This window comes from Nilaparvata lugens, chromosome 7 (assembly GCF_014356525.2).
Source record: "Nilaparvata lugens isolate BPH chromosome 7, ASM1435652v1, whole genome shotgun sequence".
Taxonomy (NCBI): domain Eukaryota; kingdom Metazoa; phylum Arthropoda; class Insecta; order Hemiptera; family Delphacidae; genus Nilaparvata; species Nilaparvata lugens.
The window spans coordinates 2,245,720-2,389,898 of NC_052510.1; the positions used below are offsets into that span (position 1 = coordinate 2,245,720).

The 144,179-nt window shown below is 34.3% G+C and overlaps 5 protein-coding genes across 7 annotated transcripts in view; 2 read left to right on the forward strand and 3 right to left on the reverse strand.

Annotated features, from left to right (window-relative positions):
* LOC111057475 (FMRFamide receptor) overlaps positions 1 to 2,536 on the forward strand; it is a 24,265-nt gene extending 21,729 nt beyond the window's left edge. The window contains 3 exon segments of the mRNA XM_039433425.1: positions 747 to 1,053; positions 1,056 to 1,117; positions 1,944 to 2,536. Coding sequence (XP_039289359.1) covers positions 747 to 1,053; positions 1,056 to 1,117; positions 1,944 to 2,192 — 618 coding nt within the window. The 3' untranslated portion in view covers positions 2,193 to 2,536.
* A 12,412-nt stretch (positions 2,537 to 14,948) lies between these two features.
* Positions 14,949 to 101,074, forward strand: LOC111057636 (ATP-dependent helicase brm). Of its 3 annotated transcripts, XM_039433427.1 has the most exons (15): positions 14,952 to 15,105; positions 16,262 to 16,512; positions 18,419 to 18,616; positions 48,316 to 48,456; positions 51,501 to 51,848; positions 54,344 to 54,675; positions 57,058 to 57,335; positions 60,580 to 60,732; positions 62,764 to 62,958; positions 70,168 to 70,301; positions 73,100 to 75,569; positions 77,040 to 77,314; positions 79,984 to 80,294; positions 84,691 to 84,946; positions 100,835 to 101,074. In XM_039433427.1, exons 6-15 carry the CDS (start codon positions 54,609 to 54,611, stop codon positions 100,854 to 100,856), a joined length of 4,161 nt encoding a protein of 1,386 aa, XP_039289361.1. In that variant the 5' UTR covers positions 14,952 to 15,105; positions 16,262 to 16,512; positions 18,419 to 18,616; positions 48,316 to 48,456; positions 51,501 to 51,848; positions 54,344 to 54,608; the 3' UTR covers positions 100,857 to 101,074. The 3 variants fall into 3 exon arrangements, with proteins under 3 accessions (XP_039289362.1, XP_039289361.1, XP_039289360.1); XM_039433426.1 differs by lacking the exon at positions 100,835 to 101,074 and having other exon boundaries at positions 84,691 to 85,098; XM_039433428.1 differs by lacking the exons at positions 54,344 to 54,675; positions 100,835 to 101,074 and having other exon boundaries at positions 14,949 to 15,105; positions 48,316 to 48,446; positions 51,529 to 51,755; positions 57,112 to 57,335; positions 84,691 to 85,098.
* LOC111057635 (inositol monophosphatase 2-like) lies at positions 24,985 to 39,072 on the reverse strand. The gene is given in 7 exon segments (XM_022345080.2): positions 24,985 to 26,098; positions 29,421 to 29,572; positions 30,767 to 30,872; positions 33,485 to 33,560; positions 33,562 to 33,745; positions 35,599 to 35,735; positions 38,694 to 39,072. Coding segments are annotated over 7 exon segments (861 nt in total). The 5' UTR covers positions 38,769 to 39,072; the 3' UTR covers positions 24,985 to 25,967.
* Positions 101,075 to 115,448: 14,374 nt separating the features above from the next.
* Positions 115,449 to 120,122, reverse strand: LOC111058513. The gene is made up of 2 exons (XM_022346050.2): positions 119,504 to 120,122; positions 115,449 to 116,528 (listed from the first exon to the last, which is right to left on the reverse strand). The coding sequence occupies exons 1-2, from the start codon at positions 120,082 to 120,084 to the stop codon at positions 115,781 to 115,783; spliced, it is 1,329 nt and encodes a 442-aa protein (XP_022201742.2). The 5' UTR covers positions 120,085 to 120,122; the 3' UTR covers positions 115,449 to 115,780.
* A 17,490-nt stretch (positions 120,123 to 137,612) lies between these two features.
* The window catches only part of LOC120352153, a 41,835-nt gene continuing 35,268 nt past the window's right edge, over positions 137,613 to 144,179 (reverse strand). The window contains exons 6-7 of the mRNA XM_039431819.1: positions 140,407 to 140,675; positions 137,613 to 138,573 (exon numbers count right to left, since the gene is read on the reverse strand). Coding sequence (XP_039287753.1) covers positions 138,484 to 138,573; positions 140,407 to 140,675 — 359 coding nt within the window. The 3' untranslated portion in view covers positions 137,613 to 138,483. The remainder of the gene's footprint in view (positions 138,574 to 140,406; positions 140,676 to 144,179) is intronic.

Below are 144,179 nucleotides of genomic sequence, written 5' to 3' on the forward strand. Positions count from 1 at the left end.
ATGAAGTACGGTATAGTATCTTCCAACAGTATCTCTTCTCTATGGAAATATGGAACTGGTTCCCAAGTAATTTATGAATACTTGTAAGTGGAATGTAATCCAAGTTTTCACCAATTTTTTAGCAATTATTTTATTCCCAAAAAAGGCCTATTCAATAGTGAGGGGCACGTTATAATGGCAGTGGAGAAAGATAGGAGAAAAACGTTGCCGAACCTCTGTTTTGTCAATGCCTTCTATAAACGGTAGCTGATACAGGTTTATTGATGTAATATCAATTATTGTTCATTCTCGTTCAAAATAATCAATTATATTTCATAAATCAAGAAATGATACTTCTCAATAATTTCATAATAAGGATTAAATATTTTGTTGATTAATAATAATCTACATTGTAAAAAGATTCTCTGGCAACAGAGCAAAGCGAGAGAGAGACAGCACTATCTGCTTTGTTGAAATGATAGACAAGGATAGCGATACCATTGCTAATCAAACACTGCCATTATAACGTGGACCTCACTATAGAGTCCTTTCTCTCTCTTGGAAAAATTATTGCCTTCTGGGGACAAACGTTTTCCTCAGAGGGAGAAGGCTGCTTTATAGCCCATAGAAACACAATTAGCTCTATATTTCTTTTCTCTAAATTTTTCTTTTTCTGTATCTTTATTTTTCTGTATCTTCATTTCTCTGTCCTCCTTTTTCTGTATCATCTGAGCTTCCTATCTGTATCATCCAATGCTATTTTGCAGGTGCGGCGAGCTAACAGAGAGCGCCAGCGCCTGTCCCGTTTGCAACGCAAGGAAATCGGACTTGCAACGATGCTGCTGTGTGTCGTCGTGGTGTTCTTCCTTTGCAACGTGCTCGCCCTGGTCAACAACCTGCTAGAAAGCTTCTACGAGATTCTAATCGACGAACTGATCAAACTGAGCAATCTGCTCGTAACGATCAATTCGTCGGTGAACTTTGTGATCTACGTGATCTTTGGGGAGAAATTCAAGAGGCTGTTTCTGAAGATCTTCTGCTCACACAGCATCTGGACGACGTTTGGAGGACGGGAGTCCCGGATCTGATGACTCATGATGATAGTCTGGTGTCTAACGGCGATGGCAGGTCGTTTTCGGTGGGTATATCAGGGTAGTTTTGTCAAAAAATTAAATAAAAAAAAATTGCATAGTTGCCTGTAAAGTTTGTATACAGGCGAAAGTTTTACGTGACAACCTTTGAGTGGTAAATAATTTTAATGTGAATATTCATTCCTATAGTAGGAAGAAGGATGAAATAATAGTAACAATTTAAAACATTTATTCATACAAAGAATTATATTTAAAACATAATTTATACAAAGAATCTTGCACTGAATTTCATATTAACAAAATTTTATTTTTACCTTCACACATCCTCAAAAAATCACTCTGTCTCTCTCGCTCTTAGGCGGGCTAACTGTGCTCTATTCAATTTTTTACATAGCAAGTCGCGCTCATTTTTTCAAGTTAAACAAATTATTATTGGCTGAGAAACGATTTATACTACTTTTGTGATTGAAAACTACCACAACATTGTGATTACTACAACATAACTTATTCACTTATACCTATTATACTTACACTTATACCTATTCACTTATACTTATTCACAAAACCTATTCACTAAGTAGTGGCGCAGTCATAGGAGATTGCTCCATTTCACTCTCTCTCCAGGTGAATGCCTTCGGGTTGCTGCTGTGTTGCTCGCCACTGCTCCTATTCGTGCTCTTTCCAGACGACCATGAACCGAGACGAACGCTCTCACTCGCTCTCATTGTGAGTGCATAACGCATAACGTGGGAACGTAACGCAGTTTAAAAGGGTACTGAGATTTATATTCTTACTTGGGTAAGATAGGTACTTCCAGAATGTAAATTTCTGAAATTTATTCGAGAATAAATTAACATTTTTTCAATTTTTTAGGTACGAGGCAACACCAACAATAGTATCCACATGTGTCGTCTACACAGATCCAGCACAGGGGTAATCAGAAACGGCCCCAGTGGCTTCAAAGCAACCGGTTTCAACAAGGGCGGAGCAGCTAACAGCATAAGGATGCCCCGGGCCCTTTCGCCTGGCCCCTGTGTGTACTACCCCGCCAAGGGGCAAGCCCTCAAATCGTCCGAATGGGAAACTGAGATTACCACCTCCACGTCCCTCAGCCAACTATAGGATTTGCTTGAAAGTGACAGGAAGGTGTCACTTAAATCGACGGTTAGTCTTGAACTTAAGTCAACCATTAGTCTTGATGATGAACTCAGTGGCAAAACTTGTGTTTAGTTTGTAAGAGAATAAAGTGGCACTTAAATCGACGGTTAGTCTTGAACTTAAGTCAACCATAAGTCTTGATGATGAACTCCGTGGGAAAACTTGTGTTTAGTTTGTAAGAAAATAAAGTGGCACTTAAATCGACGGTTAGTCTTGAACTCAAGTCGACGGTTAGTCTAGAACTTAGCGGGAAAACTTGCGCAGTTTGTAAGAAGATAAAGTGTCACTTAAATCGACGGTTAGTCTTGAACTTACCGGTAAAACTTGTGTTTAATTTGTAAAGTGACAGGAAAGTGTCACTCAAATTGACGGTTAGTCTTGAACTTGAGTCAACCATTAGTCTTGATGATGAACTCAGTGGCAAAACTTGCATTTAGTTTGTAAGAAAATAAAGTGTCCCTTGAATTGACGGTTTAGTCTTGAACTCAAGTTGACGGTAAGTCTAGAACTTACCATTAAAACTTGCATTTAGTTTGTAAGAAAAAAAGTGTAAATACCAAAGATGAATAATGAATATTTGGACAATTCAAGACAAAATTAGGGAGTTAAAGAAGTTTTGGGCAATCGGTTTAGAAAAGATTTAGAGCCGGAAAAAAATTCCGTGCAAACGATATTTTTCGCCACACTACAGGTTGCAAAGCGAATGCTGAATTACTTTGATTCGAAATTCGAACTGAAATCATGGTGACTTCAGATGAAGAAAGTGGACACTCGCCCGATCTAGCGGATGACTTATTAACTACGGACTTCCAAGTGGCTGGAAAGAGTACACTTTCCGGCCTAGGCCGGAAAAGAAACCTGTTTCTCACGTCAGACAAGAGTCGTCTGCAAACAAGGTCTTTCAGATCTACGTAGGGACTGGAAAACAGCTGCTTTCTGTGCAGTGTGGCGAAAAAATATTGATGACAAATTTTTCCAGTCAGGAGTATAGGACTTGGCTTGGCCTATACCTTTGACTTTCCTATCTTGGCACTGTTGCCAAAGTTTGAGAGTTTTGTATCAAATTATGGAGTTATGTATCAAGCTCAGATGATATTGTATCATATTGTGTTGATACTGTATTGAGTGTGTTAATACTGTACCATATTGTGTTGATACTATATCAAGTGTGGTGATACTGGTGTTATGTATCAAGCTCAGAGGATACTGTATCATATTGTGGTGATACTGTATCAAGTGTGGTGATACTGTATCATATTGTGGTGATACTGTATCAAGTGTGGTGATACTGTATCAAGTGTGGTGATACTGTATCATATTGTGGTGATACTGTATCATATTGTGGTGATACTGTATCAAGTGTGGTGATACTGTATCAAGTGTGGTGATACTGTACCAAATGTGGCGATCTTTGTATCATCTTCTCATAGTGAGGTCCACGTTATAATGGCAGTATTTGATTAACATTGGTGTTGCCATCCTTGGCTATCATACGACAAAACAGACACCACTATCCTTCTATATCACCGCAACGTTGCCAAATACATTTTCAACAATGTAGAAATATAATAAATTGAGGCAGAAATCGACAACGCTGTTCTATTTTTATTCACTGCCATTATAACGTGGACCTCACTATAATGTGTTGATTTGGAAGTGTTACTTACTGTAATGATATGATAAGGCTCAAGTCAAGTATGAGTAATGATATAAAAAACTATACTCCGTACAAAATTACTTCTGACTTGGAGGAATATTCGGCGCAGAAAAATGGAGGGGGATCAGCCAATCACTGTGCTGGATAGCTGGATAGAGTCATAGGTAGAAAATGTGAAATATTTTCCTATTTTCATGATAATAATGTGGAATATTTTATCTATGTTTGGTTTTGAAGCATCTAAATTCGAAAATGTACTTTGTGAAAATAATTAAGGACTAAAAACTGTGTGAAGTGAACAACTACAAGACTCAACCTATTTTGGACTATGTGTAACCTTATCTAAATTTTGGAGAGGGATATCACAAGGTTACCTTATTTTTTCTCTCCATATCATTTTGATGATGTACTTATTGTATGAATCAATAAAGAATAAAGAATAACTGTGATTGATAGAATCATAGGTAGAAGCGCAGTTGCCAATTTGTCGATTAGATTCAGTCGACTGAAGGCTTCCAGAGAGGAATTTCCGTTAGTTTAACATGAGCGCTTGAATAGGTAGGCCTACTCACCACAAATTAGAGAATTTTTTTTCTCATTAGTATTTTTTCTTCTTAAACTGTGTTGGATTCAGTTTAACAAAATTCTGGTTCATTGTAGGTACTTTCATTACTGAATCTCATATTGTGAATAATATTTCTTATATTAGTAGGCTACTTATTTATACTCATATTCTTCATTATTCTTAATATTTCCTATCATTTTATTTCTTAATTGAATAAAAACACAAATATGTTGTCAAATTCTACACTGTTTTATTTTAGTACCTACACGACCATGGTTTCGTGACCACACCGTCACATTATTTTTCAAGTTGACATTTTCAAGTATACTAAATAAAACAGTGAAGAATTTGACAACATATTTGTGTTTCCATTCAATTATGGAACGGTTCTACAATATTGACAATGACTCAGTCGAATTTTATTTCTTATTTGTACAAATTTTCAATTTTTCATCAACTTTTTTATCATGTTACTTATTTAGACGAACTTTGTGATATTGCTGAATCGGGAACAGGTTTGAGCTATAATTCCTGTTGTTCCCATACCTGTAGCCTATGCATTTTTTAAAATAAATAAATGAATAAATAAAATAGATACTGGCCGGTTCAGCACGGTAACATCACCGCCGTTGTATCCCTACCTTCTCTGCTGCGCATGTTCCTCCCAAGTCAGAAGTAATTTTGTACGGAGTATGCAAAAGAATACTATGTAAATATTGGAAATAAATTATCAGACAACAACCCCAATTTCTTCGACTCAACTATGGGCCTAGAACTTATCAATTTGAAAGTGGCTTGACCAGTATATTGTCAATTATGACATCAACTAGAATTAAGCCTATTGACGAACTTTGTGAGAAATCTTGTGTTTAGTTTGTAAGAAAATGAAGTGTAAATGTGAAAAATGTAATAATAAAACCTTGGCTTTTCCAAGTCAGCTTTAGAAGTTGCTGGAGAGTGACTTCTTCTTGAACTTTAAGTTGAAAAACTTTGTTCAGTTTGTAAACACGTTTTGGAAGTACGGTGGAAAAAATGAATTAAATAAAAGCTCGATCTCTGTGAGTCAGCTATATGGAACCTGAGAGTGTCAATCAAGTAAACAATCAGTCTTGACTAGCAGGAAACCCGTGCTTCGCAAGGTCTATTTGAAAACTTGACAAACTGAAAACTTGACTGAGTGGAATCTTGAAGTATTGAAAGTAGGCCTAAAATCATCCTCGGTTAATTAAGAATCTATATGCAAAATTTCAAGTTAATCAGTAGTTGAGTAGTTCAGACGTGATGATGCGTCAAACATAATTTTCCTATCCTGTACGTGTATAAACCAGTTCTATCCTATATTATATTATAGATGAACTTGATAAACAATGCTTGTGTGTTTAGTTTGTGAACATGTTGTGTAAATAATGAAATATGCATATGATATAAAAGCTCGATCTATTCGAGCCGGCTATATATGACTTATGAAAGAGACAATGAAGAAAACTGTATGACTTGAAAGTGTATACATTCTTGAAAAAGTTGGGATCATGTTTGCGAGAAACATAAATCTAATAGCATAAATGTCACATAAATAAAACATAATGTCAACTAGCTATATAGGACTTTCATGGAAGTAAAAGTTACTTGAGTCAAGGAAGAAACTATATTCTACTATATTAGAGAAAGGAATTTCAAGATAGACTATTCAGCTCTACATTTTCTAAACCCTTGAATGTATGAATCACTCTCAAGAAACTTGTATGAGCAATATATGTAATGCTTTCAATGTGTATTATAAGAAATGAACAATATGTACCCCACCATTGAAAGATGGATAAATGAAAAATAAATTGGGTTATTGGGTTATAAAAGAAAGAACTAAGAAATTGTCAAAAAGCTACAGATTTTATTAAAGTAGAAAGACCGGTTTCGGTTGTTATACCATAGTCAATCTCTGATAAAGTGTTTATCAGATATGAACGATAACTATTCTCCTTTCTTCTTATTTGATATGAATAATTACTACAATCTCAACTACACAATAATAAAATTGAGTTGATGAAAATATTGTGATGAGAATAGATGTGTGAAAATGTATTCAATCTATTGGAGCATTATCATTGAGAACTATTATAGTATAACTAGTCAGTTTGTTAATTGAATCAGAAATAAAAATAGCTTTTAAATGTAGAAAAGTATTATTGTGAAATGATTATTGTAAAGACTGATGCTTTTTAGTATGTTTTTAATAATGTATAATTTTATGTAAGATAGATTATTATACGAGTGGAGAATATAGCTAATAAGAGATAAATAAAAATATAAATCAGAGTACGGTACCCTTTTTAAATAATTTAAATAATTACTATTTCGTCACGACATGTTTCGGCTACTAATGCCATTTTCAAGTAATAATTTTAAAAGCGTTCTTAGATTTTTATTTTTATTTATACTATTCAACAGAAGCCCTAAAGAAAAAATATGATTAATAAGAGTATGATGAATATTAAGAAGTGTGTAAGGTCCGGTTGCACAAAATCCTGTTAAGCTTTAATCATGATTGAATGCTATGTAAACCAATCAGAGAAGGTTTTATTGAGAAGAAGGCTTCTCTAAATGGTCCTAGAGGCATTTAATCACGGTAGAAATATAACAGGCTTTCATGCAACCTGGCCTAAGACATGAAGGACTTCTTCCCTGATTTACATTATTACTTCATTTTGATTATATCGGCCCTATAGTGAGGTCCACGTTATAATGGCAGTGTTTGATTAGCAATGGTATTGCTATCCTTGTCTATCATTCAACAAATCGGATAGCGCTATCTCTTTCTCGCTTTATTCTGTTGTCAGATCCTCTTTTAACAATGTAGAAATAATAATAAATCAACAAATATTTCATCTTAATTGTGAAAATTCATTATGACATATTATTGAAAAATATATTTATTTTATTATTTTAAACGAGAATGAACAGTTAATATTACATCAATAAACCTGTATCAGCTACCGTCTATAGAAGGCATTGACAAGACAGAGGATCGGCAACGTTGTTCTCCTATCTTTCTCCACTGCCATTATAACGTGGGCCTCACTATTATAGTAGAGCCATAAATAACTTTAATACCGTACCTTTATCCGACTGCAGAATATATTCATCAGCTTTCTGGAAACACTTTAACTTCACAGGAATTAATTATAAAAAAATAAATTATTTTATTTCCATGACAGAAGTACTCAATATGAAAACCTATTGATTAGAATTGATTTAAGTTTTTTCCACAAATTATTTACCCTACTGTTGCATTTATGGATTACTAGCTCCACAAGGGTCTATTTTGAGACGTTACAAACTGAAAACTTGACGTAATGAAATCTTGAAGGATTGAAAATAGGCATATAACCATCCTCGGTTAATTGAGAATCGTTATGCAAAATTTCAAGTTAATCAGTCCAGTAGTTCAGACGTGATGATGCGTCAAACATAATTTTCCTATCCCTTACGTGTATAAGCCAGTTCTTATAGTATAAGCCAGATATCATAGTATACAATTTCAACAACTTCCTTGGGAATTCCCACAATATGTTTACATGAATATTAAATTCTTTGTACAAATACCATCAACCAGTCCATTTGTAGTTTATTATTAGTATGATATTGGTAGATTTACACAGGATAGATTTATGTAAGAGTATAATGTGAATAAATTTGTAGAAAACATGATTTAATTAATTTTTTGAAATTTAATGTAGGGGAATATCAATGCGCGCTATCTAGATTATAAGGGTTTAACTTTTTGTAAAGGAAATACATTTTAATAACAACTCTTTATCCTTCCCTGTTGTTACAGACTAAGCATTTTATATTAGATTGAGATATAATCAAAGATACGGTACATTAGAATGTAATAATCATTTTTGAATGTCATTAGAGGAGGTACAATTCAATTTGGCACGGTTGCACAAAATCCGGTTAAATTTTAACCGTGATTAATTTCACGAGAACCAATTCAGAGAGACGGTTTCTCTGATTAGTTCACAAAGCCGGTTAAATTTTAACCGTGATCAATTTCACGAGAGCCAATTCAGAGAAACGGTTTCTCTGATTGGTTCTTGTGGAATTAATCACGGTTAAAATTTAACCGGCTTTTGTGCAACAGGCACTTACAGTTATTGTTGTAAGTATTCAATCAAAACTTTCCACTAATACATAATACATTGAAAGGAATTAAATTGTTGGATGTTGAATACATGACACACATTGCAGAGTATAATATTATACTCCCATATTGTAAATAAAATCTTGATAAATTGTGAAAACATTGGCAGAATCTAAGTTTTGACATTGACTTGGAAGTTTGAAAGTCTGCATGACTTGAAGATTCATTCACAAACATTATTGAAGAAATACAAAGTGAAAACTTTGTAATGATGTACATATAATCGAATTCAAAGAACATAATTAATAATTTCGAAAACTGTCTAGATTATAATAAACTATGTAGGTAAATATTTTCTTACAAGTGATATTTGAAAAATGTATATCATATTCATAATTTTGTGGTGCTATTGTTGAAGGAATTTAACTGTGTGTATATAACTATATAGTGAGGTCCACGTTATAATGGCAGTGCTTGATTAACATTGGTGTTGCTATCCTTGTCTATCATTCGACAAAGCAGATAGCGCTATCCTTCTCTAGCTCTGGAACGTTGCCGAATCCGTTTTTAATAATGTAGAAATATAATTGATTGAGGCAGACAATAGGCAAAGCTGTTCTCCTATCTTCATTCACTGTCATTATAGCGTGGACCTTACTCATTTGAACTAGTTGGTAAGGTCGTTTTTTATCGAGGTAACTGAAATAAATTCCGGCTGCATTGATGAATGAATTTCAAAATATTCTTGACTTCACAATGAAGAATTTATTCTTCAAAGAAGATTTATTTGTTAGAAAACTAGCAGAAACCCCATGCTCCACGAAAGGGTATATTTTAAAACTTGTCAAACTGAAAATGTAATGGAAACGAATTGAATGTAGGCCTATAACCATCCTCGTTTAATTAAGAATCTATATGGAAAATTTCAAGTTAATCAGTCCAGTAGTTCAGACGTGATGATGCGTCAAACATAATTTTCCTATACCGTACGTGTATAAGCCAGTTCTTTCTTTTATCTATAGTATAGATAATAAATAGTCCTACTAACTGTAAATATTCCAGGACATGAGCGAGTATTCAATAGAATGAATGGAAGGTAGACCTACTCTAACTTTCAAAAGCTTGACAAGTTTTTCATTTATCATTGATGATTCTCTTCTGATCTATTAGTCCTTCATACTTTAAAAATTTATAAATTTAACATCAATTACAAACGGTTTGTAGACAGTATTGATGTATTAAGAGACTTGATACAATTTTAGAGAATTTTGATTTTCAAGTCTGTCCCGGCTGCTTAAAAAGCAGTCGTTAGGTCATGTCAGGGGCCCTGAAATTGATCAGTTACGACCTGAAAACTCTGACACCAGACCTGAGCCAGTCAGGTCACTCAATATTATTATTATTATTAAGAAACTTGATGTTTCAAATCAAGATAATGGCCGAAGTAGATATTTCCATAAATCAATTAAAATAGAATATTTTAGTCTATTGAAAAATTATCAATGAAGAAAAGGCTATACTGAATAATGTGAACAAAAAAGAAAAACTTTTCAGTTTTGATACTGAAACTTTATTTCAAAGTAACAGTTAATCCACTTGAATTCTAAGAAACATGAATTCCAAGGACTGTTTCTGATACAATATGCATCAGAACAGCTAAGTTATACTACAACAATATATAATAATTATTATTAAACGAAAATCCCAATTAAAATGCTGTAAATCACCCCGAAGACCTCTGCTACTGCAAATATTTTAGAACAGGGTGAACAGCTAGATGGAAATTCGAATCCATGTAGCTGTTTACACTGTTGTTAATATTTTTGGAGTGTAGCAGAAGTCTTCAGGGTGATTTACAGCATTTAATTGGGATTTTCGTTTAATAATAATTATTCATTAATCAGCATTTGAAAAAATGCAATTTCCAACATATATAATGTTTTTTCATAGAGAAGATTCATCTTTTTTCCGTTCTGAAGCTCTTTAAATGTCATTATTTTGAATTAAAAATAGCAGAAATGTGGGAGTATAAGAATTTTCAATTCATTTATTTCAATTTATTAAAAAAATTCTGTCACTGCTTCAAAGATGTGGATCTGTAACTATGTAGTGATAAAATTTGTTAAATGCGAGTAAGCTGTAATAATTTAGACCCTCTCAATGCAATTTTCAATAGTATTTTTAATGTGTAAATAATATCTTAGACTAGGATATCATCAAAACTTAGTTCATAAAACTCTGTAAATAAAAAATAACATTAGTACTCACTTTTAATAAATATATCAGCAGTATTATGTGTAAGTCTTTGTGAAACTGTTGAAAAAATGCAAAAATTATGGTTTCATTGGAGATCAGTGTTGAAAATGATGGAATTTATTGTAAATAATTCTCTTATGAAAATTGTCATGTTGTGATTGGAAGATCTTTGAGTTTGATAAATTTTCAAAAGATTTTATTGATAATATTCTTCGGATTAAACGATGTATAAACCGTAAGAAACGTGATTAAAGATTATTTTTGAATTGCAAAATGTGTTTTGAAATAATTTCATTGATTACCCACCAGGCACAAATCTAGCAGGACTCATTAGGGCATTATTCTTACAGCAAAAATTTAGTACAGTTCTATATATTATTATTATTGACTAGTTTGCTAGTTTGCTCCAAATATATAACAGCAAACAAGATGATATTTGGAAAAATTTATTTTTTATTTTGAGTGAATTGATGTCAGTAACATTTAAATTGACAGTTTTGTGTAGCCCAATGAATAATTCATTACAAATTTAAGACAATTACAATTGAGGCATTCATTTTTCTTCAATGTTGTTCTCCATCACGAACTTTTCAATTAGTTACTTTTTTGTTATTAAAAAGAACGACTGGCAGTCAAATTTAGAAATAGCATTAGATTAGCATTTATTTTTTCAAAGTCAGATATTTAGTTATCCATTTTAAAATTCATTTACCCTCAACATAGGCCTAATCCACCGCATATACTCATGATCTCTATCAAGTTGTATACAATGACTCCTTTCTCAATTCTGTAAGTATAATTTCAATAAATCCTTGGTCATATGTCATAAGCACTCAAGTTCAAAACTGCAGTTTTGAGAAAATAGAGTCCAAAGTTTTCTTGTATGTTCAAACATAATTTTCAAAAATATTTTTGATCCTTTTACAATGAAACTTAGTAGGTTCAAAATACACTTTTCATTAGGCTATTCTATTATTCCAAAGTAATGAAAAAATAAAAAACTACTGATTTAGTATTAAGACTTGAGTTATTGTTTGGTCCTTGAAAAAGATGACATATAAGTAGTGGACTTGAATCATTCTACCAAATGATACACTTTATTACACCATCCAAATAGCAAGCTATTCACATTTTCAAACTAACTAGGTACAGAAAAGTGTTTATACACAAGCATAGATTCCAAAAATTGATCTGTAATAGCCTACCAGACTCAAAATTTATTTCAATGCAAAATCTTTCCATTAGGTAATGATTAGATTCACCAGTCTAGCTTGTTGTGCTACATCTGAAGATATCAAACGGTAATGTATCTTGGTTTTTCGTCATTTACCTTGAGTACCCTACCATCAAAGTTCTCTAGGTATATCTTTCTAACTATCCTGTACTGTATATGGCTTTCAAGATCTCTAGATTTCAAGTTATAATGGCAATAGCATCATACCTAACTGATGTATCATTGTAGCCTGCATTAATATGCAGCTATTAAAAGCTACCTATATAAATAACTAGCCGTCAGGTTCGCTTCGCTCGCCATATCCGTCTAGCCAGGGGGCTCCGCCCCCTGGACCCCCGACTGGATCGTCCAAAAATGAGATCAGCGGGCTCGCTTTGCTCGCCTGCATGTAGACCTCAGCGGAACCTCTGTACCGAATTTGAACGTATTATGTCAATTTGATCTCGAAAAACACCTGTTACTATATCGGCGTATCTTTGGCGAACAAAATTCTTCCACCTCAGCTAAACCTGTGTACTGAATTTTTAAAAATATATTTCCATCAATTATTGAAAAAGGTGAGGAAACGCAGAAAAGCTGAGAAAACGCTAATTTTGGCTAACTGGATAAATTGGTATTTAGGAGGTCCTGGATAAATGCATTTCAATCTTCAACTTGGTGCCAACCTAACAAAGTCAACTCAACTTAATGCCAACCTGACAAAATTTTTAATTTAGTTACCAGAACAACAACTGTTTCGAAGAGGTTCTCCCTCTAGATTATAGTTCTATATTAACATATGGTATGGACATTTCAATTATAATTTTAAGATATTGGAATAAGAAGAATATACATGCTAAAAGAACTTTATACCCTTGAAAATCACCCTTAGAATTAAAATATCGCCAAAAGATTTCTTAGTGCGCCTCTAAAGGGCCAACTGAAAATACCTACCAAATTTGAACGTTTTTGGTCCGGTAGATTTTTAGTTCTGCGAGTGAGTGAGTCAGTGAGTGCCATTTCGCTTTTATATATATATATATATATATATATATATATATATATTATATGTAAAAGAATTAACCGGGTACATCCGTTTGTTTTGACTTACTTGAGTCTGACGTTTCGTCGCCATCGCAGACGACATCTTCTGAGGGTGGCGTCGAGATCCACACTGAGTCCTAGGTATTCTTTCTGGGTCGAAGAGCATATCTCCTACCCCCTCCCTCCACTTGCTTGTGCTGGCGCTGTTGGGTGAGTGAAATTCCAGGAAAGTTGTCTTGTTTTGGTGACAATGGTGCTGTAGCGGGTTTCATTGTACCAGGTACTGGGCGTTTGGTATTCAAAATTAACTTCCATAAGGGAGACACGTTGAGGCTGTCGTCTCTTTTATTTAGAGAGCCTTGCTTTTCGATTTCCAACGCCTCTCTCACAATCCTGACTTGAAAATCTCGAATGCTGGCTATTTGTTTGGAATTCACGAAATTTATTGTATGACCAGTATTTTTCACATGGTTATATAGGGCTGAGGTTGATTGTTGATTGTTGATCAACAATCAACCTCAGCCCTATATAACCATGTGAAAAATACTGGTCATACAATAAATTTCGTGAATTCCAAACAAATAGCCAGCATTCGAGATTTTCAAGTCAGGATTGTGAGAGAGGCGTTGGAAATCGAAAAGCAAGGCTCTCTAAATAAAAGAGACGACAGCCTCAACGTGTCTCCCTTATGGAAGTTAATTTTGAATACCAAACGCCCAGTACCTGGTACAATGAAACCCGCTACAGCACCATTGTCACCAAAACAAGACAACTTTCCTGGAATTTCACTCACCCAACAGCGCCAGCACAAGCAAGTGGAGGGAGGGGGTAGGAGATATGCTCTTCGACCCAGAAAGAATACCTAGGACTCAGTGTGGATCTCGACGCCACCCTCAGAAGATGTCGTCTGCGATGGCGACGAAACGTCAGACTCAAGTAAGTCAAAACAAACGGATGTACCCGGTTAATTCTTTTACATATAATATATCCATCCGCGAAACACTCAAATGTAATATATATATATATATATATATAAATATATATAGATAGATAGATAGATAGATGTCCAGTTCTAACAATTAGCTGATCAAATTTGTAGTGGTTTCCATGGTACAATATTTTTCACGTTCTTGTTCAAACTTCAAAAAGTTACAAAATTTATTTTAATAGCTACCTTACCAAGTTATAATTGAGTTAGATTGGACTTTATAAAATCACTGTTGGGCTACCTTTTTTCATTTATTTAGATAGATAGATGTCCAGTTTTAACAATTAGCTGATCAAATTCGTAGTGGTTTCCATGGTACAATATTTTTCACGTTCCTGTTCAAACTTCAAAATGTTACAAAATTTATTTTAAAAGCTACCTTACCAAGTTATAATTAAGTTAGATTGGTCTTTATAAAATCACTGTTGGGCTACCTTTTTTCATTTATTTTAGAGATGACTGAATCAACATGTTTGAGCTAATCACTCCATTATCAAGAGCGGAAATGGAATTCTAGTAGTTTACGGAAAATAATAATTTATTGAAAAGAACTAGGGAAGAATAAAATATTTATTATTTTAGAATTACTGTACTATTATGAGTGACCTGTCAGCTAGGCCTATTTTTAGTTACCGTAAGACTTTGAGGAACATTCTTCTGTTGCCCCTCTGGAAATGCAACTAGTTTTGCCGTTAAATGTTGAAAATTGAATCAATTTTAAACAAAAATTTATGACGAATGGAAATGGACCGCATTTCAAAAAAGGCGGTATTTAATAATGGCATCTTGCTGCTCTGGAAAGTGCTGCTCTGGTGCACCTGGTGTTCGTATTTTAAAGTAAAGACTGTCGAAGTTTGCCGAAGTGATCTGCGCCGCCATCTTGTTTACATCTGGCTTTCTTGATTCTTGCTTGTTATTGATCAAGTAAAGTTATGTTCAATTTTATCACTTTTTGAGGACAACTATGTTTCAATAGTGTACTTTTTGTGTATTTGTGTTTTATCTGATATCAGGTAAGTAGATCTGCTTAGTCAATTGATGTAAGTACCTTTATTTATTGAGTATTGTTTGTGACTTTCTGATGCGGTGATGCCCAAGCAAGCTGTTTTCTTTCAATGGTCACAGCTCAGTTTTGCAATTGTTTTAAGGTTTTAAAATTACTGTACTATATTCCAAGGTTATGTGCTCGATTTATGTTACTCATATATCATGTTTCAAAATAAATACGGATTTAAAACAGTCAACTTGACCCAAAGTTTGTAATGGTTTTGGGCATTCTTGTTTGAACAGTTGTCTCCCATATCAGAAAATTCTATTGTTCAGTGTGCTCAGGAACGTGATATTACTCATCATACTGGTTTGAATAATAAATACCAATTTAATAAAATTTATTCTCCACTTTCAGTCCTCTACTTTGGATTTGTATTGCATTTAAAATAATGCATTACCCCTTCCACCGGTTGTAGTGAGCTTGATGCAAACATAACCAAACATTCAGCATTCAGCCATAACCTACATTTTACCTCGATGATTCAATTTTTAATTTTCTTGTAATTTTGCAATTTAATCTCAATTTTCTAAACAAACTTTGTTTTTTTTTCTCAAGTTAGTTTTATGATTTTGTCGTTTTGTAGAAAAAATGTGTTATTATGATACATATTTTGTAAAAAATATTGTTGAGAAAAGGCCACCTAATTTTCATTAGATTCTGTAAGTTGTTGCAGTTCCTAGTTATCTAATCTGATGTGTAGGCTAATATAATTCAAATAATTAAACATTTATTTTAATAAATTTCCACTTTCTTCTTACTGTTTAAGTACTCCTATTCTTGATATTCTTTCTTGTCATCTTTTGCTGTTTATGTTATCTGATATTGTGTGTTGTTATCTGAAATTGTTTTATATTGTACCTGAACTACTTCATCTATATAAATGTCTATCACTTTTCTTTGTACTTGACCGATCTGACAACATCTATATTATATTTGTTGGTCACTAAAATCTAATCTATCCTACACCGTTGTTGTTATTGATTTAATTCCCACGATTTTATTTCATCATTGAGAAAATTCCAATGTCCCACTGTAGTTTACATTTTTTTTCTGGCTTACGTATTCAATTTTGATGATAAAAGTTCATTTATCAAATTATTTTAATTTTTTCTCAACAGTGTACATCTACACCCAATTGGCGCAGTAGACCTGCGTACTAGACGTTCTGGAGAGTGAGGCTCCTCCCACTCATCCTCACCCAACCCACACCAGCATGGCCAGTCCTTCGCCACAGGGGGGCCCAATGGGGCCTCCCCCTCCGCAGGGCCCCCCGCCGCCCCAGGGGCCAATGGGGCCTCCTCAGGGACCGCCGCAGCCGCAGGGCGGGGGACCCCCCCATTCGCCCATGGGACCTCAGCAGCAACAGCAGGTGAAGAGAAAGATGCAATTTTCGGGGGAAAAATCTATAGAAAAGTAGATCTACTTAGACTGTTGTAAATGCTGTAAAAAATGAGGGTTATCCTATATTATCTATTGAAATGAACATGAATGACACTCACAGTTGGTCAAAATCATGGAAACAGCTTGATATCCATTTAAAATGGATATTTCATCTGTGAGTTCCATTGAGGATCCTATTTGAGCTACAACTACTGTTCTGTCGCTTCAAATTTATTACTTTTCTTTCCCCATTACCATAGGTAAGGAAAGTATTGCCTTCCGAAAAAATTAAGGTACCCCAATTTCTAAATTTCTATATATTTCAAGGTCCCCTGGGTCCAAGAAAGTGGTTTTTGGGTATTTGTCTGTATGTGTGTGAGTGAGTGTGTGTGTGTGTGTGTGTGTGTGTATATGTGTGTATGTGTGTGTATGAGTGTATGTGTATAGGTGCGTACAGACTTTTGCTCTGTTCCGCAACCGAACGTCACTCCAGCAGAGCGATTGATGATCGACCGGGGAACGCGAGAAGATCTAACATCTTCCGTAACGTTCATGATGGGTGCGACTGCAGAGCGGGGCGGAGCGACTGCGCTACGATGGAGGAACGAGGGCGGAGCGTGCTCGGTGCGGGTTGGAAGCGCGTATATGTGTAAGCAGCTTAAGAGTGTATTTGCGTCTGTGTACACGATATCTCATCTTCCAGTTAACGGAATGACTTGAAATTTGGAACTTAAGGTCCTTACACTATAAGGATCCGACACGAAAATTTTCGATCAAATGCAATTCAAGATGGCGGCTAAAATGGCGAAAATGTTGTCAAAAACAGGCTTTTTCGTGATTTTCTCGAAAACGGCTTCAACGATTTTGATCAAATTCATACCCAGAAAAGTCATTGCTAAGCTCTGTCAACTGCCACAAGTCTCATATCTGTAAAAATTTCAGGAGCACTGCACCATCTATGCAAAGTTTGATTTTAGATTCTCAATTATCAGACACAATATAAACAAAAAATTTCAAGTGGAAAAGATTGAGCAAAAAAATCTGTACAATTAATGTTAAGTAGCATTTTCACCTAAAATTGAAAATAAGCTCGAAATTCGAGAAAATGTGATTACTCAATTGCAAACTGTTGATTCTATTAAATCATTCACTATGAAGGGATAGCAGACTTCGTGTGTCTGCAGCGCTATTGTCCTGTCACCAGCTAGCTCAGATCTTGGAAAAGTAGACCTGAGATGCGCGGGAACACTAGCGTCAGTTGATCAATTTTCATAACGGCAAGGAAAGTTATGTGAGTGCACCACACCAGATTTTTTTGGTATGCCATTTTGAATGGCTCGAAAAGTTTTCCCTGAAAACTTCTGCTACTGCAAATATTGACAGCTACATGAAAATTCGAATTCATCATAAATTCGAATTTCCATCTATAGTGAGGTCCACCTTATAATGGCAGTGAAAAAAGATAAGAGATCAACGTTGCCGTTACCTCTGTTCTCCATATTCAACTCAACTATAAAATCTTCCCAACTCAACTATGGAATTTTTGGATGGATATTGTAAGCTGTTTTTAATGCTTTGCTTTTTTTGGTCAATAGAAATTGTTTGATTTTGATTTGATTTGTATTATTCTCATAAGTACTGTTTGTGAATTGTGGCGAATGAAATCTTATATTAACTTCCCGTTGAAGACTTGTTATTTTAAAGATCGCTTTTTCCAAAAAAAAAAAAATATATATCTCCAGTTTAAACCATTTAGGGCACACAATTGAAACACATGCGACCATAATTTACATTAATCAAACGGATTTAATAGTTGCACCAACCTTGGAGAAAACTAAATAGTTTTGAACGAATATCTGTTCTTGATCCGATTGTTTGCCTCTGTTATATTTCAGCAACAAGGAGGCGGTCCAATGGGCCCACCCCAGCCGCATCCTCCACCCCCGCACCACCCTCACAGCCCCCAGCAGCCGGGGGGCGGCTACCCGGGGCACATGAACGGGGGCGGAGGTCCCCCAATGCAGCAGGGCACACAGACTTTCCAACCGCCTCCGCCTCAAGGTCATCCAGGGCAAGGACCTCCCAATATTCCGGTGAGTGCTCTTTTCAGAGGTCCACGTTGGCTGTATGGCTGTATTTGATTAACGTTGGTGTTGCTATCCTTGTCTATCTGCAGACAAAGCAGATAAAGCTATCCTTTCCTACCTTGTCACTGTTGCCAAAGTTTGGAAATTTTGTATCAAATTATGAGGATACTGTATCATTTATATTGTGTTGATACGGTATCATGTGTGGTGATACTGTATCATATTGTGTTGATACTGAATCAAGTGTGGTGATACTGTATCATATTGTGTTGATACTGTATCATTTTGTGGTGATCTTTGTATCATCTTTCTATAGTGAGGTCCACGTTCTAATGGCAGTATTTGATTAACATTGGTGTTGCTATCCTTGTCTATCTGCAGACAAAGCAGATGAAGCTATCCTTTCCTACCTTGGCACTGTTGCCAAAGTTTGGAAATTTAGTATCACATTATGAGGATAATGTATCATATTGTGTTGATACAGTATTGTATTGTGTTGATGCATTATCACATTGTGTTGATACTGTATCATGTGTGGTGATACTGTATCATTTTGTGGTGATCTTTGTATCATCTTCCTATAGTGAGGTCCTCGTTCTAATGGCAGTATTTGATTAACATTGGTGTTGCTATCCTTGTCTATCATTCCGCAAAACAGATAGCGCTATCCTTTTCTAGCTCTGCACTGTTGTCAAAGTTTGGATACTGTATCATGTGAGGTGATACTGTATCATTTTGTGGTGTTCTTTGTATCATCTTCCCAAAGTGAGATCCACGTTATAATGGCAGTATTTGATTAAAATTGGTGTTGCTATCCTTGTCTATCATTCGACAAAGCAGATAGCGCTATCCTCTACCACCTCCGCACTGTTCCCAGATCGTTTATTAATAATGTATAAATTTTACTAATTAACAAAATATTCAATCTCAATTATGAAAATTAATTTTTTAATCATTAAAAGATATAATATTTTCCTGACGGATAAAATATAATTGATTATTTTCAACAATAATGAACAGTTAATATTAGATCAGATATACCGGTATCAGCTATCCTCTATGGAAGGCAGTGGCAAGGCAGAGAATCAGCAACGCTGTTTTCTCATCTTTTTCGACTGCCAACCTGGACCTGGTATTGATTAATAGTAAAGTGCATGACTTACTATTTTCAGTACATTCTTCATTCTTCATTGAAGAATACAATAAGTACATCATGAAAATGATAGAGAAAAATAAGGTAGAAATAGTACATGACGTCAAGTTCAATGAAATAACTGCACTGCTTAAACTCCCGTGTTATCGGATGGGCACGTTAAACTGTCGGTCCCGGCTGAAGTATGACAGCCGTAAGGCCCATTGATGGCTTAAATTATATATTCAGGCGGTGGGACCTTCCCGCAAGGGACTCCCTACCAACAAAAGCCATACGAATTTACTTTTTACTGCTTAAACTGTTTGTCATTCCATCAACTTTTAAAACCTACCAGTTAATAATGAAAGTACATTATTGAATCTATATAGGCTATATATATATATATATATATATATATAATATATATATATATATATATATATATATATATATATATATATATATATAAGCGAAATGGCACTCACTCACTCATTCACTCCCAGAACTAAAAATCTACCGGACCAAAACTGTTCAAATTTGGTATGTTCAGTTAGCCCTTTAGAGGCGCACTAAGAACGGATTTAAAAAGATTTCCAAAGATACGCCCAAAATCTGCGTTTTTCTAGCGTTTTCTCAGCTTTATCGAGAACAAATGAACAGAAAATGTTCAAATTTAGTACAGAAGCTCAGCTAGGGTGTAATAATGTTGTGTTAGAAGGAATTTGCAATAACGTCAAAGATACGCCCAAAATTAGCTGTTTTTGCGTTTTCTCAGTCCTTTCATCAAGCAATAGACAGATAATGTTCAAATTTTGTATTAATTTCATTATTAATTGTTTCTTGATCACGTTTTATCATTTTGTTTTAGATTTTAATTCTTAATTCTATTTTATAAGCCAAACATCGTTTAGAGGTTATTTTGAGGTTAGGTTTTCGAGATTTAAAAATAAACATAGATAGTTTACTTGACTAAAATTATAACCTAATTAAAATCCTATCATTTATAAATCAATTATTATTATTGCAAGTAATATAATTTCTTAGATAGGAAGATGAGCTCAAATAGAACACCGAAGGTTATTAATAGAAATGTAAACATTGCGGGAGTACTTACGCGTTCCCAAAACCAAAATTCAAAAACGCCAAAACCAAAAACCCCAGTTCCTCAAACTACTTTAGCCGAAAAAGTTGCTCAACTACAAAGTAGCCACACTAATTTAAAAAACCAATTAGAAGTAACTCTAAAAACGTCTGAGGAAGAAAGGTTAGGGATGGTAGAAGAAATTAAATCTTTGGAACTGATTATAAAATTACAAGATGAAGACCATAAAAAAGAAATACTAAATCTAAAAAATCAATGTAGTCTAATGTCGGAGGAAATAAAGAAACTAAAATCTAAATTTGATAATACTAAATGTATGATAGAACCTCCGTCCAAATGCAAAAAAATAGAATCTAACCTAAATGATGGGAAATGCTCTGAAAATGGTCGAAATAAAACGTACAGTGAGGTTTTGAAGACAGCAACCAAAAATATAGCTGAGGGAAATAAAGATAGGAAAGGGAGAGTTCTGCTACTGACGTCCAGTCATGGACGTGATTGCAGTGATCTCCTTGATAAAAGATTGAAAAATAAATTTGATGTCCAATGTTTTTTCAAGCCAAGTGCATCAATTAATGCAGTTGTAGAGTCAGCTAGGGAACAAACTAAAGACTTTGATGAAAATGACTATCTAATTGTACTGGGTGGCTCAAATAATATAAATGAACCTAACTTGAATCATCTTCCTCAAGTAACAGAAAAAATCAAGGAAATTGTGCCACTCAGCAAAAAAACAAACTTAATAATAAGTACTATTCCTAATAGGTTTGATAGGCCAGAGTTAAATGAAGCAATCAATTCGACAAACAAATCAATCCATAATACAATCAACAGCCTAAAAAATAAGAATTCTAAACAACTGGGGATTTGTTTTCTAAATGAAAGGCTGAAAAGACATAACTTCACTAATCATGGGTTGCATCTAAATCGATCTGGCAAAGTAATATTTTGTAATAGATTGGCAGAGCTGATTGAAAGCCGTTTGCAATCCTCTGGTTTAAAAACAGTCAAAAAAACAAATAACGATTTTTTAGTAAATTGGCTCAAAACAGGGAAAGGGAAATAGCTACAAATGCTAGAGATAGAGTAGCACAAGATGGTAAGGTTTTTAGTATTTATCATCAAAATATTCAGTATCTTCGCAACAAAATTGACAGATTAGAAGTATTTCTTAAACAGGAGGATCCTGACATTGTTATTTTCACAGAGCATGGCTTAAAAATAAAGGAAATAAATCAAGTTAGGATTCCAGGCTATTCACTGAGATCAGAATTTTGTAGAATAGCTCATAGAAGTGGTGGTGTATGTATATTCACTAGCAATGCTAAACATACCCAAACTTATGAACTGGATTTTGTTAAGAGATTTTCTGTTGAGATGGATTTAGAGGTGACGGGACTAAGGTTAAAAATTGATGATCGATTTGAGGTAGCAGTGTTAGGTATCTATAGGTCACCAAATGGAGACTGGCAAAAATTTTGTGAGCTGCTCCACACACTTTTGGAAATTACAACCGCTCGTTTCACAAATGTTATAGTAGTAGGAGATTTCAATACCGATTTTGCCAGGCAGGATAAAATGACAGAGGATATTAGAGATATTATTAATATGAATAATTTAGAAATTAAGGTCCACGAATATACAAGAGTAACTCGAACTTCACAGACAATTATTGATAATATCCTCACAAATATAGAAGGTTGTAATGTCAGGTTAGGTAGCTCAGATCTATCAGATCATAACTATCAAATTTTAGATGTTAAGTTGCAGGGCCAGAATCCAAGCAGAAAAAAAACTTTTGTGAAAGAAATTCAGCAATATGAGCTAGGAAATATAAATTGTTTGAAGCAGGAACTGCTTCAAGAAAATTGGAGTAGTGTTTATAACAGTTGTAACCTAAATTACAAATATAAGCAATTCATTGATACTCTAAGATTTCACATTAGTGTATGCTGTCCAATAAAAAAAGTCAAAGTAAAAAGTAAATTGGACAAAGTAGATGAATGGATAACTGAAGATATTCTTACTCAAAGAAATATTGTTAGGGAAGCCTATGAGGAATTTAAATTAGTGAGGGATGTTCCGAGTGAAGTCAAATACAAATGTCTAAAGAAAAACTATGCAAAAGAAGTGAGGAAAGCTAAGTGTAAGAAAACAGCTGAAATATTAACAACTAGTACCAATTTTAACTCTGCTGTTTGGGAGGTAATTAATAGAAATAGGAGAGCAGCTCAAAAAGATACAGTTACTAATGTCCCTAGGATAATCGATGAACATGGAAATTATATGGATGATAGTATAGACATTTGTAACTTTTTCAATAAGTATTATCAACAGGTTGCATATAATCTCCAAAAGTCACTGAACACTAATACTTGTAATACAACTACATTAAATGCTGAGCCAATTGAAAAGGTATTTAAATTTCATCCATTATCAAGAGATGAGTTGTCAAGAATAATAAAAAATTTGAATAACAAAAAAACAGTAGGATTGGATGGGGTCTCAAGCAAAATTTTAAAAGAATGTGAAAATGAATTACTGGACCCTTTATTGCATCTCCTTAATACTTCACTAGAGCAGGGTATTTTCCCTGATGATCTGAAACAAGGAAAAATTTTGCCAATTTTCAAGAGCGGTGATTCTGAAAGAGTTGAAAATTATAGACCCATTAGTATTCTAAATGTAATAAGTAAAATTTTTGAAAGAGTAGTTTTAAATAGGCTATTGATGCACCTGGAAGAAATTAATTTCATATGTGATGAACAGCATGGGTTCCAGAAAGGGAAATCTACTAAGACTGCAATAGTATCCCTTGTTGAAAGACTAATAGATATAATAGATTCAGGTGAGAAGGCAGCCGCAATATTTCTTGATTTATCCAAAGCTTTTGATTGTGTGAACCATAGAATATTATTGGAAATACTAAAAACTGTAGGTGTGAATGGTATAGAACTAAAATGGTTTGAATCATATCTCATAGGTAGAAACCAGTGTGTTGAGCTTACCAAGGTGGATGGGAATGAAATAGTAAAAATTAAATCTCAAAAACTGGAGGTCCAGGCTGGAGTACCTCAAGGCTCAATTCTGGGTCCCTTACTGTTTCTGTTGTATGTGAACCAATTACCAAAAGAGTTAAAAGATCACAGAGCTCTGTTGTTTGCTGATGACACATCGCTTATCTTTAACAATTATTTATTAGATAGTCTAGAAATAAATGCTTTTACTGGAGTACAGTCAATTGTCCAATTCTTGAAGCAAAGGCAATTAACAATAAATAGTAAGAAATGTCAATTCCTACAATTCAAAAGTAAATATAATTCAGTAGAGGATAGAGAAATAATGTGTTTGTAGAGGAAAATGAATTAGACCAAGAAGAGAAAGTAGCATTCTTGGGAATTTTATTGGACAGGAAATTAACATGGCATCCTTACATTGAGAGGATATGTAATAAGATATCATCTGGGGTATTTGTCCTGCGGCAGCTTGCTAGGCTGAATGATAAAAAACTACTGTTAACTGCTTACCATGGAGTTATACTATCTCATATTAGGTATGCTATTTTAGTATGGGGTAATTCATCTCAACAAAATATGGACAGGGTGTTTAAGATTCAAAAGAAGGCACTCAGATGTATAGAGAAAGTGAATAGGTTAGACTCTTGTAGGCCTTTATTTAAAAAGCTTGGTCTATTAACTGTGCCATCTTTGTATGTATATGAAGTTGTAATGCATGTGAAAACGAGTGGTGTGATCCAGAATTCAGATGTTCATGAGTATAATACGCGAAACAGAGCAGATTATCATATAATGGGTCACAATAGTAGGTTATTTGAACAAAAACCAGATTATATTGGTAGGAAATTTTATAACAAGCTACCTCAAATCTTGAAAAGTAATGATGATTTGAAGATTTTCAAAAAACAAATTAAAAAATATTTAGTTGATAGAGCTTTTTATAGTGTACAAGAATTCCTTTCAAACCTAAACTAGGTTGAACTACTTAGTGTTAGAATTATTATGTTATAACATGACTTGTCTTATACTCCATGACTGGAGTCTTTAGGGCGTAATCTTAAAAAAAAAAAAAAAAAAAAATGGCGAGCGAATCGAGCCTGACGGCTAGTCAATAATAAAAACATTTTTTCGTATAAATATTTTTTATTATATTATCATATGATATTTTTATTATATTTACATAGTCCTTAAACATAACAATGATAGAATACTAAATGCTAAATGAACTAAGAGTTGATGAAATATTCAAATGAGTATCCTGTATTAAATATTATTTAAGTATACTTAAGCTGCGTTTACACCAAAGTTATTAACAAAATGTTAATAACTTAATCCTTATAGATTGTACCAGATTGAACATAACTTATCATACACATGATGAACATATGTGTTTGTCAAGTTCCGTTTAATCCAATAGAATCTATAAGTATTAAGATTCTTTCTTTGCGGATGCAAATCTTTCCATAAAATGTAATTTATATTTATGTTTGTTAACTGTTTTTGAATGGAAATAAATTTGATTTGATTTTTATTAACGTTTTGTTAATATCTTTGGTTTAAACCCAGCTTTATAGTCCTGTATTAAATAATTTTTAACGATACTTAACTAACTAAAGTGAATGTTCTCAATGAAGTAAGAGTTGAACAAATATTCAAATTAGTATCTTTATAGTCCTAAATTAACTACTCTATAATAATACTCAACCAACTAAAGTGAGAGCTTCCAATGTCCTAACAAGTTCTTTCTAATTTCCAATTCAGAATTACAAAAGTTCTAGAAAAGTACCAAAGGCTAAAGTTCAAAACTGTTCCAATTCTAATGCCCGGTTGCACAAAAGCCTGTTAAATTTTAACCGTGATTTAATGCAGAGAGAATCGATCAGAGAAGCTTTCACTGATTGGTACTCTTCGCATTTAATTACGGTTAAAATTCAACAGGCTTTTGTGAGACCGGGTCTAACAGTTCTAATTTCAAGTACATTGAATGGATTTACAAGTAAATAACAGTCTTTATCAGTTAATTTACTAGCTCATCTAACCTATTTATATAAATAATCAGTGCCTATCTTCAATGCTAAACTATCTCAATAATACTGGAGCTTATTTTTATGAGGTGATGCTGGTTTTGTTAGTTTTGAGCAGCTGATCGGCCTTTTTGACAATGTTGACCAGCTGATCTGCCAGCTGTTTTGTGCCAGCTGTTAGAATCCGCCTGTTCATTATCTCGAATTCTCCACCTGGAAATAAAATGAGGGTGATTAGATTTTCACTTGCAAAGTTGTTGAATTATATGAATCACTAGCATGTAACCAGTGCTCCGCGAGGGTGTAATTAAGAGCTTGAAAATCTTGAAGTATTTAAAGTAGGCCTGTATCAATCCTCTGTAGATTAAGGCTGTGCAAAGGCTAAAAAAACTTTCTACTCGTGATATTTTTCAAAGTTTTTTGATTTGTATATCATCAAGCTATCAAAATGAAATAGTTTAATCGGGAAAACATTTTTTTCTGATCATTACTTTTTGAGATATGAGCTCATAAAGTTTAAATTTTTGGGACAGAACATTTCAAATTCGTAAGAGATAAATCCATGAGATTTAGAGGATGGATTCTTCATGGTATTGTTGATGTAGTAAAAGAAAATATAAATTGTTAAGATTGTTATTCAGTTTACCAAAAATAACTTCTAGTTGAGTTATTTTTGGTAAATTGAATAACTTTTACAAAAATGGATATTTTAAGAAAATTTTTGTTTTACTAGATAAACAATACCATGAAGAATCCATCCTCTAAATCTCATGGATTTATCTCTTACGAATTTGAAATGTTCTGTCCCAAAAATTTAAACTTCAGGAACTCATATCTCAAAAAGTAATGATCAGAAAAAAAATGTTTTGATTTATATCTTACCAAATTTGAAATGTTCTATCCCAAAAGTTCAAACTGCAGGCGCTCATATCTCAAAAAGTAATGATCGGGAAAAAAAATGTTTTCCTGAGAAAACTTTTTCATTTTGATAGCTTGATGATATACAAATCAAAAAACTTTGAAAAATATTACGAGTAGAAAGTTTTTTTTTTGCCTTTGCACAGCCTTAATAATCAATATGCAAAATTTCAAGTAAATCAGTCCAGTAGTTGAGACGTGATGATGCGTCAAACATAATTTTCCTATCCCGTTCGTGTATAAGCCAGTTCTTTCCTTTATTATAGTATAGGTGAAGGCTGGCATGGGAATATGTAGGGAGAAGTAGGCTGCTATGCCAAAGTAGGGCCTCAGATTTCAAGATTAAACTGTAAGGTGCACGTGATCTGGTGATACTATGGTAAATATCTACATAAAAGCGAAATGGCACTCACTCACTGACTGACTCACTCACTCACTCACTCACTCACTCACTCGCAGAACTAAAAATCTACCGGACCAAAAACGTTCAAATTTGGTAGGCATGTTCAGTTGGCCCTTTAGAGGCGCACTAAGAAATCTTTTGGCAATATTTTAACTCTAAGGGTTGTTTTTAAGGGTTTAAAGTTCGTCTTTTAGCATGTATATTCTTCTTCTCCCAATCCTTTAATTATAATTGAAATTACCATATCATATGTTACTATAGAACTATAATCTAGATAGAGTACCTCTTCGAAACAGTTGTTAACTGGCAACTAAATTAATAATTTTGTTAGGTTGGCACCAAGTTGAAGATTTAAATGCATTTATCGCGGAAAAATTGATTGGGCATTGCTACTTCAATCCTGGGAATATTTATATTACTAGCTATCAGGCTCGCTTCGCTCGCCATATCCGTTTAGCCAGACGTTTAGTCTGGTTCCCCGACTGGATTGTCCTAACATATGATAAAAATGCTCAAATGAAAAATGCAGGCGAGCGAAGCGAGCCTGCTGACCTAATTCTTGGACGATCCAGTCGGGGGTCCAGGGGGCGGAGCCCCCTGGCTAGACGGATATGCGAAGCGAGCCTGACGGCTTGTTCTGTATAAAATAGAAACACATCAATTTGATACTAGAGTTAGCGCATTGCGAGAAGGCCTCTCTGCCATTTGAAAACCATTTAAACGATGAAAACCAGGTGCCTTCTTGTTAAGCTCTAGACTCTATCTAGGCTATATTATAGGATTTATAATTTATTCATCGAAATACCGAGATACTATAGTGAGGTCCACGTTATAATAGCAGTGGAGAAAGATATCAGAGCAACGTTGCCGATCCTCTGTCTTGTCAATGCCTTCTATAGACGGTTGCTGATAAGGATTATTGATGTAATATTAACTGTTCATTCTCGTTTAAAATAATCAATACTATATTTTATTAAGCAAGAAATTATATTTTTCAATAATTCCATTATGAATTTTCATAAATGAGATGAAATATTTTGTTAATTATTAATTCTACATTTTTAAAAGACGATCTGGTCAGTGTGAGATGCGTCATGAGCAATAATGTGAAGTGAACAATGTGAACATAGTTGCTTATGAAGGCATGTCCAATTGCAATGAATAAGGCTAGGCACACACTAGTTAGTTAAGACAAGACAAGACATGATCAGACACAATACTTCTCATAGTTGCTTATGACGCAACACACACTGATTAGTCATTGCAATTAGACATGTCTTCATAAGCAACAATGTGAAGTATTATGACTAAACGTGTCTGATCATGTCTTGTCTTGTCTTGACTAACTGGTGTGTGCCTAGCCTAATCAGTGTGAGTTGCGCCACAAACAGCTTTGTGAAGTATTGTGACTAAACGTGTCTGATCATGTCTTGTCTTGACTAACTGGTGTGCGCCTAGCCTAACATTTGTTTCTTGTAACAGAAGTTGATCCTGGTCCAAGAGTACTTTTACTGCGGGTCTTTTTGAAATAATTTTGGTTCAAGTTTTGTGATAATTGACCTAGCGAAGTGAGGTCTAAGATTCAAGTCGACGGTTTGGTATTTCTCTTAACGTTTAAATGTTTGAGTGTTTATATGTTGCTCATTCACGGCGAAACGCGGTAATAGATTTTCATGAAGTTTGACAGGTATGTTCCTTTTTAAATTGCGCGTCGACGTATATACAAGGTTTTTTGAAATTTTGCATTTCAAGGATAATATAAAAGGAAAAAGGAGCCTCCTTCATACGCCAATATTACCGTAAAAATCAGACTATAGAATTATTCATCATAAATCAGCTGTCTAGTGGACTATAATACTACCCGTTCAAAAACATCGAACATCTTGAAAATGTATATTTCCATTAACGTTAGTAGACAGTTGACTATAATACTACGCGTTCAAAAACATCGAACATCTTGAAAATTGTATCTTTCCATAAACGTTGTAGTCAGTTGCAGCCAGACCTGATAACAGCGCTCACACTCACATTCCGGGACGACACGTCACGGTACGATAGGACAGAAAGCTCTATGTTTATTTAGGATTTTTTCTAGACTTTTTAAATTGATAAATTATTTATTAATTTTCGAGAAAAGAACAATAGGTCAATGTAACTCACTGAGCGCGAGGTCTACTGTTCACAGAACTACTAGTTAAGTAGAATTTAGCTCACCATTAGTGTCGATAACGACTCCTCCGGCTTCCTGGATGATGAGCGCCCCCGCCGAGTAGTCCCAACAGTAGAGGTAGTCCACCTGGTAGGCGTCCCAGGCCCCCATTGCCACGTAGCACAGTGATAGGGCTGCAGAGCCGAGTGTTCTCATTCTGCAAATTACAGAGTTTCATTAGAAACAAGCTTGCCCGGCGAACTTCGTACCGCCAAATAGTTAATGCATCTCATGACAAATTTGAGCTGGAGGCGCGATGCGGCATTTTGCATCCAGGTGCTTGTTGCTTATTGGTTTGAATGGAAGAACTCACACACACTTCTTCAATTCAATTCAAATTCAAATTATTTATTCCACACTCATAAATACATATACGTACATGAATCAAACAAAGCTCAACATGACAATACAATACAACCAAAGTGTAATAATAATAATTGTAGGGGCATTGAAACGTCTTGGGTGTTGTCCAGCAGGTGACTTATCAGCACTGATGACAATTTTGTGGTTATCAGATGGCAGTCTTTAATAATGCAATCAATGCATTGTGTTGATGGAAAAATATTTGGAGTTATTCAACAATATTGGCATTTTTACTGAAGTGTTGTGTGCACAACACTGATTATATTGTCTCTCTGAATCGCCCATAAAATAAATTTTCAAAAATTTGTAGTCACTATCCGTCATTGGCAATAGGGAACCAGTTCGGTGTTAAATTTGTCCATGAATTTTGAAAGTAGGCATAAATCTTTCCTGTACAATTTTTGTTGCCCCAAATGATGTCATTTGAAAGCAATTATTGTTGTATTGCTGGATATTAAAAAAAATTGTTTTGAGTCTGCTCCATTTCCGGAAACCAATGAATAAAGTGGTTCTGATGGTCGATTGAAAAAAATTGACTTGACCACTGGCGCAACGCAATCTGGGTGCGTTGTCATTTTTATCGCAATCATTTTTAAACTCATATGCCCCACAGTATTGACACACAATGCTCATTGTGCCAATAGCTACAATTGACAGTGAACTGTACTCGATTGTCGACTTATAGTTGAATGCAGCTCGCTGGGAATTGAATGGTATATCTCCTTGCTGCTGATTTTCTCGTGCAGATTCCAAATTTTGCAGCATTTAGAGTTCTACAACCCAAGTTTGGACGTCGTTCGAACCGCGGCATTATTAAGAATCGCCATTTTGTGAATCAGTAGAAAGAAAATTGGAAAACAGATCTACCGACGGTTGTTGGATGACGCAATGATTATATGTAATTTCTAGCCTCATGGTCAATATATGTAAATGTTGATCAGGTCATCTATGAATTCAGAATCTATAAATTTGTCATTTGCTGACTTACCCCTGAGCCTTGGTTAGACAGGATGTGAAGCGAGATAGCAACTGGTCTCTGATCTCTTTGTCTCTGGCCATTGAAATCTCGTAGCCGACCAGTGCTTCTGAAATGTCTGCAATAGAAATTCAACAATTGATTATCTATTATGTTAATGTCACTAACTAATTTTAAATCATCAGCATAGAAAACAACTTTAGATGAAATATTTGATCTGATATCGTTCATCTTCACTAGAAACGATAGTGGCCCGAGAATGGACCCTTGAGGTACTCCGTGTGGTAGGCCTTCTTCAAGTGCCTTACAAAGACTTGAGTTCATATCCATTTTGTCTGTATATTTACACCATTTACATCCATATTGTCTGTGTATGACCCTCCAAATAGGATTAAAATAATTTTAGAGAATTATCACGGATACCAAGAAATTATTGTAATTTATTCAATAGATTCTGTGATCAAATCCCAGCCTCAGAGCGCTTAGAATCAATTCTGTGTCAAAAGCTATAGTGTGGTCCACGTTATAATGGCAGTGGTTGATTAGCAATTTAATGAATGAATGAATGAATTTTATTTGCCAAAAACAAAATACAAATTGTATTGCTATCCTTGTCTATCATTCAACAAAGCGGATAGCGCTATCTCTCTCTAGCTTTGCAATGTTGTCTGTTTGCCAGAATATTTTATTTTTACTTTTGACAGTGACTGTACAACAGTAAACAAACAATTCTCGATTTGCTCTGTTGCCAGATGGTCTTTTAATATTGTAGAAATATAATTAACAAAATATTTAATATTAAATAAGAAGACTAAGAAATTGTCAAAAAACCACAGATTTATTGAAAGTTAGAAAGACCGGTTTCGGTTGTTACATTTTTGTCAATCTCTGATAAGAGATTATCAGAGATTGTCTTTCAGATTATCAGAGATTGACAATGGGGTAACAACCGAAACCGGTCTTCCTAACTTTCAATCCGTGGTTTTTTGACAATTTCTTAGACCCGCCGCAAAGTAGACCCACGCTAATCCACGAAAAGCAACCCACGCCGTGGGATGTTTTGTAAACCATTTCTAGGCTTCTCCAGACATCTGTGTAATACATGCAATGAATAATCCATTTGTCAGCTGATTGATTATGAATAATTCTATAGCAATGGTTTACAAAACATCCCAGGGCGTGGGTTGCTTTTCGTGGATTAGCGTGGGTCTACTTTGCGGCGGGTCTAAGAAATTGTCAAAAAACCACAGATTTATTGAAAGTTAGAAAGACCGGTTTCGGTTGTTACCCCATTGTCAATCTCTGATAATCTGAAAGACAATCTCTGATAATCTCTTATTAGAGATTGCCAAAGATGTAACAACCGAAACCGGTCTTTCTAACTTTCAATAAATCTGTGGTTTTTTGACAATTTCTTAGTCTTCTTATTTAATATTAAATATTTTGTTAATTATATTTCTACAATATTAAAAAACCATCTGGCAACAGAGCAAAACGAGAATTCTACTTTGTGGCGGGCCTTAGTCTTCTTATTTAATATGAATAATTACCACAATATCAACTTCTCAACTACACAAAAAGAAAATATTTAATATTGATTATGAAAATTCATTATGAAATGATTGGAAAATATCATTTCTTGATCGATAAAATATAATTGATTTGAACGAGAAATAAAATTGATTTTTCCTCCACCTACTGTCTAAAGTACTTACTTTACTCCCTGAAACATAATACTAAAGTGTCACTTTTTCGCTCTCGGTAGTAAAAAACAGAAAAGTGACTCCATTTAAATAACATGGGAAGCATCTCTATTTTAAAAACTTACATGGTAATAGGTTAGAAGGTCTAAGCTCAGATGAGAAAGCGTAATAGAGGTGTCTGTCATTGAGTCAACTGAATTCAATACCACAACCAGAAATTTGATCAACTCATGAAATATATGTTTGTATGATATTATATTCTTAATATTAGTAGACGATAAAAATTTATACAATTTTTAAAATATTTTATTCTATTCAAAATACCAGCCAACAAATATTTTTGATCTGCAATTCAAATCTGAACCGCGTGATCTGGAGTCAGCCATTTTTGGTAGCCTGCCCAGCTGATATAATTGTTACAACTTTGTCCGATAGATAGCGCAACCGGCAGTGCCAATCAGACGACCGGTTTTTAGGTTTTAGATTTTAGGTTATGTTGTTAGGAAACATTGTCACCAATACTCGGCTTCGCCTCGGGCTTCAAACTTTTTCCCACAGGGAGAAAAAGTTGTACTTTTCACTCTAGATATACAAATAACTATTAAACGAGAATGAACAGTTAATATTACGTCAGTTACCCTCCATAGAAAGCATTGACAAGAGGATCAGCAACGTTTTTCTGCTATCTTTCTCCACTGCTATTATAACGTGGACCTCACTATTGGTTTGAACATGATTTTTTGAACAGCTGACGAGCTCTTTTAGCTGGGTTAGCACTACTAACCATTAAAATGCTTATGACGATAAAGTTGCTAAATGAATATTCCTGCCAAACCTCATCGAATTCTATCAACGCGTTTGGCCGTAATCGCGTTACATACAGACAGACAAATGCAAATCGAGTTGAAACATAGACCTCACTATGTTCGGTCAATGATGATACAATATCAAACCAGGTTTCTTTTTACTTTGATGTTATTTATGAGGAATCCTGCCAGTTTTAAGTGAATCACACTGAGCAACTAACCTTGGCAGTTGCTGGCGCGGATAGGTTTGCCGTTGAGGTAGGCGCCACACCCGCGCTTGGCAGTGAACAGCTGATTGAGCATGGGGGTTGTAGACTATGCCGAGCACCAGTTGCTTGCGCACGCTCAGTGCAAGCGAAATGCACGCGTGCGGACACGCGTGCACGAAGTTGGTGGTGCCGTCTATGGGGTCGATCAGCCAGGTGGGATCGTCTGTCAGTAGAGAGGGTAGGTGGAGGGTGGTGGTTTCCTCGCCTATGAACCTAAAAGAAAAAATAGAAAAGGGTTTGTTAGTGAGAATCCAAATTCAAACTTAACCCTACAGAGACACACTTACTTTATGCTAACACAGTAGACACACTGGGGTGTTGAACACCCCAATTTAATTATGCATTTTTCTTTGAAAAATATCAGAAAAACAAATACTTAGACCATACTTCATCATTTCTTAATCATTTTTGTTCCAAGTGCATACAGAAATCAAAAGTAAAGCACTGCTTATCAATATTTATACTAATTTAAAAGTACGTATGTTCCGCCTAAGTGTTGGAGCTCCTAATCCGGTTTGAACGAATGGCTTGATCATTGCCGATGACAACTTCATCAAAAACTCACGTCTCTTCATTTTATTGTTTTGAATCTCAAGTTGTAGAGAATCATAGCATTCATTCCAATCTGATCCATCATCCCATACCACATTCGTAGAGACAATACAAGTAAATCTTTGTAATAAAAGTGTTTGATAAAAGTCCTACGTAAAAGACACTCTGGGGTGTTAGACACCCCAAACGAAGAACAAGATGAGCTGGTGACCTTGTAGAATGCTATTACTGACTGGAAGTGGTGGAGAGTAGTTGACAATACTACAAACCTAATTTAGACTGGGCATAAGTTCCCATCTGTTTGATATTGTCAACTGCAGAACAGTTGAGCTTCGCTCGTTATTTTTATTTATTGATAAACAGAACACAATTTTCTAAAATGATCGTGTTTATATTTCACAGCTGGCTATATGTAATCTTATGAATTTCGGGGATATGCGATATTTTGATTTTTCACATACTCGCTCACTCCCTTTTTTACTATCCACAGCTGTTTCAGCCAAGGAATAATTATCCTTCTAATATCGTTCAGCGAGTTTTCCCACGGATGAGACCTAGTGCAATCGAATTTTTATATCATAAACCTACTATGTTCCAAATTTCGTGAAAATCGTTGAAACCGTTTTCGAGATCCGTTGAACATAAATAACCAGATGTAAATATATAAAAATACAGAAATTGCTTGCTTAATATAATAGTATAAGTACATAATTGAAATGATAGGGAGAGAAAAAATAAGGTAACCTTGTGCTATTCCTCTCCCAAATTTAGACACATAGTCCGAAATAGGTTCAGTCTTGTAGTTGTTTACTTCACAAAATTTTCAGTTCTTAATTAATTTCACTAAGTAAATTTTTCACTTTAGTTACATTTACATTTACATTTATTACATTCCTTAATCACAACATCAAATTAATGATTGGGAGAGAATCAACAGGATAAACCCAAAACTGTTCCTCTCCCTAATTTTGATAAAAATAGTCAAAATGAGGTTATGAAAACACTTTTATAAAGATCACAAAAATTTACAGTCCAAATATACATTATACTAAAAATTTTGTATCTCGGTTGATCAGAAAGATGAAACAAATTATTATTACACTTGAAAATGCATTAATAAATTGAAAAATATTAAAAAAACTTGATAAATTTGAAGCCAGAAAAATCACAAAAACATTCACTATCAACATATGATCAGTATTGAAAAAACATAGTTGCTCCAAAACCAAACATAGTAGAAATATTTCACATTACTTCAATCATGGAAGAGTTCCACAACATCAATATTCACTCTACCAACTTAATTAAAGTTTCTGACTTAATTTTTGTAATTATTCAGTTTTAAATATTGATAATCAAACTTACTTCTTTCCTGACAAATTCAATTAATTAGTGTTTGAATATTTTGTATTTCAGTTTATCTGTTGGACAGATAATGAACTGATAACGTTATCAACTTATTTCGATAATCATTCCTACTTATAATTTAATTAATATGTTTTAATTGAACTCACTTGTGGTCAGGGTAGACTTTGGACAGTTCTGAGATGAGAATGTGTTCAACTCTCTTGTCGAATTCGGTCACCAGGTCCCAGCTCTTCTCCTGCTTCATCTCCACGTTTTTGTTGGCGTTGAAGCCTTCCATCACAACCTGTAATCGTAGTTCATTCATTATTCTGCTAAAATAATATTGTACTACATAGAAATCATCCATTCAAGAAAATAATTTTTTCCTACAGATACCTTGAAAAGTGACCATTTCTGCACTGATTGCAGGCCGCAAAGAATCACTTTTCCGCACTAGTGCACAAAGTGAGTACTTTGCTTACTCCAGATTTGCAGCATCACAACGCAAAATAGTTAGTAGGTTATATGGAGCACTAGTGCAGGAAAATCAAAATTATGTTGGTAACACTGACTGTGGTGCACGTTATAATATGGGGGGCAGTGGACAACGATGACAGCGACAGCCACCACATGAGTGCCGCCTTCATTCATTTACTACATTATTATTATTCAATTTAAAATGAATTAAGGTTTTTATTAATAATGAAATTACACAGAAATACATTGATGGATTTCAGGGAATTTTACCCATAATTACCCACTTTTCATATTCAATGGTAACTGTAGGAAAAATTTAATGTGAAATACGTGCGCAAAGTTCCTCTGCTGCACTCAAGAAACCATTCCGCCCTCGCCTACGGCTCGGGCGTAAACGTTTCTTTCGGTGCAGCAAAATGTCACTTTGCGCACTAGTTTCACAAATAACTATTTTGTTATTTTTGAATTTGATTGCAAAACGCTGTAGTCTATTTTTGATATTCCTGAATCCAATTTCAATAATAATTGATGATTAAAATAAGTTTCAAAAAAGAGTAACGTCTCAAAATGATTAGCCCCACAAAATGATTAGCCCCCAATAATTGAATGAAAAAGACTGAGAAATTGTCAAAAAACCACTGATTTATTGATAATTAGAAAGACCGGTTTAGGTTATTACACCATTGTCAGAGATAGACAATGGTGTAATAACCGAAACCGGTCTTTCTAATTATCAATAAATCAGTGGTTTTTTGACAATTTCTCAGTCTTTTTCATTCAATATGAATAATTACCACAATATTAACTTCTCAACTACACAAAAAAGCCCCTAATAAACTGATAATTGTCGTTTGTGCCTTATAGCACAAACTTTAATTCAAATTTATTGTGTACAATAAATTGAAAACTTGACAAAGAAACTTAATTAAAAACTTGACCCACTGAAATCTTGAAGAGTCTTTTAACCATCCTCGGTAAATTGAGAATAAATATGCAAAATTTGAAGTTAATCAGCTAAGTAGTTGAGACGTGATGATGCGTCATTCGTGAATTTCCTATCCCCTAAGTGTATAAGCCAATTGTTTCCTTTATAATATTATAGATTGCTTTCAAATGTCTACAATAAAATAACATTCATTCTCACAAAAGTAGAAGTTTTTTTCATCTGCAATAAATGTTGAACGCCTATAAAAAATGTTTAAATTGTAGTTATCATAGTTGTGAACTTGTGACAAAGATTTCAGATTTCATAAGAGGGATTTTTAACATACAGAGCTTTGCATTTGCTGCTAATATTTGCAAGATCCTTTTAAAGTTGATTCGAAATTTGTTCTGAACTTGAATTTTTGCAGGAATCTTTATAACTGGACTAAAACACTTTTGATTAAGATAATGGATAAATGATAAAAATCCTTTTAAAGTTAATTCGAAATTTGTTCTGGACTTGGATTTTTGCAGGAATCTTTATAATGGAATAAAAAACTTTTGATCAAAATAATGTTGATATGAAATTTTTAATTTTTTAGCATTCATGAAATTTAATAAAAGATATTAACGATGATTTTCTCATAAAGTATTGACTTTGTCCAGATGCTCTTTTATAAATTATTTCTTATTGTCGTATCTTGAAACTGATAACGAGATTGAACAACTCTTTTCTCACCTAAAATTATTGTAAAAAGATTAAAGTAAGAGAATTTTGAAATGGGCTGGATATTTGATTATAAATCATTTTTTATTTATTCCCATTTATGATATTCAAGGATTTATGCAATTTGTGTAATAAATATACTGTATAATAAATCCAGCAGTTGGTCAATTGCGTTTTCTAATAAACATTTTCCATCTTTAACATAGAATTTATTAATTTATTGAATTCCTTTTAATACAAATACATTTTAAAATTTATGCAACTTTAATTTTATTGCTACAGCTACTTGAATTCATTTTAGTCAGTCTAAAGGAAGGCGCATACAGATCGTCAACGGTCAGATGGCACGCATCGGACGATCAAATTGAAAACAATGCATCAATCTAATCGTCCGATCCGACCAATGCGTGCCATCCGTCCGTTGACAATCTGTGTGCGCCTTCCTTTAGACTGACTGAAATGAATTCAAGTAGCTGTAACAATAAAATTAAAGTCGCATAAATTCTAAAATGCATTTGTATTAGGAGGAATTCAAGAAATTCATACATTCTATGTTAAAGATGGAAAATGTTTATTAGAAAACGCAATTGACCATCTGCTGGATTTATTATACAGTATATTTATTACACAAATTACATAGATCTGTGTGCGCCTACCTCAAAAATGTCCAAGTATATTGATCATACATTTGTTTTTCTCAATAAATTGCATTAATTCTATACAATTACAATTTTACAAATCGTTGACTCATTTCAGTTCTGAAAATTGAAGAAGTGATATTTCAAAGGTAGAAACACATAGAATCTACTGTATAATAAATCCAGCAGTTGTAGGCTAACTGCGATTTCTAATAAACATTTTCCATTTTTAACATAGAATGTATTAATTTCTTGAATTCCTTCTAATACAAATACATTTTAAAATTTATAAAAACACTTTAATCACATGCGCTACATTTTAACAAATTAATAAAAACAATATAAAAATCTTGTAGTAGCCTACCCTTTATTTTTTAAAAACTTAGAAAAAAAGGTTTTTAATGTTTTTAAAAAATAAAGGGTACTACAAGATTTTTATATTGTTTTTATTAATTTTAAAATTTATATAATTTGTAGATTTTGGAATTTTACTCACCCTAGCAGCCAGTTTCACTTTAGACAGTGCAGTTTCGAAGCATTCATTAGTGTCGTGGTATCTGAATCGTCCCATGTTTCACTACTGTATAATACAACTCAAAATCTACTCAGTAGTAATATTATCAAATTATAAATTCTTGAGAAATAACTATTGAGTAACTATAAATATTTTGATCGATTTCTGAATGACTTGATCAAATATTAATCACTGTCAAGTAATGTAAGAATAAAATTGATTGAATCAACACTGAAAATATTCGAAATCGATTTGGAAAGTATTGGATATGTGTTCACTGTCGATCTAACGAGATTATATATGATGGAGTAAGTATAGAAGTAAACTAAGTATTAACTACCACAGGAGAACTCTGTTGATTACTGAAGGCTAAAACTGAATGAATTCTGGAGTGGACAACTGAAACTTATATAGTTGTTCTAGAGGTATGGCTCCCTTCTTAAAAGTTTTCCACTGGAGGTTCGCTTTCTCACTCTCTCTCTGTCTCACAATTCCTTTGCTATCTTTGCTCCTCGTGTGTTTGTGCTGTTCTCTCTCTTTTCCTCTACTTTCTCTGTCGCTCTCATTGGTTGTATGTGGTGTTTGTACTGTTCTCTCGTTCAATTTCTTTACTTTCTTTGTTGCTCTCATTGGTTGTATGGGGTGTTTGTGTTGTTGGGGTTGAGATGTTTGATTAATTGACCGAGCGAAGTGTGGTCTAAGATTCAAGTCGACGGTTTTGCATTTCTCTTTATGTTTTTATAATTTGCTTATATTTATGTTTATATGTTCCGCATTTACGGCGAAACGCGGCAATTGTTTTTCATGAAATTTGACATGTATGCTCCTTTTCAAATTTCCCGTCGACGTATACATAAGATAGAACCATGAGATTTTAAAGATAGATTCTTCATGATATTGTTGATCTAATAAAACAAAAATTTTCTGAAAATATCAATTTTTGAGAAAGTAATTCAATTTACCAAAAATGACCGAAAATAACTCAACTAAAAGTAGATTCTTCATGATATTGTTGATCTAATAAAACAAAAATTTTCTGAAAATATCAATTTTTGAGAAAGTAATTCAATTTACCAAAAATGACCGAAAATAACTCAACTAAAAGTAGATTCTTCATGATATTGTTGATCTAATAAAACATAAATTTTCTGAAAATATCAATTTTTGAGAAAGTTATCCAATTTACCAAAAATAACTCAACTAAAAGTTATTTTTGGTCATTTTTAGTGAATTGAATAACTTTCTCAGAAAATGATATTTCCAGAAAATTTTTGTTTTATTAGATCAACAATATCATGAAGAATCTATATTTAAAATCTCATGGTTCTATCTTTCACCGAACTTGAAATGTTCTGGCACAAAAGTTTTAACTTTAGGCGCTCATATCTCAAAAAGTAATGATCGAAAAAAAAATGTTTCCTGAGAAAACTTTTTAATTTTGATAGCTTGATAGTATACAAATCGAAAAACTTTGAAAAATATCACCAGTAGAAAGTTTATTTTTAGCCTTTGCACAGCCTTAATGTATTGAGAGTTTTATCCTCTTGAAGGCCCTTTTCTATCCTTGTCCTTGCTTGATAAAGGTCGTTACTATCCTTGTTTCATGAAGGTCTTATTGGAATGGAAGTGTTGGGATGGTTTATTGCTGGAATAATAGATAAATAAAGAAAAAGGATTATACTCGAATTTTAAAAAAAACACTTATGGAGTGAAAATGCACTTACATTGGTAGAGACGATCATTTCGATGATGATGATGATGATGATGATGATAATGATGTTGTTGTTGGTCATCATCAGACTGTAGGAATTTACTTTCAGAATTTACTCTAAAAAAGATTATTATTTAAAATAAGGATAAAAATGTATGATAGTAAAGAACTGTATGTAAGTATAGTTAATTTTATGAATTCTTATCAGAATTCAATTTTCATTTTAGATTCAGTTATGAATGTGTACATTTTCAATCATATTAATTTAGATTTACTAATCGAGCTTACAAATCAGTATTTTACTGTTTTTGACGGAACGAAGCTCAAATGAAGCTGTAGAGTTGACTGAGACCGGTAAACGCTGGATAAGCCAATTTCGGTCGTATTGCTGGCGAAATTTTTTAGATTTTCCTATAAAAAATTGTTAGACCTCAGCTGAGCCTCTGAACCGAATGTGAACGTTTCCTATCGACCAGTTCTCGAAAAAGTTGATATTAACTATGTAGCTAAGGGTTGACAAATGTCTATCCATTTTGAATATGAATATAATTTCCAATGTAGTGATTAAGACAAGCTCTAATAATATGAGAATTATTTTATTTCAGTCTAGTTCTTTGATTTCATGTGTAGCATACTTGTTTAATTTATCAATATCGGGGGACCGAGCTTTGCTCTGGAGTGTAAAAGCATAGAAAATTTGTAACGAAAGATTGAATTTATAGTTTATATTTATTATTAATTTTCTCAGTCGTACAATTATTTTTACAGTTATATGAGGAGGCGGCACAGGCTTATGCCCAAAACTGTCCCTTTTCAAATTTATACTACAGTCCAAATCAAAATCTAGGTTAAGCTACTATCACTCATAAAAAATAACAATTTATTCTCACTTCAAAAAACAAACACATCAATAACAAATAGATATACTATGAATTCGATTTAGAATGATATACTATGTTTGCTACAATATTTGTCAATATACTATGTACTATTCTACACTAACAGCATCTAGTTACTATTTTGGACTTTCTGAAGTAAACATGTTTTCTAAAAAAAGAGAAATAAACGAAAATAAGTTTTTCTTGCTGAATTTTTCTTCTCGTGTGATCAGCTGAATGACCCCACACATGCACTCGCTCACTCACTTCCATTACGGTATCGACAGACGACAAAAAATCCAGCTGTTTTTCCAAGGACGTATTTATCCTTTTAATGTCCTTCAGCGAGTTATCCCAGGGTTGAGACCTAGTGCAATCGAATTCATATTTCACAGCTGGCTATATGTTGTCATCTTATGAATTTTGGGGATGCGATATTTTGATTTTTCACATACTCACTTGCTCATCACTTTTTTACTATCCACAGCTGTTTCAGCCAAGGATGAATTATCCTTTTAATGTCGTTCAGCGAGTTTTCCCAAGGATGAGACCTAGTGCAATCGAATCTTTATATCATAAACCTACTATGTTCCAAATTTCGTGAAAATCGTTAGAGCCGTTTTCGAGATCCGTTAAACATAAATAACAAAATATATAAATTCAGAAATTGCTCGCTTAATATAATAGGATTTCACAATGCAGCAGATATTGTTATAATTCTCTTACAGCCAGTTACATCATATTTTTATCAATACCACTTGAATAATCACATTAGAATTAAAATAAGATTAAATAATCATTAAAATTCGTCCATCTCTGGTCACAAACTTCATATTGGTTGGTGAATTCAAATTTTCTAAGATTTTCACGTTATAAAGTCATCAGTTTTGTTTACTTTATCAGTCAGCCAGTCTCTTGAGTTTTGGTCTAGTGATTTCCTCCTCTGCATTCTTCTTCTTCTTGGGTTTTTTTTTTTTCTTCTTCTTCTTCTTCTTCTTTTTCTTCTTCTTCGCCCGTCCATTCATCACCCACGTGGTCAATGAATGATAAATCTCTCTATGTTTGTTTACTTGTATTAGATAAGGCGCGAGCTATGACAGCCTACATTAGTCCAGTAGTTTTCCTCCTTGTCCGTCCAATAATAGATGGCGCATCCACATCTGCCTCTGGAAATTTACGGAACACTGTTTCCGAAACTCCAAGTGCTCTGGTTCACTTTCACCTGTCAGCGTCGGTTAAATGGGAATTGACGGGTTGATGTTATTTGTTGAAGTATAAAGCTGATAGTATTAAGTGATACGGACTGTAGTATATTTCCATTAGGCTAGGGTAGTGCAACCAGTTGATATACTAATACAATTGAAATAACCAGTAGTAATGACTCATGGTTATCTCTCCATCTCTTTTCCACCTGATAATAGTTATAGTATTGTTTGTGTTAGCTCTCTCTCTTCCTCTCTCTCTCTTTCTTTCTCTCTCTTTCTGTCTATGTCTCTTATCTCTGTCTCTATCCTTAGTTTAATTAATTAAATTAACGTTTTGGTAGTGAGTTAGTGGGGAGGATATTTTTAATATTCTTTCCGAAGAATGGACATTGATATGTCCAAAGCTCCGTCAATTTATGTAGATGCATAACAATATAATTATCTACAGTTATTATATTACAAATTGCTTTTTCCTACAGTTACCTTGAAAAGTGACCATTCCTGCACTGATTACAGAACGCAAAGAATCACTTTTCCGCTCTAGTGCGCAAAGTATTACTTTGCGCACTAGAGCGGAAAAGTAACTCATAATACTTTGTGTATTATCTTGCAGCCATCCTAATCAGCTGTTGACATTGTTGGCGTATATTTTGAATGCGAATTCGTTCTATCTATATTTTTTCTGATTTTCAAATGAATAAAAATGAGAACTCATTAAATTATACATTTCTAATATTATTAATTATTCATTATTTCAAATAATATTTTTTTCATTCATAAATTGATTGGTTGAAAAATTATTTAGAAATTAAGATTTTTTCAAAATTATTCAAATTTTCAATTTAATTTGAATAAATTATGGTTATTAATTTTCAATTGGATTATCAAGTTTAAAATAAATTAAAGTTGTTATTAATAACAAAATTATACAGACAAACATTTGATGGATTTCAGCCATCATTTTACCCATAATCAACCACTTTTCATATTCAATGGTAACTGTAGGAAAAATTTAATGTGAAATACGTGCGCAAAGTTCCTCTGCTGCACTCAAGAAACCATTCCGTAAACGTTTCTTTCGGTGCAGCAAACTGTCACTTTGCGCACTAGTTGCACAAATAACTATTTCATATCATATTATACAGTTCAATAATTATTTTCTTAGTCTATATTATGTAAATTCATCTATAATTTTGCTGTATTGTAAGCTATTGTATATAAGTGTATAAGCCAGTATATATTGTAATCTACATAGTGAGCTCTATGTTATAATGGCAGTGGAGAAAGATGGGAGAAAAACGTTGCCAATCCTCTGTCTCGTCAATACCTTCTATAGACGGTAGCTGATACAGGTTTTTTGATGTAATAACTGTTCATTATCGTTTAAAATAATCAATTATATTAAGAAAGAAATTATATTTGTGAATAATTTTATAATGAATTTTCATGATTAAGATGAAATATTTTTAATTAATTATTAATTCTACATTGTTAAAAGACCATCTGGCAACAGAACAAAGCGAGAAAGAGATAGTGCTATCCGCTTTGTCGAATGATAGACAAGGATAGTAATACCATTGCTGATTAAACACTGCCATTATAACGTGGACCTTACTATAGATGAAGTACTCAATCAATCTGTCTCTCTCTTTATCCCTCTCTTTTACTCTTTCTGTTTATTATTCTTTTCCTGTAATCTTTACTTTATCTCCTATTGCTTCCAAATTCTTCTCCATATAAAGTATTTTTCCATTTATTATATTTTATTTTCATACTATAGTATTTCTCGTATTATCTTCTCAATTTTATCCTATTATATCCACTTTTCATGTCCATTTGTTTTTACTCTTCCTAATATTTCATTCACTAACTACTCTTGCTGATTTTTCACTTTTTCCTATTGCTTTAAAGTATTCATGGTCGTTTAATTTTAATTTTTCCTTATTATTATCTTATTTCCTTTTCCATGTTCTTATTATCTTCTCAATTTTATCCTATTATCTACTTTTAATGTCCATCTGTTTTTACTCTTTCTAATATTCTATTCACTAACTACTCTTGCTGATTTTCCACTTTTTCCTATTGCATTAAAGTATTCATGGTCGTTTTAATTATTTTTTCCTTATTCTTATCTTATTTTCTCTCCCATGTTCTTATCATCTTCAGTTTCATCTCCTTTATTATCATTCTTCTCTTTTATTCTCCCTTTCTTTCTCTTTCTATTATCCTTCTCTTCTATTCTCTTTCTCCTTCTACCCTTATCTTTCTCTGCGCTTCATCAACCGTTATTTCGTATCTATGAGTTCTGCCAATTATTATTCTAATATTTATCCTCAAACTGGCTCTTTCTATTAATTAGTGCTACTAGCTATCTCGCTCTCTTTCTAGCCTAATGTTAATCGATGGGTCAACGACCGTACTATTCCATAGTTTCTCTCTCTAACACCTGATGTTTATTAGCAGTTCTTCAGATATAGGTCATCCATATAAATATAATAAAGGAAATAATTGGCTTATACACGTACGGGATAGGAAATTCACGAATGACACATTATCATGTCTCAACTACTGGACTGATTAACTTGATATTTTGCATACAGATTTTTAATTTACCGAGGATAACTATAGGTCTAGCCTATTTTAAATTCTTCAAGATTTCGGTAGGTCAAGTTTTCAGTTTGTCAAGTCTTCATTCACGAATGACGCATCATCACGTTTGAACTACTGGACTGATTAACTTGAAACTTTGCATATAGATTCTTAATTTACCGAGGATAGCTATAGGTCTATTTTGAATTCTTCAAGATTTCGGTAGGTCAAGTTTTCAGTATGTCAAGTCTTCATTAGACCCTTGCGGAGCACAGGTTACCTGCTAGTATAATACACCACGAAGACGTTTACAGGTTTGATTTTACATTACGTGTCCATTCATGCACCGAAATTTTTACTTTCCTTGCCCTATTACCATAGGTAAGGAAAGTATTGCTTTCAGAAAAAAATAAGGTACCCCAATTTCTAAATTTCTATACGTTTCAAGGTACCCTGAGTCTAAAAAACTGGTTTTTGGGTATTGGTCTGTATGTGTGTGTGTGTGTGTGTGTGTGTGTGTGTGTGTGTCTGTGCGTCTGTGTACACGATATCATATCCCAATTAACGGAATGACTTGAAATTTGGAACTCAAGATCCTTCCACTATAAGGATCCGACACGAACAATTTCGATCAAATGCAATTCAAGATGGCGGCTAAAACGGCGAAAATGTTGTCAAAAACAGGGTTTTTCGTGATTTTCTCGGAAACGGCTCCAACGATTTTGATCAAATTCATACCTAGAATAGTCATCGATAAGCTCTATCAACTGCCACAAGTCCCATATCTGTAAAAATTTCAGGAGCTCCGCCCCATCAATGCAGATAGATTTGCAATTATCAGGCTTCAGATACAATTGAAACAAAAAAATCAAGTGGAGTAGATTGAGCATGAAAATCTCTACAATTAATGTTCAGTAACATTTTCACCTAAAATTGAAAATAAGCTTTAAATTCGAGAAAATGTTATTATTCAATTGCAAATTATTGTTGATTCTATTAAATCATTCACTATGAAGAGATAGCAGACTTCATGTGTGTCTCCAGCGTTATTGCCCTGTCACCAGCTGGCTCAAATCTTTGAATAGTAGACTTGTGATGCGCGGGAACACTAGCGTCAGGTGATCAATTTTCATAACGGCAAGGAAAGTTGTGTGAGTGCGCTACACCAGATTTTTTAAATTTTACACAGTTTACAAAGTAGGTTCTAAAAATATTCTGGGAAATTTTCAACTCCCTAATTTTTGTAGAAACAAAATGGTGGCATATTGAAAATTTTACCAATTCGCTTCCTATAAAAACTCGTTTCATGAGTTATTATCTGATTTGTTTACTACATTGCGGTAGTCTTGGCTCTTTTGATGGTACCAGAAATGGATCAAGTAATCTTCCAACAAGATACTAATAGAAATAATAAGATAATAAACAACAATATAATAATAATAATATATAGTTGACCGAGCGAAGTGAGGTCTAAAGCTGCGTACACATATACGCGCTTCCAACCCGCACCGAGCACGCTCCGCCCTCGTACCGCCCTCGTTCCTCCATCGAACCACAGTCGCTCCACCCACGCACCCATCATGAACGTTACGGGAGATGTTAGATCTTCTCGCGTTCCCCGGTCGAACCACTCTTGTTCGCCGGTCGATCATCAATCGCTCTGCTGGAGTGACGTTCGGTTGCGGAGCAGAGCGAAAGTCTGTACGCACCTTAAGATGCAAGTCGACGGTTTGGCATTTCTCTTAATGTTTGAATGTTTATAATGTTCATATATATTGCGCATTTACGACGAAACGCGGTAATAGATTTTCATGAAATTTGACAGGTATGTTCCTTTTTTAATTGCGCGTCGACGTATATACAAGGTTTTTGGAAATTTTGCATTTCGAAGATAATATAAAAGGAAAGAGGAGCCTCCTTCATACGCCAATATTAGAGTAAAAATCAGACTATAGAATTATTCATTATAAATCAGCTGACAAGTGGTTACACAGATGTGTGGAGAAGCCAGTCTATTGCTGTATTTCCATAAGGTCTATAGTTTCAATCAGGTACTTGGATGATAATACTGCGTGAGGTCTACTGTTCACAGAACTACTAGTAAAAAAGATGTGGTGTTGATAGCTATATAGTGAGGTCCATGTTATAATAGCAGTGGAGAAAGATAGGAGAAAACGTTGCCGTTCCTCTGTCTTGTCAATGCCTTCTATAGACGGTAGCTGATACAGGTTTATTGATGTAATATTAACTGTTCATTCTCGTTTAAAATAATCAAATTTATTTTATTAAGCAAGAAATTATATCTTTCAATAATTTCATAATGAATTTTCATGATGAAGATTAAATATTTTGTTAATTAATTATATTTCTACATTGCTTAAAAGCGATCTGACAACAGAGCAAAGAGAGAAAGAGATAGCGCTATCCACTTTGTTGAATGACAGACAAGGATAGCAATACCATTGCTTATCAAACACTGCCATTATAACGTGGACCTCACTTTAGATATAATGGGGATGTAGAGTACTGTGTAGGTCTCCTACGGCGGTTGCTCTAGTATTAATAGGCTCTTAGTAAAATATTCTGTTAACTAATAATTTTGTTGTCAAACGCATGTGAATCCAGATCGTTAGTGATTTTCCTGTTGACCTACTTGTGAATAATAGTAAATAATAACAGGAAAATTTAGTGTTATTTGTGCCCAAATGATCAAGGTCATAATTATTTTCATGTAACAAATGTTGTGTTATTCATACCAGAATGATGAATGCTAGATTTTTATGTAAAAGATAGAAAAATGATATTGTATCATAGTTTTTATCTTGCTCATATAGTGAAGTCCACGTTATAATGACTGTATTTGATTAACTTTGGTGTTGTTATCCTTGTCTATCTTTCGGCCATATAGTATAGACCAATAACTTACCCTGAAAGATACAGTATTATATTTACAACGGTCTCCAATTTATTGAAGGGTTCCCAAACATATAACTCACTCTATGTATCTGTGAATTCAAATCAATTATTCAAAGGCAATCAACAGGGTTAGCCATACTGTTCCTCTCTCTGTTTATGGTCGAATAATTAAAATGAGGTACTTACTTTACTTTAATTTCGCTGGCTCTACAGTCCGGTGTGTAATTAAAATGAGGTAATCATTAATAAATGAATGAATCAAGAAATGAATGTAAGAATAAATGAATATTTGTATTTTGTTACAGCCGGGAGCGCCGCAAGAAAACCTGACTGCTCTGCAGCGGGCTATTGACTCAATGGAAGAGAAGGGCATGCAGGAAGACCCGCGCTATTCACAGCTGCTCGCTCTAAGGGCTCGAAACATGGATGGACCTAGGTCTATGCAGGTAATCCAACTTAAATTAACCGAGCGAAGTGAAGTCTAAAGGTGCGTACAGATATACGCGCCGCAAACATGAGCAATTCACTTCTAATCAGCTGATTATATCTGTATTTTTACAGAAACTGTAAGATACAGATATAAGAAGCTTGGCATCAGCTGATTATCAATCAATCAATTAATTTATTTAGCCTGGCGATACAGTAGTACATAAGGCTACGTCACAAAATATTTTATAAAATTACGATACATAATAAAATCATAATTAGGTCGTAATACATAATATAATCATAATTAGGTCAAAATACATAATAAAAAATCCTTAAAATGAGTAAAGACAACAATATCAATTAATAGCATTCAATAGTTCACCCAAAATAGGGCTACGTTATAATTAAATATTTCATGTGATAGTTGACATTAATAATATATTCTACCTATCACTGTCCTGAATTCCTCTAAAAAGTAGAATGGATTTTCTATGAGCCATTTTCTTAAATGTCTGAGGAATACAGGCAGGGGGAGGGTAGGAAGGAGGCTGGTAAAAGGTTAAAAGTGAATTGCTCATGTACGCGGCGCGTAAATCTGTACGTACCTTTAGATTCAAGTCGACGGTTTTGCATTTCTCTTTATGTTTATGTTTATTTTTCTCTTTATGTTTCTCTATGTTTATGTGTTCCGCATTTACGGCGAAACGCAGCAATAGATTTTCATGAAATTCGACAGGTATGTTCCTTTTTGAAATTCGCGTCGACGCATGTATACGGTTTTTTTTGAAATTTTGTATTTTAAGGATAACACAAAAGGAAAAGGAGTCTCCTTCAAACGCCAATATTACCGTAAAAATCAGACTATAGAATTATTTATTATAAATCAGCTGTCGAGTGGATTATTAATTGCATGCAATGACGCATGCAATTAATATCTCAATGTAACTTGGTAAAAAATCAGCTGTCGTGTGGACTATTAATTGCTAGCAATGCGGCATGCAATGACGCATGCAATTAATATCTCAATGTAAATTGGTAAAAAATCAGCTGTCGTGTGGTCTATTAATTGCATGCAATGAGGCATACAATTGAAACTCGAAGTAGCATATTATTTTCTACCGACTTTTCTCTGCTTTCAACTCGTCAAGCTTTTTGATGATAATTGCATAGTTGTTTACAACAAATTATTAGCATTGTAATGCTAAAAAATATAATTAATATTAATAATTACCGTCGATGCAACTACTCAAACTGCCGTAGTTGTTTACACACCGATATCTCGCCGACACGTCAGGACAGGACATAATTCACTCTGATGGACAGTAATTATAGAGGAGGCTGTGGTTTTTAACTACTGTTCACAAAACTACTAGTATAAATAAAATAAATAAATGTTCATTTCCCAAAAAAACTAAAACTACAACATCAATTACACAAAATATTAGATAAATTACAATATTACATACAATAGTTAGTTACAAAAATTTCTTATAATGAGTACCCTACTTGTTTAGTTTTTTCTGTGTGAAAATTGACCTACTCCACTATGGCGTACCATGTTCTATAGTAGGTTTTGTTAGTTTTTTTTGTGCGTATTATCAATTAGTTAGTGTTTAGTTAGTCATTAGGTGGTTAGTTGTTATTTGAAATAATGTTTTCTATGTTCTGTCTTCTTTTGCTCATCAACCAATTGTGTACTATTGTTTTGAACTGTCTAGGATGATTAATCTGTTTAAGGTTCCAGGAAGTAGATTATATAATTTTGGTGCTAAATGATTGAAATGTCTCTGGTATAGTGGCCTCCTTGCAACACTGGTGATGAGAAGATTCCTGTATGTGGTGTTGTGGTTGTGGTTTGAAATATTATTGGGCTCTTGTGTAATCTGCATAGTATCTCCTTGGAGTAAAGCTGTCTTGGATCCATCACGTCAAACTCATTGAATAGCTGGTCTGATGAATAGCGTGGAGGCTTCTGGTTGATGACCCTCATCATCAGCTTCTGCACCCTGAGGAGCGGTTCGATGTGCAAGAAGCTTGCACCTCCCCATCCCACAATCCCATACAGCATGAGGGACTGTGCTAGAGAGAAATAGATAACTCTTGGACATCCCTTGTCGACCAGTGTCCTCAGAATCCTGAATCTGCAGATAGTCTTCCTCAGTCTCTCGCATAATTCATTGAGATGATGATCCCAGCGCAGAAAAGAGTCGTCCATTGTAACTACCAGGTATTTCTGTGACTGTTTCCTGTGAACTGTGAAGTATACTTAATTTAACCTGATCAAGCCCATATTCATAAATACTCAGGAATAAATATACCCAGAAGAGCTTCCTGCCTTACCGACTCGTCCGTCGTCAGTGCAAAAACGCCTGAAAAACGCTCCATGTGGCTTGATCATTAGTGCTAGCGTTTTGATGTTGTGAAAATCGGTGAAGGGATGAACTTGTGAGACCACGACTAAGTTATTCCATTTATTTTCAAATTAAAAAAAAAAAATATTTTCGTAATAAATAAAATAAACATTTATTTACAGTTGTGTTGTGAGTGATTTTGTGGTATTTTTCCATAATGAAAACACAAATTTAAATACAGTGCGTTCGGAAAGTCCCTGTGCACCAAGTGACATGACGGGAATAGTTTCACGGTTAGGTTGGTAGCGCTGTATTGTTGAGGAAGCATTAAACATGAATGATGTTGAGTTAGCTTTGTTACTCTATGTGCCGGTTGCACAAAAGCCGGTTAAATTTTAATCGTGATTAATTTCACGAGAACCAATCAGGGAAGGAAGGCGTTCTTGAAAAGATTAATTCTCGTGGTATTAATCAGTGTTAAATTTTAACCAGCTTTTGTGCAACCGGCACATAGAGTAACAAATCTAACTCAAAATCATTCATGTTTAATGCTTCCTCAACAATACAGCGCTACCAACCTAACCGTGAAACTAACGCGTATAAAACGCTGTATAAAAAGTGGTTGACAATATTTAAATTTGTGTTTTCACAATTTTTTTTCGTTTTATTGTGTGTGTTTGATCCAATTGGTTGTTTGTTTTGTGTTGTAGGGTTTCGGTGGCGGTCCGCCTAACCAAGGCCCACCAGGCGGTCCCCCCCCGGTGGCCCCCCAGGCGGCGGGGACCCCAGCAAGCAACAACAGCAGCAACAACAACAGCAACACAACTTCAGCGGCAACCAGTTGACCCAGTTGCGCGGCCAGATAATGGCCTATCGACTGTTGGCACGCAACCAGCCCCTCACCCAGCAGCTGGCCATGGTCATACAGGGCAAGCAAGGGGCCGGGCGGGAACCCCAGCCAGGGGGCGGGCCCCCTTTTGGGCCCCAGCAGCCCCCCCAGGGGCCACAAGGGCCCCAGCAGCAGCAGCATCAGCGGTCGGCTACGCAGACTGAGCCTGGTTAGTGGGAAAATTCGAAAAATTTTAAGTGAATTATTAGTATTTGAAGAACAAAAACTGTGTTGTGATTCAAATTACAATACGCCTCCCGTAGCTTTGCCTCCGTGACTTTGGAACGGCATATAGACAAGGTATGCAGGGTGGCCATCTACCGGGAAAACCGAAAGAACCTTGAATTCCTCATGATTTTACTAACCGGGAAAAATACAGTGAATTCCTCATGAATTTCTCCAATTACTCTTGAATTTTTCATAAATTTCAATTAATTTGATAAAGAAGTGTACAGTAACAATAAACTCAAATAAAAAACACTATTATGGCTAGCAATAATAATTGGAAATGCTTTGGAACTAGCCTACCTAACCTAAAAAAGCATTTAAAAACATCGGCTATGGTACTGTACATACATATATATGGCTTCATTATGTTTAAATGTATTGATAACTTTGACGCTGTAGTCTATTTTTGTGATTTTTTGTTTTGTTTTTTAATTACTCACTGAGTTTTGAAAATGGATTCTGTCCAAAAATACTCCACACACACACATGAGTAGTTAAAAGAACGTACCAATTCCTCACAACAATAGAATGTAGTGTCAAAAGTTATCAATATATTTGGAAATTTTAATACGCTATTCGCAATTCGTCATGGAAGATCAAATTGACGATTTCTGTACATTCCATAATAAATTCTTCACGAAAGTATCTTGTTCCTCAAATACCGCGGATACTCTAAATGGAAAATTTGAAATTTTACTTTGGAAAACCGGGAATTACTCATGAATTTTTCATTTTAAAATGGGTGGCCACCCTGGTATGGTTCGCGGGGTAATATTTAAATCTGCAAAATCTTCAGGCTTCAGAGACCCTAGATGGTGGAAGCTCCCTACACACAGAGATTGTATGATTGATTCATGAATGTAAAGGTGCGTACAGATATACGCGCCGCGAACATGAGCAATTCACTTTTAATCATCTGACTATATCTGTATTTTTACAGAAATGGTAAGATACAGATATAAAGAGCTTGGCATCAGCTGATTAAAAGTGAATTGCTCATGTCCGCGGCGCGTATATCTGTACGCACCTTAAGAGTTGCAACGTATCATCAACAATGGAAAGAGCATGTTGAACGAAGGTCAGCTGATAGGCTGTGTTGTGCTAAACTTCAAAAAGCTCCTTGTGTATCTTCTCGGATGCAACACGTTGCTTTTGAGAAGATACAAAAGAGCATTATTTGTTGCTAATTGAGAGATACATTAAAGCTCCTTGAAGTGTATCTTTTCGGATGCAACACGCTGCTTTTGAGAAGATACAAAAGAGCATGTTTTGCCTATGAAAGTCATGAAGATAGTGTATTATGCACTGGCACAGTCATTGCTCCAATATGGTATTGTGGGTTGGGGTGGTGCATATACAAATGTTCTAAAACCAGTAAAAACAATACAAAATTTAATATTAAAAATTATTCTGAAAAAGAATAGAATGTATTCAACAAGATTGGCTTTTTTGGAATTTTCAGTTCTACCGATTAGATAGATATACCTGAAACACATCATATTATATTATAAGAAGCTATCACTTTTTCATTTCATTAATAGAACGGATTGTGCTATTACAAGACGGGAGGAGTCAGGTCTGGTTACTGTTCCTAGATTATTGACTACTGCTGGTCAGCGTAGCTTCATATATTTATCTCCATTATTTTTTAATATTCTTCCAAGTAATTTGAGAGGTTAAAAAAATTACCCAAAAATCGCCCAAAAAAACTTTGGACTACATTTGAAAAAGTATCTGGTTAGCTCTCATGGCTGGGATAGTACCGAGAATTTCTGGATTACATTAGTATAGTAATTATTCCAATTGAATAGATTTCATTTTGTATCACATCTTATATCATGTTATACACTGGGCTAGGCAATATCAGGTCATTATTATAATTTATAATTATAATTTATAATTTACAAATTTTGTTGCATCTAACACATATTGTATGTAAATATATTGATCTATTATAGCATCACTGATTTATCTTGTTTATTGAAAGGATTTGATTTTAGTTGTTAATGTATATACTGTAATGTTAATTAATAATAAGTAAGTAGTCAAAGTACGGCTGCTCCTTCCCCAAGCTCGAGCTTGCTCTTTTGGGGAAGTAGTTCCTTATGTTTATTTGTATTTCCTATTGATTCATTTTGTTGTTATATTTCTAAATTGTGAATTATTGTAATGCTTTTTCAAGGAATAAATAAATAAAAAAATATATATATATATAGCGCGGATCCATCTCGTTTCTTTAACACATCCGTTTTTTAACGGGAAAGAATACAAGTAGTGCTATCACTTCTCCGATAAATTAGTGATATTTTACTACATTTTTATGTTTTCATTAGACTATAAATAAAAATATCACTGTATCTCACTAGCAAATAACTCAAAGTTAGAAATATAAATTCCACAAGGAATGGATTCTATTTTGGTTTATTTATTTTACAGGCGAAGGTTCAGACTCATCCAACTCCTCATCGGGAAGTGGGGCGGCTGGACTAGTGCCAGGGGCGCCGCCCCCAGTTGGAGCCCCACCACCGCCACAGGGAGGTGGTGGCCCTCCAGGGCCTGGTGGGGCCATGATGCGACCTCCGCCCCGGGGCCAGGGGGGCCTCCTCAGCAAGTGCCGCCTCCCAGTGCAGCAGCTGCTGTAGTTCCGCCTGGGGCGCAACCGGGGGTGGTTCCGCCTCCGCCGCCTCAGCAACAGCAACAGATGGGAGTGCCGCCCCAGCAGCAGCAGGGTATGGTGCCTAGGGTGCCCGGCCAGATGGGGGCGCCAGGTGAGATTAAAAATGGAGGAGATCAAGGGTCTTTTGCACAGTAAAAGCTTGAGCTATAGATAAAAGGATAGCATAAGAAAATATCCCAGGTTATGTTACAGATGGAAATAAATTAGAAATTGGATTTGTTCAAATGCTAATTAATGAATAATTTATTATTATTAAACGAAAATCCCAATTAAATGCTGTAAATCACCCCGAAGACTTCTGCTACTGCACATATTGACAACAGGGTTAACAGCTATAGTTGGCCAAACGAAAATGGGTCCCTCAAGGTTGAAGTTTCTTCTTGACACCACCACCCGTCTCTACCAACACTGTTGCCACTTTGTACTAAGGGTGGCTAGTAAGAGAGAAAGTGAATGTGTGTGTGATAGAGAAGTTTTGTTGGTGTGAGGAGTATTGTTTGTCCTCTCTGGATTGTTGACTATGACGAGGACAATATAGTTCACAGTTTTACAAATGTATTGTAATATATTGTACATAATGCTTATATATTATATATAATACATATAACTTTCAACAGCTGTGCAGGTGTTTGAAAAATAATAGAAGCATGAAAAGGAGTTGGATGAGTTGAAATGTGAATAGGCCGAGTCATAAGGATATAAAAGAGTTCAAACAGTTACATCACTCCACTTCCAATTGATTATTATAAAAGTCTTCAAGTAACCTTCAAGAAGTAATAGCTCAGTTTATAAATAGTTGCATTTATAAAGAGAAATCTAATCATGATTATAAAATTGAATTTCTTGATGTAATGACTCAATAAAAAGTTATACATTATACATAACAATATTCTTTCCTCCATTTCATGATGTTGAAGAAGATAGCGGATGATGGGAGGAGGTAACGGGGGATGTTATTGTTCTAACTTCAAAGAATGACACAATAAAACTTTTGAACCTGACGTGCTCAAAATAATTTGTGACAGGTAGTGACGGAAAAGAGGAAGAGGGAAGGTATGAGAAGGAAAGAGCGATGTTCAGGGTGTAGAAATATATTCAATGTATATAGACTGGTCGAGTGAGGGGTGGCCACCAGTGGCAACATTGCAGTGGCCTTGAGAGACCCATTTTCATTTGGGGAACTATAGATGGAAATTCGACTACTATTCAAAAATTATTTGTCATTCCCGGGCTGACTAATAATTTTTGTATAGTAGAGCTAATAGAATTTCCATCTAGCTGTTAACCCTGTTGTCAATATTTGCAGTATAATAGGTTTTTGGGGTGATTTACAGCATTTAATTGGGATTTTCGTTAAATAATAATTTGTTTATGTTAAATATTTCACTGTTAACTCGAGCCGATCACTGTTGATTATTGTCTATTAATACTGTTTTGGCCGGGTGAAGGTGTAAGAACGGCACAGTATGAGAGACTACCAGCATCACATAGCTTCACCGAAAACAACTACTAGGACTATCGGCTATCGTGAAATTTGGAACATAAACGCCCTATACCATGGGATATCTTCTTAAGCTATCTTTTCTCTATGCTTGATTCGAATGTAATCAGCTGGTAGTTTAATCTTAGAATGATTCACATTATAGCAAATGAATCTTGGCAACATTATAGCAAAGTACACGATTGAAAATCTTTATGCAATATTTCAAGTTGATCAGTTGAGTAGTTCAGACGTGATGATGTGTCATGGCATATTAAGCCTTGTGATCATTTATTTTATTATAGATATACTAGCTTACCTGGCGAACTTCGTACCTCCAAAAAGTCAATGTATCTCATGTCACAGTTGACTTTATTTGGTGAATCATGACATCTGACAATCAATATTTTCATTTACATCTCAATACCGACTTCCTATGTGCTAAAAACTACCATCTTAATACCAGTAAACAATTTATCACAGAGTGACGTGTTTATTACAGCTGGTAAGTTTATATGCTAAATCATATTATCACAACATGATCTTGAATCATGATGATCTTCCCGTTCTACGTTAGCCGCTCGGCCGACAATTTCGAAAACATGTTCTGTAAAATGAATTAATATATAACTATTATCAGCCCCCCTATTATAAGTTCTGGTCAGAACCATCCCCGATATTTATACAACATATTCCCAAAGTTTCATGCCGTTCTGTCAAGTAGTTTTCGAGTCTAAAGGGAACAACTAGCCGGCTAACTCCAACATTGTCAATACTCCTATTGAATTTAATCAATTACAAATAGTCAGAAAGTTATAAACTTTGAAAAAACTTGAAAAAGTTTGAGACCGAAAAGACCAACTCACTATATTGATAGTTATTATGAATCAGTGCACACACCTACTAATATTGTACAAGAAAAATAAGGGAATCTAAATCTAAATAAGAAAATCTAAATAAATAAATCAATAACCCAACTTGATGTCTTTCCAGGTATCAACCAGAACCACCAGCCGCCGATGCCAGGTGTACCGCCAGGTGTGGCAGGTCCAGGGGGCGTTCCCCCAGGCGGCCCCCCCATGATGCAGGGGCCACAGCAGCCGCCTCCTGGTGGGGTGCCGCCTCACCACCATCCTCAGGGGGGCGTAGCCCCTATGGGGCCACGTGGGCCGGCGCCTCCTACGCCCCAACAACAGCAGCAGATGCAGAAGCAGAATCGAGTCACCAGTGTGCCCAGGCCTCTGGGGTTGGATCCGTTGTTGATATTACAGGTTTGTATACTTACACGTACGTCGGTCAACGTTTAATCACGATTAAATGCTATACTTTAATCGAGATTAGCGCTAACTGAAGCATTTTGGTTGCACAAAACAGAAGTTTCAAGCGATAACGCCGATTAAACTAACCGGCGTAATTTTTTTCAATTCCGATTAGTTGCCACCATTTTAACGGCGAGTTGAAAAGAAGAAAATTTGGTTGCAAAAAGGTAAAAATCGAAAAATAACGCCGGTTGAACTAATGAAAGATTTTTAACAGGCCATTCACGGGGAATTAAATCCAACTACCGCCGATTAGCTACCTACTGATAGCTGTCTTCCAATTAGTTTTTGTTAAAAAAACTACAAAATTCAAAGTATGAGCTAAATAATATATATGAATGAATATTTCATTCGTTAATAAAATATAGAAGTGTGATCAATTAGATGATATTAGCATTCAAAATTAGATTATGATTTTTGAGGTTAGTTCTCGTTCTTATGATCGTCTGCAGATAGCACTTGACACTAGCGACAGACAGAACAATTTTATGGAGCATGCCTAATGAATGGTCACCGCTTCAATAACATAACCTCAATTTTTTGCCATTTGTTTAGAATAATAACATCGGTTAAATTACGTGTTGCCAGATTGAGGAACCGCTAAAATCTTGGTTAGTTAACCGGAAAACTCAATCGGGATTAAAAACTAACCGATCTTTGTGGAACACAAATGGAACCGTAAAACTAACTCTGATTTGTTAATCAACGTTAATGTCCATATTTAGCAGACGTACGCGAAAATGGCAGATAGTGTAGAATTTATTGCAATCTATGTATTGTATAGAATTTTCACCTTTCAATCTGACTTGTCTTATGACAAGCCAGACAAACATAACTGGCATCTCCAAAGTTGACAAACAACAAACATAACTGGAGTCTCCAAGACGTAATTGGGAAAAAATTAATTAATTCTTCCTCTAAGCTCACTTCAACCTCCAACCAACCTCTCCTCAACACGAATCGTAATCCTTACATCAAATAATGATGAGACGGTCCCTGTTTGGATTTTTAGCAGTTCGTGCTCTCCAAATCCATTTATTGATTACTTAAGACTGAGTTTCAAGGCGACTCGATATGCTGGTTGCCAAGAAACGTCGTGAGACTTTAGTATTCTAATGTTCAATAAAGGATTTTGAATTGAATTTTGTGAATTGAAGAACTACAAGACTTAACCTATTTCGGATTATGTGTTATCTAAATTTGGGAGAGGAATAGCACAAGGTTACCTTATTTTTCCTCTCCCTATCATTTTGATTATGTGCTTATTGTATAAATGAATAAAAATGAATGAAATGGATTTGAAGTCATATCATTTATAGTGGGGTGTATATTTATTCATTAAATTATCTGTGCCTATTAAGAAATTATTCAATGTTGACAGATATGCTCAGTAGGCTCTTGTTGATAAAAATAAATCTTAAACTGTCGGAACCGTCATCTACCACGGCTTCTCATGAACCAAACATTAGTAGAGCAAACTAAGTACTCTATCATTTGATGTATCTGTTCAGCTTTTATTCTTGTTTTCTGTTGAAGTTTATGCATAGAGAAAATAATAAATAAATAAATGTTTATTTCCCCAAAAAACTAAAACTACATCAATTACAGAAAATATTAGATAGTTTACAATTACATACAATGGTTAGTTTCAGACATGTCTTCTACGTCTTCTACATATTTAGTGTTTTCTGTGGGGAAATTGGCCTATTCCACTATGGCGTACCATGTTCTAGAGTAGGTTTTGTTTGTTTTTTGTGTGTGGATTAGTAATTAGTAAGTGTTTAGTAAGTCATTAGGTGTTTAGTTGAGCTGTTGTTTGAATAGGTCTCCTTAGCTCATCAACCAATTGTGTACTATTTTTTGAACTGTCTAGGATGATTAATCTGTTTGAAGCTTGCAGGAATAGAATAGAATAACTTGTTTATTTGTTGACGTGGCGAAGTTTGGACAATAATGTCCACTCTACCACTTAACCACGTTTGCAGGTAGTAGATTATATAATTTTGGTGCTAAATGATTGAAATGTCTCTGGTATAGTGCCTTCCTTGCAACACTGGTGATGAGAAGATTCCTGTATGTGGTGTTGTGGTTGTGGTTTCTAGTTTGAAATGTTGTTGGGTTCTTGTGTAATCTGCATAGTATCTCCTTGGAGTAAAGCTGTCTTGGATCCATCACGTCAAACTCATTGAATCTGATGAGTAGCATGGTGGCTTCTGGTTGATGACCCTCATGATCAGCTTCTATATTGAGGCCACGTTATAATGGCAGTGAAGAAAGATAGGAGAAAAACGTTGCCAAGTCTCTCCATTTTGCCACTGATTGTACACAGCTGTTACTCAATTCATCCCATTAAATTTGACCTCATAATAGTTATCATTTCCTTGATAATCAATTTAATGTCAAATTAATCAAGAAAATATATTTTTCAAAAATTTGATCCATAACTAAGATTAGATTTTTATTTTTATACAAACCTGAAATGGCGGCTAATTTAAAAAGCTGTGATACACCAATCTGAATTTCAAAACAACAGAAATTAAGGTATTTGGTAGGTATTCTATTCAAATTTCTTTTAAAAATGATAGAAAAATAGAAATCCTATTCAAAATTAGTGATTTCACTGAAAATAATTCTGAAATAATCTTTCAATATTATTTATACCGGTACGAGTAGCTCTAACCTAAACGTGTAGGCCAACTGAAGCATGGATGAAGTCTAGGATGGTTAGTTATCAACTTTTAAAATGTCATTTCAGGTATTTTAATTTGTGTTTCTCATACGGTAATGTCTAAAAATTATTTCATTGTTTCAAAAATACATTTTAAATCAATTATACGACTTGTGTACCAAAGTATTTTGATAGAATGAAGAAAAAAATGGCGGCTGAGTTACTTTTGTACAGTCACTGTCAAAAGTAAAAATAAAATATTCTGGCAAACTGACAACATTGCAAAGCTAGAGAGAGATAGCGCTATCTGTTTTGTTGTATGATAGAAAAGTACAGCAATAGTATTGTCAATCGTACACTGCCCTTATAACGTGGACCTCACTATACACCTTGAGGAGTGTGGTTCGATGTGTAAGAAGCTTAAATAGCTTATAGATATACTATATTATCTAATAGTATACTGTCTAACTAAGAATACTATCTAGAAATATCTAAGATTTGGTTCATGTTTGTTTTGTGTGTTTATAGGAACGGGAAAACCGAGTTGCAGCACGTATTTCGCATCGTATCTCAGAGCTGAGCTCCCTGCCAACGACTATGTCAGAAGACCTGCGCATTAAGGCACAGATCGAGTTGCGCGCATTACGAGTGCTCGACTTCCAACGGCAATTACGTAGCGAGGTACTGTATTACAATAAATTAATAGATAATCTAGATAATTGACCGAGCGAAGTGAGGTCCAAGATTCAAGTCGACGGTTTTGCATTTCTCTTTATGTTTATATGTTTATGTTAATGTTCCGCATTTACGGCGAAACGCAGCAATAGATTTTTATGAAATTTGACAATTTACCTTTTTGAATTTCTCGTCGACGTATAAAATAAGGTTTTTTTGAAATTTTGCATTCTAAGGATAATACAAAAGGAAACGGAGTCTTCATCGAACACCAATATTACTGTAAAAATCAGACTATACAATTTTTCATAATAAATCTGTCGAATGGATTATTAATTGCATGCAATGACGCATGCAATTAATATCTCAATGTAACTTACTGGTAAAAAAACAGCTGTCGTGTGGAGTATTAATTGCATGCAATGACGCAAGGGCCGTTTGCACTGAGACAGTTTAAACTAAATTCCATTTTAAACTGGATTAAATCCGTATCAAGACTCGTTTGTTATTATTTGTCTCATTTTTGAGTTTAAGCCACCAGCTGATTAAATTTAGTTTAAGCTTTGACTGTGCAAACGACCCTAAGTAACATAGTATTTTTATCGACCTTTCTCTGCTTTCAACTCGGGCTGACCTGTTGCCAGTATGAGTATTGTATACTTAGCAATCAGTATTCTTTATTCCCAATTCACAAATGTGCTGATTCAATCATCATTGTCCATTGTATAATAATCACTAGCCGTCAGGCTCGCTTCGCTCGCCATATCCGTCTAGCCAGGGGGCTCCGCCCCCTGGACCCCCGGCTGGATCGTCCAAGAATGAGATTAGCAGCTCGATTCGCTCGCCTGCATTTTTCATTTGGGCATTTTTATCATATGTTAGGACAATCCAGTCGGGGGTCCAGACTAAACGGCTGGCTAAACGGATATGGGGAGCGAAGCGAGCCTGACTGCTAGTAATATAATATTCCCAGGATTGAAGTAGCAGTGCCCAATCAATTTCTCCGCGATGAATGCATTTAAATCTTCAACTGGTGCCAACCTAACAAAGTCAACTCAACTTAATGCCAACTTGACAAATTTATTAATTTAGTTGCCAGTTACAACTGTTTCGAAGGTACTCTATCTAGATTATAGTTCTATAGTAACATATGATATGGAAATTTCAATTATAATTAAGAGATTGGGAGAAGAAGAATATACATGCTGAAAGACGAACTTTAAACCCTTAAAAACATCCCTTAGAGTTAAAATATTGCCAAAAGATTTCTTAGTGCGCCTCTGAAGGGCCAACTGAACATACCTACCAAATTTGAACGTTTTTGGTCCGGTAGATTTTCAGTTATGCGAGTGAGTGAGTGAGTGAGTGAGTGAGTGAGTGAGTGAGTGAGTGAGTGAGTCAGTCAGTGAGTGAGTGCCATTTTGCTTTTATATATATAGATTACCGGAGATATAATCATTACCGGAGATAGAAGATAGCAATCTTGGACACCATTCATGTTCCAAAATGCACTTTCAACTCAAGTCCTAGTAGTTGTTTTTGTGAAGCTATGTAACGCTGGTAGTCTCTCACTCTCACCCCAACAAACAGTAATATAATAGACAGTAGTCGACAGTAATCGGCTTGAGCTAACATTGGAAATTGGAACATAAATGATAAGAACATCTTCTTATGATATCCTCTGTGATAATATGGTATCATGGTTCTCCTAATCCATGGAAAACGATGACTAATGACTTGAGTCATTTTACCAAATGATACTTTACACCATCCAAACAGCAAGCTATTCACATTTTCAAACTAATCACAGTAGAGTGTTTATACCCAAGCATAGATTCCCAAAATTCATCTGCGATACCTGACTTAAGATGTTATTGTGGTCTTGATAATGGAAGTAGGACTAAAGTGGTTTTACCCAAAGTGTAGATCTCGAAATTCTACATCCGGATGTGAAATTATCTCATTTGTTTAAAAAGTGGACTCAAGTGCTTGTAAGTGTCAAATTGACCAAGGAATCAATGAATTAAATGATTTCAGGTGATAGCATGCACACGACGCGACACGACGCTGGAGACAGCCGTGAACGTGAAGGCGTACAAACGCACGAAGCGACAGAATCTGCGTGAAGCGCGCGCCACTGAGAAGCTCGAGAAGCAACAGAAGCTGGAGGCTGAGCGGAAACGCAGGCAGAAGCACCAGGAGTATCTCAGCACTATACTGCAGCATTGCAAGGTATGGAGGAGCTTCCTGACAAGTATTGGTTAATTATAATAGAAATTACAGTCTTAGTCCTGTAGCTTTGCCTATCGGCGGAGGGCTACTAGACTACAATACTACCCGTTCAATAACATCCAACATTTTTGAAAATTATGTATCTTTACTTAAGCAACAGATGCTCTTTTGTATATCTTCTTGAAAGCAACGTGTTGCATCCGAAAAGATACACAAGGAGCTTTCCATAAGCAACATATGCTCTATTGTAGCTTTCTCAAAAACAACCTGTTGCATCCGAAAAGATACACACCAAGAAGCTTTAATGTATCTCTCCATTAGCAACAAATGCTGCTCTGTATCTTCTCAAAAGCAACGTGTTGCATCCGAAAAGATACACAAGGAGCTTTCCATAAGCAACAGATGCTCTTTTGTAGCTTTCTCAAAAACAATCTGTTAGATCCGAAAAGATACACACCAAGCAGCTTTAATGTATCTCTCCATTAGCAACAAATGCTGCTCTGTATCTTGTCAAAAGCAACGTGTTGCATCCGAAAAGATACACAAGGAGCTTCCATAAGCAACAGATGCTCTTTTGTAGCTTTCTCAAAAACAACCTGTTGCATCCGAAAAGATACACACGAAGGAGTTTTAATGTATCTCTCCATTAGCAACAAATGCTCTTTTGTATCTTCTCAAAAGCAGCGTGTTGCATCCGAAAAGATACACAAGGAGCTTTCCATAAGCAACAGATGCTCTTTTGTAGCTTTCTCAAAAACAACCTGTTGCATCCGAAAAGATACACACCAAGCAGCTTTAATGTATCTCTCCATTAGCAACAAATGCTGCTCTGTATCTTGTCAAAAGCAACGTGTTGCATCCGAAAAGATACACAAGGAGCTTTCCATAAGCAACAGATGCTCTTTTGTAGCTTTCTCAAAAACAACCTGTTGCATCCGAAAAGATACACACCAAGCAGCTTTAATGTATCTCTCCATTAGCAACAAATGCTGCTCTGTATCTTGTCAAAAGCAACGTGTTGCATCCGAAAAGATACACAAGGAGCTTTCCATAAGCAACAGATGCTCTTTTGTAGCTTTCTCAAAAACAATCTGTTAGATCCGAAAAGATACACACCAAGCAGCTTTATGTATCTCTCCATTAGCAACAAATGCTGCTCTGTATCTTGTCAAAAGCAACGTTTTGCATCCGAAAAGATACACAAGGAGCTTTCCATAAGCAACAGATGCTCTTTTGTAGCTTTCTCAAAAACAATCTGTTACATCCGAAAAGATACACACGAAGGAGTTTTATGTATCTCTCCATTAGCAACAAATGCTCTTTTGTATCTTCTCAAAAGCAACGTGTTGCATCCGAAAAGATACACAAGGAGCTTTCCATAAGCAACAGATGCTCTTTTGTAGCTTTCTCAAAAACAACCTGTTGCATCCGAAAAGATACACACCAAGAAGCTTTAATGTATCTCTCCATTAGCAACAAATGCTGCTCTGTATCTTCTCAAAAGCAACGTGTTGCATCCGAAAAGATACACAAGGAGCTTTCCATAAGCAACAGATGCTCTTTTGTAGCTTTCTCAAAAACAATCTGTTGCATCCGAAAAGATACACACCAAGAAGCTTTAATGTATCTCTCCATTAGCAACAAATGCTGCTCTGTATCTTCTCAAAAGCAACGTGTTGCATCCGAAAAGATACACAAGGAGCTTTCCATAAGCAACAGATGCTCTTTTGTAGCTTTCTCAAAAACAATCTGTTACATCCGAAAAGATACACACCAAGAAGCTTTAATGTATCTCTCCATTAGCAACAATGCTGCTCTGTATCTTCTCAAAAGCAACGTGTTGCATCCGAAAAGATACACAAGGAGCTTTCCATAAGCAACAGATGCTCTTTTGTAGCTTTCTCAAAAACAACCTGTTGCATCCGAAAAGATACACACCAAGAAGCTTTAATGTATCTCTCCATTAGCAACAAATGCTCTTTTGTATCTTCTCAAAAGCAGCGTGTTGCATCCGAAACGATACACACCAAGAGCTTTAATGTATCTCTCCATTAGCAACAATGCTGCTCTGTATCTTCTCAAAAGCAACGTGTTGCATCCGAAAAGATACACAAGGAGCTTTCCATAAGCAACAGATGCTCTTTTGTAGCTTTCTCAAAAACAATCTGTTACATCCGAAAAGATACACACGAAGGAGTTTTAATGTATCTCTCCATTAGCAACAAATGCTCTTTTGTATCTTCTCAAAAGCAGCGTGTTGCATCCGAAAAGATACACAAGGAGCTTTCCATAAGCAACAGATGCTCTTTTGTAGCTTTCTCAAAAACAATCTGTTACATCCGAAAAGATACACACGAAGGAGTTTTAATGTATCTCCATTAGCAACAATGCTCTTTTGTAGCTTTCTCAAAAACGAGTGCTCGACTTCCAACGGCAATTACGTAGCGAGGTATTGTATTACAATTATTAGATGATTTAGACTATTTCAAACTGCTACCATAGAGAAACAATAGCGTAAGTAGATATCCCATGGTATAGGGAGTTTATGTCGTAACTTTTAAGCTGCGTACACATATACGCGCTACCAATCCGCACCGAGCACGCTCCGCCCTCGTACCGCCCTCGTACCGCCCTCGTTCCTCCATCGAACCACAGTCGCTCCGCCCACGCACCCATCATGAACGTTACGGAAGATGTTAGATCTTCTCGCGTTCCCCGGTCGAACCACTGTTGCTCCCCGGTCGATCATCAATCGCTCTGCTGGAGTGATGTTCGGTTGCGGAGTAGAGCGAAAGTCTGTACGCACCTTTACTGTTATCTCAAGCCGATAGTACACATAGTTCTTTTCCTTGAAGCTGTGTGACACTGGTAGTCTCTCATACTGTGCCGTTCATACACTCTCACCTCAACAAAATAGTGAAAATCGACAGTAATCGATAATAATCGGCTTGAGATAACAGTAAAAGTTACGACATAAACTCCCTATGCCATGGGATATCTACTCACGCTATTGTTCCTCTATGCTGCTACTCAAATAATTGATAGTGATATAAAAAACTAGCCGTCAGACTCGCTTCGCTCGCCATATCCGTCTAGCCAGGGGGCTCTGCCCCCTGGACCCCCGACTGGATCGTCCAAGAATGAAATCAGCAGGCTCGCTTCGCTCACCTGCATTTTTCATTTGAGCATTTTTATCATATGTTAGGACGATCCAGTCGGGGGTCCAGACTAAACGTCTGGCTAAACGGATATGGCGAGCGAAGCGAGCCTGACGGCTAGTAATATAATATTCCCAGGAATAGCTCTGATTGAAGTAGCAGTGCCCAATCAATTTTTCCGCGATAAATGCAGTTCAATCTTCAACTTGGTGCCAACCTAACAAAGTCAACTCAACTTAATGCCAACCTGACAAAATTATTAATTTAGTTACCAGTTAACTACTGTTTCGAAGAGGTACTCTCTCTAGATTATAGTTCTATATCAACATACGGTATGGAAATTTTTCAATTATAATGAAGAGAATAAGAAGAATATACATGCTAAAAGACGAACTAGCAAAACACAGGGGTTGTTTATCTGGATCAATTGCAACAGTTTTTAATAAAAACTTGCAATAACAAATATAGATAAAAATGACTAACAACGAATTTTTTTCAGTCACTGCAAGCTGGTAACAACATTATAAATAAATATATAGGCTAAGTCATTTTTGTCAAAGAACAATAATTACTAAATTTCAATGATTTCAGGTGATAGCATGCACACGACGCGACACGACGCTGGAGACAGCCGTGAACGTGAAGGCGTACAAACGCACGAAGCGACAGAATCTGCGTGAAGCGCGCGCCACTGAGAAGCTCGAGAAGCAACAGAAGCTGGAGGCTGAGCGGAAACGCAGACAGAAGCATCAGGAGTATCTCAGCACTATTCTGCAACATTGCAAGGTATGGAGGAGCTTCCTGACAATAAATTATTGCTGTATTGGTTGAATAGAAATTACAGTCCGGGTCCTGTAGCTTTGCCTATCGGCTGAGGGTCACTAGACTACAATACTACCCGTTCAATAACATCGAACATTTTTGAAAATTATGTATCTCTCCATTAGCAACAAATGCTCTTTTGTATCTTCTCAAAAGCAGCGTGTTGCATCCGAAAAGATACACATAGGAGCTTAAATGTATCTTTCCATGAGCATAAGATGCTATTTAGGGCCGGTTTCCGAGCTCGGGATTTAGATGAGTTCTAGACTTTGAACAGCTGGAGTCAGAAAATTGGCTTTTCGAAACGGGGCGTATTCGTAGTCCACGTTTAAATCAAAATATTGGGGACCGAGCTTCGCTCTGGAGTACAAAAGCATAAAATATGTATTTCGAAAGAAGAACAACGTTGTCTATTCATTCATTCATTCATAAAGAAATGTTCTATCTAATAACAGTAAATTGAGATTGATTCCCAGAGGAATACAAAAATGTCCCTCACAAAGGCCCAGTTGCACAAGAGCCGGTTATATTTTAATCCTGATTAACGTCACGTGAACCAAATCAGTGAAGACCATTTCAAAAAGATGGATCTACTGGGACTAATCAGGATTGAAAATAACCCGGCTTTTTTGCAACCGGCACTAAGTACATGATTGAATGTTTATAAAAGTTTAACAGCTGAGTCATAATTTTGACACAGTCCCACACACATGAACTCGCTCACTCACCTCCATCACCAACAGACGACGAAATAATTATTATCAGCTGTTTTTCCAATGAAGAATAATAATTATCCTTTTAATGTCATTAAGCGAGTTTTCCCAGGGATGAGACCTAGTGCAATGGAATCTGTATATTATAAACCTACTATGTTCTGAATTTCGTGAAAATCGTTAGAGCCGTTTTCGAGATCCGGTGAAATACAAACATCTAAACATATAAACAGAAGCTGCTCGTTTAATAGTATAGGATTTCGAAAAACTAGAAAAATGAATTGCTGTTTAAAGTCTAGAACTTAGCTATATCCCGAACTCCGAAACCGGCATTTAGAATCTTATCAAAAACAACGTGTTGCATCCGAAAAGATACACAAGGAGCTTTAATGCTCTCCTTGAGCAACAGATGCTATTTAGGGCCGGTTTCCGAGCTCGGGATTTAGATGAGTTCTAGACTTTGAACAGCTGGAGTCAGAAAATTGGCTTTCCGAAACGGGGCGTATTCGTAGTCCACGTTTAAATCAAAATATCGGGGACCGAGCTTCGCTTTGGAGTACAAAAGCATAAAAAATGTATTACGAAAGAAGAACAACGTTGTATGATAACATTCATACAGAAATGTTCTATCTAATAACAGTAAATTGAGATTAATTCCCAGAGGAATGCAAAAATGTCCCTCACAAAGGCCAAGTTGCACAAGAGCCGGTTAAATTTTAATCCTGGTTAACGTCACGTGAACCAAATCAGTGAAGACCATTTCAAAAAGATGGATCTACTGGAATCAATCAGGATTGAAAATAACCCGGCTTTTTTGCAACCGGCACTAAGTTCATGATTCAATGATTACAAAAGTTTAACAGCTGAGTCATAATTTGACACAATCCCACACACATGAACTCGCTCACTCACCTCCATCACCAACAGACGACGAAATAATTATTATCAGCTGTTTTTCCAATGATAAATAATAATTATCCTTTTAATGTCCTTCAGCAAGTTTTCCCAGGGATGAGACCTAGTGCAATCGAATCTTTATATTATAAACCTACTATGTTCTGTATTTCGTGAAAATCGTTAGAGCCGTTTTCGAGATCCGGTGAAATACAAACATCTAAACATATAAACAGAAGCTGCTCGTTTAATAGTATAGGATTTCGAAAAACTAGAAAAATGAATTGCTGTTTAAAGTCTAGAACTTAGCTATATCCCGAACTCCGAAACCGGCATTTAGAATCTTATCAAAAACAACGTGTTGCATCCGAAAAGATACACAAGGAGCTTGAATGTATCTTCCCATAAGCAACAGATGCTCTTTTTAATCTTCTCGAAAGCAACGTGTTGCATCCGAAAAGATACACAAGGAGCTTGAATGTATCTTCCCATAAGCAACAGATGCTCTTTTTAATCTTCTCGAAAGCAACGTGTTGCATCCGAAAAGATACACTAGGAGCTTTTTTGAGTTACATCATTTTATCATAATATAGCCTATCAGCTGACATTCGTCCAGCATGTTCTTTCATTGTTGGTGATATGTTGCAACTCTCTCATTCATGAAGATTCTCTGTGTGTAGGGAAAATGCAGCTTCCATGTATGGTCTCTGAAGACTGATGTTTTTGCAAAGCCGTGAATATTACCCCATGAGTCATACCTTGCCTATATGCCGTTTCATTTTTTTCTGATAATTACTTTTTAGATATGAGCTATCCGTGTTATCGGATGGGCACGTTAAACTGTCGGTCCCGGCTGAAGTATGACAGTCGTAAGGCCCATTGACGGCTTAAATTATATATTCAGGCGGTGGAACATTCCCGAAAGGGAACTCCCCACCAACAAAAGCCATACGAATTTATTTATTTTATTTTTAGATATGAGCGCATATAGTTTAAATTTTTGGGACAGAACATTTCAAATTCGATAAGAGATAAATCCATGAGATTTTGGGGATAAATTCTTCATGGTATAGTATACAAATCGAAAAACTTCAAAATCTTCATCACCAGTAAAAAAGTTTTTTTAGCTTTTGCACAATCTTAAAGGTATCATTTTTGGGTTTTTTGTATATATACGGACATTATTGTCCAATACAAAATCTTCTACAAGTTTTATCCAACATAATTTTCATAGTTGTATATAAAACATATATATTTTAAATGTCGGGTCTTGAAAGTGTGACATTTTTGAATAAGCACTTTGGCCTCCTGTTTTTCGCACTCCTTGACTTGATTGAATATATTTGTTCTTGAATCAGTTTTGATAGATAGATAATTTAGCAGCCACTGACCTCCTCTCAAAGGGGTATATTGATTTATTTATTATGTTAGCACAAACAATACAATGATCGGAAAAGAAAAAACAGGCCATTGCCCAAAACTTCTTCAATTTCCCAATTTAGTTTCAAATTGCCCAAATATTATACATAGGTTATGTACATTTGGTCATATGGACTTGTCAATTATTTAAATTATTTTGATTGATTTGATTTGAATAACGATTTGTTGTTGTATGCTTGCAGGACTTCAAGGAGTACCATCGTAATAATCTGGCCAAGATTGGGCGGCTGAATAAGGCCGTCATGAACCACCATGCCAACGCCGAGAGAGAACAGAAGAAGGAGCAGGAGAGGATAGAGAAGGAGAGAATGAGGAGGTTGGCATCATTGTTCATTCAATTTTATTGTAGACTAGCTGGCCCGGCGAACTTCGTACCGCCAAATAGTTTAATGCATCTCATGACAAACTTTAGCTAGATGCACATCTGAGGAGGCGCGATGCGGCATTTTATTTATATAGATAACTAGCCGTCAGGCTCGCTTCGCTCGCCATATCCGTCTAGCCAGGGGGCTCCGCCCCCTAGACCCCCGACTGGATCGTCCAAGAATGAGATCAGCAGGCTCGCTTCGCTCGCCTGCATTTTTCATTTGAGCATTTTATCATATGTTAGGACAATCCAGGGGGGGTCCAGACTAAACGTCTGGCTAAACGGATATGGCGAGCGAAGCGAGCCTGACGGCTAGTAATATAATATTCCCACGATTGAAGTAGCAGTGCCCAATAAATTTTTCCGCGATAAATGCATTAAAATCTTCTACTTGGTGCCAACCTAACAAAGTCAACTCAACTTAATGCCAAACTGACAAAATTATTAATTTAGTTGCCAGTTAACAACTGTTTCGAAGAGGTACTCTATCTAGATTATAGTTCTATAGAAACATATGATATGGAAATTTCAATTATAATTAAGAGATTGGGAGAAGAAGAATTATACATGCTAAAAGACGAACTTTAAACCCTTGAAAACATTCCTTAGAGTTAAAATATTGCCAAAAGATTTCTTAGTGCGCCTATAAAAGGCCAACTGAACATACCTACCAAATTTGAACGTTTTTGGTCCGGTAGATTTTTAGTTCTGCGAGTGAGTGAGTCTGTCATTCAGTCAGTCAGTGAGTGAGTGAGTGCCTTTTCGCTTTTATATATATAGATTTTCCAACTGCAAAATAAATAATTCACCAAAAATCAATTAATTCTGAACACCGAGGACAGCACAATTATTCGAAACAAAGCAATGTCTTTAGAGCATGTAAGTCTTTAACCTGAGGCCGCACTGCTGGATGGTTACACACAGAACAGTCATTTGGTTTTTAGACGGGCGTTTAGAATAAAATACAAGGGTGGTTATGGAGCAGCACACACTCTTGTCTACTATCTACCGACGGCTGTTGTATGATGCAATAATTATAACAGCTGATTTTTATTGCTGTGTGTCGCCAGCTCACAAATCTTCTCCCATAAGGATTACATGTAAACTTTGAAGGACCGAGTCCTTCAGAAGGAAAGAGTCCTGAAGTCGGATTATAAATTTGATAGACCATAAACCTGGTCCTGAACATAACGAACACAACTAAAAAAATTATCTTATTCTGTGCACACATGAAAAAGTTATTGAATGTCAAAATTTGAGGCTCGATTTTTATTTATATAGATGAATATCAGAACTACAGTGGACGTACGATACTACTATTGTAGATTTATAGTAGAGCATCTTTTATTTATTCTTTTTTTACAATGAAGCACAGATCGGGGGAGAAAAACTAAAAATACTTTGTACTATTTCTCTCCCAAATGTAGGTTTCATTAGAAGTCCAAATAAGGTTATGTCTTCTAGATTTCCAAAAAAAAATCAAAAATGTAGAACTGTTGATCTTAGACCAGTTATAGGATAGACACGGTCCATTGTATATTTATTCTGAAAGTCGATGAAGCCAACATCTACTGCCATATCACCATATCGTAACGTCAGCATCGGTTAGAAAACAATGTAAACAAACTCTGCAGGAAAGTTTTGTATCCGATGCTGACGTCAAGATATGGTGATATGGCAGTAGATGTTGGCTTCAGAGGCTAGACTTCCCAGCGTGTCTATTCTATAACTGGTCTAAGCTGGTGATGTATGAAAAACTATGACCCTTACGTTTCAGCTGAGAAATAACTATTTACTCCATTACTCCAGTCATGCGGTAATTGGTAATCAAATTGAATCATTCAGCTTATTTGTCAAAGACAATGTGAAATGTGTCACAACAAAGTTAGAAAATCCCAGGAATAACTTTGGATTCTAGTTTTAGTTGAATTTTCCAATTGCAGATTAATTGAAGAACAATTCAAGATACTATCAGACAGCTAATATCTTTAGCTTCAGTAACCATTTAATGAAAATATGATGAGCGTTCATTCAAAGTTTGAAAGTTTTGTATCAAATTATGGTTTTGTGTATCAAGTTTAGATGATACTGTATCATATTGTGTTGATACTGTATCATTTGTGGTGATACTGTATAATCTATGGTGATATGCCATGGTATAGGGCATTCATGTTCTAAATTTCAATGTTAACTCAAGCCGATAGTCCTAGTAGTGTTTTTGGTGAAGCTATGTGACGCTGGTAGTCTCTCATACTGTGCCGTTCTTGCACTCTCGTCCCAAAAAACAGTAATAATAGGCAGTAGTCGACAGTAATCGGCTTGAAATTTGGAACATAAATGATTTATACCATGGGATATTCGTATGCTATCTTTTCTGTTTGGTAATATCGTCAACTGAAGATATGTATAATATGTATTCCTCCAACTGATGCACTGTATTAATAATAATTTATCTGAATGCCAATGAATTGCAAACAGAGGAGTTTATTGACAAAACATATACATAATTATTATAACAGACATACAAAAGTTGCTAATACCAAACTTAGTCCTAATTATGATACCCCCCTCTATAATAATATGTGTCGGGGTGATCCATAATATTCTTTTCAAAGCATGTATAAAATTCTAGTTAGTAATTTTAGTTATAAAAGTTATTGAAGGTAGAATATGATAAGTAAATTTTAAAAATATGAAAGTATTTTGTACTGTTTCTTCATTTTTCTTACCTAATTTTTTTTTTTTAGGCTGATGGCAGAAGACGAAGAAGGCTACCGTAAGCTGATCGATCAGAAGAAAGACAAACGTCTGGCGTTCCTTCTCTCTCAGACCGACGAATATATCGGCAATCTGACAGAGATGGTGAAACAGCACAAACAGGACCAGCGTCGCAAACAACAGGAGCAACAGAAGAAGAAAAAGAAAAAGAAGAAGAAGAAGCTAATCGAGATGGCACAGGATGGGTCGGGTCCCGTTAAGACAGACAGTTCGGGAGCGTTGAATCTGACAACGGACGACGGTGGAGTAGATGATGAGAACTCGCAGATGTCCGAGATACATGTGACTGTGGTCGAAAAAGCGACCGGGAATCAGCTGAGTGGAGATGATGCACCTCTCCTTAGGGATTTGAGTGCCTGGTTGGAAGCTCATCCTGGATGGGAGGCGGTGGAGGAGTCCAGCGACGAGGAGAACTCTGATCAGTCGGATAACGAGTATGACGAGAGTGAGAAGAAGGAGAGTAAATCAAGTCACCCCAAGTCTGACGAAGATAAAGCGCATGAGGTGATCAAGAAGGCAAAGGTTGAGGATGATGAGTATAAGAATACTAGTGAGGAACACACCTACTACAGTATCGCTCATACTATTCATGAATCTGTCACAGAACAGGCTACAATCATGGTTAACGGAAAGTTAAAAGAGTATCAAATCAAGGGTTTGGAATGGTTAGTCTCCCTGTTTAACAATAACCTCAACGGAATCCTAGCAGACGAGATGGGTTTAGGTAAAACTATACAAACAATCGGTTTAATCACGTATTTAATGGAGAAGAAAAAGGTGAACGGTCCGTTTTTGATTATCGTCCCGTTATCAACTCTGTCCAACTGGGTGTTGGAGTTTGAGAAATGGTCTCCCAGTGTGGTGGTGGTCGCTTACAAAGGGTCGCCCGCGATTCGACGCACGCTGCAGTCTCAGATGCGGTCCACCAAGTTTAATGTGTTGTTGACGACTTATGAGTATGTAATCAAGGATAAGTCGGTGTTGGCGAAGCTGCATTGGAAGTACATGATCATAGACGAGGGTCACCGTATGAAGAACCATCATTGTAAGCTGACACAGGTGTTGAACACACATTACACTGCGCCTCATAGGTTACTCTTGACAGGAACCCCGTTGCAGAATAAGTTACCTGAGTTGTGGGCTTTGTTGAACTTTTTGTTGCCGTCAATCTTCAAATCGTGTTCAACGTTTGAACAGTGGTTCAACGCGCCGTTCGCAACAACCGGTGAGAAAGTTGAGTTGAACGAGGAAGAAACGATCCTGATTATCCGTCGTTTACACAAAGTTCTACGTCCCTTCCTGCTGAGACGTTTGAAGAAAGAGGTGGAATCCCAACTACCCGACAAAGTCGAGTATATCGTCAAGTGTGACATGTCCGGGTTACAGAAAGTTCTGTACAAACACATGCAGAGCAAGGGTGTGTTGCTCACAGATGGATCCGAGAAGGGGAAACAGGGTAAGGGCGGTGCTAAGGCGCTGATGAACACGATCGTGCAGCTCAGGAAACTTTGTAACCACCCGTTTATGTTCCAGAATATAGAGGAGAAGTACTGTGAGCATGTGGGGAGCTCCTCAGGGACTATTTCGGGTCCGGATTTGTACAGAGTGAGCGGGAAGTTTGAGTTGTTGGATCGTATCCTGCCGAAGTTAAAAGCTACAAACCATAGGGTGTTGTTATTCTGTCAGATGACTCAGTTGATGACAATCATGGAGGATTATTTGTCTTGGAGAGGGTTTTTGTATCTGAGGTTGGATGGTACGACCAAGGCTGAGGACCGGGGGGATCTGTTGAAGAAGTTTAACAACCCCGAAAGTGAGTATTTTATATTCTTGTTGAGTACAAGGGCTGGTGGTTTGGGGTTGAATCTACAAGCTGCGGACACTGTGATTATTTTTGATTCAGATTGGAACCCCCATCAGGATTTGCAGGCCCAGGACAGAGCCCATCGTATCGGGCAACAGAACGAGGTGAGGGTGTTGAGGTTGATGACTGTGAACTCGGTTGAGGAGAGAATTTTAGCGGCAGCTAGGTACAAGCTAAACATGGACGAGAAGGTGATTCAAGCTGGTATGTTTGATCAGAAATCGACGGGGTCCGAGAGACAACAGTTTTTACAAACTATTTTACATCAGGACGATGCGGACGATGAGGAGGAAAACGAGGTTCCCGATGATGAGACGGTGAATCAGATGATTGCAAGGAGAGAGAACGAGTTTGATACCTATCAGAGGATGGATATTGAGAGGAGAAGGGAGGAGGCCAAGCTGGGACCGGCGCGGAAGTCGAGGCTGATCGAGGTAAATGAACTGCCGGAGTGGCTGGTGAAGGATGATGAGGAAGTGGAGAAGTGGGCATATGAGGAGGAACCCGAGCTGCATATGGGGAGAGGGTCCAGGCAAAGGAAGGAGGTCGATTACAGCGATAGTTTGACTGAGAAGGTTAGTTGCTTTCTGAATCTCTAATTTTATTCATCTTTAGACTATAGTGAGGTCCACGTTATTGTTGACCGAAGCGAAGCTGAGGTCTTAGTTTCGACTCGATCGGCTTTTGTCTGTTTGTACCGCAGTTATTGTCCGATTTGTATGAAATTTGGTATGCAAGTTCTTTGAAACAAGGCGCAGAAACGTATGTGTAACGATTTTTTATAAAACCTCTGGTTTTTTTGTAATATTTAAAAAACCGCGAACTAACCTCAATCCAGAAAGGATGTGTCTTTGAAGATACAGCAATTCATTCCCATACTTTTTCGCATCTATTGTTACGAGCATATGGTGGTCGAGTCGGTTAGACCGTGTTATGTCACACTGTAGGTGCGTACAGATATACGCGCCGCGAACATGAGCAATTCACTTTTAATCAGCTGACTATATCTGTACAGAAACGGTAAGATACAGATATAAAAAGCTTGGCATCAGCTGATTAAAAGTGAATTGCTCATGTTCGCGGCGCGTATATATGTACGCACCTTGTGGAACCCACGTTCAATTCTCGTTCCTACCAGATTTTTTTGCAGTTAATACTAATATTGTTTTATCTTATTCTAATAATATATCATTATAAAATAAACTATTATGATTAGATAGAATAATTAAATTGAATCATCTTATTATTATTATTAAATTGATTTAACAAATTAATTGGATAAATTATTTAAAAAATCTTTATTGTATTAGAGTCCAATACTGCAGTTGTAGAGAAAAATTTGTATGTAAAGGTATAAAGGTATTTTTTTTCCTTTTTGTGTAGTTGAGAAGTTGATATTATGGTAATTATTAACATTTAATTAAAAAGACCAAGAAATTGTCAAAAAACCACAGATTTATTGATACTTAGAAATACCGGTTTCGGTAATTACACCATTGTCAATCTCTGGTAAACTCTGATAATGACCGAAACCGGTCTTTCTGAGTATCAATTAATCTGTGTTTTTTTGACAATTTCTTAGTCTTTTTCATTTAAAAGGTATGTATTTGTTATAAAGGTACTCCTTTATAAGTCCGGTGTCCCTGGAAACAGTGTATCTAGCACTTTCAATGGAGAAAATAATAGATGACAATCATGGCTAAATCTTCACAATATACTGTACTTACTGTACTGGGCCCTTCTCATTAGATTGAAAGTTGTATTCATGAGCGAGGTCTACTGTTCGCAGAACTACTAGTATATATCATATTACTTAATCCCTTATAACTTATATTTCATACTCAAATTTTGTACAGAAGTGATTAATCTTGTTGGTTTTAGGAGTTAATTGCCTTATCTTAATGCATTTTACATTTAAACTAGTTATTAAAACTTTAAACACTGTTTCTGAAAAACTTAGATCTCAGCTATATGCCCTTCTTGTAGCTAACGCCTCTTCTAATTCTGTATATTATCAATTATTTCCTTTTTTCTCTCCTTTGAAGGAATGGCTGAAAGCAATCGACGACGGTATTGAAGACTTTGAGGATGAAGAAGAGGAAGAGGTGAAGATAGTGAAGAAGACGCGAAAGAGGAAGCGAAAAGGAGTGGAAGAGGATGATGATGAACCGCCGGCCAGCGGCAAGAAGAAGAGAGGAGGAAAGGAAGGAGGAAGCGGGGGTGGAGGTGGTGGAGGAGGATCGGGTGAGAAGGCGGGAGATGCGAAAATGAGGAGGCAGATGAAGAAGCTGATGAATATTGTCATCAGGTACACCGACAGGTGAGTCTAAAATAATGAATGAATGAATCTATTTCCATTAATTAAGTATTCTAAAGGCCGGTCTCCGAGCTCGGGATCTATAAGTTCTGGACTTACAGAGTCCAGGACTAAAATAAGCTCTCGGGTTTAAATCAACTTTCTGAGTCACGGGTTCATGTTCTAAACTCCGGGGTCTATTAAGTTCTCGACTTATTCAAGTCCAGGACTTAACGCAGTAAACATGAGGGAAATTCTCAATATTTTGCTGTTGTTTTCAATTCAATTCAATTTATTTCACCAAAACACAAAAACTTTACAAAGATGTGACAATCAGAAAAAAAACAATAATTATTATTCAAAATATCTATATCATCTATCTGTAAAATACGGCTGGAGGTGAAGAACTACTGGCAAAAGTGAAACACTTGTTCGCCAGTAGGAGTGTGTGTGAGGTTGTGTTATTGGCATTAGGCCTCTAGCAAAAAACTGATTGCAGCGGGATAATTCAAATGCTCTCCAAACTATTTTGTAACTAATATTTTGTGAAAATACGTTTCGATTTCTTGGTATGGTTTAGGTTTATAAATTCAAAGCAAAACCTAACCTTTTAAACATGAATAGAAAATAAACATATATTACGTTATGCTATTATTTATCATTGATCCTAACCAGTGATTTTGGAATAAAAATTTCATTGGGCTATTGAGTTGGAAAATATATTTGTTTTGAAAAAAAAAACTGGAATAATTTATTCTTGTTATATTATTATTAATTATATTATTATTAATAATATTCTTGTCTCATTATATTATTATTTGTGCGCGCCAAAAGCTTGAACCAACGATTTTGAAATGGCGTTCCATGGGAACATTTAGCATTAGTCACGTGATGGAACAATTTACGATTGGAACTGGAACAATTTACTGTACACATAACGTACACAGTTAATGATTTCTTTTCTATAGACTGGGTACCATTTCTCTTATGATATGAGTGACTTGTGATCTATGTTTTACATGACTTGTTAATTTTATTTTTGTATTTTTAAGACTGACTAATGAATAATAGTGATTTAAAAAAGATGTACAGTAGAACCTCTCTATAACGAACCTTCACTTAACGAAATGCTCTACACAACAAATTTTTACCTGGTCCCATGACATTTTGAATTTTGGCTGCTTATTTATATGATATAATATAATATTCAGTCTAAATATATTTTAGAGCTGTGAATAACAAATAGTGAGTAGGTATTTGATTTTGTATTCAATTTTTTTAAATAAGTGCAATATTTCTAAAGTTTTTAATTTATTGTGATTCATTTAGAGTATAAAATCAACCTTCAAAATTCAAAATGTTGAATCATCATTTCTGGACCGAAAATCAAGTGACGAAGCAGTGTGTGACTATATAACCTTATCTTTTGGACAACATTAACATTTTATCAAAATTTTTGGAGAGAAATAGTACAGGCTTAGCCTAGTTTTTCCTCCAATGTCATGATTGTATTATGATTATAGTATTTTTTTTATTTACCTCTATTTAACGAGTTTCGGACCTCTCAACAACAAAGTTTTTTCTTGACTTCAACATACAAAGTGTAGTGTGTATAGGAAGCAGACGGTTATTTCCAAGGAATTGTTTAGTTTCAGCAGAAAGGTCAATAGACTAAAAATAATGGCAATTCAGGTAGGAAGAAGATAGGATGGTTGACAGTCATTAGAGGGTGAAAGACATGTCGGAAATTGAATGCAAGTTACTGGAAATTCCAAGAACTTGTAATTATTGTAGACCAGGCAGGTGAACGACTTTCCCATTCTTGCTTTTGTCACACATTCCAATTCATTGAATGATGATGGCTGTGACGAACCTGAGGAGAAGAATCTGTCAGATCAAGAAGTTCTAGAGGCTTTCAAAATTATCAGGCAAGGATTAAAACTGTAAAATAGTGTACCAGACATGTGACATGTCTGACTGTTTGAATACATGTTAGTCGTTTATCGAACATTTTTTATTCAAATTCAAAATTCAACCGAAAACTACTCACTTTTTCAAATATAAAACATTAAAAAATAGGAAAGTTGAGTTATTATAGTAACTTATTTATAGTAAAGCTATTGACAAAATAACCGTATTTTGCGTGCCATCTAATAGTAGTGTAAAAAGTTGAAAAATATTGCTAAAGAGTATATACTTTGATTAAACTCTACTAATAGTACAAATCAAGCTTTCTGAAAATAAATTGGTGAGATTACTTACTTATCACATTCTACAAATATTCAAAAAACATGTTTTTTCTCAAACAGAATGAATTTTGGAATTTCCATATTAATATTGGCCTAATAGGTACCCTACCTACGTTCGCGATGATATGTTCTATGTACTATATGTACTATGTACTATATATTCTATGTACTATATTCATTTATTTACCGCCGTGATACGATATTATAAGATCCATAGGATCGTGGCAGTTTTCTTGACAGAACCTCTCAATAACGAATACCTCTCTGCAGCGAATTTTTTCTCGGGATGATCGACATCGTTATACAGAGGTTCGACTGTATTTTTTGTAAATATTGAATGAATAATAAAATTCTATCCTATTCTATACACAATGTCAGTTCCACTTGACAAACAACTAATTTTCATTCAAGTTATCAATTATTTTCTTTTTTCTTTCTCGACAGCGACTCTCGCGTCCTCAGCGACCCATTCATGAAACTTCCCTCCCGTCGCGAGCTGCCCGACTACTATGACGTCATCAAGAAGCCGGTCGACATCAAGAAGATAATGTCGCGCATCGAGGAAGGCGGCAAATACGAGTGCTTCGACGACCTGGAGCGTGACTTCTTCCAGCTGTGCAAGAACGCGCAGCTCTACAACGAGGAGGCCTCCCTCATACATGAGGACAGCATAGTGTTGCAGTCGGTCTTCACCAACGCCCGGCAGCGGCTCGAGCAGGAGGTGGATGTCTCCGATGATGATGAGAGTACTAAAGGTCAGTTGGATTTCGTGTAGAAAATATCGTTTAGATACAGGAGGACTCGATATTATTATTCATGACATTGCTGGCCGTTTTCACACTTACCGACCATCGGAGGACACTTGGGGTAGGCCAACGTTAGTAGACTGAAGGTTGATCACTCACAGATGTAATATTCAAAGTGGTGGGGGTAACGCCAGGGTGACGTCACGTGTAGTAAAAATGTGATAGAGTAACCACACTGAGCATACAATTTATTCACTGTATCTTCAAATACATCGTCATTTAATCCCCTCAAGATTGACCTAGAACTGTAAAATTATCCATACTTATAGCGAATGAATCACCGATTCTAATGATGTTGGTAAATATTTTAAGTTCATTCAACTTGTATGAATAAAATGAAGTTGAACGTTTTTCAAGAATATAAAAACGTGACACGAAAAAGTTAATAAGCTTGAAAAGCGTTAGTAGACAACGTTATACTATTATAATTTCAGATTAACCCATAAAAAAATCTTGATAAACCAATGCATTGCAATAAACCGATCCCGATAAATCCGATGCATTTAATTCATATAAATGCACTGAACACAATATGCTGGTATCGAGCACATGTTCTACGAGAATCAAAATATCTCATCCCCGAAATTCACAAGCTGATGTATAGCCAAACTACAAAATATAAACACGACCTAGAAGATGAAGAAACCTTAATGATTCGAACGGGCAGGTTAGGAGGTGGGGTTTTCGCTTTTAAATGGCAGAATGCTTGTATTTTTAAAATGTTTTGATAATTAATGTAAAGCAGAAACAGAAAGCTTGCATGTCAGAAAATGTTTGTGTTGTATAATTTGACTACGTCACCGTATGATTTTCAAGAATGCGATATTCTGCCTACTCTGTACTACAGCCTACGTCACGGCTGCAGTTCTCCCACTCCAATTGCATGTCAACTTAAATACTACAGATGAGTGACTAACCTTCTGTCTACTAACATTGAGGGTAGGCCACTTTGAGCGTTTTTTAGGCGACAACTCAATCAGCCAATCGACGACTGTAAAAACGCTTAATGTGCTCTAGCCCTTAGGCCTGGTTTTCACCAGTAGAGTTAGTGGTCGAGTAACTGTTTTCACTACAATATTGAGAATAGTAGTGATGTAGGCTAGCCCTACATGGATACTTATTATGTGAGAACGGTTGTCAAGGTGACTGTTTTGGCAACAAACTGTTTATAAAAAAATCTGGTGTGGCGCACTCACACAACTTTCCTTGCCGTTATGAAAATTGATCACCTGACGCTAGTGTACACGCGCATCTCAAGTCTACTATTCAAAGATCTGCCAGCTGGTGACAGGACAATATTGCTGGAGACACACGAAGTCTGCTATCTCTTCATAGTGAATGATTTAATAGAATCAGTTGCCAACAGTTTGCATTATTGAATAAACACATTTTCTCGAATTTCGAGCTTATTTTCAATTTTAGGTGGAAATGTCACTGAACATTAATTGTAGATATTTCTATGCTCAATCTTTTCCACTTGAAAATGTTTGTTTAGATTGTATCTGAAGCCTGATAATTTAAAATCTAAAATCACACTTTGCATTGATGAGGCGGAGCTCCTGAAATGTTTACAGATATAGGACTTCTGACAACTGATAGAGCTTATCAATGACTATTCTATGTATAAATTTGATCAAAATCGTTGGAGCCGTTTTCGAGAAAATCGCGAAAAACCCTGTTTTTGGCAACATTTTCGCCATTTTAGCCGCCATCTTGAATTGGATTTGTTCGAAATTGTTCGTGTCGGATCCTTATACTGTAAGGACGTTAAGTTCCAAATTTCAAGTCATTCCGTTAATTGGGAGATGAGATATCGTGTACACAGACGCACATACACTCATACACACGCACACACACACATACAGACCAATACCCGAAAACCACTTTTTTGGACTCAGGGGACCTTGAAACGTATAGAAATTTAGAAATTGGGGTACCTTAATTTTTTTCGGAAAGCAATACTTTCCTTACCTATGGTAATAGGGCAAGGAAAGTAAAAAGATAACAAGTTAGAGTTTTATGATGAACGTTCCAAATTGATGTAGTGTTTGATTTTTATCTTGTTCATAAATGTAAACTTTTAATGAATAAAGTGTTAATTACAAAATCACATTTACAACAGTAGGTAAAATGTGTTGTCTAGTGAACATAACTAACCTTAAAATGTCAATACGGAACTCTACTCTACTCTACTAGCTTTAGACTGTTTTCATTAGCATAGTAGTGGTAGAGTGGAGTGAGAAGCGGTGGTGGGGGAAGGCAAATGGTAGTATACTATCCCACGGTGCTATCCCACTCTACTCTACTAAATACTAGTACTCTACCATGACTACTCTACCATGAACGTTTTCATTGGGAGAGTTTACAAGATAGGTTAGTACTTTATTCATTTATACAATAAGTACATTATCAAAATGATAAGGAGAGGAAAAATAAGGTTACCTTGTGCTATCCCTCTCCCAAATTTAGATAACACATAGTCCGAAATAGGTTACTTGCCCAGGGAACTCTACCACTAACTGTACTAATGAAAACCAGTCTGAAGCGATAAATGTTGTCCGACAAGCCACTGGTAAGGACGAGTTCACACTGACGTTTTTTCAAGAGTCGGCGGACCAGGGAGGACTCCCTGATTGGGTTGTCGTTGAGGAATCAGATGAATCAGTGAGGTGACTGATCGAGAATCCCTCAATCGGAAATCGTCCTGCCCTGTCGACTCGTCTGAGAAACGCCTGAAAAACGCTTCTTGTAGGTTAGCCCCAAGGATGAGGCCACACGAGGCGTTTTCAGAAAAGTTGGCAGGGCAAGAAAATCTCCGATTGGCTTTATTTTTTTATTTATTCATATGGCTTTTATATGTTCTGCCTCGCTGTATTACCCAATGTCATCTCCTATTAACACTCAAGTTTATAGGTTATGTATTGGGTTCTTATGTTTTCTCACTAAAAATTCCTTTTAGTGAAGTTTTTACGACATATCCTTGTCTTTGCACTTTCACTTCCTGAGTTTTTATTTTATGATTCTCGGTCAGCCCCCTGACTGAATCACCTGATTCCCAAACGAGAACCCAATCAGAGAGTTTCCTGCAATGCCGACTCGAGAAACACGCCTAAAAAAACGCTTGTTTGGCCTCGTGTGGCCGACCGCTTATCGGACGACATTTATCGGCCGACAGTCATAACTCTCATCTTATTTCTATAGTGAGATTTACATTATAAAGTCCGTGAAAATGATAGAATACGTCAATTCTAAATTCTAAATTCCTAGTTTATATTTATTTTGAACTCATAATGGGACAAAATCATGAAGTGTGAACATAACCTATTTTTGGACAATTTCTATCTAAATTTGGGAGAGGAACAGTTTTGGGCTTTAAGCCTGTTGTTCCTCTCCCAATCATTCATAATTGAGAATTATATTGTATGTATCAATGTATTAATAAATAAATGAATTCCACGATAATTTATCAATGAAACTATTAATTATTATAGTGAGATCCACGTTATAATGGCAGTGTTTGATCAGCAACGGTATTGCTATCCTTGTCTATCATTCAACAAAGCGGATAGCGCTATCTCTTTCTCGCTTTGCTCTGTTGCCAGATCGTCTTTTAACAATGTAGAATTAATAATTAATTAACAAAAGTTATTAAATTAATTAATTAAGTAATTAATTGTTATGAAAAGTCATTATCAAATTATTAAAAAATATAATTTCTTGCTAAATAAAAGATAATGGATTACTTTAAACGAGAATGAACAGTTAATATTACATTAATAAACCTTTATCAGCTACCGTCTATAGAAGGAATTGACAAGACAGAGATTCGGCAACGTTTTTCTCCTGTCTTTCTCTACTGTCATTGTAACGTGGACCTCACTATAGTTGTTTAGTTTTATTCCGTTAAAAAGAACTACAATATCAAGTAATGCTTGGAAGTACACGAATATGACATGTCAAGGATTTCAAAATGAATTTTGAGTGCATGAATTTGTGTGGTCTTGTCAGTGCCTTCTATAGACGGTAGCTGATACAGGTTTATTGATGTAATATTAAATGTTCATTCTCCTTTAAAATTATTTATTTTATTGAGCAAGAAATTATATTTTTCAATAATTCATCATTAATTTTCATAATGAAGATGATATATTTTTTATTAATTATTAATTCTACATTGTTAAAGGACTATCTGGCAACAGAGCAAAGCGAGAAAGAGATTTCGCTATCCGCTTTGTTGAATGATAGACAAGGATAGCAATACCATTGCTAATCAAACACTGCCATTATAACGTGGACTCCACTATAAGCAAATCTAATATGTTTACAATTTTGTTTCCGTTTCTAGGCTCCACAAGCGCGGGCAACAGCCAATCAGCAGCCGCCATTGGGGGCGGAACCGCCTCTTCGTCCACATTCGACGACGACGCCTCCGATGCCGGGGGCGGTGCAGGTGGGGGTGGAGACAGCAGCAGCAGTCAGGTGAAAATGAAGCTGAAGCTGAAGGGAGGCGGCAGTAGTGGGGTTGGAGGCGGCAAAGGCAGTGGAAAAGGATCGGCAACGCCTGGGGGCGGCGACAGGACGGGTCGTCGCAAACGCAGGAAGTACGTGTCGGACGAGGAGGATGATGATGAGGGTGTGGCTAACTGAGAGAGTGAGAGAGAGTGAATGAGGGATGATACAATGATGAGGGTGTCACTAACTGAGAGAGAGATAGAGAGATAGGGTGTCACCATAGAGAAAAGATAGCACAGGAAGATATCTTATGATATAGGGCGTTTATGTTCCAAATAATATGTTAAGGTTGTGCAAAGGCTAGAAATAAACTTTCTACTGGTGATATTTTTCAAAGTTTTTCGATTTGTTTATAATCAAGCTATCAAAATAAAGAGGTTTTCTCAGAGAAACATTTTTCATTGATCATTGCTTTTTGAGATATGAGCGCCTAAAGTTCAAATTTTTGGTACAGAACATTTCAAATTCGGTAGGAGATGAATCTATGAAATTCAGAGGATAAATTATTCATGGTATTGTTGATTTAATAAAACAAAAATGTTTTGAAAATATTAATTTTTTGAGAAAGTTATTCAATTTACTAAAAATGACCAAAGATAACTCAAAAAAGTTATTTTTGGTAAATTTACCAAACAACAATACAATATCTTATCAATATCTTTACTATAACTTTATCAAAAATTGATATTTTCAAAACATTTTTGTTTTATTAAATCATCAATACCATGAAGAGTTTATCCACTAAATCTCATGGAATTATTTCTTATCGAATTTGAAATGTTCTGTCCCAAAAATTTGAACTTTAGGCGCTCATATCTCAAAAAGTAATGATCGAAAAAAAATGTATTCCTGAGAAAACTTTTTCATTTTGATAGCTTGATGATACACAAATCGAAAAACTTGGAAAAAACAAGAGTAGAAAGTTTATTTTTAGCCTTTGCACAGCCTTAACCCAAACAGATAGTCCTAGTAGTTATGTTTGGTGAAGCTATGTGACGCTGGTAGTCTACCATGATATGCAGTTCTTACACTCTCACCCCAACAAAACGGTAATAATAGACAGTAGTCGACAGTAATCGGTCTGAGTTGAAAAGAAATCGGCTTCAAATTTGGAACTATGCATGGGATATCTTCGTATGCTACACTTACTCTATGGTGTCACTAACTGAGAGAGAGAGAGAGAGTGAATGAGAGATGATACGATGAAGAGGGTGTCACTAACTGAAAGAGAGAGTGAATGAGGGAGTAATTGATGAAACTCGTATCCTCAGTTTCGCCAACAGCTCGGTCAAGACATTTAAACATGGTCAAATAATTTACTGTTTACGAAGAGTGCGCTGGGACATATGATTTCTATGGCAATAGTTGCTATCGATATTGCAGTGTACACTTGTAAGGCTAGGTATATTACTCATCGATTTTTGGACGTACAATTTTTTTCCGTTCTTATAAATTCTATCAGATTAAACAGAACCATAGAAAAACAATAGCGTAAGTAGATATCCCATGGTATAGGGCGTTTATGTCGCAACTTTTTCTGTTATCTCAAGCCGATTATTGTAGAATTTTACGGTTTTGACCGGGTAAGAGTGTATGAACGGCACGAGATATGAGAGACTACCATGACGCTGGTAGTCTCTCATATCTCGTGCCGTTCATACACTCTTACCCGGTCAAATTAGTAAAAATCGACAGTAATTGGCTTGAGATAACAGCAGAAGTTGCGACATAAACACCTTATACCATGGGATATCTACTTATGCGATTGTTTCTCTATGACAGAACTCTTAACAAACATCATCTGTTTAATCTAATTGAATTCATAAGGCCGGCAAAAAGTCGTACGTCCAAAAATCGACGTTCGTGTAAAACCCCGCACACACACAACTGTTTTTGTTCGTGCGGATATTTTTCCGTCCTCATGAATTCTATTATATTAAACAGATGATGTCAAACAGATGCTGTTTGTCAAGTTACGTTTAATCTGGTAGATTTCATAAGGACGGCGAAAGATGGATGTTTGTACAACTGGCTTTAATCGTACTCCACTTGTTAAATATGTCTTCACCGGGCTTGATGAAACCGGACTAAATAGTGATCAATGTATTGATTGTTTGATCAATCAATTATAGTAGATTAGTTCATTGATTGTGATTGATCTGTTGATTGATTGATTGATATAAATCTCAATCAGAGAATGGTGGGGTAGTGTGAAGCAATCAACTAGGCCATAATTTTGTGAATAAGGTTATTTTACATCTACTTCGTTCATAGTTTTGAACCACTTTGTTAACGGAATAAGTGCCGGTTGCACAAAAGCTGGTTAAATTTTAATCGTGGTCTATTCCACGAGAGAAAGCCATCAGAGAAGCTGTCTTATCAAAAACGCCTTCCCCTGATTGGTTCTTGTGAAACTAACCACGGTTAAAGTGTAACCGGCTTTTGTGCAACTGGGCCCTAGGCTAGATAAGATCACAATGGAGACAACGGGTTTCCCCAAATATGTCTCCTTAACAATAAAAATTGTACAGATAGAAATGAAAAAATAAAAAATAATTCAGTAATGCAAATTAAATGTATATGGATGACTTTGGGTATATTTTTATAAGAATATGACATGCCTCTCCTGAAAGTGTGAGCTTCAACATACAGATTGAGTCTATTAAATTTAATAACTTGATTTAATATTAATATTGTATCAAAATATAATTTATATAAAGATATAGTCATTAAATGACGTTATTTCCTTTTGACCAGTGATTCTCAAGACCCCTGAATATTTGTGTGTATATTTATTTAACATATTATTTATGTATTAAACTTATAGAGTTAATAGAGTTAATAGAGTTAACTTATAGAGTCTTCTTAAACTTAAAAAGATTAAAATTTTTAATGAAATATTGTAGCCTTGACAGTTTGTTTGCCACGGATTGCCTTAGTTGATTGCTTCATTCTACCACCATTGTAAACCATAATTTTTCTATTTCACTCAGATGTTGTACATTTTCATCTTGTGACTTTTTCCACTGATACTATTAGTATGAAATACTCATGTAGGCATACATACGACTCAAACAATTTAGCATTTGACATGTTCAGTTATTCTGTACACACTGACAATATATATTTGTATTGTGCTCCATTTTCTGTATAGGTTTATTATTTTAATTTTCTTGATGAGATGCTCTTAATTTGATCATGTTTACTAAAGTTTTATCATTGCCTAATTATTATTGATTCATTAGCATTTGAATAAATGCAATATTTCGGTAATTTCTATTGCATAAACTATCTTCATTAAAAGATCCAAACTGTATGTATATTCAGTGTTTTGTAGAAACTTTTATCATTAATTTCCTGCATATTATATCATGGAATATTCTGGATCTGGGCAATAATATGTTGGATTTATGTGTTTATAATCATATTGGGTGTTAGAGTAACTTGACAGTTTCAATAGTTTGTGCTTTGACAAATATCCTTTCATCATTATCTATGTTTGGTTCGTTTTTTGTCACTTTTTGTCTGTTGCTTGTCTATTTTCGTCAAAAATGTATGTTTTGTGTGTTTGATTTTAAAGTTAATTTTCGCGAAATTCAAAACAAGAAGAACGGCACAAATGAATTGATAGATTTAAACTTAATGAAAGTCCGTCTCAGAAATTGAATAGTTTATAGTAAAATCGAATCCTAGTCCAAGACAAATAAATAGGGTAATAAGTTTTAAATATCGAGTTGTGTTCTTAGATTGATCTAGCTCAGTTGTATATTTAGGCTGTTTGGTAAACTTTTTTTATTATTTAATTTGGATAATATTTTTAAATATAATTGTTAAGATCATTATAAGAGTGAGAAAAAGTGACAATTGAAATTTTTAAGTTGTCTAATAAGCGAGTTATGGGTTGTTGAAGTGTTGAACTTCGTTTTCTTTCCAGATCATAAACGGTTTCGACTATATTATTAGAACTTCTTTTAATAATTCAAAAATTTATCTTTCCAAACTAAAACATTTTATTCCTCATATCGTTCATAAATAAAAAAGTAACATTTTTTGTAAATTCGATAACTGGTTTATTTTGGCATTAATCGCGAAATAACGCATATTAGAACAAAGCCAATGATATACTGAATGTATTTAAAAAACTACAATGGAAAATTCGAAACCGTTTATGATCTGGAAGGAAAACGGAGTTAGCACTTCAACAACCCATAACTCGCTTATTAGACCACTTAAAAATTTCAGTTGCCACTTTTTCTCACTCTTATAATGATCTTAACAGTTATATTGAAAAAGATTATTCAATTGGAAAAAAGTGTACCAAACAGCCTTGAAATATTGATCGTAAAATATATATTCTAGGATCTTCTTCTTTTTGGCTACGCCTTATCCCAATCGTATGGGGTCAGCATTTGAAATATATATTCTAGGATATATTATCAAAAATTATTAAAACACTGACTGACAAAGAGGGCAAATCGGTATATAGCATAAAATGCTATTACTAGCGTGTACTAGTTATGTAAAATTATTATTGGCCTGTCCTGTCTTTTAATCTATAACTGGAGTCCTTAGGAGATAAACTAGTGAAAACTTGATTTTTCAAATTTTTCCAATTTATACTACTGTTGTTCTTGATTTCAATTGATAAATTTTTGAGAAGTTTAGCTTTAAAATTTAATAAGATTGAAACCAATCTATATATAAAGAATAGCGTTCATGAGTCCACTATAATACGCCCCAGATTACTGTTGTAAATAATCATCGGATTAGTTTGGATCTACAAATTTTCTTGAAATTGTATCAGGCATACTGTATTAAAAAAAATTAGTTGATTATTTTTGGTTCACTGGTGATCAAAAGTTTTGTTAATTAATGTTTGGGTTGAATTTGTTTTAGTGTTTGTTTGAATCAAATTAAATGTTTTTCAAATTTTGGATAGGTATTGACTGGATAGAAGATGAGTTGATTTCATTGTTGACGGATTGAATCGCTTCATAGATTGATTCTGTTGATTAGGAAATGGTTTTGATTGGTTATTTCAATATTTTATCAGGTTCCCTTAGGTCACCTTTGACCTTTAACAGATTGATTCTGTTGATTAGAAAATAGTTTTGATTGGTTATTTCAATTTTTGGTCAGGTTCCCTTAGGTCACCTTTGACCTGTAACAGATTGATTCTGTTGATTAGAAAATAGTTTCGAATGGTTATTTAAATTTTTGGTCAGGTTCTCTTACATCACTCTTTTGTCTCTCCATTTCATCCAAATTTGGCATTTTGTCCCAAACTACCACACTACTTTACAAAAATACTTTCCATTATTATTACTAAATTTTTGTCAAAGTATTTCAATAAATCCACCACCCCTCAATTGAAACTGGCAAGTTGTTCTCTCATTCAATCAAATATCATTTTACAATCTATGACGTCACCCTGAAAGGGTAAACATTTTTAGCTAGAGATAATTTTTGTCTTCATTTTATTATTGTCTTGACATCAGTATATATATATCGACATTAAAGAGATATTCTTGTCAATTATTATTATTGGTTTTTAGATCATTTCGTGAATCCCTGTGTTTTCTCCTAGTCTAAGCCTGAATAGTAAATAACGAATTGTAGGATTTTGTAGAATATCTGCAGAAATCTGAATTGAAAAGCTTTCAAAATTCAAGCTTTTATTTCAGCTAGTTACATCATACACCATACATCAGCTATGGTTTTCTATTATTGGATAATGTTTTATTAGAAATGGGGTAACACCCATATATTTTAATCAAAATTGTTTCAGTTTACATAGACCAGGCAAAACAGTCTGATGATGCTAAGTCAGGATAATATTTGCCAGTTTCAAAATAACTTCTAATAATATTTCAATATAATACAACTCAACTCCAGGATTTATTAAATTCATTATCAAAAAGTTGAGAGAAATAAAACTGAAATTTCTTAAAATTTTAAAACGTTGATACTAGGCCAGTCTTATAATTTACCACCTATATTATAATTTTGTAACATAGAGTCTTGTATACTTGATAGCTGTTAGCGTAAACTGAAATCTTTAAAAATTTAAATGGATTTAAACTATTTGATACTATGCTAATCTTTACTATATTATAATTTCTCAACATTAAAACCAAAATGATAAAAACAGAACAAATTGAATAATATTGGATTATCATTCTCAGTTCAATACTGCAAACTTACATAAATTAATCTCAGAAATATACTTTAAATTTTAGGGTATCAAGACCCAGTTGCACAAAAGCCTGGTAAATTTCAATAACTATTAAATGATACGAGAACCAATCAGGAAAGAATTTTCCGCTTGTTTTCTCGTGGTATTTAATCACGATTAAAATTTAACAGGCTTTTGTGCAACCGGGCCTAAATCTCCCAATGATATTATGATAGAATCCATATTAGCATTGAGGTTTCACTGAATAATATTATAATTAGCTACATAGATAATTTTTGAGTTGGGTGATCTGTCAATAATAAGTCAGATAAATTAAATATATTATAATATTATATTATATTCCCACTCAGTTATATCACAGAGAAAAGATAGCTTAAGTAGATATCCTATGGTATAGGGCGTTTATGTCGCAACTTTTACTGTTATCCCAAGCCGATAGTTCACGTAGTTCTTTCCCATGCAGCTGTGTGACGCTGGTAGTTTCTCAAATTGTGCCGTTCATACACTCTCACCCCAACAAAACAGTAAAAACTGACAATAATCGACAGTAATCGGCTTGAGATACAGTAAAAGTTGCGACATAAATTCCCTCTACCATGGGATATCTGCTTACGCTATTGTTTCTCTATGGTTATTATGTTTATGGAAGATTTTTCCCATGAAAATAGATTTTCTTTAATAGTCAAGTTCTTAGCTCAAATTACTATATCATGAGACGCTAGATTATAAAATAACTACGAATTTTCCGATATAATAATAATAACTCTATTCTCGCAAAAGAAAACATAAAAAATGATTAACGAAATAATATGGCAATAGAAGTAAAAGTAAAAATAAAATGTCTTTATCATACAGTACCTATTTCAAAATACAAACAGCCTCTATTAAAATGAACATCAAAATTGACAGAGTTGCAAAAGTAAAGGAAAATTAGTATAACAGATGAACAAAAATGAAAGAATAAAGTGGCTGTCCATTCAATAATGATTAAAAAAGAGCAATATATTTAATAATAAGAAAAAAATATATATAAACTGTATATAATTTCAATAGTGAGTAAATACATCTTCATTTACTATAAATACATACATAGAATTTGACAGATATCCTACTTGATCATGAGAGAACTAGGAATTGTCCAATATAAATACATCTGAAATAAATCTGTATTAACTATTAATACAAGGAAATCATAGATATCTTACTTGACAGAGTATGAGCATTTATATTTTCTATATATAATGAGGCTCAAACTCCCATTAAATAAATTTATAATTTTTTTTACAATTTTTTCACTGTGTCACAAAGCAGTTAGCTACTCAATGTGCGCTAAAGCCACAGACCGTCTGCGTAACAAAGGCGTACATTATCCACTGATGTAGCTCGCTTCTGTGGTGAGTCTGCGGACGGTCTGTGCAACTAGCGTTATTTATGAAAGCCGGGTAGCAGAAAGAATCAATCCGCTGAGAGTGAGTTATTAGCTATTGAAGTATTTTTTATATTTTGGCATGACACAATCTCTTTAAACGCATGTCTAGCCCATATTAATTGATAAAATTTTCTCAATTTATTATAATCACGTTTCTCATTAACTCTACACTATCGCTTTCCTAAGATATAGATTTTAATAATTACTGAGTTTTTTAGCAATCTAAATTAACAAACTTTATTGTCTTAATCAGTACTTTGCTGCTTTGCTAAATTTATTAGCTTTTAAAATTGATATTTGTCTAGACGATATTGAGATTTATTTTGATCTTGTGGCAACAAATCTATATTTTTCTATCTTTTAAAACTGTTTTGTTTAACTTTCGCTCTTGAAGTAAAATGTCCCTAAATTTTGTAGCTCCAAATAAACTTCAAGTTTTTAAACTACCTAGTTATCAATACTATAAATGAATAGTAATATAAAGGATTCCTTTAACAAGAGACATCTTGATAGTTTAAAGCTTTGAAAAAATTTAATACTACTGACAATAATTTATAAAATTCATCTTATTTTGAAAATAGTTTTCCATATAAGTTTGTAACTTTCACATATCTGTAGTATTTTCTCAGCTATCATCGTTTCTTTTGACATCTTTTCAATATTTTGGCACCCGCTAAAACTTGAAAACTTATTTCAAGCTAAATTATGATCTTGAAAAGTAGGGAAACACGTTAGACCTCTTGCTTTTAACCAGATTTGAAATCTATTAGAACTCTAAGCTGCGTTTACACAAAAGTTGATAACAAAATGTTGATGACTTAATCCTTATAGATTCTATTAGATTGAACATATCTTATCATACATATTTATGATGAACATATTTGTTTGTCAAGTTCCGTTCAATCTAATAGAATCTATAAGGATTAAGTTATCAACATTTTCTTAATAACTTTGGTGTAAACCCAGCTTTAAGCTCTTTTAATGATCCTCTTTCATTAGTAAATTGTCTCAACTATTAGTCATCTAAAAATTGATTAGTAAAGTAATTTACACTTCCAAACTATTTTCCTGATACAATGAATATATATTAGTAAAGTTATATTCATTTTCAACTATTTTCCTGGTACAGTAATACCATAGAGTTGAAGATACTTTTAAATACATACGTATTAAATAACTTTGATTAGTAAAGTAATTTACACTTTAACTATTTTCCTGGTACAGTAAAAATTGATTATACTAAAGTTATATTCATTTTCAACTATTTTCCTGGTACAGTAATACCATAGAGTTGAAGATACTTTCAAATACATACGTATTAACTAACTTCGCACTCGAGGTTAAAATAAATGCAGCCTATCTATCTATCTATTATTTGTCTCTGGTAATACCTTTTAGAAACATAGTCTCTTATCTCCATTGCAGATGCTTTTTCATTTTATTTGTTTCATTTATTTTTTCACCCAGAATTAGAATTTGGTAAAAGTCTTCAAAGAATGTCTAGATTCGATATTATTGTTGCTTAGGCCTACTGTAGATCCAAATGATACACATATGAATGAAGTAGTGGCAGACTATTATTTTTATTGTAGGTTTTAAGTTGTTTTCAAGAACTTGGTGAATGTTAAGTCTTCTGGAATCGTTTGACTCGATGTAGAAAAATATCTAGAAATACAATTTTGAATGATCCCTTGTATTTCATAGACGTTGTAGATTCAGTATACGGTAGTATATTTTGAGTGAAATGTATTCTAGGAGTTGCAGTTTTAAAATAAGATTGTCATCCATTTGAGATAGAATGGTTGATAGGCAAATCTAAAAGCGTTTTATTATGGTGTTTGGTATGGTTTTGAAACGAAATCTGGTTGTGGCTCCTAAAAGTGTATTTCTTTCTCTCTCGCTCTTTTCCTCATTCTTGTATCAAATTTATTAAGGTGTTGGATGTAATATTGTCTTTTCAAATTTTGTGAAAATTGGTGACGGATAATGGAGAGTTTTTGGGTAGTTGTTAAAATTCTTCTAGAAATTTGTGTGGCTAAAGTTTCCTCAAATTTTTAGGCTTCTAAACTTGTTGTTCCTTACCCAATCATTCATAGATGAGAATTATATAGGAACTATCAATGTATACATAAATACATACATTTTTCTCAATTTCAATTTTATTTCTTAAAACACACAAAACAAAATGACAAAGAATTACAGAACAAATAAAATACAATAAAATAGGCTACAATGCATACATTTTTTTCAATTTCAATTTTATTTCTTGAAACACACAAAACAAAATGACAAATAAAATACAATAAAATGTTACAAATATAAAAACCATGGGCTTCGTGGTTGTGTGTGTTGGAGAAGAGAAAAAAAATAGATAAATTTTATTCAAATATACAGAATGACCTCTTCTGTAATTTTCATCCATGAATAATTCCTTACAGTATTTCAGTGAACATAATATATTGGCGGCAATATTTCAAGAACTCCTATTAATAGAAACTGGTTCATAAATTTCTGGGCTAGAGTTTATCGCTTTTGAGCGTGTTGAGTTTTGCTAAGAACAAGCTGTAGAGTTAGATAAACCAATATCATAATTTGATTCTAATTATCCATTAGATGTGCTTAGGAATATAAGATCCTATCAAATGAAAAAGACTAAGAAATTGTTTTGCTAAGACCAAGGTTGAGTTGGATAGACCAATATTATAATTTGTTTCTAATTTTCCATTAGATGTGCTTATGAATATAAGATCCTATCAAATGAAAAAGACTAAGAAATTGTTTTGCTAAGACCAAGGTTGAGTTGGATAGACCAATATTATAATTTGATTCTAATTTTCCATTAGATGTGCTTATGAATATAAGATCCTATCAAATGAAAAAGACTAAGAAATTGTCAAAAAACCACAGATTTATTGATACTTAGAAAGACCGGTTTCGGTTGTTACATCATTGTCAATCTCTGATAAACTCCTTCGACAATTTCTTAGGGCCGTTTGCACAGTATAGATTAAGTTAATCGAGTTTAAACTTCAGTCGGTTTTCTCAGTGCATTTACTAATCCAGTTTAAGTTAAACTAGTTTAGCGTCAAGTTGGTAATAGAATGTCATCGTTTAATATATAAGAAAGGCTGCTTTTTACAGGAAATTTGTTCTAATTTGTTCAATTTGTAGCTAATATTTCCTTGTTCAAAATCCACAGAGCTGTAAGCTCTACGGTAATAAAAGTGAAAAGCGATCAAGAAATTCTTCAAAAAATGATGAAATGCTATATTACTATTAGATACAAACTTATATTTAGTAGGCACCAAAAAATATATTTTAGAATGTTTTAAAAAAAAGCTATTCTGTTACGCTCAAATCTACTACGGTCTTCCTCATTTATTAAAAATCTCTTGAAAGCAAAATATCTCAGTTATGTGTTCTTAAAAATATTTTTCCCAATCAAAGACCACTGTTAAAAATTGTCTTATTTTCTATCGAGTGGCTCATTTAATCAAATACTGGATTGGCAGTTGTTTTACTCAAGCAAAACCGATGGTGGTTGCTATACTCAAGAAAATTCTCTATCATCCCAATAGATGCTGGCTTTATGATTCAGAGGCCCGGGTTCAAATCCCGGCCCGGGCAAGATATTTATCTCGGGCCACTCCCGTGTTTTCGGATGGACACGTTAAGCCGTCGGTCCCGGCTGCCTAAAAAGCAGTCGATAGGTCATGTCAGAGGCCCTGAAATTGATCAGTTGCGACCTGAAAACTCTGACACCAGACCTGAGCCAGCCAGGTCACTCGATATTATTATTATTATTATCCCAGAAATTTAAATCATTCGTTTTTGCCCAATTTTTCTCAGTTTTGAAATTCCTTCGCAGACATCTTTATCAATCGCATTAAAAACGTCTATCAATTCCTCCATTATAATTATTTTTACATTCAAATAATGATTTACTATAACTTAAATATTATTATCGTCTACAGAAGCATTAATAATAACCGTCGATAATTTACTATCAGCTGTTTCCCCATCAAATCTTTACAGATGTCAAGTTAATCCAAATTATTTGGTTTAAACCTCCTGTTTTGGAGGTTTAAACTTTCCCTGAGTTTAAACTCAATGCAGAGTTTAAACTGATACTGTGCAAACGGAATTTTAGTTTAAACCAAAAAAAAAATCCAGATTTGGTTTAAGCTTTAGCTCAAACTTACACTGTGCAAACGGCCCTTAGTCTTTTTCATTTAATATGAATAATTACCACAATATCATCTTCTCAACTAAACAAATAGTAAAAATACAAGATCCGATCAACGTCTGTATTTTTCGACCACAATGTGGATTAATGGTTTAGAAATTTTGATTGTATAAGTTACTTGAATTTGATTGCAAAACGCTGTAGTTTAATTTTGATGTTCCTAAATCCAATTGTGATAATAAAAAATAATATTCAAAAAATAGTAACGTCTCAAAATGACAGTCACTTAATTATTAGACTATAGCATAGAGAGACGATAGCATAAGTAGATATCCCATGGTATAGGGCGTTTTTGTCGCAACTTTTACTGTTATCCCAAGCCAATAGTTCACGTAGTTCTTTCCTATGCAGCTGTGTGATGCTGGTAGTCTCTCAAATTGTGCCGTTCATACACTATCACCCCAACAAAACAGTAAAAATTGACAATAATCGGCTTGAGATAACAGTAAAAGTTACGACATAAATTCCCTATACCATGGGATATCTACTTACAATATTGTTTCTCTATGACTATAGGCTACTCGAATTAATGAAAACTGTATATTGGAGTATGGAATAGCGTTGAAAAATCCATATTCTTCAACTTTTTCAATGCACAAATTATTGTCCTTTCCGATTCGAGTACAATCTACCAAGTTTTATTGTTTTGAAAAAAGTTATTGTGATCAAATACCTAATAATATAGCCTAAATTAATACCTAATAAGTCTGTATAGGGTAGATTGTAGGCTTTGAAATTGATCGAACCTTTCTGCATGTATTTCCCATTTTTATAATAATTTATTATAATGTTTATTGCATGTGTAACAGTTTTAAGTATTATTTTGTTTTGTATTTATTTAATAATTCAGAATTACACAACTTACAGAAAAGTACCATAGGCTTATAAGCCCAAAACGGTTCCAATTCTAATTTATACAACAGTCCAAATGTAGCTAGGTTATGTATCACTTGAACAGCCCAAAACGGTTCCAATTCTAATTTATACAACAGTCAAAATGTCGCTAGTTCACTTCAAAATTCTCCAATCACACACTCAATTCACAATATCATAGAATGAACAATCTATATTGTTTAAACAATCTTGAAACATTATTGTTGAACGATAATAATCAAGGTTTGTTTTTCCATGGTACGGTATTGTGAATTTCTGCAGGAGTAGAATATTGTTATCATGTGTTTTTATGGGAGTTTTCAAACACGGGAGTCTGCCAATGTGTGAACACTACCATGAGAACTAATGGTATTCTTTTTCTATTCAGTAGAGCAGAGATTCATTGGAAATCTGGAAGAGAATCATTGGAAGAGATTCATGGTATTGTGAATTTCTGCAGAAAGAGAATATTATTATCATGTGTTTTTATGGGAGGTTTCAAACACGGGAGTCTGCCAATGTGTGAACACGACCATAAAAACTAATGGTATTCTTTTTCTATCCAGTAGAGCAGAGATTCATTGGAAATCTGGAAGAGAATCATTGGAAGAGATTCATGGTATTTTGAATTTCTGCAGAAAGAGAATATTATTATCATGTGTTTTCATGGGAGGTTTCAAACACGGGAGTCTGCCAATGTGTGAACACGACCATAAAAACTAATGGTATTCTTTTTCTATCCAGTAGAGAAGAGATTCATTGGAAATCATGGTTTTAGTTTGAATAATATAATTCAAATTAATGTTCAACCTCTTAACCTCATTAAGGCTGTTTGGTACACTTTCTTCCATTATTTGAATTGGATAATCTTTTTCAATATCACTGTTAAGATCATTATAAGAGTGAGAAAAAGTGGCAACTGAATTTTTCAAGTGGTCTAATAAGCGAGTTATGGGTTGTTGAAGTGTTTAAATCCGTTTTCTTTCCAGATCATAAACGATTCCGAATTTTCCATTGGAGTTTTTTTTAATACATTCAGAATATCATTGGCTATGTTCTAATATGCGTTTTTTTTGCGTTTTATGCCAAAATGAACAAGTTATCGAATTTACAAAAAAATGTTACTTTTTTATTTATGAACGATACAATTTCTTCCATTATTTAAATTGGATAATCTTTTTCAATATAATTAAGATCATTATAAGAGTGAGAAAAAGTGGAAACTGAAATTTTTAAGTGGTCTAATAAGCGAGTTATGGGTTGTTGAAATGTTTAAATCCGTTTTCTTTCCAGATCATAAACGATTCCGAATTTTTCATTGGAGTTTTCCTTTAATACATTCAGAATATCATTGGCTATGTTCTAATATGCGGTTTTTTGCGTTTTATTCCAAAATGAACAAGTTATCGAATTTACAAAAAAATGTTACTTTTTTATTTATGAACGATATGGGGAATAAAATGTTTTAGTTTAGAAAGATACATTTCTTGAATTTTCAAGAGAAGTTCTGTTAATATAGTCGAAACCGTTTATGATCTGGAAAGAAAACGGAGTTTAGCACTTCAACAACCCATAACTCGCGTATTAGGCCACTTAAAAAATTCAGTTGCCACTTTTTCTCACTCTTATAATATATATATTATATAACTTATATATTATTTATATTATATCTTATATATTTAATTTCATTCTCATTCATTTGACATACTTTTGTTAGTATTTTTGATTCATTTAATTTCTATTTCTTATTATTTCACTTACATTACATTTCTTGTTTTTTAACATTTCTTCATACTTAATTCTTAAAATACATTTGTGGATTGTATAGTGTATGATTGTAATGTGTGAAGGAGGCAAAATGGGTTTTTACCTGTTGCGTCCATGAATAAAATTATTTATTTATTTATTTATAATGATCTTAACAATTGTATTGAAAAATATTATCCAATTTAAATAATGGAAGAATGTGTACCGAACAGCTGACTTTTTGCATAAATTTTTGTCAATGAAATAATTATTATTGTTTATGAATATTATTTAGACTTGATAATCTATCATTTCTTTGATTTGCGTAATTCATTTACACCTCATAAAATTATTTCTCGTTTGATTGCTTTTTTAAAGTAATTTTCCAATATTAATTACTACTGTTGCTTGATAAATGAAGTAAGAATTCAACTAAGTATTATCACTGAATAAAAAGACTGTTAGTTGTTAAATATTTCAAATAAATATTTATTTTATAGTTTTGAGTACTAAGTAGAAGAAATTTTGTTATCAATTCGGATCTTAATCTTTCTAAATTCAAAATTAATTGTTTCAAGTGTTTGTGTTTTGTTTCAATGTGGAAATTAGTGAAGAATTGGAAAGTCGCACATAACCTTTATTTGGACTATTTATTTTATGAAATTGGGATGAAAAGAAGTTTTGGACTGTAGTCTGTTTCTTTGTCCTTAAGTTGATTGTAAATTATAAATAAATAAATAATTGAAAAAAATAAATATATAAAATAAATTTAGTATGTATAACCACCACAATATCATCTTCATAAAGTCTCACAAAAAATATTATTATCTAAAGAGAAAGGATTTATATCAGAAGCATTTCTAAAAATGTGGATAGTAAGTTTTTGAAATTGAGAATGGTTATACAGAAATGCCATATCTCCACATTTTGAGAACTTTATTCATTACACAAGATCTTATACTTCAGTTTTATAGTGAGGTCCACGTTATAATGGCAGTGTTTGATTAGCAATGGCATTGCTATCCTTGTCTATCATTCAACAATGTGGATAGCGCTATCTGTTTCTCGCTTTGCTCTGTTGCTAGATTGGCTTTTAACAATGTAGAATTAATAATTCATAAAATATTTAATCTTGATTATGAGAATTCATTATGAAATCATTGAAAAATATAATTTCTTGGTTGATAAAATAATTGATAAACCTGTATCAGCTACCGTCTATAGAAGGCATTGACAAGACAGAGGATTGGCTACGTTGTTCTCCTATCTTTCTTCACTGCCATTATAACGTGGACCTCACTATAGATTCTGATATATTATATATCTAAATATATACAAGTAGATCTGTAGAAATGTTAGACCCAGAGTTAGAGTTAATAATATTCATTTTTGTATGTATCAAATCTGACCATAATTCTTGTCTTTTTTTTCAACTGTAATCTACCAGTGATTTATTTAACAACTGTCAATTTCTCTTGTTTTAACAGACGGATGGTCCTTGACTTGTGATCTAGTGAAACTTGATCGAGGGTCATTTCGTTGATCGAAGATCAACATTAAACGAAGATTAGCCGTTGTCCTTCAACAGCGGTCAACTTTAACCGAAGGTTAACGGATAGCCATTCATCATCTAACGGGGATCAACTGACACAAAAATCGACATAGTCTTGAAGCACTTCCGTCTACAAAAATATGGCCCGGTTGCACAAAAGCCGGTTAAATTTTAACCGTGATTAATTTCACGAGAACTAATCAGAGAAGGCCTTCATGGATTCTCTGATTGGTTGTAGTGAAATTAATCACGGTTAAAATTTAACCAGCCTTTTTGAAACCGGCACTAGGTCTAGCTAGATTCATTACCAATATATTTAGAAATTTAAGAAATAGATTAGAAACATTTCTAAATATCACAAACCCAGTTGGAGAAATTATAAATTTTATAATAAGTAATTTTATAATAATAAAAATATAAAGATTGTACCTGAACATCTAATAAATGTTCAGGTACAATCTTTATATTTTTATTCCCAAACCAAAAATGTATTATATCCTTGTTCACATTCCAAGCGGATTCTTGTTATATTTCATAGTTCTGTAGGCCTAAGCTTCGAAGCTTTAGAGAAGCTTCAAAAATGGTTTTTAGTATTAGATATTCTTTGAGAAGTATATTATTTGTTGACTAATTAGAAGGTGATTTAATTTTGGAATTCTATTACTTTATAATCTACTGTAGGCTTACTGCAGAATAGGTTTATCCTATTCATGAGAATAGTTTTCCAGTAGTGGATATTTGGATATTCTTAAAGAAGTAGATTATTTTTGTTAATTGTTTAAAATGTAATTTAATTTTTGAAACTCTATTACTTCATATGAGAATTCTACCATGAGAATAGTTTTTTAGTACGGTAGTGGATATTCGGATATTCTTTAAGAAGTAGATTATTTGTTAATTGTTTCGAAGGTAATTTAATTTTGGAATTCTATTACTTCATAATCTACTGTAGGCTTACTGCAGAATAGGTTTATCTTATTCATGGGTCTAGTTTTCCAGTAGTGGATATTCGGATATTCTTTAAGAAAAAAAGTAGATTATTTGTTAATTGTTTAAAAGGTGATTTAATTTTTGAAACTCTATTACTTCATATTATACAGTAGGCTTACTGCAGAATAGGTTTATATTATCCAAGAGTATAGCTTTTCAGTTGTGGATATTCTTCAAGAAATAGATTATTTGTTGTTTAAAATGTTATTTAATTTTTGAATTCTATCACTTCACAGATAGAATTAAATACAGAATGCATTTATTCAAATGCTAATCAATAGATAATTATTATTTAACGAAAATCCAAAATAAATGCTGCAAATCACCCCGAAGACCTCTGCTACTGCAGACATTGACAATAGGGTTAACAGCTAGATGAGAACTACTATCCAAAGATTAGTTGCCAGCCCGGGAATCGAACCCGGTACCTCCCAATTGCTAGTCAGGAATGCTTACCCTTACACCTAGCAATTGGGAGGTACTGGGTTCGATTCCCGGGCTGGCAACTAATTTTTGGATAGTAGTTCTCATCGAATTTCCATCTAGCTGTTAACCTTGTTGTCAATGTCTGCAGTAGCAGAGGTCTTCGGGGTGATTTGCAGCATTTATTTGAGATTCTCGTTAAATAATAATTATATATTAATTAGCATTTGAATAAATGCATTCTCTATTTAATTCCATCTGTAACTGGTTGGCCGCTGTGGCTTCGTATAAAATGAGCACTGCTATCCAGAGATTGTCAGTTTGGTGTAAGGGTAAGCATTCCTGACTAGATTTTGGGAGGTACCGGGTTCGATTCCCGGGCTGGCAACTAATTTTTGGATAGTAGTTCTCATCAAATTTCCATCTAGCTGTTAACCCTGTTGTCAATGTCTGCAGTAGCAGAGGTTTTCGGGGCGATTTGCAGCATTTATTTGGGATTTTCGTTAAATAATAATTATCTATTACTTTATATTCTACTGTAGGCTTACTGCAGAATATGTTTATCTTATTTATGAGTCTAGTTTTCCAGTAGTGGATATTTGGATATTCTTTAGAAAGTAGATTATTTGTTTATTTAGGTCATTTTATTTTTGGAACTCTATTGCTTTATATTCTAATGAGGGCTTACCGTACTAAAGAATAGGCTCAGCCTATCCATTTCGTTAGTACAAGTATTTTCATTTTGGTATTGAAATTGGAAGTTTTTGGTATTGGAAGTAGAGTACCTAGATTAGATTTTTTATTAGAATGAATGACTACAGTAATTCCTATGGGTCAGAAAACGGTGGAGTGGCAAAGGTAGAGTCTATCAGAGAATGTAGCTGGGAGAGTTGAAAATAATGCATGTATTTAAAATGTGTCAGGATATACTGGAGGGTAGAAGCTCGGAATGAAGGAACAATTTCTATTTCCCACAGTTACCTTGAAAAGTAGACCATTCCAGCACTGATTACAGAACGCAAAGAATCACTTTTCCGCTCCAGTGCGCAAACTATTACTTTGCGTACTCTTAATACTTTGCATATTATCTTGAAGCTATCCCAATCAGCTGTTGACATTGTTGGCGTGTATTTTGAATGCGAATTTGTTCTATCTATATATTTTTTTTTTATTTTCAAATGAATAAAATTTAGAACTCATTAAATTATACCATAGAGAAACAATAGCGTAAGTAGATATGCCATGGTATAGGGAATTTATGTCGCAACTTTTACTGTTATCTCAAGCCGATTACTATCGATTATTGTCAATTTTTACTGTTTTGTTGGGGTGATAGTGTATGAACGGCACAATTTGAGAGACTACCAGCGTCACGCAGCTGCATAGGAAAGAACTACGTGAACTATCGGCTTGGGATAACAGTAAAAGTTGCGACAAAAACGCCCTATACCATGGGATATCTAGTTATGCTATCGTTACTCTATGATTATACATTATACATTTTGAATATTATTAATTATTCCAAAAAATATTTTCTTTATTCATAAATTGATTTGTTGAAAAATGATTTAGAAATCAAGATTTACTCAAAATTAGTCAAATTTTGAAAATAATTGGATTAATTTAATGTTTAATTTGAAAAAATTATCGATTATCAATTTTCAATTAGATTATCAAGTTTAAAATAAACTAAAGTTGTTATTAATAACAAAACTATACAAACATTTGATGGATTTCAGCCATCATTTCACCCATAATCAACCATTTCTCATATTCAATGGTAACTGTAGGAAAAATTTAATGTGAAATACGTGCGCAAAGTTCCTCTGCTGCACTCAAGAAACCATTCCGCACGAGCCGTAAACTTAAACGTTTTTTTTCGGTGCAGCACTTTGCGCACTAGTTGCACAAATAACTATTTTTCATCTCTATTTTAGTTGTTTCTATTTACTATTGTATAATAAGGTAGAAGGAAGCAGATTCATGCCTTACTTGAACACTCTCAGCTGCTTTTCTCTGATAGACTCTTGAATTTTAAAGCTATTCTATGTTCTTCTTCTTATTCTTCTTCTTCTTCTTCTCTTCTTCTTCTTCTTCTTCTCCTTCTTCTTCTTCTTCTTCTTCTTCTTCTTCTTCTCCCTCTTCTTCTTCATCTTCTTCTTTGTTCTTCTTCTTCTTCTTCTTCTTCTTCTTCTTCTTCTTCTTCTTCTTCTTCTTCTTCTTCTTCTCGATTCTTCTTCTTCTTCTTCTTCTTCTTCATCATCTTCTTCTTCTTTTTCTTTCCCTTCTTCTTCTTCGCTACCTTCACCTTTGCCTTCCCTCTACCCTCGTCGCTCGATTATGTTTTATTGATAACAGAAAATTTCGTCTATAATAAAGATATTTCATAAATGATATAATATATAGGAGCTTGACTGGATACCAGAACTAAGAACTGAATAAACTACTAGAATTACACAATTTTTTGAATGAAAATAATATATTATATTTAAAATGAATCAATCAGAATTGCATTTTGCTTGTTTCTAATAGTCATAGACTGCATTTTTTCTTTTCTTTGAATTTGGGAACTATTTTTTCTCAAGATCTCTTAGTACAATATTTTCTTTCAAGAAGGTTTTTGAATAAAAATATAAAAATAATATATTATTTAAAATGAATCAATCAGAATTGCTTTTTGCTTGTTTCTAATAGTCATAGACTACATTTTTCCTTTTCTTTAAATTTGGGAACTATTTCCTCTCAAGATCTCTTAGTTGATATTCTATCAAAAAGGTGTTATACTTTGTAAGATTCTAGTGACTGTAGATGTACGGTATTTGTGTTCAATATAAATTCTCCAAAGAGACATTTTTTGCTTTTTAGCTAGTCAGTGAGTTAGTTGTAGTTTTTTTTTTTGCCCCTTGATTATTAATTTTGATTTTTGACCATAAGGTAGAAAATTGTTAGTATTTTTTTAGTTATTATTATCTGATAATATTGAGTATTTTTTTTTTAAGGAGCAGCTTTAAATTGATACAGGGCATTATGTATACTATACTGACTGTACTGAATAAAAAAAATTTGATGGAAAAATTTGTGTAAATTTTCTTAAAATGTATGACTTCAGGTCTACTTATTTTTACTTTCCTTGCCCCATTACCATAGGTAAGGAAAGTATAGCTTTCCGAAAAAATTAAGGTACGTCCCAATTTCTGAATTTCTATACGTTTCAAGGTCCCCTGAGTCCGAAAAAGTGGTTTTTGGGTATTGGTCTGTATGTGTAAGTGCGTCTGTGTACACAATATCTCATCTGCCAAAAAACGGAATGACTTGAAATTTGGAACTCAAGGTCCTTACACTATAAGGATCCGACACGAACATTTTCGATCGAATGCAATCCAAGGTGGCGGCTGAAATGGAAAAATGTTGTCAAAAACAGGGGTTTTCGCGATTTTCTCGAAAACGGCTCCAACGATTTTGATCAAATTTATACCTGGAATAGTCATTAATAAGCTCTATCAACTGCCACAAGTCCCATATCTGTAAAAATTTCAGGAGCTTCGCCCCATCTATGCAAAGTTTGATTTTAGATTTTCAATTATCAGGCTTCAGATACAATTTAAACAAAAAATTCCAAGTGGAAAAGATTGAGCATGAACATCTCTACAATTAATGTTCAGTAACATTTTCACCTAAAATCGAAAATAAGCTTGAAATTCGAGAAAATGTGATTATTCATTTGCAAACTGTTGGCAACTGTTTTTTTTTTTATTTTTTATTAACATTTCATGTTATGCATCGTATATAATACAATATTAACACAAGTTAATTCTGTTGTTTCCAAACTGTTGATTCTATTAAATCATTCACTATGAAGAGATAGCAGACTTCGTGTGTGTCTCCAGCGTTATTGCCCTGTCACCAGCTGGCTCAGATATTAGAATAGTAGACTTGATATGCGCGTGAACACTAGCGTCAGGTGATCAATTTTCATAACGGCAAGGAAAGTTGTGTGAGTGCGCCACACTAGATTTTTTACTTTCCTTGCCCTATTACCATAGGTAAGGAAAGTATTGCTTTCCAAAAAAATTAAGGTACCCAAATTTCTAAATTTCTATACGTTTCAAGGGTAAATGCGCCACACCAGATTTTTATTGAAAAAATAGAATTAATTTGCGAAAATCGATGATGGATTCATGGATTCCATGAAAAATGCAAATCTCCCAGATTTTGATGATATCCGGACTATGGATAGAGGTTGACCTAACAAGTGTTGTGCTATAATATGAGATGTTTCGCTACAATACAGGGTGAGTTATTCACTCAAACATGGAATGTTTCCTCCACTCAGAGAGCAGAAAAATCATCCATATTCAAATGCTAAAAACTCAAGAAAAGGAGTGAATTTTGCCAATGTGATGACATATTATTGTTCCTCTCGTCAATTACTATCATTCCTGCGAGTTTGAGCGATTTTATTTTTGCAAAAATTCATGATGTCATCACATTTGACGCTGCATGACTCACTCTGTATATTAGCTGGGGATCCAAATTTGGCTCTGACATTTCTCAGGTGAAGCATAGGGTTGCGAAGTTTGAGCGATTTTTTATTTTTCAAAAAAAAAAATCATAGAGTAACAATCGTGCGTTTTGAAACAGTAAAAAGAAGTATCTGAGATTTGGCTGAAATTTGCACCATAGATGCAAATATAGCACCAATAAAATAGCACCAGATAAAGCACCATAGAAGATTTAGGGTCAATTATGCAATTTCAAAATCATGTCAAGAGTATTCAAGTCGCATAATTTGACCCTTGAACTGAAAATAAGACTCCTCCGTTGTTATATATTTTCCATTTTGTTGTATGGAGTTGAGTCTTGGACCTTGACTGAAACAACTACAAAGAAACTTGAAGCGTTCGAGATGTGGACCTATAGACGAATCCTGAAAATATCATGGATGGACAAAATTTCCAACAACAGGGTTCTTCAACGACTCAATAAGAAGACTGAAATAATGTACACTGTCAAGAGACATCTCTGGGGAGTATCTGGGACACATTATGTGGAATGGAACTAGAATAATATCAGTTGTTGAAATGTGTACTACAGGGTAAAGTTCTTGGCAGGAGAGGTGTTGGTAGGAGACGAATTTCCTGGTTAAAGAACTTGAGAACATGGTTTGCAGTGTCCACCCCGGAACTTTTTAGATCGGCTGTCAACAAAGTTATAATTGCCAGAATGATTGCTAACATTCGGTACCGTAACGGATAGGCACCAGAAGAAGAAGAAGAAGATGCAATTTCCAAACGGGTAAAACTTCAGATAAATAACTTACCTTTCATTAGAAATTATATGGTCGTTTGAAAATTTGCAAATTTTATTTTTGAAGCTGCTAAATTCCCCCTGTATAGCTAGAGGTGCCAAATTTGACTCCGACATTTCTCAGGTCAGCATTATCTATGGTGCAAATATCAGCCAAATCTGAGATACTTTTTGTTTTTCAAAACGCACGATTCATGGTTTTTCTCAATGTTCAGTGAAAAATAAAAATCGCTCCCACTTCGTGATCTTATGGTCTTCCATGCGGGAAACACGAATCTCGAATCATATTTGCAAAATTTCCTACCGTTCAGGAGATATGACCATTTGAAGACGATTTGAACATTTTATGTTTGCAGCTTCATAACTCACCCTATACTTTAGCTGGAGGTGGCAAATTTGGTTCCGACATTTCTCAGGTCAAGCTCTATCTATGGTGCAAATATCAGCCAAATCTGAGATACATTTGTTTTTCAAAATGCAAGATGAGTCCTTGGTTTTTATTAATTTTTAGTGGAAAATAAAAATCGCTCAAACTTCGTGATCCTATGTTCTTTCAAGCGAGAAACACGAATCTGGAATCATATTTGCAAAATACCTTACCGTTCAGGAGATATGACCATTTGAAGACGATTTGAACATTTTATGTTTGCAGCTTCATAACTCGCCCTATACTTTAGCTGGAGGTGCCAAATACGGCTCCGACATTTCTCAGGTCGAGCTATATCTATGGTGGAAATATCAGCCGAATCTCAGTTACTTTTCGTTTTTTCAAAAGGCACGATGGTTTTTTTTTCAAAAGTCCATGGTTTTTATTAATTTTTAGTAGAAAATAAAAATCGCTCGAACTTCGTGATCTTATGCTCTTTGATACGAGGAACACAAATCTGGAATTCGATTTGCAAAATTGCAACTTCCTCAAATTTCCAATTCAACGTCAGAATTGGATGTAGAAAATGATCCCCGATATCCTAGTACTAAAAAAGCTTCAGGGTTGAAGGATTAAAAGAAAATTCAACTTTTATGATAAAATTGGAAACATCGCGAAGATTTGTTTTTCTTTTGAACATCACTTCTCTCAGAATCTCGCGAATCAGTTTTATCTGACTTATAGTTATTTTATATTTTAAAAAGTTCCTATCATGTCGAAAATTTCATGTTTTCTGCTAGAAATGTCTCGACATTGACAAACATTATAATTTATTATAAAATAACTATAAGTCAGATAAAAATGACCCAGACTTCAATTATTTTTTGTATCTAGTATAATTTTTTTTTTATTTATTAAAAACACACACATAACAAGACAAAACAAAATTACAAAGAATTTGAAACAAATAAAACACAATTAAATGTTACAAATATAAAAAAACATGGGCTTTGTGGTTGGGTGTGTTGGAGAAGAGAAAAAAAAGAGAGGAAGATACCTAGCCAACTATGGTTTCCCATGTAATAGGCAGGCAAAGAAGAGAAGAGAAGTAATGAGGGAAAAAGGTAAGGGAGAAATGGGGGGAAGGAAGAAAACAGAGGAATAGGTACTCAAAATAAAGGTAAGCGAGTCCACTGAAAAATGAAAAAACAATGCTGGAGCAGAAATCTCGAGTCATATAATTATCTAAATGGAAGAAGAAATTACTGTATGTCCAGTTTTTTATATCCAGTTTAATTTTTCCGCTGATCTTATTGTCCATGAGAAAGTGATTTGGAATGAGGTTTATTATTTTAGTACCTATGTAAATTAACTGCCTCCTTATACATTCAATATTAGTGTTTTAGGTAAAAAGGAGTGTAATTGAAAGGAGACATTCTCCCCGTTAATTTATATAAAATTATTACGAATTACGACGCCCCATGATTCTGAGAGAAGTAATATTGAAAAGAAAAACAAATCTTCGCGATGTTTCCAATTTTATCATAAAAGTTAAATTTCCTTTTAATCTTGAAACCTTTTTAGCACTACCAGGGTATCGGGGATGATATTCTACATCCAATTCTGACGTTGAATTAGAAATTTGAGAAAGTTGTAATTTTACACGATTTGGCAACCCAATTTCTTCGGATGGAGGGCCAAGTCTCAACTTATTTTACACAAACTATTTTGGCGGTACGAAGTTCGCCGGGCCAGATAGTGAATAATATAATTTCTTGCTTAATAAAAAATAATTGGTTATTTTAAATGTGAATAAACAGGCCTATTATTACATCAATCAATAATTGAACCTTGTGAGCCTGCATCAGCTGTTTACCGTCTATAGAAGGGACAAGACAGGATCGGCAACGTCGATATCACTGTCTAGTGGAGAAAGATAGACACCTCACTATAACTGTATTTATTGCTAGCTATTACAATCTTAACTTGTTCCCAGAGAGAATAGAGTGGATTATATATATGGTGTGGAGTGGAGTGGACTATATGGTTATATTCTATTCTCTCTGTTTGTTCCAGTCATTCACCCAGTTCACTCTCTCTCTTGCTAGCTATTACAACAATCTTAACTTGTTCCAGTCATTCACCCAGTTCCTCCTCTGTCTCTTTCTCCTCATCTCCTCTCTCTTTCCCCGGTCTTTATCACCCATTCCCCCTCCCACACAGATTCCGTTGTCACACATGGCTTGCGAAAAGCGAGCCAAACTACCAGGCGAGCAGAGTTTCATAGGAGGTAGCTTGGTTTCTCTACTATATTCGGCTCATGCACGAATAGAAATAGAATAGAATAGCAAATAAAATAAAAAGATGAGTGAATGAGCAAATTTCTTTGATGAAATACCAAATAGGTTAATAGAAGGGCAAATTTGAATAAACGAATTTTTTGAGTGTAATAGCAAATAGGTGAATAATAACATGGTATAGAATAGCAAATAAAATAGAATAAAAGTATAAATGAGCGAATTTCTTTGATGAAATAGCAAATAGGTAAATAGAATAAACGAATTTATTGAGTGAAATAGCAAATAGGTGAATATGAATGGAATGGAATAGCGAATAAAATAAATGATTTATTGTCGATTCTCTCAAAAGAATGTGAAATAATGAAAAATATCCATCCCATCAACACACGACAAAGAGAGAGAGAGAGAGAGAGAGAAAGAGAGGAAGAGAGAGAGTGATAGAGGGATTGATTGATTGAATACTTTATTTATGTAGATTACATAAATACTGGCTTATACACTTATATACAATAGCTTACAATACAGCAAAGTTTTGGATGAATTTACTTAAAATAAACTAAGAAAATAAATTATTGAACTGTATAATGATATGAAAGAAAGCAATATTTGTAACTAACTATACAAGATGATATTGTAATGCATCTACATAAATTGGCGGAGCTTTGGACATATCAATCAATGTTCATTCTTCGGAAAGAATATTAAAAAATATCCTTCCCACTAACTCTGTACCAAAGAGGGACAGAGATTAGACTAGATTAGATTGGATTTCTTTATTTTTATGTACGTTACAATACTGGCTTATACACTAATTTACATTAAATGGCGATAATGCTAGTTATTCAACGAATTTTACAAAGTAGGATAAAAAGATTGAGAATAAAGATTGAATGCAATTAGAATAATGATAGAATAAAGAGAGAGATTGAGTTTGTGTGTGTGTGTGTGTGTGTGTGTGAGAGAGAGAGAGTGAGACAGATTGAATGAGAGAGAAAAGAGAGACAGACAGTCATGGAACCAACAGATATCCCCAGCACAGAGATGGAAAAAGAGAAAACTAGAGAGTGACAGAGAAAAAACACGGATTCCTCTTTTTGTGCGCATCCTCCAAAAAGTGCCACCCTTTTTCCTTCCTCTCTCCCCTTCATTCCAACCCCTTTTACATCCCCCTAAAACCCACCCACCCCAATCAATAAATACGCTACAAATAGTCAGCGTCACCTTATCATATTTTACGAGTTTTTTCCTTATTTCATCAATTCTATGTGGCACATTCCAGTGGTGTAAAGAAAAAAATCTGATATATATATATTATTTTAATTGGTCACCGAAAACCGGCCAAATCTGGAAACTTTTTGGACGATTTTCGGCAATTTTTTTAAATAAGATACCAGGGCAGCAGAAGGTCGCAGCAAAAACTGTGTGGGGAAAAGCGATTTCCCGTTTTTCACAGGTCGGTCTCCCGGTTTTCCCGCTGGATAGGGAAATGCGGGGAAAAATGGGAAAAACGGGAGAGTGACAATGACAATCTCTCTAAAATATATAAAAGATGGCTGGAAGAATAATAACTGGCACCCAACTACTATTAAACTACTAGTCGTCAGACTCGCTTCGCTCGCCATATCCGTCTAGCCAGGGGGCTCCCCCGACTGGATCGTCCAGAAATGAGATCAGCGGGCTCGCTTCGCTCGCCTGCATTTTTCATTTGAGCATGCTTCATTCCTTCAGAAAGTCAAAGTACTGACAAAACGCAGTAAAGCTGAGAAAAACGCTGGTTTTTGGGCGTATCTTTGATGAAATATTAAAGTCACCTCATCACAACATTTTCAGACCCTACCTAAACCTCTGTCTAAAATTTGGACATTTTCTGTCTATTACTTGATGAAAGAACTGAGAAAACGCAAAAAAGCTCATTTTGGGCGTATCTTTGGCGTTATTTCAAATTCCTTCTAAAACAACATTATTACACCCTAGCTTAGCTTCTGTACTAAATTTGAACAATTTCTGTTCATTTGTTCTCGATAAATCTGAGAAAAAGCAAAAAAAAAAAACGCTGGAAAAATGCAGATTTTGGGCGTATCTTTGGAATTTTTTCCAAATCCGTTCTTAGTGCGCCTCTAAAGGGCCAACTGAACATACCTACCAAATTTGAACGTTTTTGGTCCGGTAGATTTTTAGTTCTGCGAGTGTGTGAGTGAGTGAGTCAGTCAGTCAGTGAGTGCCATTTCGCTTTTATAATAGATTCAGTATCACTATATATATAGATTCAGTATATAGGTATATAGATTCAGTATCACTATAGCGAGGTCCACGTTATATTAGTAGTATTTGATTGAAAATGGTGTTGCTATCCTTGTCTATCATACAAGAAAGCAGATAGCGCTATCTCTTTCTCGCATTGTTCTGTTGCCAGATCGTTTCTTAAACAATTTATAAATATAATTAATTAACAAAATATTTTATCTTGATTATGAAAATTAACCATGAAAACATTAAAAAAATAATTTCTTGCTTGATAAAATATAATTGATCATTATTTCAAACGAGAATGAACAGTTAATATTACATTAATAAAGCTGTAACATTGAGAAGGCATTGATAAGTCAGAGGTTCGGCAACGTTGATCTCCTATCTTTCTCCACTCCCATTATAACGTATAAGTCAATTTCATCATTTGAAATGTGTCTATTTATTCATTTATTGGATAGAGTAAACAATACAGTGATCGTTAAAGAAAAAACAGGCTATTGCCCAAAACTTCTTCAATTTCCTAATTTTGTCTTAAATTTCCAAATATTATGTAGGTAAATAGTTGACAATTTTATAAATATAATTAACTCAAATTACCAAAATTTGAACTACTCGCACATTTGAGATATCGCAGACATGAATGACATCCCCCTGCATGTGAATATTTATTATTATATTGAACCGCCTGTCGAAAGAGTTATTTGCTCTCATTCTATTTCCAAGTGAAATGATTTGCGGTAAGGTTCAACCTAACCTGAATCATATTGAATTCAATTTAAGCTGTCAATGGGCCTCACAACTTTAATACTCCACCCCTTTTCAATAAAATCCAATTCAAATTAATTGATGAGTTGAAAAGTAGACCCGTTAGCTTTGAGACTCAATTGCTCCGCCAACTCTGATATTTCAGGTTTTATTGTGGTATATTCTGATAGAAAATTTCATTCTCTACAAAATTTCACTCTTGTAAAATTTCGTAAAAACGCATAGTTTAAGAGTTATAAGCAAAACACGGTAGGGACTACCTAAATAATTCCTAGTCATCTTAAAATTGCTCTCATGGACCAGTGAGATTGCTAAAGCTCTACGCTATGAAAAACTTAACGCTCATGCTATCTAGCGTCAGAAACTGGAACTAACACGAAGCTTGTTCTGCACTAGCCTACAACATGAGTGTAGATTTCTTCAAATTCCACGTTTACTGTTCATAAATCGAAAAAACTTACAAATAATATTTGTAGCTGATGAATCGTTCTATACTTATCAGTAATTTAAATGATAATCAGATCGATAACAAATTTAATACACCAGTTCAAAATTTGTAGATGTGACCTGTGGAAGCGATCGAGTTTTAACGATGTTCTTCAACAAAATATAGATTAATTTCTCATTAAATCAGTAATATTACTCTCGAAATCTACTACAGAGCTTGTTGTCTACAAATTGTTTCATATAATATCCATTGCTTAATTAACAATAAGCTTTTAATTCACAAAAAACTGATACCATGAACTTCTTTTCCACAAGAACTCTAGTTGCAGTGTCTCTCGGTAGATGTCATAAGCGTTCACTTTCTCAATTCCAGCGGTCTTTCAAAAGCAAGCCAGCTTCTGAAACTTCTCGTCTCACTAGACGGAATTTGTTACTCTTTCCCAATTTTTCGTTTATAACTCGCTAACGGTTCAATTTACAGTGAATGTTGTGAAGACATTTTTTGTAGAGAATGAAATTTCCTAAAAGATGGATGTATAACTTCAACATATTAATTATTATTGGGATAGTTAGAAACCTCTGAAAATTGAATTTCTGTCAAAATTATCGTATGCATCTAGTTTATAGTAAATTTCACCCAATTTTTCGTTTATAACTCGGTAACGGTTCAATTAACATTGAATATTGTGGAGAAAGTTTTTGTGGAGAATCAAATTTGCTACAAGATGGATAAATAACTTTAATATTTCAATAATCACTGGGACAGTTATCAAGTGATTTTCACAAAATTATTGTGTGCATCTACAGTTTTTTGTTTATAACTTTTTAACCTTCTTGCACTCTGAATAAATCTATTCTTTATATCACTATGAGCAGTGTATAGAAGTAAAATCCTTCAAGATTTTAGTATAGTTCAAGTATAAAGTTTGTTAAGTTTTTAAAATTGGACGCTGCAGAACAAGGGTTACATGCTAGTGTATAATATATAATAAAAGAAATAATTAGCTTATACACCTGCGGGATAAGAAATTTACGAATGAAGCATCTTCACGACTGAACTATACCATAAAGAAACAATAGCGTAAGTGGATATCCCATGGTATAGGGCGTTTATGTCGCAACTTTTACTGTTATCTCAAGCCGATTACTGTCGATTTTTACTGTTTTGACCGGGTAAGATTGTATGAACGGCACAATATGAGAGACTACCAGCGTCATAAAGCTTCACAGGAAAGAACTAAGTGGACTATCAGCTTGAGATAACAGTAAACGTTGCGACATAAACGCCCTATACCATGGGATATCTACTTATGCATTGTTTCTCTATGACTATACTCAACTGTTTAACTTGAAATTTCGCATATGGATTCCTTATTTACCTATGGTAATAGGCCTATTTAAAATTCTTCAAGATTTCGTAAGTCGTCAAGCTTTCAATTGTACCCAGCGGAGCAGGGGTGCCCATCCCCCCAATGGTCCATGTCGCAAAATCCCCTTCAAAATTTGGTATCCATTTAGGTACTTGGAAACTGTATATTGAAAAATCCCCTACATTTTCCCCAGTTTTTTTCCAAAAATCCCCCCCAAAATTCAGCCTCATGTCGCAACTTGCGACATCAAAACATGCTGTGGCACCCCTGCAGCAGAGCACGGATTAACTGCTAGTTTTTCATGAAATAATGCATATTGACAAAATCATTTATACTCACAAGCATAAACAATAATTAGTAGAACATATTATACTCACAAACAAAAACAATTTTATCAATAGAACATTATACTCACAAACAAAAACAATTTTATTAATAGAACATATACTCACAAACAAAAACAATTCCATCAATAGAACATATACTTACAAACATAAACAATTTTATCAATAGAACATAAATACTCACAAACATAAACAATTTTATCAATAGAACATAAATACTCACAAACATAAACAATTTTATCAATAGAACATAATATACTTACAAGCAAAAACAATTTTATTAAATAGAACCCAACATTATTTTCTCCTCTACCAACCCTACAACCCGGCCTCCTGTTCTTGAAATTTCGCCTGCATAATAGCCCTCGACCTGGGCAGCTGACATTTGCTCAAATTGTGCAATATCTCATGCCCCGCCGGACTATTAGCTGTCTTTGTTTCTTCCCGCTGAATCTCCATATAATTATCCAGCTCCACCACTCTACTCTCCTCTTCTATGTTTGACAACTGAATCATCTCCTGGCACAAGGGGCAAGGCGACAGAGAATCCGTGTAATAATTGATAGAACGTTTTGATAGTAAGAGATGGTAATCGTCTTGTATCACAGCTTCCGTCTCATCTTCATACTCTGGTATCCAAACTAGCTCCTTACAATAAACTAGACAGACAAACTCATGGATTTGGTTTTCGATTTGAGCTAGACATGTCTTGTAGTTGAAAACGTTCACATGCGCGTTATCCCCTAGCATCTCGAAGAACAGTTTCGAGTCACAGTTATAACCTATGAACATTTTCTCCAGGTCTGTCAACAGTTGATTCAACACCCATTCGCTTCTTCTCTTGTCTTCCATCGCTTTCCCACACTCCGCCCTCTTGGTCTCCAGGTTCTCGTGGAGCTCCTCGAGGATTTTGTCTTGTTGTAGTTCGTTGAGCTCTTGCAACTCTTGCTGGTCGAGGATTCTGAGGTTGAGCTCGGCGATTGAGTCCTGAAGCTCTAGGAGTTGGCTGTTGCGGAAGTTGATGTAGCAGACTAGTTGCATGATGTCTTCTTCAACTGATTTGTAGCTGGAAAACGTGTTAAAAATTATAGGAATTGTTTGTTTTTCTTCAGGTCTACTATTGAATACAAATCTAAATACCCTTTTTAAAAGTTTTTAGTCACAATATGTTTCAGCTATATCAAGTGATTCGAAAATAAATAAAATTGCAAATAAATAAATTAACAAGTTGTGCGTAAATAATATTCAAAAGGGTACTTGGATTTCTATTTTTATTTATATTACTCGCTTATTATATTGCTTGCTCACCATATCCGTCTAGCCAGGGGGCTCCGCCCCCTGGACCCCCGGCTGGATCGTCCAAGAATGAGATCGCTACGCTCGCCTGCATTTTTCATTTGGGCATTTTTATCATAAATGTTAGGACAATCCAGTCGGGGGTCCAGACTAAACAGATCCGTCTGGCTAAACGGATATGGCGAGCGAAGCGAGCCTGACGGCTAGTAATATAATTAGGGATGTCAATCCTGGGATCCCGAATCCCGAATCCCGGGATCCCGGTCCATTTTTGATACCTAACTATCCCGGGATTTTTCAGCCTCAATCCCGGGATTTTCGGGATTGGAAAACCTGAAATTGTGAATTATTGTGTTTTTCCAAAAACAATTCAATATAGAATCACATTTACGGTGTTGAATATGTGTTTTTCATAACTAATTTATTTTTTAAGTGTTTGACTAATTCATTCTACAGGCACAGTCTACAGTTGTATACACATAAACATAATATACTGTACTCTGTACTGGCTGAATAGAATTCGCATTATCGGTTCACATTATTCGCAGAATGGTTGTTGATTGGTTGTTATGTTTTTACAATTGTTTCTGTTTACACAGCACCAAAATTACCAGTCTAGACGGCGCAATATTTGCAATAGCGTAAATATCATTTCCTTGAAATGCACTTAGAACTCTGTAAATAATTCAGAAATCAGAAATAAACAAGCAGTAACTATTCACTTTTCTGTCTAATTATTCCTCTTCATTTCTGCATTGATATGGACAAGGAAGATAACGGCAAGGAAAGTTGTGTGAGTGCGCCACACCAGATTTTTAATCTTTACTACAAAAAAAGTCTTCATGAAGATTATTGTTCTAAAATTCATCTTTATTTGAGAGGCGAACTGATCTTATAGAATGAAGTAATAATTGCAGTAGAATTGTAGTAAATCTTGAATATGTAAGAGGGAATGGAATGAAAATAAACGTACGAATCAGTTCTTTACAAAAAACTCTTTGAAGACTCTAAAATCCTCTAATATTTGAGAGGAAAATAAATTTTATAAAAGGAAGTAGCCTACCTAATAATATTGCAGTATACTGAGGTACCATACTCAGCTGGCACATCTATAATGAGGTCCATGTTATAATGGCAGTGTTTGATTAGCAATGGTATTGCTATCCTTGTCTATCATTCAACAAAACGGATAGCGCTATCTCTTTCTTGCTTTGCTCTGTTGCCAGATCGTCTTTCAACAATGTAGAATTAATTACTGTTTGAAAGAATATTCCATTTTAATTATGATAATTCATTATTGACCGAGCGAAGTGAGGTCTAAGATTCAAGTCGACGGTTTGGCATTTCTCTTAATGTTTAAATGTTTGACATGTTGCTCATTTACGGCGAAACGCGGTAATAGGTTTCCATGAAATTTGACAGGTATGTTCCTTTTTTAATTGCGCGTCGACGTGAATACAAGGTTTTTGGAAATTTTGCATTTCAAGGATAATATAAAAGGAAAAAGGAGCCTCCTTCATACGTCAATATTATAGTAAAAATCAGACTATAGAATTATTCATCATAAATCAGCTGACAAGTGATTACACAGATGTGTGGAAAAGCCAGTCTATTGCTGTATTTCCATAAGGTCTATAGTTTTAAATCGGGTACTTGTAGATGAGAATACTGAGTGAGGTCTACTGTTCACAGAACTACTAGTAAAATTATTGATAAATATAACCTCTTGCTTGATTAAATATAATTTTTAATTTTAAACGGGAATGAACAGTTAATAAATCAATAAACCTGTTTCAGCTACCGTGTATAGAAGGCATAGAAAACAGAGGATCGGCAACGTTGTTCTCCTATCTTTCTCCACTGCCATTATAACGTCAACCTCACTTTATAAATTTATTTATTCGCATACAGGAATATGTGTAAGACAAACTATTCATTTATCTTTAAAAAGACTGAAAAGAACTTCGATTATAACACTGCTAGGTGCGGCTTGTACAAAAACCTGTTAAATTCAACCGTCATTAATTCTAAGAGAACCAACCAGAGGCGCCTTCATTAATTCAAAATTGTGATTGATTTAATTAAATTTAGAAGTATTTTTTTAATATAAAATTGATTCTTGTGTGTTTTGAAATGTAAATTGGGGTGTTTAATTGAAGAATGTTGAAGTGACACATAACCTAAAGTGCGAGATAAATTACTTTTAACACGGCTCTTTCTCGAAGACGGAGAGGTCCGATGCTCTATCCTCCACTAATCACTCCCACTACCTAGCAGCATTCTCCTTCTTTTGTGTCTGAATGAGAGAGCTTTGTAACGCGACGCCGCAACACTCCCCTCCATCTATTGCTGGCAATGCTCCAAGTAGGGAATTGGTCAGCAGGTATATTGGTTTGTGTATGTTACAGAGATGTTTTCATCGCAAGAACATGAAGCAAACATGACACGGCGCATCCAATTTTGCGCAGGATGTCCGTCTGTGTCTACGCTACAAACTGTGGAGGGAGAAATGGGTTTCTCCTCTTCATGTTAAAAGTAATTTATCTCGCACTTTAGCTACATTTGGACTGTTGTATAAATTAGAATTGGAACCGTTTTGTGTTATAAGCCTGTGTACTTTTTTGTGAGTTGTGATATTCTAAATGAATAAATAAATAAATAGACTTCTCTGATTAGTTCTCATGGATTTAATCGTATAATTAAAATTTGAGAGGCTTTTGTGCAACCGGGCTTAATTAGACTCACCTAATATCAATCATCGCATTGGCATCCACTCCGTACAGGTCCCGCATCTCATTCATCATCTCTGAATACCTCCCGAATTTCTCAAAAAATTCCTCTTTCAACCGATGCATCATCTCCATCTTTCTCTCTTCATACGCCTCGTTATCATTCTGGAGCCGCTCATTTTTCTCATTCAAAAACTGGTCCAACTCACGATTTTCATCCAACTCATTTTGTAACTGCTGGACACACTCGTTGTAATTCCTCTCCTCCTCCGCTTTCTTCCTCTGTAATCTAATCAATTTTCTACTTGCCTCCTCTTTTTGATCACAAACTTTTGTGGCCTGTTCCACAATATCTAACATGGTTTGTTTCCCCTCCAGCAACTGCTTATAAAGCTGCATATACTTGGCATGAAATATCTTACGTTCCTCTAGTAACAAATTTATCTTTTTACGATATTTCTCAGACACCATTAGCAGATCGTTGAACTTATTTGTAGCCACCTGTAGACTACTCTCAAATCCATCCAACTTTATCTCTTTCTTCTTAAACTTCTCACTCATCTCTCCCCCTTGCATTTCCTTCTTCTGCATTACCATTATCCCCTTGTTTACTTCGTCTATCTCTTTCTGTAACTCCGTTATCCTCCTCTTTTCGGCCTCCACATTCTCCTTTAACTCTCTCTCTTTCTCAATCAGTCTCTCAGCTTCAACCAGTTTATCACCTTCTTCTTCTTTGTATCGTTTTTGGAAACTCCTAGATCACTTTCTAGGTTTTTGATTTCTTTTTTCAGATGGCCGATCACCTTCTTTTGTCTGTCTATTAGTGCTTTGTGTTTGGGTGGGTAGGAGATTTTTTTCAGCTCGTTCATGCGCAGTTTTTTCTGCGATACTCTGTAGTCTTTCTCAGCTTTTGCTAGTTTCTCCTCCTCATTCATCTGTCTCTCGTAGTTCAACATGTTTAAAAATATATATTTTTCAAAATCACAACACAAAAATTGAATTCCTACTGTCAAAAATCTAGTTTTTTCGCTAGTTACAACAACAGAAAATTGTTGAAAAAGTGTATGAATTTTTTGATTTTGTTTTCTCAATTTGACACAAAAATTGAATTACTACACTGTCAAAAATGTAGCTTTTTTATAATTACCACAGCAGAAACTAGTTGATGGAGTGTATGAATTTTCTGATTTTGATTTCTCAATTTGACACAAAAAATTTAATTCCTGCCAAAAAATGTAGGTTTTTTGCTTAAAAAATTCTTGATTAAAATCTACAAATCTACAAATCTTTTTTCTACAAATCTAGCAAACAACGCTCTAATAATCAAAATCCAGGATTATTGATGCAAAATTTCAAACACAGAACTTGATGAATCTTCAATAAAATATGACATATTGTGTTGACCGACAATTTTTACAAATATAATATACAATTTCCTTCAATCCTTTCATAAACGTTCAAGAACTCAAAATGTTTTTAAGGTTATCAATTTATGTTTTCAAACAAAACCTCATGAAGTCAAAAGATAGCAGGTTGTAAAAGAAAGTCTTATAAAGTTTAATCAGCTGGAGAAATATATATAACTTATTGATAGATATCATGAGTGCATGGTGGAGTATTTCGAGTAATTTCAAAATGGATAGCTCAATATCAGACTTTTAAATATCTGGATTTTTTTATTTGTAAAATTTGAATCCAGTCGTTCTTTTTAATAACAAAAAAGTGATTCAATAGTAAGTATCAGTCTGTGATGGAAAACAATATTGAAGAAAAATAAATGCCTCAATTGAAAATTGTCTTGAAGTTTAATGAATTATTTATTAGTTGGAAATTACTGAGATATTGCAATAATTCATATGGTAATGAATTAATCATTATTAGACGAAAATCCAAATTTAATGCTGTAATTCACCCCGAAGACTTCTGCTACTGCAAATATCAACAACTGTATTGACAAATATTGATTCCCTTGCTGACAAATAATTTTCTACTTTCCTTGTCCTATTACCATAGGTAAGGAAAGTATTGCTTTCCAAAAAAAAAAAAAAAATTTTTAATAGTAGTGCTCATCGAATTTCCATCTAGCTGTGGGCCTATACCACTACCTCCGTAAACAATGTTTACGGAGGTAGTGCCTATACCCTGCTGTCAATATTTGCAGTAGCAGAAGTCTTCGGGGTGAATTACAGCATTTAATTTGGATTCTCGTCTTATAATAATAACTATTTATTAGGCTACACAGAATTCTTAATTTAAATGTTATTGTCATCAGTTTACTCAAAATGAAAAATCCATTTTTCCAACTATCGTCTGTTTGCTATATATTTTGGAAATGGTAGGTAATGATTTGAACCTCTCCAATACCATGCAATGAATATCGCATCACACCTACCATATGCAGCCTATAGTTATTGGCATAGGATAAATTTCCTCAAATCTGTTTCCTTATCACAAATACAATAAGAAATTAGTACCTAATTATGAAAAATTACCAGTAATTTTCTGTTGTATTTGTAAATGCCAGTTGCTAAAATAGTTGATATTTGTTAACTGCAGAATAATAATTAATTTTGACACTAAAAATGGCATTAATACTGGAAACTACAGCTATTATTATACAGCTATGGTAGGCTATTGTACTGTATAGTTTCTATAAAGTAACTGTACTCAAAACTAGTCGTGTTTCTATACAAATATCACGAAAGGCTATCAGTAATTTTGTATGATAATCAACATTTAAGTAGGCTAGCCATATTAGCATTCTCTATCAGGAGATATAGAGATATCTACCACATATTGTGGTAGATATACAGTACGGTACCTAATAGTAATATAATATATTGATGTTGCTTTCCATGACGAAACACTATATTATAATAAATTTGTTGTAGTTCAGACATTGTGTTACTTGTAAATATTTGTAAAAACACTTTATTTTCTAGGAGTATTCAGGAATGCATTTCACCCCTGGTGTCAGGCTGATGAAGCTCCTCTTCAGGAGTGGAATGCATTCCTCAATACTCCAACAAAAGTAAGTGTTTTTTCAAATATTCACAAGTAACACAGTGTCAGAACTTCAACAAAGTTAGGTAGTTAATATATAAAATAGAGCACCTTGGGCCCGGTTGCACAAAAGTCTATTGAACTTTGATCACAATTAAATGTCTTGAGAATAAACGATTATAGGGAATGCTTTTTTGGAAAAGAAAGCGTCTCTGATTGGTTCTCGGTGCAATTAATTATGGTTAAAATTCAACAGGCTTTTGTGCAACCGGGCCTTAAGGTTGTTTCAGCCACTAATTTGTTGAATAATTGAGATATACCCTAATTACTTTCCTTGCCCTATTACCATAGGTAAGGAAAGTATTGCTTTGCGAAAAAAATTAAGGTACCCCAATTTCTAAATTTCTATACGTTTGAAGGTCCCCTGAGTCCAAAAAACTGGTTTTTGGGTATTGGTCTGTATGTGTGTGTGTGTGTGTGTGTGTGTGTGTGTGTGTGTGTGTGTGTGTGTGTGTGTGTGTGTGTGTGTGTGTGTGTGTGTGTGTGTGTGTGTGTGTGTGTGTGTGTGTGTGTGTGTGTGTGTGTGTGTGTGTGTGTGTGTGTGTGTGTGTGTGTGTGTGTGTGTGTGTGTGTGTGTGTGTATGAGTGTATGTGCGTCTGTGAACACGATATCTCATCTCCCAATTAACGGAATGACTTGACATTTGGAACTTAAGGTCCTTTCACTATAAGGATCCGACACGAACAATTTCAATCAAATGCAATTCAAGATGGCGGCTAAAATGGCGAAAATGTTGTCAAAAACAGGGTTTTTCGTGATTTTCTAGGAAACGGCTCCAACGATTTTGATCAAATTCATACCTAAAATATTCATCGATAAGCTCTATCAACTGCCGCAAGTCTCATATCTGTAAAAATTTCAGGAGCTCCGCCTCATCAATGCAGATAGAATCCCAATTATCAGTCTTCAGATACAATTGAAACAAAAAAATCAAGTGGAGTAGATTGAGCATGAAAATCTCTACAATTAATGTTCAGTAACATTTTCACCTAAAATTGAAAATAAGCTTTAAATTCGAGAAAATGTGATTATTCAATTGCAAATTATTGTTGATTCTATTAAATCATTCACTATGAAGAGATAGCAGACCTCATGTGTGTCTCCAGCGTTATTACCCTGTCACCAGCTGGCTCAAATCACTGAATAGTAGACTTGAGATGCCCGGGAACACTAGCGTCAGATGATCAATTTTCATAACGGCAAGGAAAGTTGTGTGAGTGTGCCACACCAGATTTTTTTTCTATGAAGCATCGATCGAGATAACTTTAAGTCGTCACATTGTACAGTCACCTAAGACATGTTACATGGAGTATAATTAAAAAAAAAATGTGAGAATTTCTTTTGGATTTCTACATTTTACACATTTAAAAGATGGTAAACAATTGGAGGATGTGTGAGGATTCTCGAATAAACTAAATCCAGGTACAATGTAAATTCTTTTATGAACAAATCAATTATTCATTCTTGTCATACGTTATTTACAATTTTTTAATAAATAATCATTCTTATTATCATAGATCTAATTATTTACAGAGTTAGACGCAACATTCTAGAAGTCTTCAGATTTATAACAATCTTCAACAAACATTATCCTTTCACATTATAAAATATATTAACTTATCCACTAAGTATTATATTTTTTATCAACCACAACATTAATATTCAACTCTTTAAAAGTACAATAACAGCTTTGGCTTAATTATTTGTTGGGAAATGATAATTACTGAGTCAATTCTTTGCAGTTCACAATAAAATTAATATTAAAGCTAGGTTTACACCAAAGTTATTCAAAAAATGTTAATAACTTAATCCTTATAGATTCTATTAACTTGAACGGAACTTGACAAACACATCATGTGTATGATAAGTTATGTTCAATCTAATAGAATCTATAAGGATCAATAAGTTATTAACATTTTGTTAATAACTTTGGTGTAAACGCAGCTCAACAATCATCAAAATTGATCGAATTGAATTTTATTTTCAACAATATTGATCTATGAATTTATTGAAATAAAATATTAAGTTATTCCCTGAATGACTTTGGTACATGATAATGCAAGCTTCAATAGTAAAAATTGAATTGAATTAATGGTGATATGTTATTTTATTTGGACTATAACTTATCGGTACGGTAATTGAATCTATTGAAAATTACACAAAATATTGAGCATAAATGAGCATACTTTAACATTATTATTTTCAACTATTATAATTTTTGTTCTCATGTTATACAATTAATTTTTATTGACAATGAAAGATAATATGTCAACATTGTCAACATTTACTTTTGGAAAATTCACAAATTTTGGTTCTCTATCAGTTTCCGCTTTGTCTTCATTTTTACAATTCAATGTATAACGTATATCCACTTGAAAAGATAAAGTTGTCAAGAAAAATAACATGATAGAAGATATTTTATTCTCGTTGCAGAATTATTGGTTATATTAACGAATAGCTAATTGATACAACCCCCCTCTTCTCTGAAACAAACTATTGAGATAATAATTTATCAATATCAACAAGTATTGAGTTACTGTAAATAGGTAGTTATCAATAGTTGGCTCAATTTGACTGGACTTTTGTCTGGATTCTGAATTTTTCATAGAGTTTTTATTCTATTGTTGCTGAAATTCGTTCTCAATAGATAAATGAATTTGTTTAATGTTTGATAGAATTGTTTAATTATCATTGGATGATAATTGATCTTGGATGGTCTTGATTTGGTTTGACCTTTTATATTCTGATTTTTAAAATAAAATTTATATTTTGATATGGATATGATTATTATCATCCAATGATAATTAAACAATTTTATCAAACCCTTCAAACATTAAACAAATTTATTTATTTGTACATTGATAGATACAATATAATTCTCAACTATGAATGATTGGGGAAGGAACAACTGGCTTAAAGCCCAAAACTGTTCCTTTCCCAAATTTAGATAGAAATTGTCCAAAATAGGAGGCAAGCTTGGGTTTCCTACCTGTTTGCCTCCACACTATGTAAATAAATAGATAAATCGCTTGACTTACCACAGAATGCTATTTTAAATAAGTAGGTAGCTTCCCACAACGAATAAAGTAAATAAATAAATAAATTGTTCGACTTACACAGAATGTATTTTGAATAAGTAGCTTCTCACAAAGAATTAAGAGGATACAATGGGAGAAATATTAAGGTCACCAATACTTTCCCAAAGTATGTATAATAGAGGACAAACCTTCATACAGTAGAAAATAATTTTAAATTTGGAATCTCAAAATTGAGAACTCAGTTTCCCACAACGAATAAACTGTAAACAATGGAAAAAATACTTGGACACCAAAACTTTTACAAAGTATTAATAATAGAGGACAACCTCTCTCTCCAAGAGAAATGCTAAATTTGGAATCTCAAAATTGAGAACATTGATATATTATTTATTACATACAACAGAACATTGAATACAATCAATATTGCAATATAAAACTACAATTACATAATAAACTTTCCAATTTGATTAAGAAAATTATCAATATAGATAAATTTAAAAAATCATGTTGCAAAAATTTGCTACAATAGTTTGCTACATAATAAACTTTTAAATTTGATTAAGAAAATTATCAATAAAGATAAAAAAAAAATATTATTATGTTGAGCCACTACCTCCTTAAACAAAGCCATAGTGCATTCATATGACGTCAGTACAGGTAGGGCTTCTACACCAATAAACACTCGTTGATTTCAGCTGATCTATATCAGCTAGTGTTTTTATTGGTGTAGGAGCAATACCTACTATTACTTAATAAGTAATGTTACTTAATGATACTAAGTAATAGTAGGTATTGGTAGGAGCCCTACCTGTGCTGACGTCACACGAATGCACTACGGCTTTGTTTACGGGGAAGTGGTTGAGCTCGCGCATCTTAATAAACATAAATAGATATATAGTTCTTTTCTGATATTTTTAGTTAAATAAATACTCATATTAACTTTGGTATATTACTCATCATCGAATATTAGATGATCCCAGTAGAAATTAGAAATTATTCTAAGTTATAAAACTAATTTAGATTGACAACCATGCTATAGTTCATGAGTTCTATATTAGTTTCATTTGAAATTCGCTTTTATTCTTTATTCTTCATTGATTAATTGATACAATAAGTACCTACGTCATCAAAAATGATAGGGAGAGAAAAATAAGGTAGGTAACCTTGTGCTATTCCTAACAGTTAGGATAACCTAACCTGACCAATGTTACAGGAGTATTTTACTATATAATGGACTATATTAGACTATATTATAGTCTATAAAGGAAACCATTGACTTATACACGAGCTGGATAGGAAATTCACGAATGACGCATCATCACGGTTCAACTACTCAACTGATTAACTTGAAATTTCGCATATAGGTTCTCAATTTTCCGAGGGTGATTATTGGCCTGTTTTCAACCCTTCAAGATTTCAGTATGTCAGGTTTATCAAGTTTCTAATTGGACCCTTGCGGAGCACGGGTTACCTGCTAGTTTAAAATATGACATTCATTTTTTTATTCATTTATTGTATAAAATACTATAATCATAATACAATTATGACATTGGAGGAAAAACTAGGCTGAGCCTGTACTATTTCTCTCCAAAAATTTTGATAGAATGTTAATGTTGTCCAAAAGATGAGGTTATGTAATCACACATGAGAAGAATAGATCTACAAGACTACCTGTTTAGGACTATGTGTAACTTTATCTAAATTTGGGAGAGGAATAGCACAAGGTTACCTTATTTTTTCTCTCCCTATCATTTTGATGATGTACTTATTGTATGAATGAATTAATAAATAATAAAAGATGCCAAACATCTTTGGATTGTCAGAAGTTCATCTATGAGACTTATCCCTCTTGCTTATTAGTAGCCTATCTATTTTTCAATACTGTATGCAAAAATATACCTATGTTGTCATTTTCATGATAGGATTGGAATAAGAAACATGAAAATAGATGAATTTTGGGAGAGAAATAAGACTTCCAATTCTAACCATGTTGAGAAAGCAAATCCTGTTAGAAATAAATGATGGATCAAACAAAAAAGTACAAAGATTAAAAGACCTTGATCTTAATTGATTCATTCAATAAGTAGCCTACTACATCATCAAAAATAATAGGTCAAAAATAAAGGCAGTTATTCTATTCTATTCCATTCATCAAAGGAGTTTTGGACTGTAGTCTGTTTCTTTGTCCTTAAGTTGATTGTAAATGATAAATAAATAAATAAAATGAATGATTGCAGGGGCCTTTGTGAGGGAAATTTTTGCATTCCTCTGGGAATCAATCTCAATCCACTGTGATTAGATAGAACCTTTCTGTATGAACTATAAAAATTATTATAATTTCTTCCCTCGTAATAAATTTTTCATGCTTTTGTACTCCAGAGTGAAGCTCGGTCCCCGATATTAATTTATAACAGAAAAACTATTTGATTAGGCCTATATCCCACGCTAACTTTGTATAAAAAATAGGATAAATTTGTTTCAATAAATAGAATCATAATAGTGATTTATTAATTTATCCATTCATTCATATAATAAGTACATCATCAAAATGATAGGGAGAGAAAAATAAGGCAACCTTGTGCTATTCCTCTCCCAAATTTGGATAAGGTTACACATAGTCCGACATAGGTTGAGTCACTTCACAGAATTTTTAGTCCTCAATTATTTTCATAATCCATTGCTTGATTTATGATAAAGGTTTATTATTTCAATCAATAACGAAAAACATGTTAATTCATGATAGAAATGCATCATCTTATTCATTTATGACAGGAATCTTAATCATGATAATTGATCCTTCATTATTTGATTTATTGATGTTAAGAATTCTCAGGAAGGAAACCTCAAATAATATATAATTTAGAAAAAATACTTTGAACTTGAATATTAAAAATCACTTCATTGGTAGTGACAATGCCAGTGCATTTTCACTCCAAAAGTGTTTTTTAAAATTCAAGTTTAATTTGAATAGTGAAAGAGTATGGATATGCAAATGAGTAAATACTTTTTGCTATTTGAAAAAACGATTAGCAGTCAGATATTTTACAATAGTCGTTTTTTCTAATAGCAAAAAGTGATTTAATAATAAGCAGTTCGTGATTGGAAACAAAATTGAAGAAGAGTAAATACTTTGAATCCATGAACTGTAGCACAGTGTTATATATATATATATATATATATATATATATATATATTCATACCGTACTCTACACCCATACACTGTATAAATTGATCACACACGCACACACACCTACCGAACCTCTTACAACCTTGACAAGCTCTATTCACAGAAAAAAGATACTTCAATATATTTATTACATTAGAGACTCTATTTATTTTGCTTTGATATATTTTTATAATTTAAAACTATATTCAACTTGATAATGGCCGACATATGTCGTGAATAAACAATTGAAAAAAGTGTAATTAGATTTTTTTCTATTCAAAGAGGAGTCCTAACGAAGAAAGATAATACTATATTCATCTTATAATTTTTCTGAGGATTCTCCCATTCAGGGGCCTGTTTCATAAAAGTTACAAGTCCTGTAATACAGGAGAACCACCATTCCAATTACATGCTCAATATAGCCGATAAAATCAGCTGTTCCTGTATTACAGTATGTCAAGTTTTTATGAAACAGCCCCCAGATGGATTTGAAATTGGTATGAAAAGAACCCCTAACGGGATTACTGCATTCAGTCCCATAGAAATCCCGTTTTTTAATAAATTTATCCTAGTATTAGTTCAGGAATTATCAAATAGGATACTTCAGAGATCAGTCTTAGAATAAAAACGTGTAACAAATATCAGATCACTATTCAGCTATCAAGCTTTTCATAAATTTATTTGTCTCCTCATGGCAGAAGGTTTGCGCCCAACGTTTTCACTTAAACATTTCTATGATTAAATTGTGATAGAGAACATTATCGTATTGATCTTCTAAATCCAGTTACATGTACATCGATTTTCGTAAAATTGATTTTTTTACCGTTCCTATGAATTCTAAGAATTCTATGAATTGTTTATACAGGTTCATCACAGGCCAGGCTGGTCTGAGCTATTCATGACTTTTTTCAGTATGCATTATCAACTCAGCAGTTCTAATACACAGACATCACTACTTGGAATGCCATGACATTTTCTATTCTTTCAATTCCTATTATTACCATAGATCGATTCAGATCAGCTCAATGTTTATACTGTATGTTCATAATAGATTTTCCTGATTGTAAAAAGAAATAGTCAATAATTGCTGGGAATTTAAAGTGATATTCAACGATTTGAACCTGATAAATTGGATTGTTGAATGACATTGAAATTCAGTGAATTTTACTGTACAACATTCCTTTTCCTCCTATTTTATTGGGTGATGAGTGGAGATGATTTATGATTTCATATTTGGATTCATCTTTTCATAGTTCAATATTTTTTTGGAAAACTAGAACTTTAAAAAATTAAAATGTCTATGTATAAACTTCTCAGGTGTTCAAAAACTTCTTAAAACCTTTGCCTGTCCTTTGTGAGGCAGGAGTATTATTATCTTAGTACGTACTATATATCTATATTATCATATGATAATGGAAAGCTATATTAAAAACAGCTATAACTCCCTTGTTTTTGGGTATTTTTGAAAATGGGACTTACGCTTTAAAGAATTTGGGGTCGCTGAATCAAATCCGAAATCAGAAATCTTCTATCTATATTTTTAAGGAAGTTAGACTTTGAGAAAAAGTGATGAGTCATACTTTGAGCAAACGTCGGCGGAGTTGTTAGATCTATCGGCTTATTCGTAAGATCCCCATGTGAAAGTACAGGAGAGCTGCAAAATATGAAATATGATCTTCCGTAATATGATATTTATAATATATGATACAGAGTGAGGTCTCTGCCGTGTGAAACTGGCCTATGGATTTGCAAAAGATTAAATACTTTTTGCTATTAGAATCAATGATTAGCAGTCAGATATTTACAATAGTCGTTTTTTCTAATAGCAAAAAGTGATTTAATAATAAGCAGTTCGTGATGGAAAACAACATTGAAGAAGAGTAAATAATTTGAATCCATGAACTATAGCACAGTGTTATATATATTCATACCGTACTCTACACCCATACACTGTATAAATTAACCACACACGCACACACACCTACCGAACCTCTTACAACCTTGACAAGCTCTATTCACAGAAAAAAGATACTTTAATATATTTTTATAATTTAAAACTATATTTAACTTGATAATGGCATCATGGCCGAAACATGTCGTGAATAAACAATTGAAAAAAGTGTAATTAGATTTTTTTCTATTCAAAGAGGAGCCCTAAAGAAGGAAGATATATGTAGTATATTTCGCACCTAGAGCAGAAAATGAGATTTTTCCGGCTCGAAATCGTTTTCAAGTTCGAGGCTGTAGGCCGAGGACTAGAAAAGATTGAGAGCCGGAAAAACATTTTTGCCTGTGGTGCGAACGCTATTTTTCGCCACACACAAGATAACAATATATTATACCGTATATGAGAATAGTTGTTTACTAAGCACTTCCGAAAGCAGAAGTGGAAGGTGATAGCTCTAGCAAATCTGAGGTAATCTGAATATCAGGAAATTGCCCAAGTATTTTTATCTTTTATTCTGATTTTGTCTAAATAACCTTAAAGATGATGTTCAATTATGTGGGAGGTTGAGTTTATACTTTTTTATTATTTCAAATGACAATAAGTGATATTATTATAAATGTTTTAATTATTGAATAATGAACACAAAATGAAAAGTTTTTTGATCAGCTGTTTTTTGATCACCTTTCTTAGTTCCATGATAGCGGCTGGAAAGGGTACTCTTTCCGGCCTAGGCCGGAAAGAAACCTGTTCTGACGTCAGATGAGAGTAGTCGTCTGCAAACAATGTCTTACAGATCTATGTAGGGGACTGGAAAACAGCTGTTTTCTGTGCAGTGTGGCGGAAATACTAAATCTCTCATACTTTTTCTGAGGATTCTCCCATTCAGGTGTAGCCCCCAGATGGATTTGAAATTGGTATGAAAAGAACCCCTAACGGGATTACTGCATTCAGTCCCATAGAAATCCCGTTTTTTAATAAATTTATCCTAGTATTAGTTCAGGAATTATCAAATAGGATACTTCAGAGATCAGGCTGAGAATAATAGAGAGAGTATAGTACCGTACCTATGTTTCAGTACTATAGTTGACCGAGCGAAGTGAGGTCTAAGATTCAAGTCGAAGGTTTGGCATTTCTCTTAATGTTTGAACGTTTATATGTTTGAATGTTTATATGTTTAAATGTTTATATGTTGCGCATTTACGGCGAAACGCGGTAATAGATTTTCATGAAAATTGACAGGTATGTTCCTTTTTCAATTGCGCGTCGACGTATATACAAGATTTTTGGAAATTTTGCATTTCACGGATAACATAAATGGAAAAAGGAGCCTCCTTCATACGTCACTATTAGAGTAAAAATCGGACTAAAGAATTATTCATCATAAATCAGCTGACAAGTGATTACACAGATATGTGTGGAGAAGCCAGTCTATTGCTGTATTACCATAAGGTCTATAGCTTCAATCAGGTACTTGTGGATGAGAATACTGCGTGAGGTCTACTGTTCACAGAACTACTATTACAGTATACCTACGGTACCCATAAATATTTTCTTTATGCTTCTATTTTAACTTCCAACAGTTGACTGTTTTTATTGGTAATACTTATATTCTGTTTATTTGAATACTGTTGTATCTTGTTTATTTGTTTTGTATTGTACTGTTGTTTAGTGCAACTAGTTATATATATTCCATATCCTTCTCAAATAGAATGCGGAATTCTGAAGTTGTATTCAACATTGTTATCCCTACCAAGAATTTGTGAAATTTCTGTGTTTAAATATAAAGTCAATATAAAGTGCAACGGGTCTATCGAGACCTAGCACGTCACAATAAAAATCAATCAATCAATCTGTTCTTTCTATACAAAAGTTCTATTAAATGCATTATGGAACTCCCTATAAGATTATATACTTTCCTTTATATCGAGCCACTACAGTAGTTTCATCAGTATTCCAAGCTCACTGAGAATCTTGTAGAGAATCCACTCTCTAGAAACTGATTCCTTTTTTTGCTGAGGTTGATGCTCACATGAACTCTAGACTTTTGCGTGGGTGAGCATGAGAGATGAGTGGACCTACAGTTTTAGATGGGTTTCGAACCACCTGTAATGCTCACATGAACTCTATACTTTTGCGTGGGTGAGCATGAGAGATTAGTGGACCTACAGTTTTAGGTGGGTTACGAACCACCTGTACTGTCTCCAAAGGTGAGAGAGTAAAATAAAAATTGCAGATGCTATAGTGAGCGAGGAACACGTTATAACGGCAGTGGAGAAAGATAGGAGAACAGTTACTTGAAAATGGCATCAGTAGCCGAGACATATGTCGTGATGAAATAATTTATAAATTGGTACTCAGGTTTATATTTTTATTTACATAGGAGAACAGATTGCCGATTATCCGCCTTTCCACAGCCTTTTATAGGGGATAGCTGATACCGGTATATCTGATGAATAATATTAACTGTTAATTTTTTCAAATCATCAAAAGTCCAGTCACTATATACATTGGTGCATGCAATTTATATTGTAGTTCTGATTTTTTTTTTAAAATATCATTTGAGTACATAAGAGAAGTCCAGAACAAAATGGCTAATGCAATGAGATAAGCGTGTGTGTCACTAAATAGACCACGAAAAGTTATTTAGATAGGTCAGATAAGCTAAAAACCTGAATTTTGTACGCTACTATATGACTCTAAACCCTGGAAATTTCTTCATGCAAAATTTCCTTGTGCTAGATACAGAGTGGCTCAAAAACCTCGTATTTTCGGATAATTTTCCAGTTTTCAATTATTTCTGCCAAATCTCGTTATCGGACAGAGAAATTTGCTCTCGCCTTTTTTATAGATTATAAAATTCTGAATAAACTGAAATCATTCGTAACTCTCTATCTTCAATGAGTACTGAGTTATGATTTTTCAAAAATGAGAAATTGGCCATTTTTCGTGTACTATTGGAATATGGGTAAACTCAGCAATAAGTTTTCTATTTTTTAACCAAAAATAATTCGACTTATGATGCATGATTTTGAACCGCCTTGACGAGCCGAGAAGAATGTAGTGTAGTACGATGAAATCTGAGCTTTGTGTCAAAAGTTATAAGTGTTTGAAATTTTGATCCTTGAGAGCTTATGTCATTGTGTGAAATATCAATATGAAGACTAGTTGGTGATGATGGTTGAAGCTGAAAATTAGGTGTTTTTCACAATACAAGGAGCATTGTTGTCAGGTGTACCTGGAAATCTATATGAAATAGAACGCTCTATCTGATCTCAGCTTGTAGAGCACAAAAATACGCCCAGAAGGAATTTTGAATTATACAAGGTGCGGCAGGAACGATTAAGCAGTTTGTTTCCATTGTCACATCAGCTGTGATAAAGTTACAAATTTCCACATGGTCTGTTTTTGTTTCTTAGTTAACCCCATTTCAGTAGCCAACATGATTTGGACCGGTGCTCATCGTGGTTTTGCCGTTCGCGCTTATTATGAGAACAATAAATCTGTGATCGCTACACAACGAGCTTTTCGACGACAGTTCAACATTCCACGCAACAACGCCGTTCCGAATGCAAACACAATTCGGTCATGGATTCGGCAGATGGAGGAAACTGGTAGTACACTGAAAACAAATACACATTGTCGTCGCAAGTCCATTAGAACGCCAGAAAATGTGCAGAGGGTAAGAACAGCATTCGAACAATCACCGGAACGCTCTGCTCGACGACATTCTCTTGCATTGGGGATTTCAGACCGCAGTTTAAGAAGGATTTTACATTTCGATTTAAAGTTTCATCCTTTTAAAATAATGATTGCTCAAGAATTACGCCCAGTAGACTACGCCAACCGACAAAATTTGTGTGAGCAAATGCTTGCTCAAATCCCTCCACATGCAGCTTTTTTTAGTAGTGACGAGGCACATTTTCATCTTAGTGGGTGCGTGAATAAGCAAAATTTTCGCTACTGGGCTGAAGAAAACCCTCGAATTATTCATGAAAGACCTCAACATTCTCCTAAAGTGACGGTGTGGTGTGCCATATCACAATTTGGCGTGGTTGGCCCCTACTTTTTTGAGGAGGAAGAAGTGACCGTGACAGTGAATTCCCAACGTTATGTTTCGATGTTGAGAAACTTTCTGCAACCCAAATTAGAAGAGATGGTTGAAGAACACGGGCTGGCGGATTTGTGGTTCCAACAAGATGGAGCTACTGCTCACACAGCTCGAATTTCACTAGACGTTTTGAGAGAGATGTTTCCGGGACGCCTAGTCTCTTTGAGAGGTGATGTTGGGTGGCCTGCGCGGTCACCAGATCTGAGCATTTGCGACTTTTTTCTTTGGGGATATCTGAAGGAAAGGGTTTTCAAAGGCCGCCCTCACACTCTAGCAATGTTGAAACAGCGGATTATTGACGAAGTGAATGCCATTCCCCGCGATATGTGTGCAAGAGCTGCTGAAAACTTCAGAGATCGCCTTCAACAATGTATTGATGCTAACGGTCGCCATCTTCAGGACATAATTTTCAAAAACTAAGTAATATAAAATGGTATATTTTATCGTCAAGAGAATATATTTTCAAATAATACGTTTCCATGATTGAGATGAAATATTTCGTTAATTAAATATATTTCTACATCGATAAAAGCGATCTGGCAACGTTTCAGAGCTATAAAAGGCTAGCGTTGTCTGCTTTGTCGAATGATAGACAAGGATAGCAACGCCAATGTCAATCATATACTGCTAAAGCGTTGACCATCTCACTCTAACTGTCTGGTTCCTCATCAGGAATATGGTGAATTAATCTCTTTCCCTCAAAGAAGATATAATGGTATATTCTAAATAGGTATCACAAAAGTATAATAACTTATATGTAAGCTCTTTTGAACATTTTCATAGCCTAATTTATTACAGTATAAGAATTTCTTGGAGAGTAACTATTATTATTATTTTTTGTGTAGTTGAGAAGTTGATATTGTGGTAATTATTCATATTGAATGAAAAAGACTAAGAAATTGTCAAAAAAACCACTGATTTATTGATAATTAGAAAGACCGGTTTCGGTTATTACACCATTGTCAATCTCTGATAAACTTAAACTAAATACAAGAGCAGCAGAATTTATACTAGCATACTTAGTATCTTACTATACTTAGTATACATACTTATATACATACTTAGTACATCTTATACATACTTAGTATACTTACTATATACTAGCATACTTAGTATAAATTCTGCTGCTCTTGTATTTAGTTTTAGTTTATCAGAGATTGACAATGTCTGATAAACTAAAACTAAATTCAAGAGCAGCAGAATTTATACTAGCATACTTAGTATAAATTCTGCTGCTCTTGTATTTAGTTTTAGTTTATCAGATATTGACAATGGTGTAATAACCGAAACCGGTCTTTCTAATTATCAATAAATCAGTGGTTTTTTGACAATTTCTTAGTCTTTTTCATTCAATATTATTATTATTAGCGTATGGCTTTGAATGGTGGGGAGACCCAAGGGTAGTTCCACCTCGCCGTATATAGTCCAAAGTTCCCTAATGGGAAACCGGACACTAAGGTTATAGTCAGCACAATACATTAAATTTACACTTTTCACTTCGGAATAAAGTTCATTTTGATGTTAAAAAGTCCAAACATATACAAAACTGAAACAAAACACAAAACCACTAAGCCAAATTTAGAAAATATAAAATTTAGACAATAAATTAAAGTAACTGATATAGCTTTTCTCAATTATAGTAGATGAGATTATTTCATCAAAATAAGTCTCTAATATCATAAGTTTCTTCTCTTTGTGAATAGAGCATATTCTGTATACACCTTTCCAACCACACATATTTAGCTTATGAACTATAATTATTATATTATTTTAAATTCATTCACAAAATTTATCTGTTAATCTTAGTAAGCTGGGTTTACACCTAAGTTATTAACAAAATGTTGATTACTTAAGATTTTTACCTATAGATTCTATTCAATTGAACGGAACTTTGACAAACACATATGTCATCATGAGTGTATGATAAGTTATGTTCAATCTAATAGAATCTATAAGAATTAAGTTATTAACATTTTGTTAATAAATTTTATTAGTGTAAACTCAGCTTAACACACTTCTCCCATCATCATGCCAATATTTTGAGGTTGAGTTACATCTTGGATAAATTCATTGGATGGACTCTTATCGTCAATTTCAGTTATCCCCTGGATAAATAATTCATTACATGAACTATTGATAATTTCAATCTCCAATATCAGAATTACCTTTTAGTTCCCTCACACAACTCATCGACCAGATTTAGAAAAATCACTAATAAAACATCCTTACAACACATTATTATCTTTGGAAAATACTTTAAATATTCTTGTTATCTTTTTGCTATATAATCTCCAACCAATTATCCAATCTTGAAATAATTAGATTGTTCTCACAGGCAAGGCAGTAGCCAACCAAATTCCAAAATATATTCATGAAATTGCTCCACTTCTTACATTTAGGCTACACTTATTAGGTTCAATATTTCGGTCAAGTTATAGTCTTGATCATTGAATTGAATAATTGCCTTCATTAAGGGCGAGGTTAGGACTCTGGGTCCTCTCTGCCACAAAACCCTTGAAGGCTTAAGTAGGCCTATCTTACACATCACAAACTGGTCTTTGAATTTTGCTTGTTCTGCTATATTATTGGAAAATACCATTTGAAGTATCTACTGGTACCTCATCTTAGTACTATTTGAGGTACTGGTACCTCATCTTAGTACTATTTGAGGTACTGGTACCTCATCTTAGTACTATTTGAGGTACTAGTACCTCATCTTAGTACTATTTGAGGTACTGGTACCTCATCTTAGTACTATTTGAGGTACTGGTACCTCATCTTAGTAGGTACTATTTGAGGTACTGGTACCTCATCTTAGTACTATTTGAGGTACTGGTACCTCATCTTAGTACCATTTGAGGTACAGGTACCTCATCTTAGTATTTTATTACATATATACACTCACACACTGATTTTTGGATATTGGTTGTTCCAGCGACAAATACATCTGTAAAACAGTCCCACTTAGCACATTCTCGATCATCATTCAATAATTAGGTTAGGTTAGTCTCGTTCACTGAGGTCAGGTTAGTATCTTACACATTTACAGATTATTTTAAAATTTTGCACACTTTCTGGCAGTTGTGCTGACATCATCATCCACAAATGATGGACATCATGACGTCATCATCATCTTAGAATTAGTCACCTCCTGACGTCACCACAATAATCACTTAATATTTAGGTTAGGTTAGTCTTGTTCACTTAGGTCAGGTTAGTATCTAACACACTTACAAATTATTTTTTAAATATATTTCGTGCGCTGTCTGGCAGTTGTGATGTTATCATTGACAAATGATTGACATTGTGACATCATAATCATCAACAAATAATTGTCATCGTGATGTCATCATCATCATCATCAACAAATGATTGACATCGTGACGTCATCATCATTGACAAATAATTGACATCGTGACGTCATCATCATCGACAACTGATTGACATCATGATGTCATCATCATCGACAAATGACGGACATCGTGACATCATCATTGTCTACAAATGAGTGACATCCGAACTGACCAGTTGCACAGGAGCTGATTGCTAGAAGCAGTAAGTCCTTGACGGAGGGCACACACTCTGGTGGGGGTGGGGAGGCTGAGGGGGTGATGGTTGGGGCGGTAGAGGGGGCTCAGGGGGTGGGGGTAGATTTTGCCCCCCTGGTTCGGGTCAGCCATAGTAGTATTGGCTGCTGTTCACTGCTGAACGACTCAAACTGCGGGGCGCTGTGACGTCACCACTGCCTGCGTATCGCACCACCTGTTGAAAAAAATTATAAATTTCATCATAAATTCCATAAAAATATAAAATGCATTATTAATATACAAATACGGTACAGTAGAACCCATTCATTTAGTACCAGTAGGTACATGATATTATATTGACCGAGCAAAGTGAGGTCTAAGATTCAAGTCGACAGTTTGACATTTCTCTCAATGTTGATATGTTGTGCATTTACGGCGAAATGCGGTAATAGATTTTCATGAAATTTGACAGGATTGTTCCTTTTCAAATTGTGCGTCGACAAGGTTTTGGAAAATTTACATTTCAAGGATAATATGATAGGAAAAAGGAGCCTCCTTCATACGCCAATATTAGAGTAAATCAGACTAGAATTATTCAGCATAAATCAGCTGTCGAGTGGATTAGAAATCGCAAGCCATTACGCATGCGATTCAATATCTCAATGTAACTTGGTAAAAAACCAGCAGCTGTGTACAAAAGGTGCCCAAAAGTCGTTTAAATTTTAACCATGATTAATTCCACGAGAACCAATCAGAGAAGGCTTTTTTGATAAGACGGCTTCTCTGATTGGTTCTCTTGAAATTAAAATTTAAAAGGCTTTTGTGTAACCGCCACTAACTTGCAAAATCAAATATATGAATAGCAGGAGCCGTCAGCAATTTATTATTTTTCAAATGAGGACTGCAAGAACACCTTCCATTAATCTTATAAATTATCATCACAGCTTCCATCTGCAATGCATATTCTATTAAACTCAATGACTTTTCCCCAAAAAATGATCAACTACATATCTCATGACTGACATAAAATTATACACCAAAAGAACAGTTTTTCACTTCCCACTCTGGCGGCCAAATACTCTCAACTCAAACAAGGCTATATTCAACTTACTAGTGACATGAGAAATATTACTTCTCAGATGATAATAATATTGAAATTATCTATATATATATAAAAGCGAAATGGCACTCACTCACTCACTCACTGACTAACTGACTCACTCACTCACTCGACCAGAAATCTACCAGACCAAAAACGTTCAAAGACCAAAAACGTTAAAATTTGGTAGGTATGTGCAGTTGGCCCTTTAGAGGCGCACTAAGAGATCTTTTGGCAATATTTAAACTCTAAGGGTGGTTTTTAAGGGTTTAAAGTTCGTCTTTCAGCATGTATATATTTCAATATTCTTATTTCCAATCTCTTAATTATAATTGGAAAATATCCATACCATATGTTAATATAGAACTATATAATATAGAGACAGTACCTCTTCGAAACAGTTGTTAACTGGTAACTAAATTAATAATTTTATCAGGTTGGTATTAAGTTGAGTTGACTTTGTTAGGTTGGCAGCAAGTTGAAGATTGAAATGCATTTATCGCGGGAAAATTGATTGGGCACTGCTACTTCAATCAGAGATATTCCTGGGAATATTATATCGCCTGATATGGCGAGCGAAGCGAGCCTGACGGCTAGTCTGAAATAAGTACCTAATATTTCTTAAATATTATTTCTCATAATTTTTTAAGCCATATGTAGCTTTCATTTTGAATCATTCTCCACCATCAGACCTAAGAATGCTGTGGAATCAGAAGACTCAACTCTTCTCTGAGTATTCAAGCTTATTCCAAAACTGTCATACTTGTCTAATGTATAATTCAGGAGGAGATAATGAGGTTTTTTCTAAATTTATTTTTATTTATCACAGGTGTAAAGCATAAAATTATCGTTAGGTTAGGTTAGGTTAGGTTAACCTTGTTAGGCGAATGCCCCTACGTGGGTAGAATGGTTTTTCTTACTCTTTTAATATTTATTAATGAATAATGCACAAATTTATTATTTCTTCACCTCGCTAGGCGAATGACCCTGCGCGGGCAAAATAGTGATCGCGGGCGAATTGACGTTGACACTCGTCAGATCGATGTCTGCATCAATCTCACTGATGTCGTCTGCAAAGCCATTGGGCAGCGTCGTGACGCCCGGGCCGCCATCTTTGTTGAGGCGTCGTCGCGTCACGTGGCGTTGCCAGAGCAACCGTCCTATCACCAATGATAGTAGAGAGAGTAGGCCGAAACACACGCTCACTATCAGGTAAAGGTACAGTTTTTCCTGGTTTTCTGCAACATAGATACAATGAAACACGTCATGAATTACTGCAATATTAATAAAAGTATAAAACTACAATATTACAACAATATACTATCAAGTATATGTACAGTTTTTCATGGTTCTCTGCAACATAGATACAATAAAACACTTCATTAATTACTGCAATGTTAAGTTAATAATATTACAAATTACAACAATATACTATCAGGTAAAGGTACAGTTTTTCCTGGGTTTTTTTCAACATAGATACAATGTATCACGTCATGAAATACTGCGATATTAATAAGAGTATAAAATCAGGTAGAGTATCAGGTAAAGGTACAGTTTTTCCTGGTTTTTTTTCAACATAGATACAATGTATCACGTCATGAAATACTGCGATATTAATAAGAGTATAAAACTACAATATTACAACAATATACTATCAAATAGATGTACAGTTTTCCATGGTTCTCTGCAATATAGATACAATGAAACAAGTCATAAATCAATACAATTTTCACAGCTATACAACAAAAATAGTATATTCTCCTACTACTCTAGTCTTCAAATTTATTTTATTTTAAGAGAAGTGCACTCCAATAGGGCTTATGCCTAGGTGTGTCCATATTTATTTCGCTTTATGTTTTTGTCCTCTAAAGCAAAACATATAATCTCCATTATTTTTTTTTACTTTGCTGGTACAATGTTTTGTGATAATATTATGTTGTGCAAAATAAATTATTTTTTGGATTGAAAAATACTCATAGAACACACAATATTTCATAATACTCTTCCAAGAACGCATTTTTTAATATGAATCTTTTGATGTGTTTTCAAAAATTATCAAAAGATTCCTATTAAATAATGCGTTCTATACATTGGAAGAGTATTATGAGAGTGTGTGTTCTATGAATATTTTCCATGACAATTCATCATGAATGTACTGTAGTTACCACCTGTAATGTGTTTAATGTATTGATACTGTTATTTGGATTTCTTATTTATTTATTTATAATTTTTACAAAGTAGTACTGATTGGGAGAGAAAAACTAAGGATACTCCTTGTACTATTTCTCTCCCACATTTTAAATGTCCGAAATAGGGTTATGGTTTCACTTCTCTAAAATTTAGTTAATTTTCACTAAAAAACAACAAAAACTAAGAATTTTAAATTTTGACGGTTAATTTTCTTATTAGTTAATAGTGAGACTCTGTTGCTTGTATGTTCAATATTGATTGTATCCTTGACTTGTGTAATGCCTTTGATGTCCTCAAGGGTTACTGCAAATAAACAAATTTTGAATTTTGAATTTATATATATATTACAAAAATATACTATCAGATAACGGCACAATATTTCCTGTTTTTTTGCAACACATATATAATGAAACACCTCATGAATTCAAGCAGGACTTCCTATATACTATAGACTTTCTAGGTAGTATCAGAGAAAACTCCTATAATAGGAATAATTGTAATTCTGTGGTAGTATATAGGTGGTCCTGATTCAAGTCAAGTCAGAAATGTGATTATAATATTATTATTATTGAACGTAAATTCAAATTAAATGCTGTGAATTTATTTATATATAATTAAATTTGGGGTGATTTACAGCATTAAATTTGGATTTTCATTTGATAATAATAATTATTCATTCATTAGCATTTGAATGATTGCAATATCTCAGTAGTTTCCATGTGTAAAAATGTGTTTATTTCTAATTTCTCCAATATTTTCAATGTCTCATTGCCTATTAATTGAATTATAATAGATATAAAAAGGAAAATCACTGCAATATCACACTAAAATATTACAACAATATTAGTATCGAGGTAGAGTTTCTCCTGGTTTTCTGCAACATGGATGCAATATGGAAAATGTATTGTTCTGAATCACTACAATATTACAGCATAAATTCACTGATAATATAACGACAATATTACAAATGAATTATAACATATTATTCATTTATTTAACAATGCCGAAACAACTCAATCATAAAATTATTGGAAACGGAAAAACAGGCTTATAGCCCTTAATATTCCATTTCCGAATTTTGATTGCATATTATAAAATCCATAATATGTAAGCTTTAGAACCCATTCAATGATTGATAGCTAAATGTCTCTACTATATTTTGATACACTGATATATTTCCCATACCAAGTAAACTTATTTTTCCAGGTAAGCTTACCAAAAAATTATCAACATTTATTCATATATATATATATATATATATATATATAATATATATATATATATATATATATAGAATCCAGGGAACTATAGTGAGGTCCACGTTATAATGGCAGTGGATAAAGATAGGAGAATAGTGATGTCGTCTCTCTGCATTAATTAATTATATTTCTACACTGTTAAAAACATAATTGGCATCGTTGTGGACCGAGAAAAGGATAGTACCACCGGCTATGTCGAATGATAGACAAGGATAGCAAAACCAAAGTTGAACAAATACTGTCATTATAACATGAAACTATCAACTGAGGATGTAGTGATGAATCTACTTTGTGAATATAATTGAGGACTGAACATTTTGTGAAGTGAACAACTACAAGACTTAACCTATTTCGGACTATGTGTAACCTTATCTAAATTTGGGAGAGGAATAGCACAAGGTTACCTTATTTCTCCTCTCCCTATCATTTTGATAATGTACTTATTGTATGAATCAATAAAGAATGAATAAATGAACTAGGCTTACTGAAACTTCAGGGCTCAGAAAATGAGTGAAAAAAATGAGAATATGATGCTATTAATAAACACCTATCAAATGCAGATACTATATCTATCAATAAATATATATCAAATGCAGAGAAAGGAATAAAGCATACATAAAATCATGCAAGTTAAGAATAGTCAAAGGCATGAATCAAAACTCAGTAGTTATGTAAACACATTGAAAAATGCAACAATATTAATATGAAAACTACACATAAACATTCAATAACATTGAATTAATGCAGAAATCACTAGAGAATTTTATAATTATTCATTCAATAAGATTCAAATTGCAAGGAATATTATTAAAAGACATAAGAACATCAAATACATTATAGGATCAGCTGCAGAAGAGTTTATGGTAAAGTTCGTCCATCAAATAGCTAATAGCTATAGAGGGATTGAAATATAATTATGTAGGTCTATAAGCGTTCTATTGAAATAAATAAATTGAAATTGAGAAGGGTTCAATATAGCTTTATTTGATTATGCTTGTTTCGATTAAATTCGTAGAAAGTTCAATATTGAAGCAAGTTAGTTGCTGATACATATAAAGGCTACAGAGATAATAATAATTGAGAAAATTGTAACTCTAGATAAAGAAAGATTAGAGATTTAGATTTGATTGAGAATTTTTTGAAAAAAAAATTAGATTTATGTCAATAAAGATTGATCTATAATAATTATTATTCTCACTCTATTAATCTATCAACGTTTTGGCGAGGGCTTCTCTTATCAGGAGATAAAAATCTATTCACCCGCCTTTATTAAAAACTTCCATCCACTCTCTT

Bases quoted from the DNA above. Each gene is read 5' to 3' on its own strand.
- LOC111057636 (XM_039433428.1), top strand. From the start codon at position 16,357: ATGGCCAGTCCTTCGCCACAGGGGGGCCCAATGGGGCCTCCCCCTCCG. The intron at 60,733-62,763 runs GTACTGTATTAC...AAATGATTTCAG, and splicing joins AACGGCAATTACGTAGCGAG to GTGATAGCATGCACACGACG. The intron at 70,302-73,099 runs GTTGGCATCATT...TTTTTTTTTTAG, and splicing joins GAGAAGGAGAGAATGAGGAG to GCTGATGGCAGAAGACGAAG.
- LOC111058513 (XM_022346050.2), bottom strand. From the start codon at position 120,084: ATGGTAATGCAGAAGAAGGAAATGCAAGGGGGAGAGATGAGTGAGAAG. The intron at 116,529-119,503 runs GTGAGTCTAATT...CACGTTTTCCAG, and splicing joins AATGCGATGATTGATATTAG to CTACAAATCAGTTGAAGAAG.